The sequence below is a fragment of the Ziziphus jujuba genome, chromosome 1 (genome assembly GCF_031755915.1).
Source record: "Ziziphus jujuba cultivar Dongzao chromosome 1, ASM3175591v1".
In the NCBI taxonomy this organism is placed as follows: domain Eukaryota; kingdom Viridiplantae; phylum Streptophyta; class Magnoliopsida; order Rosales; family Rhamnaceae; genus Ziziphus; species Ziziphus jujuba.
The window spans coordinates 34,503,650-34,633,981 of NC_083379.1; the positions used below are offsets into that span (position 1 = coordinate 34,503,650).

General features: G+C 32.3%; 9 protein-coding genes and 1 long non-coding RNA gene across 18 annotated transcripts; 7 read left to right on the forward strand and 3 right to left on the reverse strand.

Annotated features, from left to right (window-relative positions):
• Positions 1 to 19,483: 19,483 nt before the first annotated feature.
• LOC125420691 (uncharacterized) lies at positions 19,484 to 20,258 on the reverse strand. Its single transcript, XR_009635423.1, has 3 exons — positions 20,022 to 20,258; positions 19,744 to 19,891; positions 19,484 to 19,653 (listed from the first exon to the last, which is right to left on the reverse strand). It is a non-coding gene; the product is annotated as an uncharacterized LOC125420691 (long non-coding RNA).
• A 29,655-nt stretch (positions 20,259 to 49,913) lies between these two features.
• LOC112489834 (probable disease resistance protein At4g27220) lies at positions 49,914 to 53,386 on the forward strand. Its single transcript, XM_048467477.2, has 2 exons — positions 49,914 to 52,862; positions 52,993 to 53,386. The coding sequence occupies exons 1-2, from the start codon at positions 49,980 to 49,982 to the stop codon at positions 53,017 to 53,019; spliced, it is 2,910 nt and encodes a 969-aa protein (XP_048323434.2). The 5' UTR covers positions 49,914 to 49,979; the 3' UTR covers positions 53,020 to 53,386.
• A 9,596-nt stretch (positions 53,387 to 62,982) lies between these two features.
• On the forward strand, positions 62,983 to 69,028 carry LOC107429777 (uncharacterized). The gene is made up of 8 exons (XM_016040527.4): positions 62,983 to 65,764; positions 65,867 to 65,965; positions 66,058 to 66,210; positions 66,623 to 66,786; positions 67,716 to 67,863; positions 68,026 to 68,148; positions 68,247 to 68,334; positions 68,509 to 69,028. The coding sequence occupies exons 1-8, from the start codon at positions 63,089 to 63,091 to the stop codon at positions 68,673 to 68,675; spliced, it is 3,618 nt and encodes a 1,205-aa protein (XP_015896013.4). The 5' UTR covers positions 62,983 to 63,088; the 3' UTR covers positions 68,676 to 69,028.
• Positions 69,029 to 71,080: 2,052 nt separating this feature from the next.
• On the forward strand, positions 71,081 to 74,400 carry LOC107429853 (uncharacterized). 4 transcript variants are annotated; one of them, XM_048471357.2, is made up of 4 exons: positions 71,081 to 71,349; positions 71,481 to 72,012; positions 73,006 to 74,144; positions 74,243 to 74,400. In XM_048471357.2, exon 3 carries the CDS (start codon positions 73,035 to 73,037, stop codon positions 74,091 to 74,093), a length of 1,059 nt encoding a protein of 352 aa, XP_048327314.1. In that variant the 5' UTR covers positions 71,081 to 71,349; positions 71,481 to 72,012; positions 73,006 to 73,034; the 3' UTR covers positions 74,094 to 74,144; positions 74,243 to 74,400. The 4 variants fall into 4 exon arrangements, with proteins under 4 accessions (XP_048327314.1, XP_048327323.1, XP_024925701.1 ...); XM_048471366.2 differs by having other exon boundaries at positions 71,481 to 71,651; XM_025069933.3 differs by lacking the exon at positions 71,481 to 72,012 and having other exon boundaries at positions 72,962 to 74,144.
• Positions 74,401 to 75,553: 1,153 nt separating this feature from the next.
• Positions 75,554 to 79,876, forward strand: LOC107429924 (disease resistance protein At4g27190). 2 transcript variants are annotated; one of them, XM_016040707.4, is made up of 2 exons: positions 75,554 to 76,059; positions 76,756 to 79,876. In XM_016040707.4, exon 2 carries the CDS (start codon positions 76,769 to 76,771, stop codon positions 79,724 to 79,726), a length of 2,958 nt encoding a protein of 985 aa, XP_015896193.3. In that variant the 5' UTR covers positions 75,554 to 76,059; positions 76,756 to 76,768; the 3' UTR covers positions 79,727 to 79,876. The 2 variants fall into 2 exon arrangements, with proteins under 2 accessions (XP_015896193.3, XP_015896185.3); XM_016040699.4 differs by having other exon boundaries at positions 75,555 to 76,059; positions 76,746 to 79,876.
• Positions 79,877 to 85,781: 5,905 nt separating this feature from the next.
• Positions 85,782 to 88,691, forward strand: LOC112490559 (disease resistance protein At4g27190). The gene has a single exon (XM_025070509.3). The coding sequence runs from the start codon at positions 85,782 to 85,784 to the stop codon at positions 88,689 to 88,691; it is 2,910 nt and encodes a 969-aa protein (XP_024926277.3).
• Positions 88,692 to 91,033: 2,342 nt separating this feature from the next.
• Positions 91,034 to 91,776, forward strand: LOC112490557 (putative disease resistance protein At1g63350). Its single transcript, XM_025070508.1, has 2 exons — positions 91,034 to 91,207; positions 91,396 to 91,776. The coding sequence occupies exons 1-2, from the start codon at positions 91,034 to 91,036 to the stop codon at positions 91,774 to 91,776; spliced, it is 555 nt and encodes a 184-aa protein (XP_024926276.1).
• A 2,812-nt stretch (positions 91,777 to 94,588) lies between these two features.
• LOC107429863 (uncharacterized) lies at positions 94,589 to 97,979 on the reverse strand. 2 transcript variants are annotated; one of them, XM_048471333.2, is made up of 7 exons: positions 97,355 to 97,979; positions 96,682 to 96,822; positions 96,463 to 96,576; positions 96,181 to 96,354; positions 95,468 to 95,583; positions 95,060 to 95,264; positions 94,589 to 94,964 (listed from the first exon to the last, which is right to left on the reverse strand). In XM_048471333.2, the coding sequence occupies exons 1-7, from the start codon at positions 97,856 to 97,858 to the stop codon at positions 94,959 to 94,961; spliced, it is 1,260 nt and encodes a 419-aa protein (XP_048327290.1). In that variant the 5' UTR covers positions 97,859 to 97,979; the 3' UTR covers positions 94,589 to 94,958. The 2 variants fall into 2 exon arrangements, with proteins under 2 accessions (XP_048327290.1, XP_015896109.1); XM_016040623.4 differs by having other exon boundaries at positions 95,060 to 95,144; positions 97,355 to 97,970.
• A 1,534-nt stretch (positions 97,980 to 99,513) lies between these two features.
• LOC107429883 (peptidyl-prolyl cis-trans isomerase CYP37, chloroplastic) lies at positions 99,514 to 106,127 on the reverse strand. Of its 3 annotated transcripts, none has more exons than XM_025077953.3 (12): positions 105,880 to 106,126; positions 104,907 to 105,164; positions 104,734 to 104,823; positions 104,154 to 104,249; positions 103,701 to 103,808; positions 103,432 to 103,481; positions 102,504 to 102,606; positions 101,460 to 101,513; positions 100,468 to 100,626; positions 100,221 to 100,343; positions 100,021 to 100,070; positions 99,514 to 99,918 (listed from the first exon to the last, which is right to left on the reverse strand). In XM_025077953.3, the coding sequence occupies exons 1-12, from the start codon at positions 106,060 to 106,062 to the stop codon at positions 99,807 to 99,809; spliced, it is 1,386 nt and encodes a 461-aa protein (XP_024933721.1). In that variant the 5' UTR covers positions 106,063 to 106,126; the 3' UTR covers positions 99,514 to 99,806. The 3 variants fall into 3 exon arrangements, with proteins under 3 accessions (XP_024933721.1, XP_015896148.1, XP_048327273.1); XM_016040662.4 differs by having other exon boundaries at positions 104,907 to 105,172; positions 105,880 to 106,020; XM_048471316.2 differs by lacking the exon at positions 100,021 to 100,070 and having other exon boundaries at positions 105,880 to 106,127.
• Positions 106,128 to 106,304: 177 nt separating this feature from the next.
• Positions 106,305 to 120,844, forward strand: LOC107429846 (trafficking protein particle complex II-specific subunit 130 homolog). Of its 2 annotated transcripts, XM_060816426.1 has the most exons (22): positions 106,305 to 106,787; positions 107,571 to 107,800; positions 108,623 to 108,804; positions 109,184 to 109,367; positions 109,694 to 109,784; positions 110,287 to 110,447; positions 111,804 to 111,893; positions 112,036 to 112,197; positions 112,507 to 112,568; positions 113,280 to 113,370; positions 113,789 to 113,952; positions 114,128 to 114,341; positions 114,719 to 115,264; positions 115,359 to 115,571; positions 115,737 to 116,130; positions 116,252 to 116,342; positions 116,462 to 116,546; positions 117,769 to 117,958; positions 118,771 to 119,069; positions 120,084 to 120,174; positions 120,292 to 120,416; positions 120,721 to 120,844. In XM_060816426.1, exons 1-22 carry the CDS (start codon positions 106,724 to 106,726, stop codon positions 120,739 to 120,741), a joined length of 3,750 nt encoding a protein of 1,249 aa, XP_060672409.1. In that variant the 5' UTR covers positions 106,305 to 106,723; the 3' UTR covers positions 120,742 to 120,844. The 2 variants fall into 2 exon arrangements, with proteins under 2 accessions (XP_060672409.1, XP_015896085.1); XM_016040599.4 differs by lacking the exon at positions 120,721 to 120,844 and having other exon boundaries at positions 106,306 to 106,787; positions 120,292 to 120,719.
• The last annotated feature ends 9,488 nt before the right edge of the window (positions 120,845 to 130,332 follow it).

Genomic DNA, 130,332 nt, shown 5'->3' on the forward strand with positions numbered 1-130,332 from the left:
ATCAATTTTAGTGTTAATTTACCTTGTTAATTTACCTTGTTCCTGTGACACTAATGTAGTAAATTAATAAAATTTTGTTAATTTTATTGAAAATCATTAAAATATTCGTAGCAATACATTAATTAGAGCGTACAAAAATGTGGAAGAAACAATTATGAACAACTGAAATTCATAATTATAGCAAATTGTTTTTAAAAAAAAGTAATTCTACAAATGAGTAAACAAACTTATATTTATATAATAGTTTTTGTATGATGTGGACCAGCGGTGAATCCAGAATTTTTTTCTAGACAGGGCACTGTGATCTATTACCATTTGACTATTTTTTAATTTAAGGTAAGAAATATAAACATATAAAAAATGCAAAATTTGTTTTACCGTATTTGTAGTCTAGCTAATCTATATAATATATTAAAAAAATAACCGTATGTGCTACGTGTCAGCACAGCATTCTTTCAAATTCCCTCCAAAAACATATTTTCTTAATTTTATTTATTTATTTTTATTATTATTTATTATTTTACCTTTTATGGATACAACCAAATATATATAAAATTAAATTTTGATATAATTTAATTACATATGGTAATAATTTTGAAATATTTTTAATTTATTTATTATTTATCATTCATTCTCTTATCTTTTATGGATATAACCAAACATATATATATAATAATAATAATAACAAAATGAATAAAATATTTGATTTGATATTATTTATTAAATATATATTTATGGGTTTGTGTCACCATAATTAAAGATAGCCCGTGCATGTACAGCATATATATAATTAAAGATTTAGAGAATATTCCTTTACATGTACTGTTATTTAATATTTGATTATATATATATATAATAATAATTTGAAAATAAATAAAATATTTTATTTGTAACCATAATTAAAAATATAGGCCGTGCATGCATAAATATAATAGAGATTTAGAGAATATTGCTTTGCATGTACTATTATTTAATACTTGATCTATGTTTTATTTACCAAATAAGTTAAACATATTTGACTATAAATTAATAAGTGACATCTCCTGATATTTTAAAATTTCAGTATTCAATATTATATTAGTTTTTATTTCTCTCATATTTCTGTTTTAGGGTTTAATATTTTTTTTCTTTTGTTTTTGTTCTTTAATTTAATTTAATTTAATTTAATTTTTTTTATGGATTCTAAACATGATCATGTTAATCATAAGTATGTATGTAAGTTATGCTATGGATTTTTGGAAGAAATTGATGATTCTGAATCAAGATATAATGTAGAAACTATTAAAAAAAAAAAAGATGCTTCTGATAAAGAATTATTACTTATTGATTCATCTTTGTCTATCAACTTTTTCAAGATGATGGATAAAAAAAGAATAAAAATGGAAAGATACAGGAGATTATTCAGACCGAGGGCACACAAGAAAAAACAATACCATCATCAAATTAAATATATTTATCATCAATAAAACTTTTATTTTATTTTGGAGAATATGTCTAGGCAGATCGATTTTATCAAACACATCAATGCTAACAAAACACAGTGGACATTCAAAGTTCGTGTCCTAAAATTTTGGAAGGCCCCATGTTTTGATGACAAATAAAAAATTAGTAGCATTGAAATGGTGTTAATGGATGAGCAGGTTTTTATTTATTTATTATTTATTTTCATTACATGTTATTGATATTATTATTATTATTATTATTATTATTATGTGTTTATATTATACAATATAATATTATATATAATATCGCGCATACGTATATAATATACTATATAATATATTATTATTATTATTATTATAATTATACTTGTTATTATATATAATATATACAATATCGTGCATGTGTATATAATATACTATATAAAATATATTATTATTATTATTATATAGATTATACAATATAATCTTATATATATATATATTAATATAATAATATTATGTATCCATTCTTTTGTTTAAGTTTTGAAAATTTAAACAAATATTTATAGGGTGGAAGGATTCATACTACAATAAAGCGTTCATCGGTTCATCGTTTCAATCCATTGATTCACGAAGGTCAATTGTACTCAATGCAAAATTTTATAGTTAGATTCAACAATGTCAAATTTAAGACCACAAGACACAAACACAAACCAAATTTTATGTCGAAAATTAATATTTTTGACGCTTTGGATGAAAGTTTTCCACTGCAATCATGTCATAAAATAAATAAAATAATTATAAATAGAAACAATGAGTTATAAAATATGATGAAAATAATTATTTGATCAAAAATATTTTAAAATATATATAAAAAGAAAGATCCCTTAAATTAATATATATATATATATTAGATGATGGAAGAGATACAGAGGATGTTATTATTTCATTTAAATTGAATTCTTTATCTAATCAAATTAAACATAAGGATTTAACATAAGAAAATTAATTATTTACAAAGAACCAAAAAATATATTAGAATTAGAATTTTAATATCATAGATGGAAAATATTATATCAAATCCGGATTTGAATTTGAATTTTATAGGTTAAAAAAAATTAAATAAGTAAATATTTTTTAATTGAATTCCATAAATAATTGATCTTATAAGGTAAAAATATATTTATAAGATAAATAATAATAATAATAATAATGATAAATAATTAAATTACATTATGAGTATTTAATATATGGAAATTAATTATTTACAAGGAACCAAAAAATACATTTGAATTGGACTTTAAATTTTACATATCGAAAATATTATTTATATACACTTAAATTTAAATTTAAATTCTATAGATGGAAAAATTAAATAGGAAGATTTCATAGATAGAAAAAATTATATAGGTAATTTTTTAATTTAAATTTCATAATTGAATATTATTATATATTGAAGTTAAATTTATAATTCTTAACAAACTTTTATGGTATAGATTGAAAAAATATATATATACATATATATATATATATATCCAAATATACTTATTAGTAATAAAACTTTTAAATAAATTTTTTAAATATAATTAATTATTATAGATTATATTTAACATCATCTATTATGATTACATTATAGATGGAAAAAATTATATAGGTAATTTGTGTAGGTAATTTTTGAATTTGAATTTCATAATTGAATAGTAGTATATATATAAATAAATTTATAATTCTTGATAAACTTTTATATTATAGATTGAAAAAAAATTCAAATATACTCGTTAGCAATAAAATCTTTTAAATAAATTTTTAAATATTATTAATTATTATAGATTATATTTACTATCATCTGTTATGATTAAATTATCTATTATGGTTATATATTCCGTGCATCACACAGGAATGAATGCTAGTTAAAATATTTACTAAACAATAACGACTAAATCTTTTTTTTTTCCAATTTCTTTTCAAATATATATATATATATATATATATATAATTTTAACACTTTCACATTACGCAAGAAATATAAACTTCTTGAGGCAAAATAAAAAATAAAAATTTGTTTATTGGAGCATTTAAACAAAAACAAAAAAACTTTTAACAGAAAAAATGTGTAACTAAAACTAAAAATATGGATTATTTCCCATAAATTAATACAAAATTTAAATATGAATTATATTATAAATATTTTTTTTATAAAATACATATTTTTCAAGAACCTTGATTAAATAGCTAGTATATTGTTGAAATATTATAAAGATAAATACTGAAATTATATTAAATAATTATCATCATATAATAAATATGAATAAAAATATGTAAATAAGTTAGAAAAAGAAAAACATATATGAATAAAACAAAATACAAATGTAAGGGAAAGTGAAAAATTCAAAACCCAAAATTACACACGGCTGTGGGAGAGAAGGAAAGAGCAGTAAATGAGAGAAAGAATAAATGGCTGTATGTGAGAGAATAAAGGAGGGATATAGGGGGTACACACATATAAATCTAAGGTCAAAAGAGTAACAGAAAAAAAAAATATATATATATATATATATAAAGAAAGGATAAATGGCTATATGATTGAGAATAAAGAAGGGATAACTTTTTTTCTTTTTTGAAAAAAATTAAACTTTTAAAGAAAATTTACAATATCTAATAGAAGTAAGCATTCAACTTAATAATGTTTAAGCTATATCAACTTGACATTCATTCTAAATATTGCTTTTGTGGAATAATTTCTTTTTTAAATATTGTCCATGTTTCTTATGTGGAATATTTATTTTCACAATCCATATTTCTTTTGAAGATGTCTCAAAAATAATTTTTTTGAATTTGTGAAATAGATACATAGTTAATTTTATTATTTATATCTATATTAATAATATATTTTATAAACTTTTCCTTTTTCTTTAAAAACTAATTTTAAAAAAATTACTTTTTAGGAAACTTTACAAGAAAAAAGCCTTTACAAATAGACATTAACTTTGGCAATGTCTAAAATACTCATTCTATATTACCATTAGAGAATAATTTATTTAAGACATTGTACATATTATTTATATGATATATTTATTTTCACATTCTATATTTTTATGGAAGATTTTTTGAGAGTCTCATTGCAAGCCATTTTTTCCCTCAAAAATTCAAATTTCTCCACCAAAAGTTAGGAAAAAGAAAACAAAACAAAAATCCATGTAAGAATAGTAACCGGTCAAGGACAGCGCGGCTTCCTTCCATTCCCTGCACCATTGCCAATTTGTATACCCCATCCCTCCTTATTTTCCCATTAATGGGGAGATGGATGTCAAATATAGGAATAGGCGATGTCTTTTTCAACAAATGGTCACCTTTTCACCCAACTCAACCAGCTCAGTAATTTTGCTTTACATATTTAAGAAATATTTTTAGTACTTATTTGTAGATGAAAAAAATGATTAAAGAAAAATAAAAAAAAAATGGAACAGGTGACATTTTTGAACAGAATTGCATCGCCTCTTCCTTTTATTTTATATACAAAAATACAATTTACAAGACTTGCAAATTTTAGAGAATGCTTAATATAAAAATAGGCAATGCTTTTTTAAAAAAGGGTCGCCAAACATACGAATAGGCGACACCTTTTTCAACAAATGCATTGCCTTTTCATCTATCCAATTTTTACCCTTTTTTTTGTTTTTTTATTTAAAATAATAATTAAAGAAAAAAAAAACATGGAACAGGCGATGCTTTTGAAGGGAATTGTGTCGCTAGTTCTCTTTTTTTTTTTTTTACAAAAATACAATTTAAGAGACTTGTAAATTTTAGAGGATGTTTAATATAAAAATAGGCAATGCTTTTTTAAAAAAGGGTCGCCAAATATAGGAATAGATGATGCTTTTTTCAACAAATGCATCGCCTTTTCACCCAACACAACCAACTCAGTAATTTTGCTTTACATATTTAAGAAATATTTTCAGTATTTATTTGTAGATGAAAAAAATAATTAAAGAAAAATAAAAAAAAACATGGAACAGGCGACGCTTTTGAATAGAATTGCGTCACCTCTTCCTCTTTTTTTAAATACAAAAATACAATTTAAGAGACTTGCAAATTTTAGAGAATGCTTAATATAAAAATATAAAAATAGGCAATGCTTTTTTAAAAAAGGGTCGCCAAACTTACAAATAGGTGACACCTTTTTCAACAAATGCATTGCCTTTTCATCTAACCAATTTTTACCCTTTTTTGTTTTTTTATTTAAAATATAATTAAAGAAAAAAAATATATGGAACAGGCGATGCTTTTGAAGGAAATTGCGTCGCCAATTTTCTTTTTTTTTTTAACAAAAATACAATTTAAGAGACTTGTAAATTTTCAAGGATGTTTAATATAAAAATAAGCAATGCTTTTTTAAAAAAAGGTCGCCAAATATAGGAATAAATGATGCTTTTTTCAACAAATGCATCACTTTTTCACCTAATATATTTTTACCCTTTTTAAAAAAATTTTATTTAAAAAATAATTAAAGAAAAAACAAAAACAAAACATGGAATAGGCGATGCTCTTGAATGGAATTGCGTCGACTGTTCTCTTTTTATTTTATTTTTTAATACAAAAATACAATTTAAGAGACTTGCAAATTTTAGAGGATGCTTAATATAAAAATAGGCAAAACTTTTTTAAAAATGGGTTGCCAAATATAAGAGTAGGTGACACCTTTTTCAACAAACTCGTCACCTTTTCACCCAACCAATTTTTACCTTTTTTTATAATTTTTTTATTTACAATTTTTTTTTAAATACGAAAATACAATTTAAGAGACTTGTAAATTTTAGAGAATTCTTAATATAAAAATAAGCAACGCTTTTTTAAAAAAGGTGTCGCCAAATATAGGAATAGGCGATGCCTTTTTCAACAAATGCGTCGCCTTTTCACCCAACCAATTTTTACTTTTATTTTTTATTTTTTTATTTATACATGTACAAACCCATAAAAAAATAAAAGCAGACATAGTTATGCCAAGAATTGAATCCAAAACCTCTTACACTCTCAATAAATCACCAGACCAAATGACTTGGATGTAATAATACAACAAACAATAAGTAATATAGTTTTAGGCGACGTCGTTTTCAACAAACGCGACTTGGATATGATAGTATAACAAACAATAAGTAATATAGCTTTAAGCGAAGCCTTTTTCAACAAATACCAATTTTTACCCTTTTTTTTCAATTTTTTTATTTACATGTGTACAAACCCATAAAAAATAAAATCAAACAGGGCCACATCAAGAATTGAACCCGAAACCTCTTACATTCACAAGAAATCACCACACCACCTGATATGAACCTAGAATGACCTGCGCCTAAACCCGTATTATATTAGCCCGAATCTAATTATGTTCAAGTTCCAATGGTCATCTTGATTCCTAACCAACCTGTGATTAGAAATCTTGGTATAATAAAGATGCTACAATAGGTGATGGACATCTTATTGATAAGTTAAAACTAAAACACTCATTCACTAATGGTGTTTTAGGTATTCAAATGAACAAAGAGAAATTCAATCTCACAAAATAAATTCTGAATATTATTAATGGTGTGTTCTCCCTCTCAAACAAGCCCTTTTATAGGCTAAAAGAAAACAAAATAAAACCCTAAAAGCTAAAGGAAAAACTAACCAATAGTATTAGGAAACTAAGCATGGCCGAATTTTCTCTCTCCTTTCCTAAACTAATTTAGATTAATTAATTCCTTTATTTGAATTATGAATTAATTAATTTACAATGAAAATAATAAAATAATAACTTTTCTAAACTTATTTGTCTAACAAATAAATATATAAAAGACAAAAAGTAAAGGTAATTTCCTTAAACAAAAAGTAAAACCAAATTAGGAAACTAAAATACTATCTTTTTGACTAAATTGACTTTGACCAATCTTTGACTAATTTGGGCTTCAAATCAGCTTCTATATGATTTTTTTAGGATGCCAAGTAAGATTATTATGGAGTCCCACACGTTGCCCTTGCTTGGAGGAAAGAGAAAGAGCCAACTCAGCAAAATATAGTAAAGCCAATGGAAAATGCAACAAAACCCGGCCAATTTCTCTCTCATGCACACACCACCTAAATAACCATCTTAGCTTCGGCCTTGACCAGTTTCCATGACTTATTAGTCATATCAAGTGAATTCAATAAGATTTGACCCCATTTCCCACTGTCTGGAATGCATAAATGCATCAAAACCGCTACCCAAGTCTGTATCGGCTTCCACCACTTGTATGCTCAAAACAGGCCTTGTATCTTCGGGTATGGACAAGCCCTTTGAGAATGAGTTACTCCCTAGATAAAGGCAGCAATGTTGTCCTTATATCTCTTAGTTTGAGCCCTAGTAATCAGCCCGGTCTTTATCTATGTCGGGTCAGCACCTTAGCGGGGTTGTCGGTTGTGCGCGCACAGGCGGATTCGCATCATTCCCCTTCTCTTGAAAAGGATTTGTCCTCAAATCAAAGTCATCACCTACTGCAAAAGGAGATAAATCAGCAACATTAAATGTGGCACTAACATTATTCTCACCTGTTAAATCAAGTTTTTAGGAATTCTTGTTAATTAGTTCCAAAACTTGAAAAGGTCCATCCACACATGGCATGAGCTTTGAGTTTCTTTGTTTTGGAAACCTCTCCTTTCGTAAGTACAACCAAACCAAATCTCCTGGGTCAAACATGGTCACAACAAAATCTAGAAATACATGCTCATTATGGTAAAAATTACACTTGTTAAAGTTAGCAAATAATCTTTTTCTGATTTTCAAATTTCCACAAAGTAAAGCTCTCAACAAGGCAGATAAAGTTCTATACAAAAAAAATATTTTTAAATAAGCATCTTTACAATTCATGACCAGCAATGGTTTCTTACTCAAGATGGCTTTATTAACATCCTCGAAACTCAAATAAAAAATTTTATTTTTCCTTTCTTTTCTTTCTTTTCCTTTCTCACTCATAGTTTCATTGAATTTTACATCACTCTCGACTTTTTTTCTAAGTTTCTCACTCTCGAGTTTGTTCAAATTTTTCCACTCACCCTGGTTTTTAGAGGACTTACCTTGGACAGCAAGCTCACTTTCCCCTCTTGAATGAATGGTGGGACCGTTGGTGCCATACTAGCCTTCTCTTTGAGCCTCTCAGCCTCCCTTTTTTGTTGCATTTGTAGTTGGTCTCTAAAAATATCCTTTAAGATCAATGGCTCCAGCTTAACCTTCTTACCTTTAAATCTAAAAACAATACAATTCTCTCAACCATAATGAGTAGCATCTTTATCAAATTACCATGGTTTACCTAATAGAATATGTCTGGTATGCATAGGCACAACATCACACAAAACAACATCCACATATTTATCTATGCTAAATTTTACCTTGGCTTGTTTATTCACTTTCATCTCACCACTATCATTAAGCCATTGTAATCTATAAGGTCCTGGATGTTTAATGGTTGCTAACCCCAATTTATCAACTACAAAATTACTAATTACATTTGCACAACTCCCATTATCAACTATCATACTACAAATGTTACCTTGAATTTCACATCGGGTGTGGAAGATATTCTCTCTTTGAATTTGGTTGGCTTCTTTGTGTACGGTTAGAATCCTCATTACTACAAAACTTAAATCAGCCCTAGATGACTTGAGAGTTTCAGATTCATCATGCCCATCATCTCCAACTTCTCCATCTTCAATTTCAGTTTCAGCATCACTTTCTTCACTTTTGGATTACCTTTCAGTACCATAATCCTCCTATTCGGGCATTGGCTAGCGATGTGTCCTCATCCCTGGCATTTAAAACATACAATTTCATGAGTTTTAGAAGGTTTAGGATCAGATTTACCTCACTTTTTATGTGCTTGGACATATTCAATTCTAGTCTCTCTCCTTGGCCGATTTGAACTTTCTTCTCCAACTTTTGGCTTTGGGTTGTTTCCAAAGGTAAGATTATTTCTCCAGCCACTTGGATTTGATCTTCCACTGTTGGAAACACCTCTAAACCATGAGCCTACACCCCTCCTCTTGAATTGATGCTTTAATTTAACAGTCACATGCAACATCTCCTCAAATTCTATATATTGTGGCAATTCTAGTTGATTGGCTATTTCACGATTCAAACCACCAACAAACCTTACCATGGTTGCTCTATCTTCATTCATACTTAACCTCATCATAATCATCTCCATCTCCTTGTAATAATCCTCCACGGACCTAATTCCTTAAGATAAAGATCGAAGTCTTTGATCAGCAACTTATGATACTGTGATGGTACGAACCACTTCCTCATGGCTCTTTTCATTTGTCGCCATGTAATGATAAAGTCATCACCAACTTTCCTTTGGGTGTTTTGTTCATTGGTCCACCATTGGAGTGCATAATGACCAAATTCTATTATTGCCAATTTTACCTTCTTAGCCTTCGAATAGTTGTGGCAATCTAAGATCATCTCCATACGCTCCTCCCATTCAAAGTAAACCTCCGAATCACTTTTCCCCATGAAAGGTGATATGTTTACCTTGATGTTGCCAAGACCATCATTTACCTCCTCTATCCTATGCCTCCCACAGCCTAGCCTCTCTTGGACAGCAAGTGTTTCATCCATTCCTTTCTCGAAATCATCTCCAAAATATTCCTCTTCAAACTCCTTTCTAGGTTGTCCACGGCCTCCTCGACCTCTATGGAACTCTTGCCTCAAATTCGGTCCACCATGAAATGTTTCTATTATGTCCATCCTTTGATTTATGTGCTCAAATTGAGCATTCATCTGCTGCAATTGTTCCAAGACAGCCCTCATGTTCGTTTGCTCACCACTCCCCGTAGTGCGGAAATCACCATGGAATCCTACGGATTCTTCTTCATTGATTCTAAGTGGTGGATCTCCTCTCCTCAACCTTGAATCTGCCATGTTAGTATAAATAATGCAAAATAAAATATATTCTCAACAAAAAATCACTCCCTCACATGTTTCACTCTATCAAGGTCTTGACACTCGTGTTTTCACACTAATTTCGGCTTTTACACTCTTTTAGGGTCACACACTTTTGCCTTTTTCCACTCAATGAATTATCTTTAAGTTCTAATTAACACACCCAAAAAACAACAATTAGACCACAATTATGTTTTAATTTAACTTATCAACACAACAGTAACAAAAGCAAGCAATACCGAATGAATTGGAAAAATCTAGTTTTCGGCTTTTCTAGACAAAATAAGGCAAATTAACAAGGAAAATTTTGGAATCAATAAGAACTGGACAAGACGGTAAGAAATTAAGGATTCAAGAATAAAATTTTAGAAAAATAATTTCAAACACGAACAAGAATCAATTTGAACAAAATTAAAGAATAACGTTGGTTGTTGTTTTTGTAATTCTAATCTTGTATCAATTCCTTTAACTAATTTTAATCCAAATAATTTAAGCATCTAAAATTCAAATATCCAACAGCAAAAATAATTCTTCAGCAACTCCAAATATTGAATAAATAATCAACAAAATAGCAGCTCCAAGAAATTTCCAGCAACAAATTTCAACACCAAATTCAACAAACCAAATTTTTTTTTTTATTTGGCTTTTTCTTCTTCTTTTTTTTTTTTTTTTTTTTACTCACATAAGACAAATGAAGTAGTAAGAATCAACACCAAAATTGCAATTCCATCACCAAATAATTACCAAACCCATGACCTCCCTAACAAAATACAAATTGTGCAGTTTTTTTTTTTTTTAATATCTGTTCGGCCTCTTTTTTTTTTTTTTTTTTGAATATATGAATGCAAATAGTTAAGACTAAAGAAGTAAATAAAAATAAAAATAAATCCAAAATTAACAAGAACAATGATGGAAAACAATTAAATAAAAATAAAAATAAATCCATATCCAAAATTAACAAGAACAATGATGGAAAACAACCAACAAACTAGGAAGCAAAAATACGGTAAAACTAGGAAATCCTAATTCAACTAGGAATGAATTTTTTTTTTTTAAAAGATGCAGAATGTGTATAATGATAGAAGCAACTTTAATCTAATGTTAAATTTGCAAACTAACACAAAAACAAATAAAGTAAATAAAGATAGATCAAACCTGAACAAAATTTGGCTCTGATACCAAATGATACGAACCTAGGACGACTTATGCCCAAACCCATATTATATTAGCCCGAATCTAATTATGTTCAAGTTCTAATGGTCACCTTGACCCCTAACCAACCTATTATTAGAAATCTTGGTATAATGAAAACGCTACAATAGGTGATGGACATCCTATTGATAAGTCAAAACTAAAACACTTATTCACTATTAGTGTTTTAGGTGTTCAAAAGAACAAAGAGAAATTCAATCTCACAAAATAAATTCTGAATATTATCAATGGTATGTTCTTCCTCTCAAACAAGTCCTTTTATAGGCTAAAAGAAAACAAAATAAAACCCTAAAAGCTGAAGGAAAAACCGGCCAATAGTATTAGGAAACTAAGCATGGCCAAATTTTCTCTCTCCTTTCCTAAACTAATTTGGATTAATTAATTCCTTTATTTGAATTAGGAATTAATTAATTTACAATCAAAATAATAAAATAATAACTTTTCTAAACTTATTTTTCTAGCAAATAAATAAATAAAAGCCAAAAAGTAAAGGTAATTTCCTAAAACAAAAAGTAGAAACCAAATTAGGAAACTAAAATACTATCTTTTTGACTAAGTTGACTTTGACGAATCTTTGACCAATTTGAGCTCCAAATCAGCTTCTATATGCTTTTTAGGATGCCAAATAATATTATTATTGAGTCCCATACAGTTCCCTGGCTTGGAAGAAAGAGAAAGAGCAAACTAAGCAAAATACAGTAAAGCCAGCGAAAAATACAGCAAAACCTGGCCAATTTCTTTCTCATGCGCACACCACCTAAATGACCAGATTAGCTTTGGTTTTGACCATTTCCCATGACTTCTTAGTGATACCAAGTGAATTCAGGAAGATTTGACCCCATTTTCCACTGCCCGTAATCCATAAATGCACCAAAACTGCTACTTGGATCCGTATCGGCTTCCACCACTTGTATGCTCAAAACAGGTCCTGTATCTTCGGGTATGGACAAACCCTCTTGAGAATGAGTTACTCTGTGGATAAAGGCAGCAATTTTGTCCTTAAATCTCTTAGTTTAATCCTTAGTGATTGGCCCGGTCTTCATCCGTATCGGATCATCACCTCAACGTGGTTGTCGTGGTCGAGGTCTATCTTGGAACAATTGCAGCGGATGAATGCTCAATTCAACCACATAAATCAAAGGATGGAAAGAACAGAAACCTCTCATGATGGACTGAACTTGAGGTAAAAGTTCCATGCAGGTCGAGGTCAAGGTCGAGGAGGCCATGGACGACCTAGAGAAGAGTTCGAAGAGGAAAATTTTGGAGATGATTTCGAGGAAGGAATGGATGGAACACTTGCTGTCAAAGAGAGGCTAGGCCATGGAAGGCATAGGAGAGAGGAGGTAGATGATGATCTTGGCAACACAAGGTAAACATACCACCTTTCATGGGGAAAAGTGATCTAGAGGCTTACTTGGAATGGAAGAAGCGTATGGAGATGATCTTCGATTACCATAACTATTCGGAGGCTAAGAAGGTGAAATTGGCAGCAATGGAATTTGGTAATTATGCACTCCAACGGTGAACCAGTAAGAAAAACACTGAAGGAGAATTGGTGATGACTTGATCACTACATGGCAACAAAAGAAAGGAGCCATGAGAAAGCAGTTCGTACCATCACACTATCATAGGTTGCTGCATCAAAGACTTCAATCTTTATCTCAAGGATTTAGGTCCGTGGAAGATTATTATAAGGAGATGAATATGCTTATGATGAGGTTCTGTATGAATGAAGATAGAGAAGCAACCATGGCAAGGTTTGTTGGTGGTTTGAATCGTGAAATAGCCAATCAACTAGAATTGCAACAATGTGTGGAATTGGAGGAGATGTTGCATATGGCTATTAAATTATATCATCAATTCAAGAGGAGGGATGTAGGCTCATGGTTTGGAGATGTTTCCAATAGTGGAAGATCAAATATAAGTGGCTGAAGAAACAGTCCTACCTTTGAAAACAAGCCAAAGCTAAAAGTTGGAGAAGAAAGTTCAAATCGGCCAAAAAGGGTGTCCAAAGACGAATCTGTTCAACCACCAAAGAATGAGGTAAAATCTGACCCTAAACCTTCAAAATCTAGAGAAATTATTTGTTTTAAGTGCCAAGGAAGAGGATACATCGCTAGACAATGCCTAAATAGAAAATTTGTGGTGTTAAAGGGTAATGGTGAGCTAGAATCAGAAAGTGAGGAAAGTGGAGATGAAGCCGAGCAAGAGGAGGAAGATTTTGAGGATGAAGCCGAAACCTTCATGCATCTAATGCCGAATTAAACTTGGTTTCTAGGAGAGTGCTTGCTGTATACAAGGATGAGGATCAAGTTCAAAGAGAAAACATCTTCCACGCCCGGTGTGAAATCCAAGGTAAGATTTGTAGTATGATTATTGATAGTGGAAGTTGTACAAATATAATTAGTAACATTATGGTTGATAAATTAGGCTTAACAACTATTAAACATCCAGAACCATATAAATTACAATGGTTTAATGAAAGCGGTGAGATGAAAATAAACAACCAAGCCAAAGTAAAATTTAGCATAGATAAATATGTACATGTTGTTTTAAGTGATGTTGTGCCTATACATACTGGACATATTCTATTAGGTAGAACATTGCAATTTGATAAAGATGCTACTCATATGGTCAAGAGAATTGTATTGTTTTTAGATTTAGAGGTAAGAAGATCAAGCTGGAGCCATTGACCCCGAAGGATGTTTTTAGAGACCAATTACAAATGCAACAAAGGAGGGAAACCGAGAGGCTCAAAGAGAAGGCTAGTATGGCACCAACGATTCCACCATCCATTCAAGAGGGGAAAAGTGAGTTTGCTATCCAAGGTAAGTCCTTTAAAACCCAGAGTGAGTGGAAAAAGTTTAACAAATCTGAGAGAGAGAAACTTGGAGAAAAAGCCGAGAATGATGCAAAATTCAATAAAACTGTGAGTGAGAAAGGAAAAATAAAAATTTTTATTTAAGTTTTGGGGATCTTGATAAAGCCATCTTTAGTAAGAAACCATTTCTGGTTATGAATTATAAAGATGCTTATTTAAAAATGTTTTTGTTGTACAAAATTTTATCTGCCTTGTTAAAAGCTTTATTTTGTGGAAATTTGAAAATTAGGAAGAGATTTGTTGCTAAATTTAAAAGGTGTAATTTTTGCCATAATGAGCATGTATTTCTAGATTTTATTGTGATAGTGTTTGACTTAGGAGATTTGGTTTGGTTGCACCTATGAAAGGAGAGATTTCCAAAACAAAGAAAGTCAAAACTTAAGCCGTGTGTGGATAGACCTTTTCAAGTTTTGGAGCGAATTAACAAGAATGCCTACAAACTTTATTTAACAGACGAGTACAATTTAAGGCCACATTTAATGTTGCTGATTTAGCTCTTTTTACTACTGGTGATGATTTTGATTTGAAGGCAAATCATTTTCAAGATGAGCAGAATGATGCGAATCCTTGTGGTCCAGTGTAGAGATTTTGCACTATATATGAACTAAATGTGTTTACAAGCTCTGAATCATATCTCTAATGGGCAATCTCACTAAGAAACCCAAACAAATCCCAAATCCTCATTAGTTTATTGAGATTTCTCTAAGCACAGAGCTCTCAAAATCGATACGGACAAACTCTTTTTGACTCTACGAGGAACGTAGAAGACCACTCTGTTATTGTCGTCTGCTGACATGTGCAGTGGAACTATCTTATTCAAACAAGAGGTGCAAAGCTTCAGATGTCTACATGGCCATCAACTTATTACAAAAACAAACTCATTAAACGACGCCGTTGAAATTAATGGTTTGGTTTGAAGTTTGACAAGACTCATTACATAACTTGGCAACTGGACGACGATGTTTTTAGCTCATCAGAAGTAAACTAAGACTTCAATTTCTCTATTCTTCCTCTACTTGGAGCCGTGGTGATTGAGTATTAATTCTCAAATAACCATTTTAGGCTACTGGCTTAGTTTCAATCCCAACAAACAATCATTTGTAATTGCTGTATCTTCTTGATATCATGCTACCTAGCTCCTCATTCAACTGATCACCATCCCTACATTATGTAACCTTGCTATAAAAAGTAACATCTAATTTGATACAAGTAGGGATTAAATATATATGAAAATAAAATAAAGGTATTGGGCTACTTTATTTTGAAAAAAAAAATTAAAAATAAAAAGTAGGATGTATTATTTGTCCTTTGGGCCTTTAGGAACAGAGATGATACATTGTCATGCTACCAGCCTCTCTCTCTCTCTCTCTCTCTCTCTCTCTCTCACACACACACACATTTGACTCAGTTCTTTTCTTTTTCTAATAAACACTGCATTTGCCTTTTCTCTCTTCCCTACTACAGCATCATCTTTATGTTTTCCCTTTCTCACCGCATGTATTTCGATTTTGACTTTTCTTTGCTATATATTTGTAAAATTCATTGATTGATAATTTTTTTCGAGTTAAATTATTGAGACAATGGTGGTAACTTAAATTAGATTAATTTATTAAATATTATGACCAAAATCTATTTTAATGCATTTAGAGCATATGAAAACTGAGAAAATAGTAATAATAATCATAATAATAACAATAGCAATAATAGTAATAAAAAATATTAATATCAATACATCCTAAACTATATAAGTTTTGGGTATTTTACATTACAAATTTTTTTTTTCATGAAATTTTGGATCATGAATTTCACTTTTTCTTGCATATTCTACTTTATTTTTTTGTTCACTTTTTAACATACTTGTCACATGATTGGTACATAAAACAAAAATAAAAGTATAAAATGCAATTCTATATAAATTAGAGTGCAAATACAAAAATTTTCAAAAATCACTAAGTATTTTCCATTATTGAAAATTATTATTCCTTTAATATATTGGTAAAGTTTTAAAGGAATGCAAATGCAATTTTTGCCCAAAAAAATAATAACAATAATATGTAAATATTATAGAAAAATATAATTAAGTATTTATAAAATCTAAAACAAAACTTTGAAAAATTATTTTTATAAAATATATTACTTTTTAATCACATGAATTTTTCATATTTATATTTATTATTTTTTTAACAAAAAACTTTTAGAATTTTCTAATATGTTAACTTTTTTATAAAATTTTACTTTTTCAAAAAAAAAAATTTGATTTTTTAATGCTTGTTCAAATTTTTTATTTGACTCTATGTTTTATTGGATATCCATTTTATTTCTATAAAATTTTCTACATATTATAAAGATTTTAAACGAAAAAAAAAAAGCTATTCATAAAATCTAAAAAAAAAAAAAAGAAAATTACTATTATAAATTTTTTTTTTTTTGTTTCATTTTTTTTATATTTATATTTATTATTTAGGAAAAAAGATACAAGATATCTGATACGTATTTTTTTATAAAAATTTTACTTTTCCAAATAAAATATTTGTTAATGCATGTTCAAATTTTTTATTGGTCTTTATTTATTTATCTTTTTATGATATCTACTTATGTAAGAATTTTTATTTTTATTTTTGAAAAAATTACATTTTTAATTTTTTTACAAACTTCTTTAAAATCTAATAGTATTATTTAATAACTTTTTATATCTTAATTAATTTTTTATTTGAAAATTTCTTCATTTTATAGAATTGCATTTTGTATGTTTATTTTTTCCTCCATTTGCCAACCATATGATAAATCTGGTAAAAAGTTAACTTAAAAAAAAAAAGAAAAAGGTGCAACAGTACAAGTAAAAGTGAAGTTCATGGAGCAAAACATTAAAAAAACAAAGTTTAAAATACAAAATACCAAAGCATGCATAATTTAGAGTGTATTGGTATCAATATCTCTAATAATAATAAAATTCATTATTATCAAATTGATCAAATGCTTGTGCGATAATTGTATAAATAAATTGGTATCCGAGATTCTGGCTAATAGATTAAAAAAGAAGCAACCTGACAGGCTTGTTTCTGTATTTCAGATTTTCAGTCGCACCTCTTCTCTCTCTTGTTTGAACATCCCGCATTTTGTCTTTCTATTGATCTATTTGCTCCCAAACTCTCAACTCCTCTTTATCCACCTTTAAACTTACATTTTATGGGTCCAAGCACATCCTAAAAGTCCAGCCCCTTCAAATACTAAGTTTATTTAATGGTTAAGTTTACGCGGTCGCTAAGTTAGTTTCTAAAAAAATAATAATAATAATTTTATAAGCTTATATATAAGTGTTAAGCTATCAGTCTTGCATTATACAAACAACACATAATTTTTAGAAATTCCAGAGAGAGTATTGAGAAAAGTTTTTATATAATGATTTCTAGAGAGAAATAATAATACAAATTTTCTTCTTAATCTTTTTTGTTTTACTTGTTTTTTGTCTTCGTTTGCTATTTTTTTTTTTTAATAAAATAATCACAACAAGCAGTATCAAAGCTAGGATCTAGATAGAGCCATGTGTATGCACGATATAAAAACCCAAAGTGATCGAACTATGATGAGCCCCCAGATGATAGAATGCGATGGTAAATTTCAATCTCATGATTGACGGTCAAAATTTGATAATATGAAATTTTGTGTAAAGATAGTGCAGCAATCTCCATGGGATGGGGATGAAATAGTAGCTGTAGATTTAAGGAGGTGTCGACCATGGAAAAACCAAAAATGTGGTCCTTAGTTTGAAGGGTGCTTGCCAAAACAAGAACTAGTGGTTCTTAATTCAAAGGGATGATTGTAAAACATGCTAATCATTATAGAGCATATGAACATAAATCTCACATTAACTAGATATAAATATTCTAGAAAGTATATAAAAAGTTTGGATTACTTTCCTTATAGGGTCCTTGGTCAACAATATTCCTGTTTGGACTTGATCAACCAACTTATTCTTAGAGAAAGTTTTTCAGCCCAATATTTTATTTGAATTACCCAAAAAAAAATAAAAATAAAAAAAGAAGCCAAATTCATTTCATTTAAATTACCAAAAAGAAAAAGCAAAATTCCAAATTAGAAGGACGAAATAAAATAAAATTAAAAAAAGCTAGATTGAATTTAAGGATAACGGGCAGTATATACTAATCAAATAAATGTTAACCAATACATGATATTTGTGGTAATATAAAAAAGAATTAGAAAAAAACAAATCTGCGCTAGGATGGAGTTTGTGAGCCTCAGTACTATTGGTGGTCTATTTAGTTTGTTTAATTTACTTTAACTTGGTAATTTACATAATTAATTAGTTGCATATATACTTTTTCTTTTCTTTTATATTATAACATTTTCAACTCAATCAAACAATTTTAAAACAAAGAATAGGAGTTTTTGGAACAAGTCTTTGTGTTTCGCACAGCTCTAAAATCAAATATCATATCACTTTCATTTTTTATTACCCAAAAAATATCACTTTTATTTAAGAAAAGTACATACATATGTTTTCATAGGTGGGATTGTATTTCTTCAAAAATAAAAAAAAGGAAAAAAAAAAGGTTGGATTATATTTTATTTCGAGTTTTCCACATTTAAACTTCTCCCAAATTTATGACTCATATAACTTATATATATATATATATATATATATATATATATATAGAAAGGCAATAATGTAAAAAAGAATACAATTATCTTAACTTAATTTCTAAACAAAATGAATTAAGTTCCCTTAGTTTTAATTTTATTTATTATCTTTTGATTTGATTTTTTATTGTATACTTTATATGGGATATATCTCCAATCTCTTGTAAGGTTCATAAGACGGCTACAAAAGTTTCATAGTTTCATTTAATAATCATAGCTGGAATGCTATCGAGCCTGTAGAGTTGAATATGATACATCATTAACAGAGCATGTTCCTGGATTCTCTACCAAATTCTGTTTTACAAGCTTAGAAAAAGCAATTGTTCAGGACCTGAGATAGTTACTGAATCACTACCTCCTCCAAGCATCGACACAACATCTGACATGGTTGGTCTATCTTCTGCACTTTCTTGCACACAAAACAAAACAACTTCCACACACCGTCTAAATTCGCTTGTTGCTGTACATGGTTCTGCCACTACTTAATCCAGTAATTCCAAGTATCTTCCTTCTTTCCACAGATACCATGCCTAGATTGAATTTTTACTGAAAAGCTCAATCCTTGAAAGTAATGTAATTAAACTGTTTGTAATGCAATGATATTAAAGCTTATTACTCACATATTCTAGTAGGTTTGAAAATTCATTTGGCTGATAAAAACCAGTGTTCTTGCCGCTTAGGATTTTTAGCATGATGACTCCAAAACTGAAGACGTCTGATTTTTCAGAGAAGAGACCCTTCAAGGCATACTCAGGAGACATATAGCCACTGTTTTCATCATTAATTTATTCGAGTCATTATTAGTGCAAAAACAGAATGCTCTTGATGTTAATTCCATGTTATTTTAAACTGAAGCAAATTAATTTTGGTAAAGGAAAAGAAAAGTGTTAAAATTCACTTAGTAGGTCCCAACAATGCGATTAGTGTTGGCTCCCGATTCATTCTCCCCAAAGATTTTTGCTGTCCCAAAATCAGAGATTTTTGGATTCATGTTGCTGTCTAATAAGATGTTGCTGGTTTTCAAATCTCTATGGATAATTCTTAGTCTAGAGTATTTGTGGAGGTATAGAAGCCCTTGAGCAATCCCTTCTATGATGTGCATTCATTTTTTCCAGTCAAGCAAAACTCGTTTTGTTGCATCTGTTGTAAAGTGTCAGGACCCGTCCAGAATTCCTCCCCGGAACCCTAGACAAGCCCTGATCCCAGGGAAATACCACCGAACCTTCCAACGAAAAATCCGGCAGCACCTCCCCTAAGGGTAGGACTAACCAAAAATTTCCTGCACTGAAAACACACTTCTATAAACATCCCCTTATTCCTCCCACAATACTACAAATTGAATCCACAAATGTACAGCACTTCAAATTAACAACAGTAATCCAGTGCATAATTAATACATAAATGTCCAATACAGTATACAGAGCTTCATGAAGTACTACTAAGTCTAGGATACAACATGGATGAAAGAAATATTACAACTGCAATAAAGGAAGAACAGGGTACTTCACGAACTAAGACAGCGATGAAGATCAAGTCCGCTCCGAATGAATACCGACAAACCTGGTACCTAGAGGAACGGAATTTAAAAATATGAGATGCTAATCATCTCAGTGAGTGACCCTATCTACTATACAATTATAATACCACGGTAATAAAGTAGATAAATAATAATTAATTAGAAATATTAATTTCTCTCAAAACCCTTACAATTCTATCGGTTGGAAAAGTTCCCCTTTTAAAACCTCTTCACAAAACCCTTTGTTCGTGTTCCCTGAAAACCAAGACATCAATTCATTCAAATGAATATCAAATAAAATATAATAAGTCAAGCATCCAAAATTTATAATTAAAAGAAATTAATTTATTGGATAATTAAGTAAAGGGAAAAATTAAACCAATTTAAAATCCCCAATCAAATAAATACCAGAAACAGTAATAATTATATTTTTAATTCCAATACAATTTCAAAATATTTATTTTAAAATCCCAGTTCTGAAAATCACTTGATGCACCCACTATATACCAGTGGCGCCAACAGTACCCAGCATCCCAAGGTACCGCCAGACAGGAGGTTATAGAGAGAAACCGGCATACGGTCGCGTGGCGTCCCACCGCGCCGCTGCAAACAGGTGTCCCGGCCATGGAGGGGCGTTCTACCCTCATCCGATGGCAAACACAGGACAATCCCATAAAATCACCTGCGCGCTACTCACACCCACCCACGCGCTAATCACATCCGTGTGCACACTAAGCATATCACATACAAACAGAACACCAGTACGTGTATGGTGCATCTAAAAATATAAATCAATACATCTCAAAATTTCAAATTTTCCATAAACATACCGGGTTTATTCCATCCAATTAAACCCGGAAATTCTCCACAATTTCATTATAATCAACGTCATAAATTCCATGAATTTCAAATCCACCAACTCCCAAATCCACCAATTTAAATATTCAAATTCTTCCAATAGCATAATTATTTTTGAAATATAATAATTTAAATCACAATATATTCCATGGGCATACTTACAAAAATTGAAGTCACAAACATAAACAAATATTTTCCTTGAAATATTTGAAAATCAAATCATGCCCAAATTAATGTTAAAACCACAAAAATTTCATATATAATTAAATTCCAAAAAAAAAAATTCTCAACACTATAAAATAATTTTCACATGGCATAAATTTATATAATGCATATTTTCTTTAATCAAAATAAATTCACCAATAATTTCCACAATAATCAATTAAATATTTGACGCATAGAATATAAATTTCAAATATTCAATTCACACATAATAATCACAAATTTAATTTCCGAAATTAATTTGAAGGTGGGTCACTCACCTTAAGCACGTATCTCAATCAAGATCCTCCGTAGGATCGACTCCGCTACGCGCATGTGCACTTAAAACATCCACAATACACCAAACCACAAATATTAATATTTTAATTGGGTAACTCCCAAATGGGTACCCGGGGAGTGAACACCAAACGACAACTAAAGTTGACGAGTAATATACCGAATCGAAGCTTGAGCGACGAGGATTACAAATCCGGTCTAACTTTCCGGAGATCGGACCGGTGGTGGCCGGAATCTCACCGGAAAGCTTTCGGGATTCAACTCTTCGATCCTCTCAATCCATTGCGAATTGGCAAAAAAGGATCCCGGATTTGGATTCAGGGGGTCGGAATCAATCGGGAGGGACCGGCGGTGCAACTGGGTACTCGCCGGAACAGTGATTTCCAACGAGCCGCCGCGGTCACCGGCAACCGTCGCCGGCGGCGGCGCGTGCGGTGCCCATTGGCTGAGATTTTTGGGGGTTTTGTAGATCAAGGGGAGAGGGTTCCAATGGGACCGGCGGTGAGGCAAACGGAGGCCGGTCGGCGGAGAAATCAGGGTTTAAAGGTTTTCGGCGCCTCGCCGGAAAACGCTCCGATCCCGGCGCGTCGGAGGTCTGGTGGCCGTGAAATTTGGTGGGCTGGCCAGAAATGAGGAGGTGGTGAGGGGTGGCTGGCGCATGTGGCCGGAAAGGGGTCAAACGGCGGTGGCCGGCGGTGGAGGGGAAAATCACCGCCGAGCTTCGCCGACTCGATCTGGGCGCGTCCGGCGGCCGGCGGTCGTGAGATTTTTGGGTTTGGCCAGAAATGGGGAGAGACTTCCGTCTGGCCGGTGCGTGTAACGAGAATCGACCAGAAAATTTGTTGGAATCCAGCGGCCGGTTCTCTCTCTCTCTCTCTCTCTCTCTTCTCTCTCTTTCTCTCTCCTCCCCAAGACTTTTGCCAAATAAAAGCCACCGTGGTGACACTGTTCATCCACGTGGACCAATCAGGTGATGACACGTGGCGTTACTGTGCACTTAAGTCAAATATAATAAAATATTACGGTATTCAAAATTAACTTTTGACCCGCTCTGTCAACGGTCAACCTCGGTCAACGTGCACGAATTTCGATGTGGTTTGGGACGGGGTGTTACACAAATACTCATAGACCAATATCTTCTCCTCTCCTAATGCAACAACCCAATACTCTAACAAGATTCCTATGTTGAAGGTTTGAAATTAACATCACTTCATTTTTGAATTCCTCTACTCCTTGTCCAGATCTTCTGCAGAGTCTTTTGACTGCAATTTCTTGTCCATCAGCCAATGTACCCTGGAGAAAACTACTTTATTACTTTTCATTTTCATATGCTACAAAGAGAATTGAACTCTCACAATATTTCAGAATCAAATTTAACCTTGTAGACTGGCCCAAAACCACACTGGCCTAATTTATTTGCATCAGAGAAGTGGCCTGTGGCACTCTCTATGGCAGAAAAGCTGAATAAAGGTAATTCATGATCCTGCTTCCCATTTGACTTCAGCTTGTGTGTGCCACTGAGTTCTTTAATGGCTGCCATACTAGTCCCCAATTCGCGTATCAATACCTTTGTACGCATGTTTGCATCCTTCCCTTGGCTTCCTTGTTTACCTGGTCAACACAAAACAAAAAGATAAAAATAATTAAATAAATAAAAATGAAGAAGAAGAAGATGAAGGAACTGTTTAGATTTTGTTCAATCAAATAAAAATGATGCTCAAATATATTACAATGACAGATACCTCTAAAGTAGAAGTAGTACTTCAGCATTGAACAGCACAATGAGCGGATTATAGCAAGAACAATTAAGGAAACCAGTGGACCAACAATGGTTACCCAGTTCCGATTCTTCTTTGGATTACTTGCTGAAGAAATAAACATATTACATCAATGGTCATAATTTAGCAAATGAAAGCTGTCAATGCTTTTTCAGATCAACATAAATGAATGCCATGGGAATATATAGGTACGACCTCTTTGTGTTTCCGTAGTGGTATTTCTGTTGGAATATAACCTGCTGTGCTGACGTGGAGGCTAAGGCAAATATGGAAAATGAGATCATACAGGTGTATTTCACAGTGGCTCATATGCCACGTGTTATGGAACAAACTAGAAGAATGAGAAAATGAGTGCATGAAAGTGTGAGAGAGAGAAAATACAGATTTATGCTTTATATAACAAATTGTAATCATTACATTTGATAATGTAAGCAAAAACATATTCTCTTTTCTCTGATATATGCAAGAAGAAAATATATACACGTTCTTTTTGCTCTTCTAACTTCTCCCTCTCTCTCAAGCTATCATCATCCATAATATACAATCTCTCAAGCTCCATTAACATGGTATCAGAGCTGGTTGAATTTGAGTTGGGAGTAAATACTGTGCTCTAAAAAAAAAAATAATAAAAACAAAGTTCGAGCAATTCTGAGCTCGATTGAAGAGTGTAGGCTAGAATTACAGATCTGAAGCATCAATGGCTGGATCTGAAGTAAGGGCTCCTATATTCTCAGGAGAGAACTATGAATTTTGGAGAATCAAGATGGTCACCATTTGGCTTTGGAAATTTGTGGAGAAAGGAATTCCAGTTTCTACTGGGAAGCTAAGGGGAAAATCGAAGAGGCTGAAGGAAGCTCAGCAAGTGAAGATGATGAAGGGATGATGGAGTCTTACATGAAGGATGCAAAAGCTTTGGAGATTATTCAAGGTGCTGTTAGTGATCAAATTTTCCCAAGGATAGCAAATGCAGAGACTGCAAAAGAAGCTTGGGAGCTTTTGTACAAAGAATTTCACGGTGGAGATCAGGTAAGATCTGTGAAATTGCAAAGTTTAAGGAGAGATTTCGAATACACCAGGATGAAGGATGATGAAACACTGTCCAATTATCTTACAAGACTAAATGATCTAGTAAACCAGATGAAAACGTTTGGAGAGACACTGTCAAATGAAAGAATGGTTCAAAAGGTATTAATTAGCTTAACAAAAGCATATGAACCAATCTGTTTAGTGATAGAAAATACTAAGGACTTGACATCAGTGGAATTTCAAAAAGTAATTGCGATTTTGAAGAGTCAAGAGCAGAGACTTGACCAGCAAGTTACTGATTCCACAGAGAAAGCATTCTCTATATTGTCTGTGAATTCCAAAATACAAAACAAAGGAGTACCACAATATAATGTAGCTAAGTTTCAAAGGTCATGGTCCTCAAAAGAGAAGAAATGGGAACCTAAACAAAAATTTCAGCAAAGGTTTCATGGAGCTCAAATGATAAATACACATGCTGCAAACACTGTTAATGGAGGGAGTAGATGGCAGGTTGGAAGCAATCAAGATAATCCAAAACCACAATGTAGAACCTGTGGTAAGTATCATTTTGGGGAATGTAGATTTAAAGGCAAGCCAAAATGCTATAATTGTGACAAGTTTGGACATTGGGCAAGGGAATGTAAAATTGGAAGAAATGTGCAGAAAGCCAACTGTACAAATCAGATGGAAATGACAGGGAATATGTTTTATGCAGCTAGTGAGACTCGTGACTCAAGCAAAAACAGTGAATGGTACATAGACAGTGCGTGCAGCAACCATATGACAGGAAATATCAGTTTATTGACTGATGTGAAAAGACATTTGTTTGGAAGGGTTCAAATGCCTAATGGAACATTAGAGAACATTGCTGGGAAAGGAACATTGGTGATTGACACTGACAAGGGAAAAAGACATATCAAAAAGGTACTATATTTACCTAGTTTGAAAGAAAACCTGTTGAATGTTGGTCAATTGGATGAGCATGGCTATTATCTGACATTTGGTGGTGGAATGTGTCATGTGTATGATGGACCTACGTTTGAGAATCTGATTGTGCAAGTCAAAGGAAAAACAAATCGATGCTATCCGTTAACTATGACATCGAGTGAGCAGGTTGCATTAGGAGTTCAAACTGAGCTTAGTATGGAAATCTGGCATAAAAGAATGGGACATTTTCATTCAAATGCTTTGCTTGAATTAAAAAGGAAGGATATGGTTGCGGGATTACCAAAGCCTGGAGAAATGATGAAGGTCTGTGAAGGCTGCCAATTTGGAAAGCAACATAGAGAAGTTTTCCAAAAGAATGGTGCATGGAGAGCAAATCAGCCACTACAATTGGTTCATACAGATTTGTGTGGACCAATGCAAACAGAGACACTTGCTGGAAACAGGTATTTTATGCTATTTGTAGATGACTGCACACGCATGGTTTGGGTGTATTTTTTAATGAACAAATCTGAAGCTCTTATCTGTTTTAAGAAATTTAAAGCAATGGTTGAGTTGCAAAGTAGTTTTAAACTTAAGTGTCTAAGAAGTGATAGAGGAGGAGAATTTCTGTCTGCAGAGTTTATAAAATTCTGTGAATCTGAAGGAATTCAAAGGCAAATGACAGTGGCTTGCACTCCTTAACAAAATGGGGTAGTTGAAAGGAAGAATCGGGTGGTCATTGAAATGGCCAAGGCCATGCTACATGATAAACAAATTCCCTAATATCTGTGGGGAGAAGCTGTTCACACAGCTGTGTATCTGCTAAATAGGTGTCCTACTAAAGCCTTGAATGGGGTGACAACTTTTGAAGCTTATAGTTGAAGAAAACCTGGTGTAGGACATTTGAAAATTTTTGGATCCATCTGTTATGTTCATGTACCAGCTGAAACAAGACAAAAGTTGGATTCAAAAAGTGTAAAAGGAATTTTTGTTGGCTATGGAACCTGTGAGAAGGGGTATAGGATATTTGATCCTATAGCTAAAAAATTGATTTTATCAAGGGATGTTATATTTGATGAAGAAAATTCATGGAATTGGAAGGAAGATGAAAGAAATAATGGAGGAAGGATAATTTCAGCAACCAAGGATGGTTGCAAAGCCTCAGAAGAAGTGAATTCAGCATTCAAAGACACTTACTATACACCAGAAAAATCAGCTCAAAGTGTAAAAATTCAAGGGAGACTACAAGCAGCAGTAGGAACAGTCCATATGCACCTAGGGGTACTAGCATGGACCCTACACACACTGAAACAAGTGGAAAGCATGCTGAATTTGACCATACACCAGTAAAATGGAGGAATTTGACTAATATTCTAGCAAAATGCAACAACTGCATCATTGAACCCGAAGACTACAATGAAGCAGCACAAAATCAGTCCTGGATCATTGCAATGATAGATGAGTTGAGGATGATTGAGAAAAATAAAACTTAGGAGTTGGTGAGTAGACCAGCAGATAAGCCTGTAATTGGGGTTAAAAGGGTATACAAGACAAAACTTAATCTCGATGGCTCAATTCAAAAAAACAAAGCAAGGTTAGTGGCTAAACGGTATGCACCGAAACCAGGAGTGGATTTTAATGAAACTTTTGCCCCTGTTGCAAGACTTGACACTATTAGGACCTTGATTGCTTTAGCAGCTCACAAAAGCTGGAAATTGTACCAGCTTGATGTTAAGTCAGCTTTTTTAAATGGTGTGCTGCAAGAGGAGGTCTATGTAGAACAACCAGATGGTTTTGTCATTGAAGGGCATGAGGATAAAGTATATAAGCTACATAAGGCATTATATGGATTGAAACATGCCCCACGAGCCTGGTATAGTGAGATTGATGCATATTTCAGTGAGGGTGGTTTTCAAAAGAGTCAAAGTGAGGCCACTCTTTATACAAAGACTAGGGGAGAAAAAGGAATACTCATTGCAGCTATATATGTTGATGACATAGTGTATACAGGAAATGATGATGAAATGTTGCATTGGTTTAAGGAAGATATGATGAAAAGGTATGAAATGACAGATTTGGGATTGTTACATCATTTCCTTGGAATGGGAGTAATACAAACAAATTCCAGCATTTTTGTGCACCAGAAAAAATATGCTTCTACATTGCTGAACAAGTTTGGCTTAACCGATTGTAATCCAGTTCTCACACCATTAATTGCAAATGAGAAACTCAGCAAGGAAGATGGAAGTGAAACTGTAGATGAAGAGATGTATCGAAAGGTAGTGGGAAGTCTTCTATATCTGACAGCAACAAGACCAGATATCATGTTTGGTGCAAGTCTACTGGAAAGGTTCATGCATTGTCCCACAAAGAAGCATCTTGGTATAGCAAAAAGAGTATTAAGGTATGTCAAAGGTACCTTAGATTATGGAATAGAATATGTCAAGGGACAACAAGTTGTTTTAGTAGGGTACTGTGACAGTGACTGGAGTGGTTCTGTGGATGATATGAAAAGCACATCTGGATATGCATTTAGTTTTGGAAGTGGAGTATTTTCATGGGCCTCGGTTAAACAAAATTGTGTAGCACTCTCTACAGCTGAGGCAGAATATATAAGTGCCTCAGAAGCAACTGCATAGGCAATTTGGCTTCGGTTTGTGTTGAAAGATTTTGGTGAAATGCAAGTGAAAGCTACACCTCTACACTGTGATAATACCTCAGCCATTGCCATCACTAGGAATCCAGTCTTTCACCAGAAAACTAAACACATAGACAGGAGATATCACTTCATCAAAGAGGCCTTGCAGAATGGAATTGTAAATTTGACATTTTGTGCTTCCAAAGAACAAATTGCAGATATATTTACCAAATCATTACCAAGGGACAGATTCAATTATTTGAGGGAAACGTTTGGAATTGTCTCAGCACAGAGGTTACAGGGGAGTGTTGGAACATAACCTGCTGTGCTGACGTGGAGGCTAAAGCAAACATGGAAAATGAGATCATACAGGTGTATTTCATAGTGGCTCATATGCCACCTATTATGGAACAAACTAGAAGAATGAGAAAATGAGTGCATGAAAGTGTGAGAGAGAGAAAATACAAATTTATGCTTTATATAACAAATTGTAACAATTACATTTGATAATGTAAGCAAAAACATATTCTCTTTTCTCTGATATATGCAAGAAGAAAATATATACACGTTCTTTTTGCTCTTCTAACTTCTCTCTCTTCTCAAGCTATCATCATCCACAATATACAATCTCTCAAGCTCCATTAACATGGTATCAGAGCTGGTTGAATCTGAGTTGGGAGTAAGTACTATGCTCTAAAAAAAAAATAGAAACAGAGCTCGAGCAATTCTGAGCTCGATTGAAGAGTGTAGGCTAGAATTACAGATCTGAAGCATCAATGGCTGGATCTGAAGTAAGGGCTCCTATATTCTCATGAGAGAACTATGAATTTTGGAGAATCAAGATGGTCATCATTTTCAAATCCTTTGGGCTTTGGAAATTTGTGGAGAAAGGAATTCCAGTTTTTGCTGGGAAGCTAAAGGGGAAAATCGAAGAGGCTGAAGGAAGCTCAGCAAGTGAAGATGATGAAGGGATGATGGAGTCTTACATGAAGGATGCAAAAGCTTTGGGATTATTCAAGGTGCTATTAGTGATCAAATTTTCCCAAGGATAGCAAATGCAGAGACTGCAAAAGAAGCTTGGGAGCTTTTGTACAAAGAATTTCACGGTGGAGATCAGGTAAGATCTGTGAAATTGCAAAGTTTAAGGAGAGATTTCGAATACACCAGGATGAAGGATGATGAAACACTGTCCAATTATCTTACAAGACTAAATGATCTAGTAAACCAGATGAAAACGTTTGGAGAGACACTGTCAAATGAAAGAATGGTTCAAAAGGTATTAATTAGCTTAACAAAAGCATATGAACCAATCTGTTTGGTGATAGAAAATACTAAGGACTTGACATCAGTGGAATTTCAAGAAGTAATTGCGATTTTGAAGAGTCAAGAGCAGAGACTTGACCAGCAAGTTACTGATTCCACAGAGAAAGCATTCTCTATATTGTCTGTGAATTCCAAAATACAAAACAAAGGAGTACCACAATCTAATGTAGCTAAGTTTCAAAGGTCATGGTCCTCAAAAAAGAAGACCCCATATTCGTCCCCCAGAAACATGTGGATTTTCCCAGATACATTCATCTCAATCCACGAGGAAATATAATTAGTAGGGACAGTAAAGGCAAAGTAGCTCTCATTTTCATTTGAGATATAGCTGAACTTGAATGCAGGATCATCAAAAATAGCAGGGAAATAGATGAAGTTTTAACCATTCCACTTCCCACTGCACCAGTACAGATTGTGCTTTCTCCAAATCACAAGTTGACTTGTATTGTTTGGGTCAAGTCCAAGAGTGAAATCCCCTAATGCCGGGAATTCCGGGCTTAGCCATGAAGTGAGGAAATGGTTTCGAGGCTGCAGCTTTTGCCTCACGTCTAACAATCCTAACTTCATACCTGGGAGAAATGTATCAGTGGGATAGTCAAAACTCTGCCACACAATGTCTTCCCCTCCTTTCAAAACCAAATTCCCAGTGTCAAAAAGTGTGGCACTTGTGTTAGAACTCCTTGCTAGGCTTCCAGAATTTATCGTAATATGAGTTGAATCGCCGTTTCTAAGTACCAGGTTTCTATGTGCACCGATATAGAGAATCCAACGGCTGTTGATGGTATTGGTCAACGGATTGTCACGGTTGGCCACCCAAACCATCTTCATGTCTCCGGACCTGTACATCATGTATTGAATCCCCAAGTAGCGGTTGCTGCTACCGGAATATTCAAGATTAAAAAACTTTAACCGGAACAGCGTGTTCGAAGACTCCAAGAATTGGTTCCCTGTCAACTCATCGCTGGGGTATAGTGTATCTCTTTCAAGGGACAGCTGGACTAGTTGGACAAACCAAAGCAGAAACAGGATAACAATTACCAAATAGCTTCTTCTTTTCCTATCTTTTCCCATGCTGCTCTCTCAAGTTCCAGACTGATCCTTGGAGTGCCAGTAAATTTTGCAATTAGTTGGTGAAGATGGGGTAGCTTCCAGAAGACTACAAAGCCTTGTTTAGTTTCTTTTTGGTTCAAATTGGAATTATGGAACGCGAATGTTCCACGACTTCATCAACCAATGTTTGTCCTCTCTAATGTACATTCCCACTTCCAAGCCAATCTTTGTGGAGTTAAATCAACATCTTTTCAACATCTTTATCAATATTATAAGAAAATACGTATATACGCCACTATATACATATATATATATATAGACGGACTCATAGAAAAGTATACAGTCTTCGAGGAGAAAGTGAAGAATTATGCGCAACTAGTCGACTTCCATACTTCTGATTGGCTTTTTTCTCCCTCCTCACGTACTTCACATCTTCTCGACTTTTCTTTCATCCTTCCCTACTACAGCAACCTTTCACTGGAGCACATTCAATTAATGAAGTTGATGTTTGTCTATCAGTGTCAAAGTAGTTCATATATATATATATATATATCAAAGTAGTTGATATTGGGTAGAGAATGATTATTGTAAGAAGAAACATTTAAGTTTTTCCACTGGATTGTTCGGTGGGAAATCTCGGCCCTTTATTACTTACCGAAAAATATAATAATTTATGTAAGTCTCCAAAGTTAAGTTCTGTTGCCTTACTTTGCTTTTTCACATTTTAGTACATCATTAAAATTACAAATTATGTCATTCTTTATATTTATATGATCTAAGAAGCCTTCATTTCATTGAAAACTTATACAATTTTGTTCAAAATAGAAAACTTATACAATGGTAAAAAACATAGGCAAAATTCTACTCTATTTTCAATTATGGGTAAATTTCTCCTCAATTTTTGGGTCCCTTAAAAATATAAGTATGCCCTTCAATTTCTTATTAAATTACCATCATTTCACTTTATTATGTCAATTTAAAAGGTTAAAAAAGGTATTTAAATATCTTTATTTTGATTGGAATTCTTACAATATGTTAAAAACATGAAATTCAAATACATCAACATTCAGTCTTATTCTTACCCACTAGGTCTCAATAACAAGAGAGTAGAGTTTGTTGTTTGTTATTCATTTTGTATATTATATTGTATATCTATAACGCTATAGTCACCAAAATATTCACAAAATTTATTTATCAAATAATATGGTAGATAATATGATCATATTCAATTGATTTATTTTGCTTATCTATTTAAAAAACTTTTTCATATTTAAATTATACGAATATATCAATTAATAACATTTTAATATATATAATATAATAAATAAATTTGATAAATATTTTAATATTTACTCATTGTTTATCATGTTGCCAAACGAGGTTAGTTCATTTGGCACTGCCCCTCACACCCACAGGTAGATTTAATCTATGCTGCTGTTGGTAATACCAAAGTTTCCAAACCTTATTATCCTTTACAAACATGTGAATTTGCCAAACAAGCAATTTTCAATCGAAAAGAATTTATAAAGGCTTTTTTTGGGTTTTTTTTTTTTTTTTTTTTGGGGGGGGGGGGGGGGATAAAACTAAAAGGCCATTAGATACACAAAAAAAAGGTTGCTAGAGTACTGACCATTCTCAGTTCCTAAATTGCTAGTAAGGAAACCCTTTTAGCCTAATCACAAGTTGATTGATATGATTTGGATGAATTCCAAAAGCGAATGCCCCTATGGCCCGAAATCCAAAGGCTTATCCAAGAAGTCAAGAAATGCTTCCTAGGCTTTCCCTTTCCAAACTTAAACAATCCCATATTCATTCCGACAATGCAATTTATGTTTTTTTTTTTTGGTAAGAGACAATGCAATTTATGTTGGCAACCAATACATTCACCCTAATGATTTTTTTGTAACCCTAAATAAATGATTTCTGGATTAATGTAGTTTTTCATTAAGATGTTACTGTTTTCAAATCTCTGTGAATGATTCTTAATCTAGAGTATTTGTGGAGATGTGTATGAAAAATTTAATCCTCAAAATACATCTAATAAAGTGTGTTTACTGGTTGAATTTATGAAGGAAAGAAGTATTGAAGCTAACGGAATAGTTATATTGCCACATCAGCAAAGCTGTTGGGTTTACTTGAAAGAAACTATTTTCTTTTGGTCTAATCTATTGTAACATATTCGATGCCACATCATTTAAGAGAGGCAGTCCATAAACTATACATAGGTCTTCTTCAGATATTAAAACAGAGGTCATCTTTTTTCTTGTAGCAAGAGAATGTTTCAAATCAAGTTTAAGAGAGAAAAATTCCAAAGTTCTTTTAAGGTGTTCTTTGCTTTGTGTCTCTATGTGAGATTGAGTGGTTTCTTTGGGGAAACAATTGAGCAAGGATGTATTGGGGCTTTAGGATTGGTTTTTTGGATTTCTTATGTGAGATCACTATTGATAATCTAAATTAGAGCTTGTAAACACATACAATTTTATATAGTGCAAAAGCTTCAAATCGGAGCATGAGGACATAGGTTGATTTCTACCAAATCTTGCTTTTGTGTTGTTTTGTTAGATTTAGGTTCTTAGATGTGTTCTTAGAAATTGTAAAAGTATAAAAGCCCTTCACCTTGAGAGTTCCCATCAATATAGTTAAGCAAAACACGTTTTGTTGCATCTATTGTAAATTGTGTACTTAGCAACATGGAAGAAAAAATCAATGAAACACTCGACATGTCGGCGATATTATCGTGTTTCGGCGACCAATGACACCAACAAACGGGAAGAAATTTCTATAAGGGGTGTCGAAGAAATGTCGCCGTTGCCGAAAAATGTCACCGGTATCATCTGAAATCAGTGGGATTTTTGGGTTTCCGATGGATAAGTGTGGAAACAAAATGGAGATGCCGGTTGTCATGGAAATCTCAGCCCTTTCTTTCTCATCTCTTTCAATGGAAATTCCGATGAAAAAGGTTTTAAAACCATCTTGAAATCCCTAGCCAAAACAAACTTAAAAATAAAAATAAAAAAATCAAATTTTCAGCAGAATGCTCAGAAACTCCAAAAGATCAAACTACATATGTGTCCAAAAGATCAAACTCTAGAAACTGCTCGTAGATCATAGATGCGCTTGGCTTCTTTCAAGCTTGCTACCTTCATGAAAACATCTATATTCAGCTTTAATTTGTATTTTTCTCAAATGGCCAGCATCTACTGGCTTCCAATCAAAATTTCAAAAGCATATAAAGGGGTTTTCTTACACAGAAACTAAATATTCTATTTTAATCTACCAAAATTAGCCAATCTTATCATGAGAAAAATCAGATCGCAACTTTTCAGGAGCAACAATTGAACCTCTCTACTTGCCATGTTCTCCAAATTCTTTCTGCAATCATGTTACGAAAATTTAAGAACTAAATTTCAAAAATAAATAAATACAAGCAAAAACAAAACAATGGTTCACTTGCAACATGGGTCCGTAGATGTACCCGCCTCCGATGAGGTCAATCCCATTGGTTCGGCCGGAATCGATAAGGAAGCCGACGATCACAACAGTGATTGGAAATGATAATTTTATTTTTTTTTTGAATTTTTGTTTCACTGGTGAAAACTAGAAAGGAAAAAGAGACTTCAGGAAGGTGTATTTATTTTTTATTTAATTTTTAATTTTTCCAATAAGATTGTTACAAATTATAACAATATTATAAATTATAATTTATAATTTATAATTTAAAAGAAAGAAAAATGAGAGAACAAAGAGAGTTTGCCTTAAATTATAAATTACTTTACAATAGTATTGTTAATTGCAAGGTAAGGACTTCGAGTAGAAAAAAAAAAGTTTGAAATGAGAATAGAAAAATAATAAATGAGTTTGTTGACTTAGAAGGAAATTGAAAATTATTGGGAATCTTTGCAGATTTTTCATAAGAGATTTTACAGTTTCTAAAACTGTGATTCACATCTTGATAGTAAATATAGGCTGAAAAGATAAAACCACTAGGTTGAAAAGAAAAAACCATGAGAGAAAAGATAAAACCACTAGGTTGAAAAGAAAAAACCACGAGAGAATACAATTATGAGGGAGAGAAATGACAAAATAAAATCATTAAAAATTGAAAAAGAAAAATTTTCTTTGCTCTCCTTTTTTTTTTTCTTTTAAATATTTTAAATAGCCTTAGTATATTAAAAAAACTGAAAAGTACAAATATCATGAGGGAAAAAAATTTTCTATTGATTTGTGATGCTGAGGAGGTAAGGAAATGCATGTACTTATATTTTATTTTTTTATAAAGTAGTGCGAGAATCAATTATAACATAAAATATTAAAAAACGTGATACTTACCAATCCATTATTCGTGCAATATTTTTAAATTTTGAATCCTTCCTTCTCAGCGTAAAATCGTAGAGAGAGTAACTTTGAAAATTTTAAAAAAATGGAAGGAAGTGAAGGAAAAATTTTCGGTGAAGGTGATTAGTTTTTAATCTTCTTTTCTTTCTTTATTCAACATTTTATATTCATAAAAGGAAGAGCTTTTGGAAGATTCACATTAGAAAGAAAGCCTCAAATCACAATTTCTTAACCTCCAAAAGTAAGCATTTTAATAACAAATATTGTAAAAATTATGCTAACTATTTAATATATAAGTAACTATATGTATAAAGTATGGACCATATAAATGATTTAATATAAAATTAATTTTGGTTGATAATGTGATATATTATGTGATTATTAATATATTATTGTTATTATTATTGTTGTTGTTATTATTATTATTGTTGTTGTTGTTATTATTCTTATTATTATTGTTATTATTTGTTGTTGTTATTATTATTATCGTTATTATTGTCGTTGTTGTTATTATTATTGTTATTATTCTTATTAAAGTTGATATTATTGTTGTTGTTATTATTATTATTGTTGTTGTTGTTGTTGTTGTTGTTATTATTATTGCTATTATGGATATTGTTGTTGTTGTTGTTGTTGTTGTTGTTGTTGTTATTGTTGCTGTTGTTGTTGTTGTTGTTGTTGTTGTTGTTATTGTTGTTATTGTTATTCTTGTTACTTTTATTATTGTTGTTATTCTTCTTATTCTTATTATTATTATTGTTGTTATTATTATTATTATTATTATTGTTCTTCTTATTATTATTGTTGTTATTATTAGTGTTATTATTGTTGTTGTTATTAGTGTTATTATTGTTGTTGTTGTTGTTGTTATTATTATTATTATTATTGCTATTATTGTTATTATTACTGTTGTTGTTGTTGTTATTGTTGTTGTTATTATTATTATTGTTATCATTGTTATCATTATTATTATTATTTTTTATTATTATTAATATTGTTATTATTGTTGTTGTTATTATTTTCTTATTATTATTATTATTATTATTACTACTATTATTGTTATTATTATTGTTATTATGGATATTAGTATTGTTGTTGTTATTATTATTATTATTATTGTTATTATTCCTATTATTATGAATATTGTTGTTGTTGTTATTGTTATTATTTTTGCTGAATATTAGTTTTATAAATTATTATTGTTTATGTTATTATTATTATTATGAAAAAATAACTTAATAGTTATTTATGATTATTAAGAGAAAAAATCGAAAGTGGTAGCAAAAGAGCAGATCTAGCTTGGTTACATTGTATTCCAATTGAAGGTAAGAAATATGGTACAATTTGCAAATATTGTAACCGAAAAATGTTAAGTGGTGGAATAACAAAATTAAAGTATCATTTAGTCATATTGATCCAAAAAATAATGTCAAAAAATACTCCAATGTATCTCCAGAAGTGAAGAAAGAGATTTATAATTCTTTAAGAAAGAAAGTACATGCAAAATTGAAAAAAAAAAAAAAAAAAAAGGCAATGAAGGAAGATATTCTTAATGAGTTAGGGGTAATTTCATCTCAAAGTAGTTATGATAATGATAACGATGATGATGCATGTATATATCCAGCTGATATACATCCTAATGAACGAGACTCATATAGAGTTGCAGTACGTGCATCTAAACAAGATAGATGGGAAAAAGAATAAAAAAGAAATATTTTTAACCCTATAGGTCAAGGATCAGGATCTTCTAGAGAATGTGGTAGTCAACTATATTCTTAGTTCCGTTGTGTAACAAATGTAAGGAAGCTCATTCATAGACAACAATCTTAGAAATTTTCTTCTACTACACCTTCATTGTTTAAGTCATCCGGTGCAAAACAAAAGAATATAAAAGATGTATTGACAAAAAGAAACATTAGGAAGACTATTAACAAAGTTCTTTATTTATGATAATGTTCCACCTGCAAAGGCAAAATCATACAATTTCAAAAATATGATCATTGGTGCTCAACAAATAGATATGAAGAAAAATATCTAGATATGGAGTATAAAGAGATGCAAAAATATATTGAAAAGTTCAAAGAAAACTGAAAAGACATATAGTTATACAATTATGTGTGATGGATGGATAGGACTAACTAAATTGTCCATATTGAATTTTATGCTCTATTACAAAGGGTCATCAGTGTTTCTTAAGTCAATTGATGCCTTAGATAAAATCAAAGACCATAAATATATATATATATATATATATAAACTTTTGGAAGACATTATCTATGAAGTGGGCAAAAAAAATGTTATGCAAGTAGTCACAGATAATGATTCTACATTCATAAAGACTGGTAAAATATTGATGACAAAGTACAATTTGTACTAGATACCATGTGCTGCACACTGTATTGATCTTATATTTGAGGATATAGGAAAGCAAGAGAGCATTGCAAGGATCATTCAACGTGTACAAATGATAATCAATTATGTCTATAATAATAATTGGTTACTTTCTTTAATGTGAGATATATGTAAAGGAGACATATTCCGACCAAGAACAACAAAGTTTGCAACACACTACATTGCTTTAAATAGACTCATTAAAAAGAAAGCTTCTCTAAAACAAGTCTTTACCAGTGATGCATGGCCTGCGCATCAATTGAGTCGAACAAAAGTAGGTAAAGAAGTGGAGAAACTTATACTTGATAATCATTTTTGAGATTCTGTTACTCATGTTGTTAATATATATGAGCCATTATATAGTATTTTGTAAATTGTTGATACCAAGTTCATACCTACGATGCCAATTTTGAATGATTGTTTTAAAAAAATAAAAAAAATAAGATATGTAATCAACAACCAAAGAGGAATTCAGTGGGTTATGGACATCATAGATGCTCGATGGAACAATGCACTTTCTCATCCTCTCCATATGGCTGGTGATTTTATATCAATTACTTACTATTAATTTTTATTTTGTCAAATATTTATATGTTAGATTTAATTTTTATTATTATTTTGTAGCATACTTTCTGAATCCACTATTCCAGTATAAAGAAAGAATTGGCACTAATTCAGATCTTATACAAGCTATTCATGATGTTTTCGCATTGTTAGATCCAAATTCGGTTCGTATATCTCAAGATTTTTTGCAATGTTAGATCCAAGATTTTTTTTTAAAAGTTTTTTTTTCAAGCTAACATATTAGTAAAGTTTCTTATAATTTTTTTATTATTACGTACAGATAATATGTTTTAGAGATGCACGAAAAGGGTTTAATGACCGTACAGCAGTTGCGGACCGACCAGAAATGATACCTAGTATATGTGCATTTGAGTATATTTATTAACTGTTATTAATATTTAAAATTTTATTAAAATTTAATATATTTTGATTTATAATGTTGAATTATACAGCTGAACGGTGGATAATGTATCGAAATAGCACTTCAACACTCAAAAACCTGGCAATGCGTATTTTGTCATAAATTGTATCATCATCTGCATACGAGTGTAATTGGAGCACATTTGCTTTAGTACACACAAAACAACGGAATAAGCAACACTCAAAAAACTGACAATGCGTATTTTGTAGCAAACTGTATCATCATCTGCATACGAGCGTAATTGGAGCACATTTGCTTTAGTACACATAAAACAACGAAATAAGCTTGCATATTAAAAACTTGAAAAACTTGTTTTTTGCTACTATAATATGAAATTGTGAATTCATGACATAAAATTAACAAATCAACCGCAATTAGAAATTATTTGGATCTTCTTGAAATTGGAACTGATCCTGGTGAAGATGAAGATAATCTTATTATACAATGGGTTAAGAATACACACTTAGATGATAATAAAAGTAATCCAGATCCTCGAGTTGCAATGCATGCTTCACAATTAGGGATAAATATTGACAATGTTATTGCTAAATAAGTTATGAGCAGTGATAGTTGAGGTAATAATTCATTTGAAGTAATGAGAAGGCCTTCAATTAGGTGATTTAGTCCTAGTTTAGAAACATTTAGTGGCTGTTATACTCAACCAAATGAGTATAAGGATGAAGATGATGATGATGATGATGATCTTGATCTTAATGATGATGATTATGATAATGAATGGTTATAGTGGTGATGGAGAAGGAGGATATAATATAGATGAAGGTGGGGATGAGACATATTATCGAGAACCAAGCCAACAACCATTAAGCCCATTACAGATGAAGATCAATACACACATGCAATACAGGATTTTGATCATTAGGCTCGAGTAGCAAACACTGGTTCAAAAAGGCACTATGGAATTTCTATGATGAATCAGCTTGATGCAAATTATCTTTTTAACTCTTTGGATACAATGAGTATAAGTACACAACTTAGTTCTTAAGATGGAAATTCTAAGATTCCAATTGTGTATCCAATTGGTCAAATGAGATCACATAATCCTCACAATCATTACGATGTTGATATCTTTAATCATCCCATATCTCAAATGAATGCAATACTCCTCCTTGGGTAAATATACATTATCCTCGACTTGGACAGTTGGCTGGAATTGATAGAGAGAGATATACTTGACATATCCACAGTTACATGGAAATTTATCTAATATGATTAGTTGGAATACCTATTGTTATACTCACGAAACATCGAGTTATGATCATCAATTTAAAGCACCAAGGAGTTCTTTTTGGTATTGATAATGTATTATGAATTATATTTGAGAATTTCATGTATCTTAGTATTATCTACTAAATTTTCTATATTTTGGTGCTAACAAACATTATATTTTCTTTATTTGCAATAATTTTTAATATTTATGGACTATGTTATTATCATTGTATTCTAATTATTATATTTTTATATTATTTTACTATATTAATTATCCCATATGTAAAAATTTATATTCTAAATTAAATATTTATAATTTCCATAATTTTATCGATATTCTCATCGGTATCGACATTTCCATCGATATTTCATCACTACTTAACAGTAAGCACACAATGCAGATTTTACAAGACAGATAGGTAATAACTGAAAGTGGCTAGCAAGATATATAACGAACCGATAAGAAATGAATCCAAAACTTTGGCTTAGGAAATACTCATAGACTAATATCTTCTCCTCTCCTTTAATGCAACAACCCAATACACTAACAAGATTCCTATGTTGCTGTTTTGAAATTAAATATAACTTCATTTTTTGAATTCCTCTATACCGCTTGTCCAGATCTTCTAGAGAGCCTTTTGAGGGCAATCTCTTGCCCATCAGCCAGCACACCCTGAAAAGAGCAAGTTCATTAATTACTTTTCATTTTCATATATCACAAAGGGAATTGAGCTGTCATAATATTTCATAGTCAAATACTCATAGACTAGCCCCAAAACCACCCTGGCCTAATTTATTTGCAGCAGAGAAATGGCCTGTGGCACTCTCTATAGTAGAAGAATTGAATAAAGGTAATTCATGATCCTGCTTCTCATTTAACTTCTTCAGCTTGTGTGCACCACTGAGTTCATTAATGGCTTCCATACTAGTCCCCATTACCTCTGTAACTGTGCTTGCTTCCCTTTGCGGGAGTTCCAAATGTCCCGGTGAAAACAATCAGAAGTAGTCCAAAGCAAAAGTAGTCATTCAGCATTTAATAGCACAATGAGCAGATTAATAGCAAGAACCCTTTAGAAACCCAGCGGAGCAACTATGTTTACTCAAATTCCCATTCTTCTTTGGATGACTAGCTGAAGAAACTAGTTACGTTACTGACATGAATGGTTATAATTTAACATATGTGAAAGCTGTTAATGCCTTTCCTGCATTCCAAATCAATGCTAAATATTGAATGCCATCGAAATACTACCTGTTTGTGTTGTGGTGGTGTTTCTTGCTATACTAGTGCTAGTGTTTTTTTCTCTATTAAACTGCTATTACAAATGTATGTATTTTCCCAACCCAAGCCATCTCAATCTATGTCTTAATAATCGGTAGGCACGGCAAATGTAATATAGGTATCATCACTTTACCATTTGAGAAATAGCTGAAGTCGAATTTGTCACTACTAAAATCAACTATATGATCTCAGCCGACGTGTGTGTGTGTGTGTATTTTCCCTTCAGTGCTTAATCTAGATGTAGCTTCTCTCATAAAAGCTTGCTATTCAATAATTTCACCAATGCTTTAGCTTAATTTCAATTAACCTAGACCCATAAACTATTTGTTATGGCATGCCCAAATCTTGCCACATGTTCAAAGTCTCAAAATTTATCATCACCTACAAATGCTAAGAAGTCATAACAATGGATCAAGTCTGGCACACATAATCTTGTCACAAATCCAAATTTCGATGTTTGGAATAGTAATGATGGTTTATTAGTCACATGGTTACTTGGCACTATGTCCATTGATGTGCTAAGTTTTACTTTTTGACCTAGACACTACGATCTTTATTTGGAGCGAAATTGAGGACCAACTTTTACTTACAACCAAGGAGAAGGAATTCTTTCTCACAAATAGCTTAATGAGTTTGAAGAAAGGAACTAGTGCAATGGATGCTTAGATCAAGCAGTTTAATTCATTATGCGACAATATGGCCGCAATTGGAAAACCTATTCAAGACTTGATAAATATTTTCATTTATCGAGAGGAATGGGTTCTAAGTACCAGAATTTCAAATTGGCTATGCTTTCAAAGGCACCCTACCCGGCATAGTCTTGATTTGTCTTAGCACTGAGAAGTCATGAACAAATTCTACAAAGCAATCAATCAAAAGAAAGGTCTTACCTAGATCATCATCAAGCCTATGCAAGTCAACAAGGATCAGGAAAAGGTCGTGGTCAAAGCTTCAACTCTCGAGGACATGGTTACACATCTATTGGATGATCATCTGTTAGATATTAAAAATGCAAAGATAACAAGAACAAGATAATTTGAGGCTTTTGGTCATATATATTTTATTGAATAACAAAGCATCTATTTATACAGTATAGTGGAAACTAAATTGTAGAAAAATCTGCTACATACAAGGTATATCTATTAAGTAATAAAAAATAGCATAAAAAAAAAAAAACCATAGTCAGTTTGACTATTTTATTGTCTAAAAAATAGCCCAAATCAAAACTGATTTCTGCATTCTATTAGCACCTTCAGAATTATGCCAGTCAACACTCAAAATAGACAAAATGATGAAATGCAATGGTCCTACAATTCTAGACTAAATCAACAATCTTAATCAGATAAAAAAGGAGGTAATTTTTAGATATATATATATATATATATATACGGAAATTCTATGGTGAGGACGATCGGCATGAAGACCGCAGTATTAGTGACGGTTTTTTATAGTGTTAATGACGGTTTCTTAGAAAATCGTCATCAATACTATGAAAAACTGTCACCAATACTGTGGTCCGCATGAGGACCGTCCGCATCATAGACGGACTGTATATGTATATATATATATAGGGAACGGCTACTATCAGGTCGGGCCAGATAGTGTATTTCCAGACCAAAAACATGTTAAAATCCACAGCCATTGGATTGTCATACTTGGCACAGACGGATGAGATTGAAGTGCACTCACATGTAAATTTTGGCCAAATCTTCCCTTTCCTCTTGCTCGCTCGACCTCTACCAAAATTCCCCCAAATCCAACCCTACCAAAATTTCCTCTCCTCCTCCCAACCTACCTTCCTCTTCACCTCTGCTTCCACCATTTTCACTTTAACACAAAAAAGTCAACAACTACGTAAGAAGAATTATTTATAAGAATACAAAACTAAGAAGCACAAAGGAAACCTGAGTTGGTTGGTTTGCTATAGTCGTTGAGCATGAAAACAATTTGTAAGGGGACAACTTTCTACCCAGAACGAGTATTGAGCTATAAGGCTTTATCCATATTTAGTTAAGAGGTTAAAAAAAAAAAAAAACAAAAAAAACAAAAAACAAACAGAGTGAGAGGGAGAGGGAGAGGAAAGAGGAATGACTTCAGAGATTAACTATTATCATACACAATGGTTCAAAGATGCAGGAACAGCACGACTACCTATGCAGGAATATTTACATCTTTTTAGAGGCCAAACTAATTCAGCAAATTCAATTGAACAAGTTTTAGTTAATTTTATCTTTTAGTTTTGGAGAATATACAAACGTTTGAAAGTATTTCTCAGTTTTGTATTACCATCTGAAATCTTATAATACTTAGATTGGTCAAGGAAAAAGAAAAGCTTCTGAAATCCAAAGCTATTATCATAAATAAGCTTCATGCCATTTGACACCATATCCAAATTATCATTCTCAAAAACAATATATGTTGGATTTGAGAAGAGGAAGGGTGGAAACAGAGTAGATGAGGTGAAGAGGAAGGTAGATTGGGAGGAGAAGAGGAAATTTTGATAGGGTTGGATTTGGAGGAATTTTGGCAGAGGCCGAGTGAGCGAGTGGAAAGGGGAGATTTGGGCTAAATTTTCACACGTGAGTTGCATTTCAATCTCATACGTCTGTGCCAAGTGTGACAATCCAAGGGCTGTGGATTTAAGCATCTTTTTTATCCGGAAATACTCTATCCGGTCCGATCTGATAGTAGCCATTATGACTTAAGACATCTAAAAAAAATAATGATTTAAGAAAAAAAAAACTATAATAAAAAAGTAAGTATTTAATGATATTCTTAGTATGGTTTCAAGCTCCTAAACTGGATCCTAAAAAAGAGCTGGTGTACTTTTTTTTTTGGATAAAAAAAAAAAAAAAAAATTGTTTTTGTGTGAAATTGATACATCATCAACTTAGGTTTCTGTTTCTTTTCGTTTTGTTGTTGTTGTTGTTGTTGTTGTTTCTTTTTTTTTTTTTTTTTTTTTTGGGGGGGTGTAATTTCATTAACTCAGGCTACTAGTTCTAGAGATTTCCATCCAAATTATTTTCCAGGTTAGGTGGTTCAGGGGCCACAACACCTTCAATCAGGGATAAAAGATCTGGTCGTAGTCCTCTTTTTTTTTCCACGGTAAATGATCTGGTCGTATTCCTTGGTGGGTTCCATTTAGGAGCCTGATTTCAGCAAATTTGGAAAGTCCTCAGAGTAAGAAAAAGATGATGGAGAAACGGAGAACTACAATGGACGACGTGGATATTATGATCACATAAAAAAATATATTATATTACACGTGAAAAATGCAGCCAACTCACATACATATACATCTGGCCAAGGCTTAATTAATTAATAATTATTAGGCTCCAATGCTTCCAATTCCAAGAATGTTCCAGCAACAATGACTCACCAATTTCCACACTTAATTGAATTCCATTTCAAATGGAACACCTAATTACTTTTACCAAACTTTGAAATATTTATATCCGACACATTTCATTTTTTTAAATGGGGATTAATTTCATTTAAACTAATTCGGTTTTCCATCATTATATTTAAATGTTATTTTTTTCAAAAAAAAAATTATCATTGCCCTTTCTTTAATTTTTTAAATTTGTTAAAAGTTAAAAGAAAGTTAAAATTAATATTTTATAATTAAATATTATTATAAAAATATAGTTCTGTATAAAATTAAATGATAAAAGTTAAAAGATGAAAAGTTAATGATGGGTTTTCAAAATATAAGTTTAATTATAATAAAGACAAAATAAAAAATCAAAACAAAATCTTTCCAATTAATATTATTTTATCCAATCTTGTCACTGAGTCATTGTCAAAGTAATTGCTTATTTCGTGGCCACTCTGCAACTCTATACACAACGATCTCTATCTGTTAGGCTTTACTGCTTCTTGTCATCCTTCTCGTTCTTCAATTTATAATCTGAGTTATCATTTACCACTCATCATTCATTGTTAACCAAAAAAAAAAAGGAAATCTAAGTTCCTCATTCAAAATCCACCTCCAAGCTGTCTCTCAGGTCAGTTAATCTTGGATTTATTTGTTATTTTTTATTTTTTATATTTCTATTACAAATAGAAAAAAGAATTACTAAAATTAAAGTTTAAATTTAAAAATGTATTTTTAATGGATTTACTATTGAATTAAGCTTATGAATATTGTTAGATTTAATTTCCCTCTAAATTAAAAAGTGTTTTTCTAGCTGTCTTCAATATTAATTTGTTTCTCCTAATTGTTTCTTTTCACTCTTGTTAATTTTATTACCATTATTAGGCGTGTCAAATGTATATTTTTTTCCCTTGAATTAAATTAAAGTTTCTACGTGGGCTTTCCACAAAAGAGGATTTCATTAGACGTTCCACATCTAGCGAACAATATGTGAAAACAAGATAATTTATGGATGGGATGGATTTATGAAAGTCTCCACACAAGTATCTATAAATGTCTTTTTGGACATATTCACCGCCAAAAAAAAAAAAAAAAACACAAAGTCTTTTTGAACAATAAATGGTAAAATCTACTTTTTTTTTTTTGGTTTTTTTTTTTTCAGACAAAAAAGTCTTTATGTTGATTCTTTGTTTCTTTAATAATAACTTGGTAAACAAAATGATTATATTTTGAACAAATTGAGGAGTGGAATCGAAACAAATTTACAAAAACGTAATTAACGGATTATTCAATTTCTTCAAGCTATATGTTTTGGTCTTCAGAAAAAGGCGAGGGGAAAAAAATACTATAGGAAAACTAAACATTAAAAATTATATACATATATATATATATATATGAGAGAAAAAAGAAAAACATAAAATTTTCTAATGTTTGGTTATAACGAAATATATGAGGAAACAAAAACAGATGTGAATCGGGAAAAAAAAAAAAAAAAAAAAAAAAAAAAAAAAAAAAAAAAAACGAAGCATATATGTTTGCCACTAGAAATTAAAAACCAAATGGGAAAACCGGAAAAATAAAAAAACACAAAATTACAGTCTCAATGGCAAACTGAAAAATATGTAGGGCTACAAGGAAATCGATGGCAAAAATAAATAAACAATACAGAAAACACAAATGAAGACTGAATAGACAGAAATAAATACATCTGAAAAACACAACAAAAAGAGATAATGAGTAGAGAAAAGTGAAGACTTATATTGAAGTGTGTCATAAATTAGGTCAAAGTTGCTCAATAAAAGTGATCGATCTTCCTTTGAAGACGAAGAAAAGCTTCCTTTGAAAACAAAGGAAGAGAACTGTGAGTGAAGGGAGACAAATGTAAAAGAAGATAAAAGGAGAAGAAGACAAAGAGAGAGAGAGTAAGCGAGAGAGCAAGTGAAGATAATTAAGCTTGAACAAATACAATTTTTAGACACAGAACGACTAGAAAAATATTTATAAGAGAACAATTATTAGAATATTTATAAAATTATAAATATTGTTGGAATGCCCTAATTAAAAGTGTTAAGTAGTTTGATAAAAGTTCCACATAGCTAGCACATCAGCCTTTTGGGCTGTCCCTGTTGTTAAGCATCTTAAAGCTATTCTGGATCTGTCACTCGTTTTGGTGGTTCTGTTTGTCGGGCCTTCTTGGGCCACCCCAGATGCCAAACTTGTACAAGCCATTCTCGGTCTGTGGCCCATATGGGCCTTCTTAAGTTCCGATCGAAAATCTATTTGGGCGCTCCGAGCCTTCGATCTGTTAGGGTGATTTCGAATCCCTCCAATAATAGGCTGATCCCAAGTCCCAGGCATGTTAGAGCGATGTTAGGTCTCGACTACGTTTGGTCAATTTCATGTCCTAGTCACGTTTGGGCAATCGTGGGTCTCGAAACCATTTGGGTGGTCTTGGATTTTGGCCACATTTGTGCGATTTCAAATTCTAGGCGTGGATATGAAAAAATGTGAGAAAAATTTTGAAATATATTTGTAAGCTTCTCGGTTCGAAATATCCCAAAAAAAAAAAAATGAAGAAGAATTTTTGTATAGGATCAAAAAACAAAAAAAATTGAAATATGCTTTTTTGGTTGGGATATTTATTAATTTTCTAAAAAAAAACATTTTGGATAAGATGTAAAAATTTGGCTTTTTTAATTAATACATAAAATCTTAAATTAAGTAAAAATAGGATACAATGGCTTAATAAATTAAGATAATTTTTTTTAAGAGATAAGTGTAAGAAGTAAACACATTCTAAATAAGATGATGGGGAGAGAGAGAGAGAGAGAGAGTAAATGGGAGTAAGCCAGAGCATTTCTAATGGCTAATGTGGATTGTTTTCTTTATGTAGCATAGAAACATCTTTAATAGTAAATGTACATTAATTCTTATGTACTATAAAAATTATATTATTTAAATCTAAAGTGACATAAATATATAATCAAATTTAAAATATATATTTTTAATATTAATCTGCATAAAAGATATTTACGACTATTAAATAATTACTTTCAATTTTTATTAATTTTTTTTAAAAAAAAATATAATTTTTAAAGAAAATTTTTATTTTTTAAAAAAATTTACAATGTCTGGTAGAAATAAACATTCATTTTAATAATGTTCAGGTCGTATCAATTTAACAATCATTTTAGATATTATCATTGTAGAATAATTTCTTTTTTAAATATTGTCCATATTACTGATGTAAAATGTTTATTTTCATAACCTATATTTCCAAAAGATCATTCAAATGATTCTTTTTTAACTTGTAGACTAGATACATAGTTAATTTTAAAATTATTTTTTAATGATAATATGCACTAAAAACTATTTATATCTATATTAAGAATATATTTTATAAACTTTTTTTTTAAATTGATTTTTTTTAAAAAAATTTACTTTTTAGAAAACTTTATAATAAAAGAGTCTTTACAAATAGACATTACATTAACGTTAACAATGTCTAAAATACTAGTTTTACATTACCATTAAAAAACAATTTATTTAAAACATTGCAGATATTATTTATATTTATTTTTATAATTTACATTTTTATGGAAGATTTTTTTAAAATCTCGTTGCAAGTCATGTTTTTTCCCTCAAAAATTCACGTTTCCCCACTGAGAGTTAGGAAAAAAAAAACAAAACAAAAATCCATGTGGGAATAGCAACGTGTCAAGGACGGGGCGACCTCCTTCCCACCATTGCCAAATTGTATACCCCATCCCTCCTTATTTCCCTGTTAATGGGGAGATGGGACGGGGCTGGAATTTCCCGTATGGGGCTATATTTTTTGTTTGGATAAATATCTAGCGCCTTCCATTTTATTATTTTTTTTAATATTATATTTGCATTGTGAAAATTATCAGTATAACCTTCTTACATTTTACTTTCATTTCAATATAGTATAATTTTTTTAAAAAAATTTAATAATAAAGTTTAAATTTGATCCATTTACCACTTATTTAATAAAATTCTTAACGAAAACTAATAAATGAAAATAATATGATCAAACTTATAATTATTTTTTTTCCTTTAAGAAAAAAGAAATAGTTTCAAATGTATTAAGATTAATTCTTGAATTTGTGTTTAAGACAATCATGATTATTATATATAATTTTTTTATATATATATATATTTGGGAAGGGGGATTTTAGTATCAATATTTTAAAGATTTAGCAATTTTAAAATAAGTATGTATATATATTTGTGTGTATGCTTTTTTTTTTTCCCCAAAGCTCTTAAAAATAAAATAAAAATTAAGAAAAAACTTTATAAGTGAAAAGAAAAAAATGTCAAAGGAAGAGTAAATGGGTCAAATTCTAAATTTATGCGTGAGAGTTTTCAAAAAAAAAAAAAAATTTGTTATATTGAAACAAAAGCAAAATGAAAGAGCGTTGTAATGATGTTTTTTATAATAGGAATGTAGCATTGAAAAAATAGCAAATTAAATATTGTGAAATTGATTTTTTATTTTCTAATTTTTTTAGACATAAATATTGTGAAATTGAATGGGTAAACAATAAACTAAATATTTATTATATATGATTGTTCCTTGTAAATATTTTTTTTTTTTGGGGCATATATGAATACGTAAAAAAAATGTTAAAATTGTCGTTTTAAATTAAACATATAAGTTGACTAAACTTTGACTTGGAAAAGAGCTTGAGTAAAATAAAAATTAATGAAAAAGGAGTTTATTGCGTTGTAAATAAACAATAGGATTATAGTAAAATTTTCCAAAATAGAAATGCATATCTGTTGCAAATCCAAAATAAAAAGGACTAAAGAAAAATTTACTTTTTGTTTTCTCCTTTTCGATACTCGAATCCTTGTTCCACAAACAGGATACAAAAGAACAACCAAAAAATTTTCAAATCTAAAATTAAAGGTTTGAAGTTTTTTTAAGTCAATGTGGATCCTTCAATTTAAAATCGAATAATTTTTGCTTCAATTGATATATAAAAAAGAAGAGAATTGTGATACTCCCTTTCATTTTGAAAGAAGATTTTGTTAAGTTCCCACTAAACCTAAAAATTTAAACTTTTAGTATATAGATTTATCACAATCTTTTTTTATTTATAAGTCATTTTCATTCCTTACAAATGTTAATTTTTAATTTTGAACTCTAATACTATTTAAAATTAGCATTAAATGTCAAAATTTAAACTATTAAGATGTGGTTTTATTATGTATATTAAGATATGTTTTACAAATTTCACAAAAAAATAAATATATTGTCACTTTATATGAAATCTCCTTCTACCCCTTTTCCGGTGATCAATTTAAAATTTTTAATAAAATCCATTCTTTTCCATTAGTAATTTGGTAAAAAAATAGATTATATTTGAATGATATATTTTGAGCAAATTTAATGTGTCATAATCCTAGCTGTTATATAATTAACTAAAAGTAATTTAATCAATTTCTTATAGATTTTATTATAAGAATTTTTGTTTTTTTGGATATATATGTATTTGAGTTATTGTTACATGATTTTTGATGTAAAAATATTTTGATTTTGTAGGGATATCAATGGATATTGCCTTCAAAATACTTGGAACCGTATCTGGGCCAATATCTCAATGTTGGGGATATCACACAAGCATGAAAGAAAACATGAAAATCCTTGATAGAAAGTTGGAAGAATTAAATGCAAGAAAGAAAGATAAAGATTTGAGAAAGAAAAGAGAGCTGCGGCCAGGAAAAATACCCAAGGAAGAAGTTGAAACTTGGTTCAACGAAGTAGAAGAAATTAATGAGGAAATAAGAAGTATCAGAGAAGAAGCTGAGAAAGTGAACTACTTTTTCCGGGCTTCCATTGGAATGAAACTTCCAGGTATGATACAACGTGTGGAAGACCTGTATGGGAGGATAGAGAATGTAAATGGTGGTTTAGTTGAAACGGATCCTAATTTTGGAGCCAAGCTACCAACAACAACATTAGTAAGAGAGTCTACAAGTGGAAGAGTATATGAAGAAATAATGAAATGGTTAATCAATGACGAGGATGTCAGAAAGATTGGGATCTATGGAATGGGAGGAACTGGTAAAACAACAGTTCTTAAACACATTAACAACTCCCTTTTAGATGGAGAGCAACAAAAGTTTGACAATGTGATTTGGGTGTCAGTATCAAAGTCAAATGCGTTCAAGTTCCAAGATGCGATTGCCCAACAGCTGAACATAGAGGACATTTTGAAAGGCAGAGAGACTGATGAAATGAGAAGGGCAGCGATGATAGAAGCTGCACTAGAGGGTAAAGGTAGATATGTGCTGATCCTCGACGATATCTGGGAATCTTATGACCTCGAGCAGGTAGGAATCCCTGAACCTAGCTTGGAAAATGGATGCAAATTAGTACTGTCAACGCGAAGCTACGAAGTTTGTAAGCGTATGGGTTGTAAGGACTTCCCAATGGGGCTTCTTCCAAAAGAGGAGGCACAAAAAATGTTCTCAGATACAGTTGGTCATGATGTGATCCTTAAAAATCCAAAATTGAAACCAATTGCTGATGAAATTGTTGAAAGATGTCATGGTGTGGTTCTTGCCATTGTTACACTAGCATCGAGTTTAAAACCCGCTATCAATGAGTACGAGTGGAAGGATACATTAGAACAAATGAAAGGGTCTACAAGGGGATTAAATGGCAACGAGGTCCACACGAAAGTGCTTGACAGCTTAAAAATTAGCTACGAGCGTTTGAAGGATGAGTCACTTCAACAATGCCTTCTCTATTGCGCACTCTATCCGGAAGATCATGAAATTGAAAGAGATGAGTTGGTAGAGTTTTTAATCGTGGAGGGAATGATTAGTCTGAGGAGCACTTCAAAGCGAGCTGATATGGTTTCAAAAGGACTTGGTATGTTGAAAAAGCTTGAATATGCTTCCTTATTGGAAAATTGTAGGATCAAATCAGTGAAGTTGCATGATTTGGTGAGAGAAATGGCGCTGAGACTTACTGATCATGCTAATCCTCGATTCATGGTAGAAGCCGGTGTGGGATTGAAAGACATACCAGATGAAGAAGAATGGAAAGAGGATCTTGTAAGAGTTTCTCTTATGCACAACAGAATATCAAACATTCCTTCTGGTATGTCACCAAGGTGTCCTAAGCTTGTAACATTGAGGCTAAATTTTAATTTCTTCTTAAAAAGCATTCCAGATTGTTTTCTCTCAAACATGAATAGTCTTAGTGTTCTCGATCTATCCTATACCCTCATTAGAAGTCTACCAAACACAGTCGTTACTTTGGTGAATCTCACTGCTTTATTGCTTAGAGAATGTTTTGGAGTGGAACATGTACCATCATTAGAAAATCTCAAAGCTTTAAAGAAGCTGGACTTTTATAAGTCAGGAATTAGTGAATTACCTCAAGGCATGGAAATGTTGGTGATGCTGACATACCTCAACATTGATCATACTAGAATAACCATGATAGCTGATGGGTTGTTACCCAAACTCCGACGTCTAGAATGCCTTATATGTCCTCGGAAATCTGGTCTTCCTTTGAGCTTGGCAAAGAGAATATGCATAAGAGGAGAAGAGTTAGCAAGATTGACAAAGCTAGAGACTTTCCAAGGCATACTATGTGACGTCAACCACCTCAACAAATATGTCAAGTCCTTGGCGGATGGAGGACCAACCAAGTACACAATCCAGTTGGGAGGCGATGAAGGTGGATATGGGAATACAAAAGATTTCGGGTACGACAGAGTTGTACTTATAACAGAATGCAGAGCAAGTGAAAGTGATGTTCTAGGAGATTACCCAATTTGGGTCCCTAAAGATGTTGAGCTGCTGATAATCGGGAACTGCACCATGGTAGGAAGTTTGTGCAATGTGGTGTCTTTGAAGAAAGCAACAGATTTCAAGGCCTGTTCTATTTATGACTGTGATAGTTTAAAGCATTTGGCTTCTTCTTCTTCTTTTAGCGGCATTCCTCTGTTTCAAACCCTTGAGGAACTGGAACTGGTGAGGTTGTCCGACTTCTTCGGTTTGATCGAAGTAGAGAAAAGTCCACCATCTCTAACCTCACCGCTCCCTTATTCTTCTCTTAGGAAGATACAGGTCCACGACTGTCCGAATGTAAAGAAATTGTTCACCCTTGTGACATTGCTGCAGCTCCAAAAGCTGGAGCAGATTGATATCAGAAGGTGTGAGCAGATGGTGGAAATAATAGCTGTGGAATCCGAACACGAAGATCAAATAACGGAGACGAACGCATCCGCTCTCTCTAAATTGAGGACCTTGAGATTGGAATGGCTACCGGAATTGGAGAGCATCTGCAATGGAAAGGAAAACTTGATTGCTGATTGTTCGCAGGATGTTATAATAAATGAATGCGAGAAGCTGAAGAGGATACCATTCCTGGATAAAGAACCATGTCCTCCACCTTCTCTGCAAAGGGTCATGGTACAGAAAGAATGGTGGGATTCACTTGAATGGAACTACCCAGAAGCTAGCAAGCTGCTTCAACCTTTATGCCAGGTTTGTTAATATACATATCACTCTGCTTCTGCTTTACTCTCTTCTCTTTTTTTTTTTTTTTTGGGGGACAAGCTTTTGCATCCCAAATATGTGATATTTTTTTATTTTTTTTTTTTTTTTTGGTCGTTAGGAAGTACCAAACCATCCATTTTACTGAAATGGAGAGATCCAAGTTTAGAGGCTCTGAGAAACAAAGAGGAATGCCATTTCACTGAGTTTTGAGACTCTATGGTATTGAACAATAAGTTTGGGAATGTTTTTAATTAATGTCCAGACTGCAAGAGTGTGTTATGTTTTTGGGAGTGTCAAAATTTGTATGCTACAATAATCTGCATTTGTGTGTTATGTATTTTATGATAATTGCTATCATGTGTTGAGCGATCAACTCTAGTGATCAATGCAACTGCATTGGTTAATGACGGTTGCGATCAGGCTCAAACAATCCCATCAGCTTTTCTTAATCAATTTTTTGTTTTTTTTGTTAAAATTTGGCTGCAATAGAATGTCTTGACTCATGGACTTTGCTATGTTGGTTGATATGTGTCAATTAACACTACTTTTGGGCTTAGTTGATATGTGTCAATTAACACTACTTTGGGGCACACATTGTAAGACCACGGTTTCAGCTCTGACAATCTATTACATAATTTATTTATTTTGTTACATATTATATTATTTCTAGCGTGAGGATGTTGATTAATATGTTAATTTAAATATGCTGGGGTACTCTTTTGCACATGGAGCATATGTGTGTATCTACAATAAAGACTCTGAGATTATTGACTTAGTTCATTTTTTATTAACATATTAGTTTAGAATTTGGATTAGGAGGGAGATTACTTTTTATTGGTGATTCTGTGTGCCCTGTGGAACAATCAGATGGATTAATATTGTTCATGACCTCATGTGATTTTTACTGGTTTTAAGTGTAGCTTGTTTGCTTATGCAAGGCCCTTTAGATTTTTTTTGCTGGGACTTAAAAGCTTTATGAAGTCTGGTTTGAAACTCTAATTTCAGTTAACTATTGGCTTTTTGTATAGAAATATTGGGAGAGGTTTTCTTAGCAAAGAGGAAATTACCATAGACTTGATATCATTTAGTGGCCTTGACAAGCGGTTTTTCCACAAAAGCCACAACTTTAAGTGGTAAATTAGGTTGTTTTTGGAGTAGTATTACCATGGAGATTTGAGCTTGCATAAATTTTCCTTCAAGGACCATTTCTTCGCTATTATTGTAGAAAATGATATTCTTGAATTAAATTTCACCGTATTTATATATTTAGCTGCATAGTTCCTAGACTCTGTATACTCCATTTAGTGCAACAATATTGATTCGTGTTATGTATTTATTTTGGGGAAAGAAATTTGATGGACTTGTAAAGTTGATTCATATTAAAACCCTGGTTTCATGTATATTGCCCATGAAACAGCCCCGAAACTTATCGATCAAAATAACAAAGTTCTGGGCCCAAATTTAGTTTTAAAAAATGTGGTTCTTTTTAATTTAATTAATGATTTTTTTATTTTTTATTTTTTTGGGTAAAAGAATGACTCAATAGAACTAAACATACAGGATAAGAAGTTCAAAAAAAAAAAAAAAAAAAAGAAAACAAAGAAAGGAGGTTTGAGATTACATGTATGATCTAAATCAGTTTTTTTTTCTCCTTTTTTTTTGGTGGATCTTATATCATATTGACTTATTCATATATAATTTTATCTCTTCAAAAACAATTTAGTGAAAAAAAAATTTTTGTATTTTTCTAATTAACAAAAGACTATTCCACATATAATCTTGTTGGACTATTGAATGAATCCAAAATCTTTTGTAACCAAATTTGCTAGTTTTTTTGGTCGTCTGACCACAAATTTCTCGAAATTGTTTTATACGAAATCCACCTCTGCGTTCATGCCATGGAACATAAAATCCATAATTCAGTTTTTTCTTTTCTTTTTTTTTTCTTATAAGATTTCTTTTTTCTTTTGGTATGCTAAATGGTAAAAGAAAAACAATTGCTTTTTTTGTTTTTTTTTTTATATACAAATTAAAGAATCAATACTGGGAATAAATGAATACCATTCTCTTTTCTTTTTATTTTTGTTTTGTTTTTTTGGGGCCACAAGCACACCATTCTTTTTTGTGGACTTCATGGCTCCATAAAAGTCAGCTAAGTGCGGCCTCAAATTCTTTAGAATTTTGTATTTTGTGCCAGCAAAGATGCCCCATTTGTACGAAACTTTATTTCTTTTTTGAAGACTACCAATATTTCTTCATTTTTTTATTCTTTTTTCACACACATTTTCTTCGAAAAAATTTTAACAAAACATAAAAAGAGAGAGAAAAAGAAAAATACATACATTTTTAATTTTAAAAAGATTTAGTTTAATTTAAATTGAATATGTGAACACCAACACCATTTATCAAAATTCTTTTTTTTTTCTTTTCTTTTCTTTCTTTCTTTCCTTTTCTCAAACAAAATCAGTTATATGGTACTTCGTTAGCATCATAAAGTATAGTATATATCACATCAGCCACAGTAAGTTCCACCGCTCATCCCCACGAAATAAAATTAGATAGTACTTGATATATCTATTTCTACGATATTTTTCTACAAAACTTTTAAAATGTGGTAGAAATTATAATTAAAAAATTTATATTAAATTATATTAATTATTTTAAAATTATTATGATTATTATCTATATAATATATCAAAGAAGAATAGTATATTTCATGCGTCAGCATATCATTTTTTTAAATTTTTTTCAAAAACATATTTTTTAAATTTTATTTATTTTTATTATTATTATTATTATTATTATTTATTAGTTATTATTTATTATTTTATCTTTTATCGATATAATTAAATATATATAAAATTAAATTTTGATATAATTTAATTACATATGGTAATAATTTTGAAATATTTTTATTTTATTTATTATTTATCATTCATTATCTTATTTTTTATGGATATAATCAAACATATATATAATTAATTTTTAATAAAATATTTGATTTGATATTATTTACCAAATATATATTTATGGGTTTGTGTAACCATAATTAAATATATAGCCCCGTGCATGTACATCATAGATACAATTAGAGATTTAGAGAGTATTCCTTTGCATTTAGTATTATTTAATATTTGATTTTATTTTATTTACCAAATAAATTAAACATATTTGCCTATAAATTAGTAAGTGACACCTTCTGATTTTTTAAAATTTTGATATTCAATATTTTATTAGTTTTTATTTCTCTCATATTTTTGTTATAGAGTTTAAGGTTTTTTTTTTTTAATTCTTTAATCTCAGTTTTTTTTTTTTAATGGATTCTAAACATAATCATATTAATCATAACCATATACGCATACTATGGATTTTTAGAAGAAATTGATGATTCTGAATCAAGATATAATGTAGAAACTCTTAAAAAATGAAAAAAAGATGGTTCTGACGAAGAATCCTTTCTTATTGATTTACTTTTACCTATCAACATTTTCAAAATGATGAATAAGAAAAAGATAAAAATGAGAAGGCACAGGAGATTATTCAGACCGAGGGCATGCAAGAAAAAACAATACAATTATTAAATCAAATATATTTATCATCAATAAAACTTTTATTTTATTTTGGAGAATATGTCCAGGCAGATCAATTTTATCAATCACATCATTGCTAACAAAATACAGTAAACATTCAAAATTCGTGTCCTAAAACTTTGGAAGATCCCATGTTTTGATGACAAATCAGAAATTAGTAGCATTGAAATGGTGTTAATGAATGAGCATTTTTTTTATTTTAAATAATTTTCATTACATCTTATCAATATTATTATTATTATGTGTTTATATTATACAATACAATATTATATATAATATCGTGCATGTGTATATAATATACTATATAATATATATTATTATTATTATAATTATACTTATTATTATATATAATATATACAATATCGTGCATGTGCATATAATATACTATATAAAATATATTATTATTATTATTATTATTATTATTATTGTACTTATTATTATTATATAGATTATACAATATAATCTTATATATATAATAATATAATAATATTATGTATCCATTCTTTTGTTTACGGTTTAAAAATTTTAACAAATATTTATAGGGTAGAAGAATTCACGCTATAATAAAGCGTTCATTGGATCGTCATTTCAATCCACTGATTCATGAAAGTCAATTGTATTTAACGCAAAATTTTATAGTTGGACTCAACAATGTCAAATTTAAGACCCCAAGACACAAATACAAACTGAACTTTATGTTGAAGACTAATATTATTGACGTTTTGGATGAAAATTTTACAATACAATCATGTTCATAAAATAAAATAAAATAATTATTTGAGTTAAAAATATTCTATATATGGTATAAATAATTATAAATAGAAACAATGACTTATAAAATATCATGAAAATAATTATTTTATCAAAAATATTTTAAAATATATATAAAAAGAAATATCCCTTAAATTAATATATATATATATATATATTAGATGATGGAAGAGATATAGATGATGTTATTATTTAATTTAAATTGAATTCTTTATCTAATCAAATTAAACATAAGGATTTAACATAAGAAAATTAATTATTTACAAAGAATCATAAAATATATTTGAATTTGAATTTTAATATCATAGATGGAAAATATTATATAATACATTTCTTAATTGAATTCCATAAATAATTGATCTTATAAGGTAAAAATATATTTATAGGATAAATAATAATAATAATAATAATAATAATAATAATAATAATAATTAAATTATATTATGAGTATTTAATATATGGAAATTAATTATTTGCAAGGAACCACAAAATAAATTTGAATTGGAATTTGAATTCTATAGTTGGAAAATATTATTTAAATACATTTAAATTTAATTTAAATTACATATGGAAAAATTAAATAAGAAAATTCTATAGATAAAAAAAAAATTATATAGGTAATTTTTGAATTTGAATTTCATAATTGAATATTATTATATATAGAAGTCAAATTTATAATTTTTAACAAACTTTTATAGTATAGATTGAAAAAAATATATATATCAAAATTTACTTATTAGCAATAAAATTTTTAAATAATTTTTTAAATATAATTAATTATTATAAATTTTATTTAACATCATCTATTATGGTTTCATCATAGATGGAAAATTCCATAGATGGAAAAAAATTATATAGGTAATTTTTTAATTTGAATTTCATAATTGTATAGTACTATATATAAAAATAAATTTATAATTCTTAACAAACTTTTATAGTATAGATTAAAAAAAATCCAAATATATTTATTAATAATAAAACTTTTTAAATAAATTTTCAAATATAATTAATTATTATAAATTGTATTTAACATAATTTATTATAATTACATCATCTATTATGGTTATATATTCCGTGCATTGCACGGATGAATGCTAGTGAATTTAGATAATGCTTTCCAAATAATTTTCATTCTTAATCCTAATTAACTTTTTTTCTTTTTTGGCAATGGACTTAACCTTAATTGATTTGGCTAGACATATATAGGTATGGAGAATAAATATATTAATTAACCTTAATTGACTTGGCTAGACATATATGGGTATGGAGAATAAATATATTAATTATTGCTTACTTTCATTGAGATGAGGACCTCTTAAACACTTACAAATGAAGACGCGTCAATTCTGATCTCTTAATTAATATCAAGGATTTTGTTTCACTTTATAAGGACTTTGATTCCCTACGAAATTGCCCATAATAACATATAAAAAATGGTTTGAAATTAATTAGTTGAAGTTTTTTATTTATTTATTTATTTTTCCAAAATAAACTCATGAAAGTTTTCCAATGCAATCTCATGACCTATCATATTTGCAAGAAAGAGCCATACGTGATCCGATTCTTTGACATTGTTGAATCCATAAATGAATATATGAGTTCCTTTAATCGAATTGAAAAAAATACATATTTAAGTTTTGATACAACTTATTCAAACATTGATCTTATAAGAGACCTTCATACATCTGAATTTTTAAATACTATAAAATACTCTGGGGTTTTGTAGCTTGGTCATTACAATGCTTGGCAATCATGTTCTTGAAGGAAAAGTTATTTTAGGAAGCAATGCCGAGTTAAAAATTTTTATCGTAAGAATGACTTTAATTCCATCGGATCCAAAATTGCTTTTTAAATTTAAAAGAAGATAATATCCTTTGATTGTATTATATACTATGACCATTAATAAGAGTTAAAGTCAATTATATCAAACTTTATCTTAAAAGATTAGTTTTCAATTATGAACGGTTATATGTTATTATCTCCAGAATTATAAATAAAAAATAATTAAAAATATTAATTTATGATAAAAATAAAAAATTTACCAATTAAATCACTAATGTGATTTTTAAAAATATTTTTTAAAATTTAAATTAATTATGTTGAAATGAAAATTTTGATTTAATGCTATTTTTATAATATTTTATATATAATTTGATTATAATTTTTTTTTTATATTTGTTATAAAAATAATATATGATAATTGTATATGCGTGCATTGTACATGTGCGTATCTAGTTTTAATTATTTTTACTCCTGTCGCCATCATAGACATCAATGCACATGCAACAATCTTAGGGGCGGGACGTAATAGACTACGTGTCAAAAAGCATATTATGGACCCACTTTTTTACTCTGATTGACGTGGTATGACTCATACTACATTGCTATCACGTCGATTGCTGATCTCTCTCTCTCTCGTTAGGTGGCATCAATCAGTTGATTTGAAGTCGGTCCCACACTAGTCACCTAGTGGCTGACGAAGAAGCACTAGCTTTTGTTGTTTTCAGATGGGTAATGGGTGTTAAGAATGCCACGTGTTGCACTTTTGAATCTTCTGTTTTGCAGCCAATTCGGAAAAGAAAAACACAGAATTATATGCCAAACCTTTTTTTTTTTTTTCGTTCTTGGGTAAATAAATTATATGCCAAACTTGACGGTGAAGTTTAGGATATAGAGCGCATTCCAGATACTAATATGCGCCGGTGTTGTTGTCAACCTTAACATACACCTTTCCTTGTTAATTTTTTTTTAAATTTATTTATTTTGCTATTTTGCTTCATTTTTAACCGTTTTATAGAATACAATATGTTCATGAATCAGAATTATGAATGCCTTTTTTAAGAGTCAAATTCGTGGTTCCTCACGAACTAGGATGGACATGGACGGTTCTTTTTTTTTTTTTTTTTTTTTTTTTTGGTGTGTGTGTGTGTTCTTTGATAGAATATTATTTGCACTCATTGTATTGTGATAGAATATTATTTTTCCTATACGTCATATAATGCACATGTGATGTGGTGGTGGACTAGTGGTCGATCGTACAATATTATTATTCAGCCTAACATTGTTGGACTAATATGAAATATAATAAAATTATCATTTTAAGTGGAAAATAATATTCTTAATATGATTTATTTAATTGCTATTATTTTCTAATAAAAAAAATTAATAAAATTAAAGAATGAACAACATACTGCAATACTTAATTATGCAATGAATACATTTCCACATTTAACATATGCTCCATCGGTGTTTTTTTTGTTTTTTTTATTTACTTGTTTGTTTTGGGTAGACTGCTACATCGGTGTCATATATATTGAATTGTTTTAATTTCACATTCTATGAATAGGTATACAAAAATAAACGCTTGAAAGCATATTATATTATATAATGCTTTTGAAGTGGAATTTCTAAACCCCAAATAACAATAATAATAATAATTATAAGCATAAAAGCTTCTCTTATTCCATTCGATTAATTATTTGTTCTAGAATGACAATCTACTAATACTTGCATGTGTGAAAGAGTTTCTCTTACTAATTGTGTCTATTATTCTATATTATTGGTTCACATGCGTTCATATATTAGTATTGACTATACAATTATTCCAAATTCCATAATTAGTTTGTATATTGATTTCAGAAATTAATAAATATTATGGTGAATTATTATGATGCTTCCACTAATAGAGTTAGATTTCAGTCATATTCCTTTCACCAAATAATAAAATTAGGTTCACTAATTGGCAATAATTAAAAAAAAAAAGTTGTCCAAAACTTTTCAATAATGTAGGTTGCAAGAATTTTGAAAACTCTCTCGTTTTCAAGGTGTTTTTATTTAAATTAACATCCAATTATGTTCTTCCTAATACAAAGTGTAAAAATTGATATTGCTCAATAAAATTATACATTATTAGGCTGGCTAATGCATAAAGAGATTGGCACTTGTCACTGTAGGAGCACGATAGCGTTTTCTGAATAAATAATGCAATCAAATAAAATTGTGGAATGTAGGAAAAAGACTTCCTGATTGGAGTAAAAGACAAAAGGGTGGTTAGGTTATATCGTTAGGACTTTGATATACTACTCATCACTCCAGTACTATCCAATCTTTTCATTCCACCAAAGCAAATAACTTTTTCGTTCCACCTAAAATACCCTCGAATAACTTTCTTAATATCTCCGATGCCCCAACATTAATTGTCCTTTTCGTGCTAACCAAATATACCATGACACACAAAACATAGGTGTTGCTCCTCCAACTAATGAATATATGCTAAAACAAAACAAAACAATCAGAACCTGCGGAAAAAAAAAAAAAAAAAATTTCAAGAACATATATGCTTACCAACAATATCCGTGGAGTAGAAAACCTTTGTCTTCCTAGTTCCTAACATATTAATTATACATTCAATGTGCCGAGAATATTTAATTAATTAATTTGGATTAATTAGAAATCAAATAAAATTTTGATTAAGGTTGTTCTAGTAAATTATATTCTTTGAAATTCATAAGGAATCTAGGGAATATATTCATAAGAACGAACTATACATATTAAATATTTATTAATTTCAAAATTCTTGGCAAGGCATAATTCATAGCTCAACCAAATCTTAGTGTGGTATTGTTCTAGCAAATCAGGTGATTGAGATAGTTAAAGTAAGGAAATCTTTCGGCTGTTTTATTTATATATGTTTTGGTCTCTTTTCTGAGTCAGCATGTTTGATTTGGTACTTGGAAATCTGTTTTTCCTTGGCTCTTATGTTCGGTGTGTGAGTGCTTTGCTTTAATTTATTTGTTTTTATTTGCTTTGCTTACTGCAACTTTCAAAAGCAAAGAAAAATAGACTACAGTTTTCACCAGCAAGCACCTTTTACTTGCTGTCCTTGCCCTTTTTATTTCCTGTCCAAAACAAGCAATTATGCCCAACTCCTTGAGTGACATACAAGCTTTTCGAAATATCCTTTCTATTTTTTATTTTTTTTTTCAATTGGGCTGAGAGAATTTGAATTATTCGACATCATTATAACCACAAAAAAAAAAAAAAGCATTAGTTTTTACCATTATCACCTTTTTGAGATGGTTGAAATGCAATATCTCATTTTTTGGAACACTTTAGAATTTCAACTTTTACAAAAATAATTTTTTAAAAAGCTACTAAGATTTTGGTTATAAACTCTTTCATAAAACTATCTAAATACTTTTAACAGTTTTTTTTTTTCTTTTAATCTTTAAAAGCTAGAAAGAGCCTTTGACAAAACCATACCAAATAGGACCCAACTAATACATTATATTATGTTTTGATAAGTTAACTATATAATCTTTTCTATTTCTAACTTAACGAAAGAATTAAAAAAACCAATTCTAATGCTTATCCATGGTAATAAAGTCTTCATTGTTAAATTAGATGCATTGTTTAAGACTACTTGTGCCATTAAATTACATGACTCTGCAACCCAGCTTAATAATTAAGGTCCAAATGAAACAGAAAATGCCAAAAGAAAACATCATTAATTAAAGCTCATGTAAAAGAATTAGGATTCCTATTGAAAGTGAAAAATGATCACAAGATTCCTACACAAGGAAGGACTTTTCCTCCATCAAAATTACCCCCCCCAAAAAAAAAAAAAAAAAAAAAAAAAAAAAAGGGGAAAAGGATGGCAATCTTGAAGTTAAACCTAAAAGTCAATGGTAAACTACAAAACCCATAATCTAATCCCTATAAAATCCGGAAATCCTACACAATCTCTATCTTCAAAATCTAATATTTTTAGGAGGGCAAGAGGCTAAAAAGCGAAGACTTTCTCTCTCCTCTCCAACGAGAAAAACACCTGAGAAGAAGGAGGAAGTTGAATGAATGATGGCAACTTCGCAATTTCAAGAAACTCCAAGTGCAAAATTTGAAGACCACCCAGTCACAGACTCCACAAAAACTATAAACTCTCTCTCTCATCGCAACGAACACTCGCACCAAATTTCCCTCTCTGGTCTCTCTCTCTACGAAACCTCCATGAAAGAACCTCCTCTTCACCATCATCACCATCTCTCTCGTCGCAAGAGACCCACCAATAATAATAACCAGCTCAAGAAACTCAAGCTCGTATGCAGCTTCAATGGCTGTTTCCAAACCCGTCCACCTTCAGCCAAGCTCCGCTACGTCGGCGGCGAGACTCGTATCATCTCCGTCGACCGGAATATCAGCTTCTTGAAGCTCCGATCAAAGATTGCGGATCTATGCCCCAAAACCACCTCCTTCGTCCTCAAATACCAGCTTCCCGAATCGGACCCTGCCTGTTTCGACTCCGGTACTCCTCTGGTCCTGATCGCCTCCGACGACGACGTTCGCTGCATGATAGACGAGTACGATAAACTCGAGCTTTACTGTAAGAATGCCAGGCTCTGGGTTTACGTGTGTAGCAATAATGGCGGTGATAATGCGATGGTGATGAATCAATTGTATGGGAATTGTACGGGAATTAAGGGTTTGAATGGGCTAGAATATGAAACTGCAATTGGTGGTGGCGGTGGTGGTGTTAATAATGGGTTTGAGTCTCACTCTCAAAAATGTGAGAACCAGGTGTTTGGAGCTCAGGTTGATGGTAAGGTTGTTAACAATTTAGGTGGAGTACGGTGTGGTTGTGGTGATGATTCGCTCAGAACAATTGGTGGTGGTGGTGTTAACAGTGAAACTGCAATTGGTGGTGGTGGTGGTGGTGTTAATAATGGGTTTGAGTCTCACTCTCAAAAATGTGAGAACCAGGTGTTTGGAGCTCAGGTTGATGGTAAGGTTATTAACAATTTAGGTGGAGTACGGTGTGATTGTGGTGATGATTCGCTCAGAACAATTCTGCTGAAACAGCGAATGGTGGCAAAACAATCGGCTCAAATTCATAGCAGTCAAGGTGTTTGGGGTTTTGCTTCTGCTGAGAATGAAGCCGGAACTGTATGCTGCGGTGAAAATCGAAAGTTTGATCACCCACTGATAGATTTAGGACCTCAACAACCCCAAGTCTCAATTAGCAGAGACGAGGTGATTCAGAGTTTTGAGGACCTCGACGTGTTAGATAGCAAAACAGCAGGTACGCATGTGCCTAGAAGTGAGAATTGGGTTCAGTTTCCAGCGCCCCGTCCCATTCCCTTGAATCCCATGGATGGGAATCTGCGTGTGGAACCAAATAGTTCGACGCAATGTTTGGCGGTGAACTGTGGCAGCGTTTTCTGTAATGGGTGTTGGATTCCCAGTGGGTCGCTTTCAGCACTGCAAGGTTCGTCAAACTTGAAGCAACTGGGAAGTTATGGTGAAGGTTTGTTGTGTGGCTTTGGTGCTAAGCAGGATTGGAGAAACACTGGACCTGTGCAGATGAGCAATTTCAACAGGGAGAACATTATGCCTTGGGGAGCAGTTTCAGTTCCTTGTGTTGATCATTTGACTGGAGTTGCTTATCCCCAGAATTCTATGTACAACGGCAACAGGGTTTGTGATGGCTTTCGGAGCAGTATAAGAAATCATAGGTTTGGAGTAAACGATTCTAGAAATCAGCGTCTCTGTTCATACCATGCTCAGGATCTTCGAAACATGGCTGAAATGGGTAACCATCGAGCTGCTGCAAGATTGGATGGAAGGAATTCAATGGGAAAAAGCTACTATGTGCTCAGACCAAATACGAGCATAGCAAAACAGGGGCAGTCTATGAGAGTATTTTATCCCCACTCGTGGAGGCAGAGGTCTGTTTTTCCAGAGCAGCAAGTGTTAAATGGACGGGCTAATATGAAGGATTATAGCATGAATAAGAAAGAGACTCTGTTGTATGACGTTCAGTATAGCAATGATAAACTACGGGATCAGAGAGGCCCTGCAGTTTCACCGAGCAGAAATTCAAAGGTTGAGGAATCTTATTTAGCTTATGCCGGAGCATGCAGCAGATTGAACAGCCAAATTCTCTCATCTCGTGATGCGATTGAGAGTTCCAATCCTTGCATGACGACAATGAAGACTCGGGCTGATCTCTTATCTGGTTCTAATTGTGAGAAGTATGAAATTTCTTCTCAGACTTTGGATGATAATTTCGGTGAAATACCCACAAGTTTTGATCCTATCCATTGTTATGAGGTTGCAAACGTCTCTGGTTTTTCTAATGGTCTGATTCATAGCAATGGAACAGAATTGGGATATAATAAGAAATTTCTAGGTGATGTAGTAGCCGTAGATTCTCTTAGCAACCATAGAAATGACTCTAAAGATGTACAAGTACACAAGGAAGAAATTGCATCTTCGGTTAATAGCTTTCTGGGTAACCCTTCACCATCGTCATCCAAAGAAGTTAAGCCTCCTGCATTCTCACCTGGTTCTAGCACAGATGCTTCTTCTGATGCCACTCTAAAAGCTCAATCTAAGGCTGTTGATCTCATGGAGGAAGGACAGCATGGTGGGTCTAAGCTTTCCTCCCAGAATGCAGGAGAGATGAAAAAAAATCACGTGCAAGAGGGAGAGGTCCAACAAGATTCTTTGTGCAGTTTAAGCATTGATGAAAAGGTTTGTTACAATTGAACAATCTACTCTAAAATTTTGGCTAGCTTTACTGATTTGATTAGCAGTTAACTTTCATGGCTTTGACATGTTATTCTACTTGCTTAGACCAACAATAAAGAAAGTCATAAATCCTCAAAGGTGATCGATGGAATCCCTAGTGACCTGGCAGGATTTTATACTCATCTTGCTACACGAGAGCTGCAGGTAATTTCAAATATATCGAATTTCTTTGTTTTATTTGAGTAAAGTTTTAATGGAATATGGCTTGAAAAACCTTCTTCTACCTTATGCTGCAGACCATTAAAAATTGTGACCTTGAGTATATAAAAGAACTTGGTTCTGGCACTTATGGAAGTGTATATCATGGAAAATGGAAGGGGTGTGATGTCGCTGTTAAGAGGATTAAACCGAGTTGTTTTACTGATGGCACAGTAGAGGAGGATCGATTGGTAATTATTTTTTCATATTTTCTTTCTATAGTTCTATTTAAAAAGTTATACAACTTTATAATGCGACTTCTTTAGATTGTCAGATTATTGGATCATTCTATAAAATATTTAGCTGAAACTTTTCCATACACTATAATCTTCTTTTCCAACCATGTTAGGATTGCATCGTCCTTTTACTCTCATGTTGGATGTCTTATATTCCTTTATTTTTCTAAGTAGCGTTGAATGTAACCAATCGGCTTTTGATTCACAAGCACACACAAGCACCTGATTGTTATGGAAGATAATCACCATAGTATGATTAATATGAAATGTAACTATGACACTTTCCCGAGGCCAAATAAATAGGGAAAGGGGAGAAAAATGTGTTGAAAATCAGTACGACAGATTAATTCTGTTTGCTTCTCTGCAGGTTGCAGACTTCTGGAAGGAAGCTCACATGCTTGGTCAGCTTCACCATCCAAATATAGTGGCATTTTATGGTGTAGTTACAGATGGACCAGTGACAAATCTGGCAACAGTGACAGAGTATATGGTGAATGGCTCCTTAAAACAAGTTTTTCGAAGAAAAGATCGGTATGTGTAAAATTCTTTCTGTAATGTAGTATGAACCTAGTCATTCACCTTGTGCAGTATATGTCTGGTAATTTGTTTGTTTAGTATTAAATGAAGGTTATTCTTGCAATTCATTCTATGTCCTTCACCTTGTTATTGTATCTTGTGTAGTCACATATTGTTGAATAGTTGTCAACAGCTGCTTTTGTATTGGGATATTTTTGGCCCCTGTTTTTGATAATTTCATCCGTTGTTCAACGAAGGGTCTGCACTTTGTTTCAAGTTAATAGATGGACCTACACTTGAGGGAAGTGTTAATATTTATTTTGTTGTCATTATTGGTCCTCCTTCCTAGTATGGCTTAAGCTGTTAAGAAAGGTGCAAATTGTTATGGCTATGTTAGATTATGAATTTTATATATCTTCTCAAAGTTCATGAATTTGGTAGAGTAGAATTTCTTTCTGGAGGCTTTGAACTACTGTACTTGCTAATCTTCCAAGTCCCTAAGCCGGTTTTATAAAGTAATTACATAATACAAGCTGCATGAAAATAAATTCAGTCAACTAAGCTCTAAATGGAAGTGGGAACAAGATTCCAATGACAATAAAAGGTTATTAGAAGTTTATTTGATATAACATCATTTATGGAAACTATTGGGATTTCAAATGCTAATAAGCTTGTCCCTCATCTCTTGTACGTATATAGCATTGCAAGTATTTAGAAAGAATGCAAAAAGCCATTTGCTGTCCAAAGTGTTGGAATTTTGACAAACCAGGCACTCTAGGTGTTATACTGTTTCATTTTGAACTTTATTTCAGTCCCTTTTTTTTTTTTTTTTCAATTATTTATTTAATCCCCCTTTTTTTTTTTTAAATCTTAGACAATATATATTCTGTAATTAATAGATACTAATTAGGTAACATCATTTTCTCCTGACTGTGCATTTACAGAAGTATTGATCGTCGTAAGAGGCTGATTATAGCAATGGATGCAGCCTTTGGTATGGAATATCTACATGGAAAGGGCATTGTCCACTTTGATTTGAAATCTCATAATTTCCTTGTGAATATGAGGGACCCTCAACGGCCAATATGCAAGGTGACGTCCCTAGGAAGAGCTTTTTGCAGTTTTAATTTCAGTTTTCTTCTGTCGTTCCTTTTCCTAGTTAAGTATTTTGCGTGATCACTAAACTTGTGTAGACATTGTTAAGTACTACATTATTTTGATTGTACAAATTGTAATATTGAATATGTTTTTCAGATTGGTGATCTGGGCTTATCTAAAATAAAGCAAAAGACGCTTGTTTCTGGTGGGGTACGTGGTACAATACCATGGATGGCACCAGAGCTTTTGAACAGTAATAACAACTTAGTAACTGAAAAGGTAGGTCAAAGAGATCATATAAGTTACATTTGAAATCTATTGCCAAATGCCGATCACTTATCTGATTTTTGTAATGGTTTCTTTATGCTTGTATATAGGTTGATGTCTACTCATTTGGGATTGTTATGTGGGAGTTATTGACTGGAGAGGAACCCTATGTAAACATGCGCTCAGAGGACATAATAGGTATTATTCATTTTGAAATTTATAATGGCGGTTACTGGATATGTCCATAGGACAGAGGTATATGGTCCTTTTAAGTACTGGTTTTTATTTGGCATCCCATCTTTGTGTGGTTTATAAAACCATACATCAATTATTGCAAGTTGGATTAAAATATTTTGCTTTTTGATGTTTCAGCTGGTATAATTAAAGGCAATTTGCGACCTGATATCCCAACTTGGTGTGATCCAGCATGGAGGTCATTGATGGAGAAGTGCTGGTCACGTGATCCTGATTCTAGGCCATCCTTCACAGAGATTTCAAAGGAGCTTCGCACCATATCAGCAACCATGAACATCAAATGAAAATGGTGTCGAAATTGAGCCCTATGTTGAACTGTAGATTTTTCGTGTAAATACTTTAGGAGAAACTAGAAAACATGGCATGCTGCTGAGATGTGGACTTAGGTCCTTTTTTTTTCATCCACTCTCATGTCTGATTTAAAGCGAGTCAGCCCTTAGTTTAGGATCAGATGCCAGGCGTTATTTTTGGAGTCGCTGGCATCTGTATGAAATATACAGCCAGATGTTTGTAAAACGTAAAAGGTTCCATTTAGGTTGCAATTTTGTCTAGGCTTCAAATTTTCAAATGTATAGGACTATACAAATGATATTTTCATGAAATGGAAATTCAAATGGAGAGGTTTTAGACTTGGTAATGGAATGTGCATGAAATTTTGGTAAGGGTAATATGAAAATAATTTTGCTCCGGATAAAAAAACAAATAATTAAATAAACCAGGGACATTGAATAACATGAAAGAGGAATTATTAACCCCCCCCCCCCCCGCAAAAAAAAAAAAAAAAAAAAAATGAAGAAAACCATGGAAGAGGAATCCACTTGTATTGTTGTAGGAAGGATCCCATATTGGCATGATTTTTATGCAATCAGGCAAATTATGCATGTGGAAAAGGTCCATTGCCCTGCTGTTATGTACCCACTGCAGCATTGCTTCTCTTTCACACCCCCTGTGGGCTACATGAACTACTCTGTCCTTTCACTCCCACCAACCAAAATCAATTGCTTTCTCTCTTTTTTACCATCTTTATATATATATATATATATATATATATATATATAAATATGTAATGCAGTGATTTTATGTTTTTTGGCTGTAAATAATGCAGTGACTTCGTTGCAATCAAACACCTTATGGATGAAATATTAGTAGGACCAACAATCTTAGTTAGTGGCTCAAATTAATTCATTAAAATTAATTAAATATTCAACAATTATCTACAATCAATTTTGTATGCAATTATTGACTTCTATAATCGATATGCAGTTACCATATACTTTCTGCTCTTTGATGCATGTAATTCCCAACCCATTATTCCTCTTGGAAGCCTCTCGAAAAACTTCTTGCTGAAAACTGAAAAAGATGTTAATTAGCATGTTAATGTTGCTAAGATTTCCAAGAAATTGTACAAATACTTGGAAAAAAAGGAACCCATTTCTTCGACTGCAAACTTTGGAGTTGGTGACAGGAATTCAAAGTAGTGCTTAGAACCATTACATATAGAATTTTATTGTCGTTATTTGAAAGTTTAAAATTAAAATAATTAATCATGAAGTTTCTAAGGTCTTAGCAATCAGATCCAATCAAACTTCATCTTTATTGACCTTTAATTTAGCCTTTGATGTCTTTTCCAATCAGGAATGGGAAGTCCGTTCATACATGTAAAGGTCTGGACGGAGTTGGGTCCCACTATCATGGGAAGCCAAAGAAATGTAGGCCCCACGCGAGGACCAGGGTCTCTGTATCTCCTAGCTTCTTCTTAATTCTCATTCAAGACGTGAATTGTTTTTGGCTATTCTTTTTCATTTGAAAGGTACATAAATATAAATAATTTCTTATATAATGTATATTTATGAATTAATATAATATTTTGGCCAATCAAATTTTTTTTCTAATTTACAATTATTTCTCTTTTCCATACCGACATCTACCCATTAAACCAATTTTATTTGGCATTTCATAAGAAAATTGATACCATTAATTTTTAATAGAAGGATAAGAAAGATAAAACAAGCAAGTTATTCTTACTAATTTTTAATTTTATATAAGAGAAATTACAATGTAATTTCCATAAAAATAGAGAAAAAATTAAAAATATATAAAATCCACTCAAAAAAAAGAAATTTTTTTACAAAATTTATGTTTTTCAATTACTATCAAAGTCATTTACGGGACTGTGAAAAGGAAATTTTTAATTTTAAAAGAAAAATAAAAATCTAATTTTTTTTTTTTTTTTTTAAGATGCTCATTTATAAGCTGTCTCATAAAAATCCTATGTGATTTATTGATATTTCTCTGTATAAAAATGGAAATTATCGAAGTTAAAAAAAAATGCAAAAAATGAGAAAATATAGGAGGGATTGACTCCCAAAAAAAAAATAATAATAATAATAATAAAACACAGCTGTTTTCAAATAAATCAAATATTTATTAAGCAAATAACCAGTGGAGCGTATGCCATCGCACCGTTTCACAGATACAACAAAACGGCGCCGACTTCGTGTAATCGTTCAAATTTTTATTTATTTATACCATCCAAAAATAATAATAATCATAATAATAATAATAAATAAATAAAAAATAAAAATAAAAATTTGAAAACCAAAAGGAATTAGCGAAACGCACAATTCCACGTCAGCGCTCACCCTACGTGCCTATATTCCAAGCCCCTATATATTTACCCTCAAACTCGTCTTTGATGGTCTTTCTTGCTGGTTGGGGTTAAATTGTTTTTGTGTTAGCTGAAACTGCCCTAGAAAAGCTGCTTCCTCTTCTCTCTTCTCTCTCTCTCTCTCTCTCTCTCTCTCTCTCTTTTTCTCTTTTCATTTTCTCTTCCTTTTCTTCGCCAATCGAACCGCTTTTTAGGGTTTTTCAGGGGGGGTATTCTTCAGGATATCAAATCGAATCTGCGTACCGAAGTTTGATTCACTTATCCAATTTGATTCTCTATTCATCTATCTGGTAAATCCCTAAATCTCGTCCAATTTTTGGGGGGGAGGGGTCCGATTTTTAGTCGGATCTTGGTCAATATTTTTCGCAACCTTAAAAATTTTTTTTTTTTAATATACATATACTGGGAATATTTTGTTTAGGTCGGTTACTGAGTTGTGCTTATGATGATTGGAGGGGTTTTATATGGTGAGAATTTTTTTGGGTTGAGAGGTTGGCGAACCTGATTTATTTTGGGGGTTTGAGCTGGAGTTTTAGCTGAATTTTGTGAGGAAATGGAGATTTGATTGGGTTAGGGTTTGGATTTTGTTTGCGTAAGTATTTCGATATATACCTAATTATGGCTTTTTTATTTGTGAAAACCAAACGAAATGAAATGAAAAAAAAAAAAAATTGTTTATAAATGTTTTGGTTTTTGTTTTGTGGTTATTAGTTGACTCATCAAGGAATAGTTAGAAGTTTTGATTGGTGAAGAAACAGCATCTGGGTTTGAACTGTAAAGTATGGGATGCTAAGTTTCGTTATGTTGTAGTTGCTTATGGAAACACTAAAGTGAATAAGAGCATCGCCTAGTTGTGTTGCAATTCAACGCTTCTGAAAGAGAGTTGCATCTTTATGCCCCCTTGGTGATTAGCGGTCCTGGCTGTTCTGCTTTTGCTGCTATTTGTGATTGAGGTGTGAATACCAATATCAGCTGCAGTATATTTGTGGCAACAGCCATCAAAAGTATTTTATGTACCCGAGGAAAATATTTATGTTTAATAACTAACAAGTCCATACCAACTATTATCATATTGCCTAGGGATTGTGGAGGTCGGAGGGAATATTTATGTTGGAAACGTCATTTTATAAAAGTTTGAGTTGGAATATGTGCACTGTTAGAGTGCTTGACCTAAGATGTTGTTGGAAGCTATCTCGTGATGGGTCTTTCTCCCAATTTTTGATTCATCTTCCTGTCCATGTTCTGTTTGTATGAAGTAATTTTAATTTTGAAGTGAGATTGAAGATGCAACCTAAAAAGGCTGGGTTGGTGATCCAGATGGTCAACTTATAGGATAATAAGATGATCAACTTATTGTATGGTAAAGCTCAGAGAATGAATTTTTATTGTAGTCTGTCCTTGCAGTGAACGGCCTTTTTGAAAATGCTAATTTGTTTATGGAAAATGTGGATGGCTTCTCTATTTGGAAACTCGGATTCCAGTTGTGATTGAAATTGCCGTTCTAGATTTTAGATTCTTCTCTTAATTTCTAGTTTTCTAGTTCAAAATCTCATGTTATATGCCTTGTGAATGTGAATTCTTGGGCTCTGTTTCCTTGTGGGAGCTAATGAATGTAACCATGTCTACTAAGAACTTTTGGTCATTATATTTGTTCTGTGTTACATATTTGCTATGGTGTAAACGTCTCCTGATTAATATTTGTTATGTCTCTGGTCTCATAAATTTTGGAAGGATTTTTTTGTGCGTTACATATTCGCTAGGTGTTTTTTTATTATTTTATTTATTTTTATTTTTTAAATTAGTTTCTGTTCATATATTTGTAATTTTACTCATAAACACCATATCCCTGACAAAGTTTTATGATTTTCAATTGTTCTTGTGCTTGATATGCTTTTCGCTCAGTTGATCTTTTCCAGTTTCAATAATTCTACTTTTGTCTTGTGGAGGTTGCCTGAATTATTTTTGAGGTTTTAAAATGCCAAAGGAGAGAAGAGATCGTTCTGTTTCTCGAGATAGCTGCAGAGTATCCCCATTTCCATGTAGCTCTAGTCCTAGAACACTAGCCAAAATTCCTTCTGAAAATGAGGAAAATGTGAAAGAATGGGAAGATGCAAGATGCCCTGTCTGCATGGAACACCCTCACAATGCAGTTCTCCTCATATGTTCATCCCATGAGAAGGGGTGCAGGCCTTACATGTGTGACACGAGTTACCGTCACTCCAATTGTCTAGATCAATTCCGCAAATCTTTTGCAGCTGAAACCCCATCAACTGTACTACAACAAGAAGAAATGCAGCTCCCAGCTACCCACTTGTCCCCTGCTGAGACATCAGAATCAACAGTTACTGATCTGTCAGAATCAACAGATACTGATCTGTCAGAATCAACAGTTACTGATATGCAAGAAGAAATAATTGAGGAAGGTACCCCCACCTCTTGTGAAAATCAGACACCGGCAAAGCTTTTGTGCCCGCTGTGTCGTGGTCAGATAAAAGAGTGGATTGTTGTGGAGCCTGCTCGTCGTTTCATGAATGCAAAGTCAAGAAGTTGTTCTTGTGAAACGTGTAATTTTAGCGGCAGCTATACTGATCTTAGGAAGCATGCAAGGCTGGAGCACCCATTAGTCCGACCATCAGACGCAGACCCAGAGCGACAGCGTAATTGGAGGAGATTGGAGCACCAATGGGATCTTGGTGACCTTCTCAGCACACTTCAATCAACAATGGCGGGAGATGACAGGGATGGCACCATTTTACCTACTGATGATGGGAGTTGGCTGACTGTATTTTTTCTGATTCGAGTTTTTCGACCTGGGTCAACTGGTTCCTCTTCAAGGAGCAATAGCTGGTCTGGTGCGTCAAGAACTAGATTGAGGATCAGAAGGAGGCCTTCTAGGCTCTGGGGAGAGAGCTATGAGGAGGGAGCCAGATCTGCTTCAAGAGAAGAGGAAAATGAGTCCTCAGACGATGGATCAGGTTCTTGGAGGCCACGTCAGCGCATCCGCCGACGGACAACACCAGACAACCTTCCATGATGACACTATTGGTGGCATCTGTTGTATTGTTTTAGTTTTCAGGTTTCAAAAGTAAGTTCACATCACTTATAATTATTGTGTGTACAATAACTTTTTGTTATCTCAATTGAAGAAAAACTTGTGATTAATTTGTTGTATTTTTTGGTCAGGCGGAACAGAGATGATTTGAAGCCTTTTCGCTTGTAACTCTGATTCTGTTCCACACATACTGTTCCACTGATTGTGGAATTGTTGGAATCTATCAAGGGTGAAAAAGAATTGTAATTTCTTGAACTTTTTATTAATCTATTTGTTTTCTTTTTCTATATATATATATACACATATATATGTTTTAGCCCCTCCTCGGTTTTGCTTTTGTTGCTGCGTTAACAAGAAATTCTTTATTCGTCTTGGGTGGTGGTCAGCTCTTGGCTGTTGCGAGTTTTATTACTAGTGGACAGCTTGAATGTTGTCATCCATGTTTATTTGGTTGTTGTCTTTGCTTATAATCTTTAAGGAGTGAATTCAATTCTATCTTGAAGTGGTAGAGTTCCAGTTAAAAGTTTGTGTTGGAAGTGAAAAGAAAGAGAATGTTCCTCTTTATTAATGGATAAAAGAATGATCTAAGGACCACAACTGTTCCTTATCGTTAAAGATCTACTGGTTTTAATATTATTCTCAAATCGCTATGAAAACTCATGTAGTAGTTTATGTAACACTCCCACTTCGCCAATCAAATCGAATTACTCTGAATCAAATCATTTTTCCACCACATCGTGATTTGCTAGCAATCGCAATAGGATACGGATCCTGCCCCGCCTCTCTCCCATGTGTAGCCCCTCTTTAACAATTTCAATTTGACATACGTCAAATTTCTTGTTTACATGGGAGATTATGGATTTCAAGTGTCATGTTGAAGCTCTTGCACAGATGGTATTCCATTATTATTTGTTGAGTAAAGGGTATTTTGTCCTGAGATAAAAATCCATACTTCAGGTAGAATTTGCAAAGGTTTGACCAACTCAGGAGTCGGGTAGCAAGTGCAATCAAAACGAAAACCAAAGGTAAGTATTTGTAATTATTGAAAAAATGATGGTGTATATGAATATATATATATATATATATATATATATATATATGAAATAATATAATAGTACAGTAAAGCCTCTTTACGGTGATATTTTATATTGGAATGACATCTATGTAATTATAAAAAATTTTGGTCTCAATTTGATCTAGTTATAAGTATGAATAAATTTTATATGGTAACAAGTTATAATTTTTTTAAGTTCAATTTAAAAAAACTTTACCTTTACATCATAATAATAATAATAATAATAATAATAGTAGTAGTAGTAGTAGTAATAATATATATGTGTATATTATAAAATAGTATATGATACTTTGTATTAAAAATTTAAGATAAAATAAAATGTTTATGTAAAACTGTTTGGAATAATAATTTATTCTTTAGAGTTATTATAATATCTATAAACTTATCAAAATATTTAAAAATTCAATAAAACTCTTTACAAATGAAATGTAACACTTGATTGATTGAGTATGCATTTGTATTAAACAATACAATTTTTAACTACAGCTTCATTAAATTATAACATTTTCATATTTATAAAATTAATTTAATCGCTACCGTACAATTGTGGAGAGGTTTTAGTGCAATAATAATGATGATGACGACGACGATGATGAAACTAACTTACAAAGGCAGGGGGTTTCGAAGAAATAAGGAGGACCATTCTAATCAGAGCCTTAAAATGCCACCAGCATCTGCCAGGAGATTTCCTTACCAAACCTTGACTTATCTGCTCCAGTGCTAGCTTGCAAATAGATTCCTCTGCTCTGAATTTAATTTACATAGCTATACATGTTCTCGAGGAAAGGAGGTTTTCCACTCTTTTTCAATTCTGTGTTAGCTCTGTTTTCTTTCATAATCAAAGTGTTTCTTCCAGGACGATCCCTCTGTCTGGTAAATCTTCTCTCAATTGATTCACTTGTTTATTTTCTGATACGTACTATATGTGCTTGAATTTGATTGTTCTTGAATATTAATTCTTGTAAACAGTACACTCTTGTAAAACTTTTCAACGAGTTCCAGTTGGAAATGGGTTTGTGGGTTTTAGTGATAACACTATTTACAATAGTATATAATTAGGGAGGGAGGCACTATTAGCACAAAAGTTTTTGTCAGCTGTTATCAAAAGATGTCCTTGTATCGATTCTAGAAGCAAAACGAAAGAGTAAAATATTGTTACCCCATTTGGCATCTAAAAGTTAATAATAAACAAGTTGATTTTCGTAGTTTATTGAAATAAATATGTGCAAAACCAGTATATAGATCTTTTCGTTGCATATGTACATAGCCTCTGTTGCAAAACTTGGAGAAGTTAGGGGCTTGTTCTAAATAGGTAAAGAATTCTCAAATCACCTATATAAATACCTCATTTTCCTCTTGTTAATTTGTGCTACCCCAACTGATACACAGATGCTACAAATTTAGAAAGATAAGTGATCTCTGTATATTCTAGGACTTTAGAGGTTGCTCAGTTATTTAGAATTTGGTAGCTTTGATGTGGTTTGCCCATTTTTAAGGTTTGTCCATTTTTAATCTTCTTCTTACTTCAAAAATGGTGAACTTACAATGTTAATATTCAGTAATTTGTAGGGATTAGTAGTGAATGGATCTTTCAGCGCCACTTGTTGAACTTGTGAAAATAGTGTCAACTCCAATTCGTAGATCCTGGAAGCATCACAGAAGCGTGAATAAGTACATGAAAATTCTCAATGAAAAGTTGGAAGAATTGAACTGCCAGAAGGAAGACAATGAATCCAAGCTGCGACAAGAGCTTCTTCCGGGGAAGACATTAAAGAAGGAAGTTGAACTTTGGTTAGGAAAGGTAAAAAATATTAACAGTGAAATCAGATGTATTGAAATTAAGGTTGGAAAAGTGAAGTACTTACACCGCTCATGCCTTGGAAAAGTTGTCTGTAAGAAGATTCAGGAAGTGGAAGAACTCTATCAAAAGGGTTGTTTTCCTGATGGTTTTGTGGAACCATGTATAAAAAATGGTGATGTACTACCGACAATGAAATTGGCAGGAGAAACTACATTGAAAAGAAAAGTGGAAGAAATTTGTGAAAGCTTGATGAATGATGAAGTACAAAAAATTGGAGTTTATGGCATGGGTGGCATTGGTAAAACAACTGCCATAAAGCATATAAACAATCAACTTTTAGAGAAAAAAGATAAGTTTGATAATGTAATTTGGGTAACTGTATCAAAGGCTTCCAATGTTTTCAAATTACAAGATGCAGTTGCATGCAAGTTGGATTTAGATATTTCGAAATATGAAGATGAAACAACAAGGGCTGCAAAGATATATGCTGCATTCTGCATGAAGAACAGATATGTACTAATCCTCGACGATTTGTGGGAAGTATATAATCTTGAAGATGTAGGAATCCCTGAACCCACTTTAGAGAATGGATCCAAGTTACTTCTGACAACTCGGTCTCTTGTTGTTTGCCGTGGAATGGGTTCTAAAGATATTGAAATGGAGCTTCTAACAAAGGAAGAGTCGAGGAATCTCTTCTTAGATGTAGTTGGGAATGATGTTTTATCTGTACCAAATTTGGAAGCAACTGTGAATGAAGTTATTGAAGAATGCAGTTGTTTGCCTCTTGCAGTTGTTACAGTAGCAGGCAGTTTGAAAGGAGTTGTAGATATTTGTGAGTGGAGGACTGCATTAGAAGAACTGAGGGCACCTACAAAGGGGCCTAATGAGATTGGAAGTACAATACTTGAGAAATTGAAATTCAGTTATGAACGCTTGAAGGATAAGAAACTTCAAGATTGTCTTCTCTACTGTGCTTTGTACCCTGAAGATCATAATATTCCAAGAGATGAGCTAATAGAAGATTTAATTGTCGAGGGAATAATTGATGGATTGAAGAGTAGGCAAGCAGAGTTTCACAAAGGCCACACCATGTTGAATAAACTAAAAAACGTTTGCCTGCTAAAAGAATCAATTCTAGGAGATGAATGGGTGAGGATGCATGATTTGATAAGGGACATGGCCTTACAAATTACAAGCTCCGATCCCCATTTCCTAGTTGAGGCTGGAACAGGATTGGAAGACATACCAGATGTCGAAATATGGCCAAACGATCTGGCCAAGGTCTCTCTAATGTTCAACAAAATATCAGAAATTCCTTCAAATGCATCTCCAATCTGTCCTAAACTTTTGACATTGAGGCTAAATTTTAATAGGCTCACATGTATTCCAGACTGCTTTTTTGTTCATATGACAGGGCTCAATCTTCTTGATCTGTCATACACTGATATTGAAAGCCTGCCAAAGTCAATCTCTAACTTGGTGACTCTTACTGCCTTATCACTTAGAGGATGTATGAGATTGAAGTTTGTGCCATCTCTTACCAATCTTAGGGCCTTGCAGAGGTTGGACTTTCGTAATACAAAAATCACAGAAGTACCTGATGGTACAGAAATGCTGATCAATTTGAGATACCTCAATCTTCAAACAAGAGCTATGGAAAAGTTACCGGATGGAATTTTACCAAAACTCTCTCGACTCCAGTATTTGGTATTCCCACTATGTGGCTTGCAAATACTAAAACCGAGAGCAGAGGAGTTGGTATGCTTGAGAAAGCTAGAGACTTTTAGGGGAATATTGCATGACGTTAACGACTTCAATACATACATTGGATCCATGAAAGAGGCCAGACAACTCGCCTATTACACACTTCAAGTGGGAACAAACCCTTTTCCAAGCAGGACTTATGGGTACCAAAAAGCTGTGATTTTGATAAACTGGGATGCTAGTGAAAACATAGCTGGAAATCAGTACCCAATTTTACTGCCTGAAGATGTTGAGTACCTAAGCTTTGAGAAGTGCCACAATATAAGAAGTTTATCTAATGTCGTTTCATTGAAAAATGCATCTGAGTTGAGAAAATGTTTTATCAGCAATTGTCATGGGATAGAGCATTTTCTTTCTTCATCGTCTTTGGCTGTTCCTCTTCTTCAGAGCCTTGAGGAACTGAAACTTGTGAGACTTTGGGATTTGCGAAGTTTGATTCTGAGAGAGAAAGGTACTTCACCACTATTCCAGCCAGGCAGTACTTTTTGCTCTCTTAGAAAAATTGAAATATATGATTGTCCAAATATAAAGCAAGTATTTACACTTGGGTTGCTGTTGAGCGTCCAAAACTTGGAAGAGATTTACGTCAAAAACTGTTGTCGGATGGTGAATATAGTAGCAGCAGAATTGGATGGAGAAGATGAAGATGGAAATCAAAATCTGGAAGGAACAAGCTTTGACACCAGAGGATTGATCTGTCTCTCCAAATTAAGGGTCTTGACATTAGAATTCTTGCCAGAATTGAAGAGCTTCTACAGCAGTGAAAGTGCATTATTTGTGGCTGTATCTCTGCAGCAAATAATATTACAGAAATGTCCAAAGCTAAAGAAGATTCCTGTACTTGGAGATGAACCATGTCCTCCCCCCTCTCTTCAGAATATTAAGGTTGAACAAGATTGGTGGGAATCGTTGGAATGGAATAATCCCAACAATAAGGATGCCCTCCAACCTCTCTGTCATTTTCAAACAAATTAAAGACTACATCTTATAATCTTGAATAGCACTTTATCTTAATTCAATTCAATTATCGCTTACAGTGTTTTGTTTGTCTACTTTACTCTGCGCGAACCGATACATGCCAGTGGAACTTAGGTGATATATTGAATTTGTTTTGTTTTGTTTGTTTGTTTTCCTAGCGTCCTACATATTAACAAATATGCTTCATATGCACAGATTGGTTTACTGAAAATCAAAACATTTTTCACTTTGGCACTCATCCCCTTTGTAAATTGGTACATGCCAAGGGCAAATATGCTTCAGATGCACAGGTTGGTTTACTGAAGCCAAAATATTTTTCGGATGTGGCATTTATCCCCTTGCACAAACGCTAAGATTTTATGCAAATAAATTATTGAAAATTCCAATCACAGTAATTGGTTGAAATTCTAGTACTTTCAAGTTAATAAAACAATTGAATTATATACTGACATGCATATTTGAGTCTTGAATCCCTACTTCTAGTAATTGAATATCTGGCAAGAGAGTTCTTTATATTTTGCCTCATTATCTCTCCTCTTGAGAAGTGACGAACAACCAAAAATATTCATTTAAATGTGCTTTTTAAACTAAAATGTCAAAATAAAAAATAGACTTGGCTATCCATAAAGTGTCAAATACTAACTATCTAGCTATGAGCAATGCTAGAGATGCTAACAAGTTTGCCAAGATGTATATATTAAGAAAATGAAAATGATATAAATAGGTAAATTCATAGTTAATGATATATTTTTTATAGAACAAAAATAAAGATTAATATAATTCGACACTTGTTCTTATAACACATTCTATCTCTTTATTTAGAGAAGCTCTGCGTTGTAGAGAACATGCTCCAAATTTCAAGTACGTGGCATGCTCCATTAGCATTAATGGAGATGTCTTAAGGTGGCTATCTTACTATTTTCTTACAATATATATATATATATATATATATATATACTCTTCTTGGCTTCCGACCTTATGACATGTACGATGTCGTTGGCATACATAAACGTTACGTACGAGATCAAATACTGAATTATAATTACATAAACTACTAGTTGAAAGTTGAAAGTTGAAAGGGCTCAAGACCTTGATCAAACACTGTGCAAAAGCCTCCATTTCTTTCCTCTTCAAAACCAAACCGACCTCAACACCTCCATTCCCATTTCTGCATTTGTTAAACTTAGCTCAAGTTGTATCATTTACAAGCCATCTCCACCTTCCTAGGCACTCCCCCATCCTGAATCAATACCATAAACGTCAAACCATGGAGACCCTGCAATGAAATTCATTCTGCTTCCATCGCTACCTGGAAAACCGCTGATCATTGATCCCCATTCTTCAGCACCTTTCAAAACTCTATCTTCATCATCATCATCATCCAAAACCCTTATAGCTTCACTGACTGCCTCCACAGCGCTGCTAACTCCATTTCCTCCGAATAGGTCTTCTATCTCTGCAACTACACCGCGTCGTCCTAAGCGGTTCCTCAGATACGTGGCTGGAGTCGGCGGTTCGAGTGAAACCGGCAGTCCACGGTGAACGCAAGAAACGCTTTCTTTCTTTCCCTTTATCTAACGACCATCATCACTTTCTGTTATAGACTTCACTAGGCATATCCATTCCGGACTCCGCCACGGTGAACTGAACTCCGTCGTCGCTGCCGTCAGCGTAATGGATGAAGGTTTTGTGGGAATGATGGGGGCCAAGTAATGTATTCGGCGAGAGGGAGGAAGTGTTTTGAGGGTGAGAGAGAGGGAGTGTTCTGAGTTTTGGAACAATGGAGTGGAAGAGGTGGAGAATGTTGTTGTGGTTAGGAGGGGAAGAGATTTCGTAGAAGCAAAGACGGTGGCCTGGTAATATTAGGTTTGGTGGAGAAGACGCCTTGCAAACCTCATGTATTTTCACTGACTCGGGTTTCATGCCCATTATCGTGTACGGAGAGCTCTGTCTTTATATCTTCTCAGGGCTTGTTTAGAGTTTGTAGGCATTAGTCAACCTTTATATCATAATGGTTTTTCCAATGAAAAAAATAAAATAAAATAAAATAAAAAAGAGAAGAAGAAAAAGAAGCCTTCTAGGACTATCATAAGCGCTTATGGCGAATAATGGGATTTTCAAAGCTTCAAATAACAATTTTTAAATTCATAAATATGATAATTAAGTGGTTTCATTCAACTAAACTATGACCTAAATTGTCACTTTCGTTTCGTATTATTAAAAAAAAAACTATATACGATAGATGAAAGATCTCAATTGAGAAAATCGGTGACATCACATGCCACTCCAAGACTGCATGTGTTAAAAAAAAAATTTCTTTAAATATAATAAAATTACCAATATATATATATATATATATATAATGGTTAAGCGAGTTATAACTAGTCAATTTGTTTATGACTTTGATATTTATGTTAGATTTGATAATTTTCATCACCCCATCTGTTAACATAATATGAACTTACTTTTTTTTATTTTTTATTTTTTCAAAATTTAGATTAGTGTATGACAAGTTGGGTTGATAACAGATGACTCATTGTATTAATGGATTCTAATTGATTGAATCTGCGGGACCACTTGTTATCCATTAATGAATTAGTTTATTTTTTATTTTTTTATTTTATTTTTTAAAATCATACATTTTAGCTTAAAAGAAAATGTTGACCATAAACAATTGATTATACAATTATGTTTTTATGTATTTTATATCATGAATATTCTATTTTGGTGTTAAATCCTAATACATCATATTTAATCACATTGATATAAATCTCGTTTATATATATATGTACAGTACATGTATTATGTGTGTGCGTTTTATTTTTACTTTTTTATTTTTTTAACGGGAACTAAGTAGTTTTTTTATTATTATTTAACTTTCAGTTTGTACGTTATTATTATTATTATTATTATTTAATTTTGTATTATCTTTTGAATATTTACTTTGTAATTATAATTATTTTTTTAGTATCAACCATTAATCAAGTATAATTTTTTATTAATTGCAGTCATTTAAATATTTTTGTAATAATTTTTTATTTTCCTTAAAATATATTTTTGTAAGTAAGTTTAACATATTAACGAGTTGGATAAAAAAATTATATAATAATTTAATGAACGAGTTTAGATTTGGATATTTCAACATGAAAACCTAATTTTAACACAAATATAATACAACACGAATATGATATAATACAATATGTTGTCAAATCTAACTTTTATGTAAATTCATGTCGTTTTAATTGGTGGTGTGAACTTTTTCCAAATTTGAGCTAAGTCATAGGACACAAACTCCCACTAAAATTTGGTGGTTTTGTACAATTTTTTTTTTAAAAAGAGATAACAATATAATTTAAATTAAAAAGAAATATATATATTTATATATATAGTCTTTTATGGTCAGGTCGGTCCTGATTAAAATAGTACGGTCTAAACACATGGAAAAATTTTGATATTGGATTTTATTTGGAAATTTTGAAATAGTGAGATATGGTGAATTTATTTGGGAATTTTGAAATTGTAAAGTTTGTATGAAACAGTTGTGCGAATGGAAAAGAAAAAAATATTTTAAAGCGGAAAGGATAAAGAAATTTTTTTTGAAATTGCAATTTTCTCACGTGTGACAGTAAAGTATTTGAGTCGTTCATTGAATAAGTTGAAATCCAATGGTTAGCCTTTTTCCCACGTTTTTAGATTGTATTATTTTGATCAGGTTAGACCTCATCATAGAATCTCTCTCTCTACATATATATATATATATATATATATATATATATATATATATATATATATATATATATATATATATATATATATATATTTATTTATTTTTAACACTGTTTTTTTTTTTTTTGGAAACCTTTAAATAGGTGTAATTGTTGAATTTAAAATTTAAATTTTTTTAAATAGTTGACTCTGATAACAAATTAAATTATTATTTTTTAAAAAATTTTCAATTGATATATAATAGCTAGATCATCATTATTATTATACATATATATATATATATATATACACTAAGGCGATCAAATTAATTATAGAAAGTAAGTACGACTTCTCTATATGCCCTGTAGGGTTTAATATCCCAATTTGTATTAAATCAGAGAAAAAAATTATGTACAAATTGGTCCAATACAAGCGTGCATTTCTCAGTCCAAAAGAGAAGTCTTATACACAATTAAAGTTGATTCATTTTATTATTTTTTATAATAAAATTTTAAAAATGAACTTTTTAATGATAATCGTTTAAGTTGTTATATGATATGTAAGTCTCATAGATAATCATTCTCCAACTGTGACAAATAACATTTTTCTTTTCATTATTAAGCATGTCTATTAAATATAAGCTATAGCAACAGTTTGAAGTAAAGAATTATATACAATGAAAGAGAGAAAAAAGAAAAAATATGCTGCCAGAAAAGGATGCTGAAGCTTCTCTCACTGCATAACTCCTAAGGCGTGCAATTGCTCCCAACAATGTAGCATTTGCTGCTGTATATTGCAGCAAAAGAAGAAATTTATACAATTGGTCACCAGCTGTGACTAACAAATTCAAATCTGTCAGTCAAAAGAACCACTCCAATTCCAATATTTAACCATACAATTTAAAATTATTAAAGCTAAATTTCATTAAAATGTCATATTCAATTAAACTGATCGACTTTGTGAATGCTTTTCTGGCATTCCTTTGCCTTGTGCAAGAGTAAATTATACCTGTATATGGGAATTAATTACCGACTGATCCTCAGAAATGAATCAAAATTATTTGAAAGCTACTACTTTACTCAGGATAATCTTGGTGGTGGCCATGGGTGTATATATATATATATATATAAACTACTGGATTAATTGCTAAGAAAGCAAGGAAAAAGAAGATAAGAAATATAGTGCTGATTATACTACCATTAATTATATACTAAGGTGCTTCCTTAATTAATTTCTTTTGATTAATCTATAGAAAATGTTTCTCTCTCAAAAAAAGGAACCCAAAAAAAAAAAAGATCTATGTAAAATATTCTTCCCTTCATTATTAAACCTAAATTAGGGTGGCTTTTTTGTAGCTGTCGATATTCTTGACTTCATTTCCAAGTTGTGGTTTGGGTTCTCTGTTATATATTTTCTTGGTTCAATTTCTCTTTAACTAAGATTCTTATCAAATTCTTTCCTTGAAGTGCAAAAGCCTATTTGCCACCCTGCAGTATTACTGCTTAATTGGTTTTTAAGTTGATTTATCGTACACAAAAGATCTGAGGTTAAGGGGGTGTGCTTTTGAAGCCAAAAGGTACGTCTATGTTCAATCCTGTCATTATCTGCCGCCTTATTTGTCATGAGAAATAGGATCAATTTGGTTTAATTTATTGTATTAATTTACCCTGATCCATGATTACTATTTACCTAAAGCAAAATATTCACTAGTTATGTCTGTCTGAGTACTGTTCAACTGCCCTTTTTATGTTTTATTTATACAACAAATTGTTTAGTCTTTTCACACTATATTACTTTCGGATAATTTTCTCTTGTAACAGAGATTAATAAATAAATTTGATGGATTTCAATATCAATAATGTTATCCTTCTTAAATCAGATCTGGTTTCTGTAATTAGTGAAGATACAAATAAACAAGTGAAAAAGAAACCATAATTAATGAAGTAAGGAGATAAACAACACTCTGGTTGATCTTTGAGTCATAGTTTTGCATTTTTCAATAAATTTTGCTATCAATTAAATTTTGTCTTGTTATTACATATGTTTTTGTAATTATTAATACAGGTGCTTGCTTACCTCGTTAGTTGATTCATCGTATATTTTGGGACAAAATACATAAAACTTCCTAGTACTTTAAATTCTACTAATTGTATATTCATTATAACAAATTTTTCAACATAAAGAATTTAGGACAACCTCTATGCATGTTCACTAATTAATAGTTGAAAAGGGTTTCATTGTTATGATCATTCTCGAATAAAACTCATGCATATATACAATAAGCCATGCAACATAAATGGTCTTGCATGTATAATTGAGTTATTGATTAATCTTCTAGGAACTAATAATGGAGGGAGCTGTAGGAGCTATTGTTGAACTTCTAAAATTGATAGCAGCTCCACTTGGCAAATGTGTGAAAGATCATAGAGGAGTTAAAGAGTACGTGAAAACTCTTGATGAAAACTTAGAACGATTAAATTGTCGAAAGGAAGACGTTGAAGCCAAAAAAAGAGCAGAGCTTGTTCCAAAAACAAAATTAAAGAAAGAAGTTGAGCTTTGGTTGGCAAAGACACAGAAAATCAACGAAGAAATAACTATTATCAAACAGAAAGTGGAAAAAGGGAACTATTTATGCCGAGCACGCCTGGGAAGTACTGTTCTTGAAAAGATACAAGAAGTGGAAGCACATTATCAGAGGGGTGTTTTTCTTGATGGTGTTGTGGAAGTTGATACTCAACCTGGAGATATATTGCCAACAACAGCATTAGTAGAGAAAACATCTGAAAGAAAACTGGAAGAGATTTGGACAAGCTTGTTGGATGATGAAGTTAGAAAGATTGGAGTTTATGGAATGGGTGGGATAGGTAAAACGACTATAGTAAAACATATCAACAATCGAATTTTAGAAAAGAAAGATAACTTTGAGAATGTAATTTGGGTAACGGTATCCAAGGCCTCTGATGTTATCAAATTACAAGATGCAATTGCCTGCAAGTTGGATCTAGATATATCCAAATATGATGATGAAACAACCAGGGCATCGAAAATATATACATCACTAAGCGAAAAGAAAAGGTATGTGCTCATCCTTGATGATCTGTGGGAAGTATACCGCTTGGAGGATGTAGGAATCCCTGAACCTACTTCTACAAATGGATGCAAGTTGGTATTAACAACTCGATCTCTCAATGTTTGTCGTGGTATGAACTGTAAAAGTATTCGAATGGAGCTTCTAACAGAAGAGGAGGCAAAAATGTTGTTCATGGATAGAGTTGGTCACGATGTTTTAGGCACTCCAGAGGTGGAACCAATTGTGAATGAAATTGTTGAAGAATGTGGACGTCTACCTCTTGCCATCATCACAATAGCAGGAGGGCTAAAAGGTGTTACTGATTATCGTGAATGGAGGACTGCATTACAAGAGTTAAAGTCATCCATGAAAGGGCCTAATGACTCTGGAAATAGGATCCTTGAGCAATTGCAGTTCAGCTATAATCGCTTAAATGATAAGAAACTTCAAGATTGTCTCCTATATTGTGCACTGTATCCTGAAGATTACGAAATTCCCAGAGATGAGCTGATACAACATTTGATCGATGAACGAATTATAGAGGGAATGAAAACTCGACAAGTAGAGTTTGAGAAGGGACATAGTATGCTGAATAAGCTTGAAAATGTGTGTTTATTAGAAGGTTGGCTTAGCGAATATAAAAGGACGTACTTGGTGAAGATGCATGATTTGATAAGGAGCATGGCACTCCAAATTGCAAGTGTAAATCCAGGATATCTGATAGAAGCTGGAGCAGGATTGGAAGAAATCCCAGATGAAGAAAATTGGGCAGAGGATCTTGCTAGGGTTTCTTTGATGAGCAACAAGATTTCATGTATTTCTTCTGGTGTATCACCAAGGTGTCCTAGACTTTCAACATTGTGGTTGAATAATAATATACTGCTAACAAGTATTCCAGATTGTTTCTTTGTTCATATGAACGCGCTCAGTGTTCTTAATCTATCCTATACAGATATCGAATATCTGCCCGAATCAATATCTGAATTGGTGAATCTCACTGCCTTGCTGCTTAAGAAATGTTGGAGGCTGAATAAACTGCCATCTTTGGCAAATCTCAAGGCTTTAAGGAGGCTGGATTTTTGTGACACAAAAATTTCACAAGTTCCACAAGGTACAGAAATGCTGGTCAATCTGAGATACCTCAATCTCAGCACCAAATATCTAGAAATCATACCTGGTAGTATTCTGCCAAAACTCTCTCTCCAGTTCCTTGAACTTCAAGCAAAAGTGAAAGTAGAAGAATTAGCAACATTGAGAAAACTGGAGACTTTGAATTGGATTCTCTATGATATCAATCTCTTTAATAGTTATGTGAAATTGTTAGGCAAGAGGAGACCCTCCAACTATGTTCTTATGGTGGGATTTAACATCATATATGATGAATTCCAATACAACAAAATTGTGTTTCTGAAGAACTGCAACGTAAATGAAAGCATACCAGAAGAATACCGTCTTCTGCTCCCCGAAGATGTGGAGTTCCTGCGTTTCGAAGAGTGTCATGACGTGAAAAGCTTATGTGAAGTTTCGTCATTAAAGAATGCAATTGGGTTGAAGGCTTGTAGTATTTTCAACTGTGCTGGGATAGAGCATGTCCTTACTTCTTCTTGCACCGATCCTCTTCTTCAAAGACTTGAATCAATCTGTCTTTTTTACCTCAAGAACTTATGTGGTCTGGTGCTGAAAGAGAGAGGAGCATCATTTCTACGTCCTCCTCAAACTTTTTCCTCTCTCAGAGAAATTTCAGTAACATATTGTCCAAACATAAAGAAATTGTTCACGCTTTCCTTGTTGGTGTACCTCCAAAACCTGGAGAAGTTATATGTCTCACGCTGTGAGCAAATGGTGGAAATCATAGCACCTGATGAAGATGAAGAAGAAGATCAAATTCAAGGAGAAAGTGGTGGTAGTAGCAAATTCTACCTACCTAAACTGAAGATTTTAAAATTGTGGCTGCTACCAGAACTAGAGATTCTCTACAACAGTAGGAAAGCACTGGTTGTTGATTCTCTCCAAGAGATTTACATATTTCAATGTTTAAATGTAAGAAGGATCCCTTTCCTTGATGTGGAACTGCACCCTCGTTCTCTAGAGAAGATCTATGTCAAAAAAGAATGGTGGGAATCACTGGAATGGGATCACCTTGAGGCTAGAAATTATCTTCAACCCTTCTGCATATGGATCAGTTGAATGCTGAAATGTCTGATACCAGGTAAAGTCCTTATCGTTCAATTATTCATGGCATTTTATCCTCTTGGAATCACTCTCAAACATTCTTTTATGTTGTCCCTTTTTATTGTTCTGTTTCTGCTAGTATTTCTTTCTAAATCCTTTGGCTAAATTTTGGACAATTAAAACTTTCTATGGGGTACTTCTCACCAGGAAAATGCACTGATTTGTTGTATACATGGTATTGGATAAAGAAGAAGAAGCAACTTGCTAAATCGGTTCTCACTTCATTCAGTGCCTCCTCGTTGTATCTTTCAAGAAACCATGAAAAGGTTGGCAGTACACAAGAACGATATGACATTCAGTCTGCAAAACACATTCAACTTAGGATGCAGAGTAACATAAGAGACTACAATTCAGGCTTGTCTTGGGCTCTTAGCTAATTCTCTATAACAATATCTCCTACTTTTTTTGTTTGGTCGTTAATATGTGCTTCAAATGTATGCCTTCCGTTTTAAATTTCTTCAAGTTCAGTTGCTGAATTTTAGTTTTTCATTTCAATGTGGATATTGCATTGTTATCTCTTATATTCGGAGAACTTTATTTTTTCATTTTTTATTAAAATTAATAATGCATTTGGATTTATAATAATAAAGAAATTTATTTTGAACAATCTTTTTATTATTTTCTAATACATATTGGAGGGGGGAAGCCTAAAATGTAAGTTTCTAAACTAAAGGAGAGGGAGATTTCACCTAAGTCTAGCTGAATTCAGGAGCTGCACGTGTATACTAAGTGGTTTTACCACTTGGCCAATCCTATAAAAACTTGGCTGCTTAATTGAAAGCATTTAAAATAAAGGCTAGATTGAAATTGAGGGAAGTTAGAAAGGGGCCTAAAATGAAGTTACCTTTCAATTAAATTGTTCGACTTTGTGAACGTTTTATGGAATTCCTCTGCCTAATGCAGGAGTAAATTATGCTTTACATGTGGGAATTAATTAACAACTGATATGGTTGGAAAGCAATGGAGAGTGGGAAGCTTATACTAGTTTCCTCATGATAACCCTGGTGGTGACCATGGATATCTACTTCTGGATAATTAAAAGTAGATAAGAAAGCAAGGAAAATAATATCAATTGATATATATATATATATTTTTTTTTTGTCAGGAGTACATATTCAAAGGTGTGGGTGTGAGGGGGCTTGCTCATCAATTTCTTATATATTTGTGATTATAAAATCTTGGATTCAATATTATTACTATTAATTAATAAGGTTCTTTTCTTTATTAATTTCTTTTGTTAAATCTTTTATAATATGTTCTTTGCTTCATTAGTTAGTCTAAGTTAATGTGGCTTTCTTGCACTTGTTATATATTATTCTTGGCTTCGTTCCCAAGGGGTGGTTTGCATACTTTGTTATATAACTATTAATTTCTTGTTCCAATTCTCTTTAATTAAGATTCTTATCAAATTCTTACCAGAAGGTGCAAAAGCCAATTTATTCCCCTGAAGTAGTGCTTAACTGGTTTTACAGTTGACTAATTGTATATAAAGCATTTGAGGATAAGGGTGTGTTTTTGAAACCAAAGGTGTGCCTATGTTCGATCCTTAATCTCCGTGAGACATAGATAGGATGATCAGTTTGGTTTAATTTATTGTAGTATTTTATCCAAATCCATGATCACAGTTTACGAAAAGTGTTCTCTATTTATCTGTCTGAACTCTCCTTTGATAATCTTATCTAGATTACAAATATTTACTTAATTTGAAAATCAATTTGTATTCAGTTCTATCATTGTAGCATTCGTGGTAGTGTTTTCTACTCTTGACACTTTTGGATAATCTTCTATTGCAATTGAGATTGATTAACAAAGGAAACTACACATTAAAAAGCTTCATAGTCAAAAAAGGTACTTGTGTGTTACCTATCTAATGGCTCTCCATTGTACGACATATAGAATATCGATATAATATATCTTGGAAAAAAGTGTAGAGCATACCTCTAAAATGGTTGTTATTGTCATGATCAATTCTCTAATAAAATTCAGGCATATTGGCCTCTTATATAATTCGGTTGTTCATTAATTTGTAGGAAGGAACTCGAAATGGAGGGAGCTGTAGGAGTAATTGTTGAGCTTCTAAATTGGTAGTAGCTCCATTTGCTGTATATTTGAGAGGTCATAGAGGAATCAATGAATACATTTTCATTAAAAGTAAAAAGAATTAAATAGTGAAAGGAAGAAATTGAAGCAAGAAAAAGAGCAGAGCTTGTTCCAAAAATTATATTAAAGAAAGAAGTTCAACTTTGTTGGAAAAGACTGAAAATATCAAAAAAGAAATAATAACTATTAAACAAAAAATGGAAAGAGGGAACTATTTCTGCAGAACACGCCTTGCAACTACTGTTTTCAAGAAGATAATAGAAGTGGAAACACATTACCAAAAGGGTGTCTTTCCTTATGGTGTTGTGGAAGTTGATCGTCAAAATGGACACATGTTGCCTACAATAACTTTTGGAGAGGAAAAAACATGTGTAAGAAAAATGGAAGAGATTTTGGACATGTTTGATGGATGAAAAAGAAAGATTGGAGTTTATTTAATGGGTAGGATAGGTAAAATAGTTCATTTAATGGGTAGGATAGGTAAAATGATTATAGCAAAACATACCAACAACAAAATTTTGGAAAGTTTGAGAATGTAATTTGGATAACTGTATCCAAGGCTTTCAACATTATCAAGTTACAAAATACAATTGCCTGCAAGTTGGATCTAGATATATCAAAATATGATGATGAAACAACCAGAGCAGCAAAAATATTTGCATCACTAAGTGAAAAGAGTTGGTACATTCTCATCCTTGATGATCTGTGGGAAGTTTATTTTCTGGACGAGGTAGAAATCCCTGAACCTACTTTCAGAAATGGATGCAAGTTGGTATTAACAACTCAGTCTCTCAATATTTGTCGTGGTATGAATTGTAAAAGCATTCGAATGGAGATTCTAACAGAAAGGGAGGCAGAAAAGTCGTTCATGGATAGAGTTGGTCATGATGTTTTAGGCACTCCAGAGGTGGAACCAATTGTGAATGAAATTGTTGAATAATGTGGACGTCTACCTCTTGCCATTCTCACTATAGCAGGAGGTCTAAAAGGTGTTGCTGATTATCACGAATGAGGACTGCATTACAAGAGTTAAGGACATCCATGAAAGGACCTAATGACACTGGAAATACGATAATTGAGCAGCTGCAGTTCAGGTATAAACGCTGAAAAGAAACTTCAAGATTGTCTCCTTTTATTGTGCACTTATCTGGAAGACTAAGAAATTCCCAGAGACAACTTGATACAGCATTTGATTGACGAAAGGAATTATCAAGGGAATGAAAACTCGACAAGCAGATTTTGAGAAGGGACATACTATGGCAAATATGCTTGAAAACGCCAGTTTATTAGAAGAATGACTTAGTTAATATAGTAGGACGTACTTGGTGAAGATGCATAATTTGATAAGGAACATGGCACTACAAGTTGCTACTGTTAATCCAGGATGTGTAATAGAAGCTGGTGTAGGATTGGAAGAAGTCCCAAGTGAAGAACCTTGTGAGGGTTTCCTTGATGAGCAACAAGATATCATATGATCCTTCTGGTGTATTACCAAGGTGTCCTAGACTTTCAACACTGTGGTTGACTAATAATATACTGATAACAAGTATTCCTGATTGTTTCTCTGCACATATGAATGGGATCAGTGTTTTTAATTTATCCTAGACAGATATCGAATATCTGCCCAAATCAATATGTGAATTGGTGAATCTCACTGCCTTGCTGCTTAAGAAGTGTTGAAGGCTGAATAAACTGCCATCTTTGGCAAATCCCAAGGCTTTAAGGAGGCCAAATTTTCGTGACTCTAAAATTTCGCAAATTCCACAAGGTACAGAAATGTTGGACAATTTAAGATACCTCAATCTCAGTACCAAATTCTAGAAATCATACCTGGTAGTATTCTGCCAAAACTCTCTCTTCTCCAGTTCCTTAAACTTCAAGCAAAAGTAAAAGTAGAAGAATTAGCAACATTAAGAAACCTGGAGACTTTAAATTGGATTCTATATTTTATATGATATCATTCTATTTAATAGCTATGTGAAATCCTTAGGCAAGAGAGCACCCTCCAACTACATTGTTATGTTGGGATTTAACATCATATATGATGAATTTCAATACAACAAAATTGTGTTTCTGAAGAACCGCAACTTAAATGAAAGCATACCAGAAGAAGACCGGCTTGTTCTCCCTGAAGATGTGGAGTTCCTGCAATTGGAAGAGTGTCACGATGTGCAAAGCTTCCGTGAAGTTTCATGATTAAAGAATGCAATCTGAGTTGAAGGCTTGTGGTATTTTCAACTGTGCTGGGATAGAGCATGTCCTTACTTCTTGCACCAATCCTCTTCTTCTAAGACTTGAATCAATATGTCTTTTTTACCTTAAGAATGTAAGTGGGTTGGTAGTGAAAGAGAGAGGAACATCGTTTCTACTACCTCTTGAACTTTTTCCTCTCTCAAAGAAAGTAACATACGGTCCAAAAGTAAAGAAACTGTTCTGCTTTATTGCTTTACCTCCAAAACCTGGAAAAGTTATGTCTCACATTGTGAGGAAATAGTGGAAATCATAGCACCTGATGAATATGATGAAGAAGATCAAGTTCAAGTTCAAGAAGAAAGTAGTGGTAGCGGCAACTTCTACCTTCCTAAACTGAAGATTTTGAAATTGTGGCATCTAGCAGACCTAGAGATTTTCTGCAAGAGTCGGAAAGCAATGATGGTTGATTATCTACAAGAGACTTACATATGTCACCGTCCAAACCTAAAGAGGATCTCTTTCCTTGACAAGGAACTGCATGCTTGTTCTCTAGAGAAGATTTATGTCGAAAAAGAGTGGAAATCACTGGAATGGGACCACCCCGAGGCTAGGAATTTTCTTCAACCCTTCCGCATATGGATCGGTTGAATGCTGAAACGTCTGCTACCTGGTAATGCTCTTGTCTTCAATTATACATCATATTTTACCCTTTTACAATCATTCACAGCATTTTTGCACATATGATGTTGTCTTGTCTCTTTTTATTGCTCTGTTACTGCAAATATTTCTTTCCAAATCCTTTTGGCTAAATGTTTCTTTGAATTGAATGGACTCATTGCATCTTTTCCGCTATCATGCCAAAATCTTTTTGAAAAAAGTTTGCAGTACACAAAGGAGACAAATGGTATTCAGTAAATCCGATTCAAATTTATGTACAGACAAATATTATATAGGCTTCCCTAGGTCTGAGTATACCAATATTTGTACACTTTTTATTTATAATGTGTGCTTCATCCGACATTTCTTTCTATCATGATTTGTAATGCTTCTGATATATCCTTGTAAGTCATAATACTTTCTACCTCATTCAACAATTTCCATACAGATTTGCGGCAATTTTGGCATTGCATACCATGTCTTCTTTTGATAGTCGTCTCATATTAAATGTTCATTTCATCTTTCTTTTTTTTTTTTTTTTTTTCACCCAATACACATTCTTTCTCTTGTAATATCAATATCGGAAATACAAGATGCCAGTAGGAGTGGCTTTTCTTTTCTTTCATTTACCTTTGTCCTTTTTGGATCATGTTTCTGCAATTAAAAGCTGCAGCATCTTGAGGCATAAGGGAAGACGCTCTACCTAAAGGTGGTTATGTGGTATTAGTGGTCCTTGAATAGATTTGAGTTGAAAATGTGATGAACATGCTGGTGTTGATGCCCTAATTAAGGTGGAAGAACTTAATTTCTTATCTCATTAGTACTGCTCCATTGCATATTCTTCCATCTGCCACATCCTTATAAATTCTCAGAGAACAACAAATCCTATATGAGCAAAGCCGTTGAAAACACCAAATCAGTTATTTTTATAAATAGCAGAAAAATATATTCCTATAAAGGTCCTCTGCAGGAACAGAATGCCATGCATTTTTACACTTAAATTGTTACACTATCTTAACATCTATACTCAATACATGCATATGCAGAAGATGTGTGATCTGAAGTAGACATGCATGTCTCCAAGGTATGTGCAGTGTATACTATAGACCTTCCTGTGGCCCATGGAGCCGCATTCCCGATCACCATGTGTTCTCTTCGTCATGTGTTCTCTTCCATTGACGGCCCTGGTGAAGTAGATCTCACTTCAACTTTCCAATTAAGCAACTCCTCTTCTGTATACCTCTCTTGGAACTGTTTTGAATCTATTTCTTTTTAATCCTGATGAATAGGGAAGAAGAAAAGAATGGCAGAATATCAGAAGATATGAATTGCAATTCTGCTTGCGCACCAATCTAAAGAGTTGTTGTGCATACCACATTGGGACCTGTGCTCGAGGAGCTGGAAATTGCTTCCACAGGTGCCTCAGAAATTCTTGCTTCTGATTTCTCATTTGAATAACTAGCAAACATATATGTTGACCAATTGTCAGAGATCAATCCAAGCCCAAGACAGGAAAAATGATTGCCAAAGCAAGATGCAGGGAATATGAAAAAGTGTTCTTGGATATGCAAGGAAAAACTGGAAATTATCAAAACTGTACATTAGAGGTAACAATGGTAAGAATGGAAAGCTTGGGATAATTATAACAAGTATAATCATGTATCTATCTGGCATTTTAGGAGGGGAAAAAAAATAAATAAATAATCACTTTACAATAGAAAGAATTCATGTTTCTCCACTTGCTATTAGATAATTATAATTAATTCACATAAAATACTTACGTTGATAGTATAGTCACCCAAATTAAATCAACACAGTCCACCCACAGAACCCTTTGTTCTACTGGGACCACACCATATGTTATAAGATGAGCAAAAGGCCAAAGCTTCCACCCTGCCTGCATAACAAGTTATATCCCCAAAAAGAGCAGGATGTCAAAGAAATGCATGTACTTATCAACATCAATTTACATGCCAATTGCACTATTAAGCACTGCTTAAGAAATCGATCAAGTAAAATAGTCGAGTATGAACCAAAAAAGATTGATAGTCCTGAATTTCTGTCTGTCGCAAAACAAACATTTTTACATAGAACTTTTGACTCAACAGACAAAAATTTGGCTTCTACAAAAACCATAAGGATTAGTTTCATCTTTAACGTTGTCAAAGTTCTTGGTACTTCAGATTAAATTTGAAAATCTAATTAACTCTTATTACAAGGTTAAAAATACACAACACTAGTAACAGTTGATTAATGCTTCTATACACCTGTGAATGTATATAAGCAGTTTCTGATTGGCAAAACTATAAACATATATCTAACTTAGAAACGCAACTACTAAAAATTTAAAGACTTTGGATGAGTGGTCCTACTCTTTCAATCTTTGCTAGCATGAGGAAACAGAAAGGGAATTGCCTAGGTTTTCAAATTCAGCTCTAAATACACATAGAAGAATGAAAAAGTACAAGCACAGAAGGCTAAGAATTTGTCTTACAGTCAACATGGGCCAGAAGGTCGCCTTCAATGCACTAAAAATACTGGCTGGGGATTCAAGACGCAAAAATCCCAAAACCGTATAATAAATGCTGTTCCAAACTGCCGCCCACACGGTCTGGTCAAAGATTACTTTGGCAGGTATGACCCGCCAGTCTTGGGAAGGAACAAGCTCCTGGAAGGGAACAGAGGAGTGTTTGTGTAAGCAATTAAAAAGGCATGGAAAACATGAAGCGCAAAAATAAACAACAGCAGAAAGAAATATAAACCACACAATGATTACCTCGCAGAACTGGTAATAGTAGTGAGAAAGGGAACCATGCAAGGTAAAACCAACAAGACCTGATCTTATCATTCTTGTACGGTCAAACTCGAAGAGAGGTTTTCCTTCAAAGCACTGCAGATTTCAAAATTAGTTTTTAAATGAGAACTACACATGGTATGTGAGAGAATTTAATAATCAAACACAAGAGGATTTGATATTCACAACATAAGTACTAACCTGTGCAATCCAATCCCCTAGAGAGTATACCACCCCACTAATTGCCATTTTGGCTAAAACTGGGTTTGTTTTAAGAGCTTCCTCATAAGCACTCCAGTTGTGCTGAGGTGCATATCTTAGTATCTCAAAAAGGGTCCATCCCTGCATCCAAAAAAATAAAAAATAAAAAAATCCAACGAAATCAAATTGGTTGAATACATAGGAGGTAAAAAGTCAATATCATATACAACCATAAATAGCTTATACTTGATGGAAAACGAAATCACAACTTAATAAACTTTTTACAAGCAATCAGTGAAGAAGTTAGAAGAAAACAGGCAACAATATCGTTTTTCCATAAACCATATTTTTCTAGCCTTTTCCAAATCCGATTAAGCATTCAGCTTCAAAAATAGTTTCTTTGTTACTACTACATGTAGCTCCTCTGCTAGTCATGAACTCTGTATTTCAAGAATTATTCTATAAAGAATAAACCAACAAACCCCACAACCCATTTCCGTCCTCACTTTATATTTTGCATCAAGTTCTCAACTTTTTAAATACCAAATAAATACAAAATCTTCAAAATTTTACAGAAAAACCACGAAAAATCAAATACGTTTCAAAACCCATAATACATAACGAAAAAATTGGCAAGAAAAAACAAAAGGGCCCACGTAAATGGTTGACCTACATGCCAGTAATCTCGATCGATGGTGAGCAACTTCGAGACCGCAAAAGTACCCGCCGCAAGCACAATAGTTGCATTGATCATCCTATCTACAAGCCGTACCATATCCTCATTCTCACTCCTCTCGTCTCCTACACCCGACCCAGACCCGGACCCGAATGCTCCTTCAAACAAAAACATCCCTTCGCTCGTTCCAAACCCACCCACCTGACTCACCAACTCGCCGTCCTCCACACCTCCACCTTCAACCCGGCTCACCACCACACCTTCCTGCTGGTCCGTAGAATCCGAGCTCTGTACGGGGATAACATCGCACTCTTCTTCCACAACGGAATTCAACGCCCAGCTATCTTTCCGTTTGTTTCTCGAGAAGACTGAGTGTTGTGATGGCTTGGAGCCGTGGAAGTTTACGATGGGTACGGATTTCGGGTTGGGAGAGGTGGGTTTGGATTTGGGTTTGGTTAGGGAGAGGAATCTCTGGTGGGTTATGGTGTTGAAGGAGGCCATGGCCCGTCGCGGGTTTTGAGGTTGGGAGATGTACAACCGCTCTGAGCGACCAGACACCACTGTGTTTCTTCTCCGAGTTTGGAATGCTGAAGACGAAATTCATATATTGGTGATGCTGCGCCTTGCAATTTGGTGCATCGCATTGTAGGATAGCATTTTGTTTTTATGGCGTAGGCTTTATGGTTGACTTTTGGTAAAGGATTATTGGGAGAGGCTTTTGACTTTTTTGATGTTTGGTTGGATGTGATTGGAGGTTTGGGATAAAATGGTTGGGGTATCATGTAGATGAGTATGATGACTGGGGAATGCGTTGGATTTTGGACTTTGAATGCAGGCCACATGAGAAAGGTGGCTTTTAGTCATAAAAAATAAAAATAAAATATAAATTAAATTAAATTAATAACACATCAAGCAAAATAGAAATTTTAAAAAATAAAAAATCCATGAAATAACAATTTGAGTTGACTTTTTAAAAAAAAAAATTTACTCTTATCATTCTTACAATTTTATTTTTAAAAAAATTATTAATTTGCTTAGGCATTTGATAAAAGCATGAAATATTTTTCTGTTTCTTTTCATTACAAGACTAATCATTATGATTTTAGTGTATATATTATATATTTAAATGTGATTTTTTCTTTTATATTTGAAGTCGTTATTCCTTTTCAAATACATTTAATGTTTATTTTATTTTTTATAATATTTATTTTTAACTTTTTGACCAGATTATGACGAATTCTAGTGAAATTGTTAAAAACTTACCAATACGAACACGTTGTACACAGAACAAATTGCCGACCCTTCTTAATGACAGCACCAGCATTTTCAATGTGGGGGATCCTTGTGATCCACCTGTTTGTTAGAAGCTCATACGTTATCCACAAAGATAAGAATGTGTGGGCCCATGAAACTAGTCCAGGTACTCAATGGAATCTCGATAACGTTTCGGCTTTAAAATTTGTATGCCACCGAAATTATTAATGGCCATGCTTTATACAAATAGATATTTTTCGTCCACTTGCAGATTAGATGGGAGCCGTACGACATTTCTAATTTTTGTGGTTCATGTCATACCGGCTTGATATGTAGAGTTGCATCATTCATCAACTATTCAACTTCATGGTGTCTATGACTTTTAACAAAATTAAAAAAACAATAATAAATTTTTTTTTAAAATGTAAAAATAGGATTTCTTAAATCATGTCTAAAATATTTAACAAACAAAAAGGAAAAATTAAATTGAATATTAGGATTCTTGTAGAAAAGCAACCTAAATATGGAGGACTAGTATATTTATTAAGATTAAAATTTTGTATTACTGTTGAGAAATTTTTTTCAAAATATTAAATAGAGAATATTAGGGGCTTTTCTTTTAAAGATCATAGGAAGGATCAGTTTTTTTAATAATCTGAATATCCATAAGTTTTTAATTTGCAGATACACATCAAACAATATATTATCCGATATTTTTTCAGGTAATATGTTATTAAATATAGACATTAAGAAATTAAAAACTTGTGGATATAATGTCCTATTTCTTGTTTCATTGAGTGTGTAAAAATAAATCAAATTCTATGAATTTCTACTTCCATCATTGTCTAACCAATGAAAGTGAAAAATCCATGTCCTCCAAATTAAGCTTTCAAGAAGTTAAATAAAAGAACAAAATAACGAATTAAGCTCAGAATATTTGCCTACCCAAGAATGATGAGTTTGAGAATATAATATGGTCAAGACAAGAAATTTGGTGAAATGAGACTGTACGAGGACCATGGAGATTTCAACTATGGGGTCAAGTATAACAAATCTTGCACCAGAAGGATGAATTTCAAATGGAAAACATACAAATTTGATGCGCAACCTGCAACGATAAAATCAGGCTGCTACATTCTATAAGGCAAGAATTTGAAAAATGAAGAGTGGTTCTGGTTCAATAAAAGGTACAAAATCAACTCTCATTTGGCAATATGAGGCGATCTAGACCTTCCACTAGCTTTGCAGATTGAATCACATCCCCTGTCTTTATCTGCGGAAGAATTTCTCTCCCAATAGTTGTGTATCTGCATGTTGGGACAACTTATTAGGAAATACAGAAAAACCAGTTCCATGCAAAACTAGAGCTGCAATTACTGACAAGGAAGGTAAGAGGTGAAAACACAAACCCAAAAACTGTAAACTGTCCTTCATCAAATGACAACCCCCCTAAGCCAGCCTATATAGAAGATATGCATAGCAAGATGAAATAATACAGAATATGAAAATATTCAATGTAGCTTCAAGATGGAAAGGACGTGAAACACATATTCAAAAGAAAGCATCAAGCCCTGATTTCCAATATGACTTTACAAAGAGATGGACTTACATTTCTTTTGTCGTAAAGATAAAAGAAGAACTGATATGGTGATGAGTATTCCTCGGAAGTCTCACTATGTGCCATAGCAACTGCTCCATAAACAGATAACGGAAGAACTGGCAATTCCCCATCCTTACATTAAGGGAAACAAAGAGTAAATAATTGACTAGTATAAAAAGATGAAGTAATTATTCAAAGGGAGATGATCTTGATGATCACTCTTACTAGATCTGTAATTAGAAAAACATGAACCTACCTGCACACTTAATGTTGTTCTGTACAAGGGCTCAAATTGCCCAGATGGCTTTATTTCTAGAGGAACACTATAACCGCTGTTCTTATCTAGCCCCTTGTCTGAGAGAATGGCTTGATCAGTAAAGTAGAGCCTTGCCCCGTTGTATGCCCCATCAATTACCTGAAGTATTATAGGGAAATTGTGTTCTTTCAATTATTGTATACAGTTCCAAGATAAGCCAATTAAACAGAACTTCATTCAAACTTCTTGAGCCTCGATGCAATTTAACTTGTTTACAGTTAGACTCCAAGCCCATGTCTTCTCTTGCATGATACAAACTAAAAAGATAATATTGGGCTTCATATTTTTCTTACATCTTATTTGCACAACTCAACCTACATTATTTGGATTTATATTATCTATTTAGCAGCTTCAAACTAAAAAGAATTATTGGGCCTCATACTTTTCTCCATGCTAAACAATTTTGACTCACCCATCTTTCAGAGAACCACAGTTAAGTCTAAACTTCTTGCAGATGTGTACACTTATAAGTTTACCTTTTCATGTCTTTATAATATCTCACCATCAACAAGGATATGCTACTTATTTTCATTATCAACAACTATGTAGACCAGAAACCTCATCTTCAAAATATCCCATGACTTGATCTATAGGCCAGACAAAAGCATGGATACTCAATTTCTTCAAATAATGTGACATAAAATATGCTTTACTCCTATCCATTTGTCCTGACTAGTTATCAAGTGCATCACACATGTTGCTAATGGTATATTTATCTGAATGTGAAAAAATTAATCAGTTTCTATCCATTTAGTCTTTTTACTATGTTCAAAAGCGATTTTCTTGTCTACCTTATACACTACAAAGGTATTGCGATTGTAAAAATATTTGAATTAAACAGGTAAAGAAGTGTAATAAAGCAGAATTTAGTAGTGGTCATCCATGAATAATACCACAAATTCATGAGGCAAAGTGAGGTTCAACTACCTTACCAGTTTTGCAAAATTCCCTGCTGTTAGTGGTGCTGAATATCCATCGATAACAATCTGCAGACGTCGTTCAATGCTAATATCAAAATTAACTTATAACACTAGTGTAATGCACCTAATTTAATATTGTTTCCAATATCATGCTTTAGACAATTTAGAAGAGAGCGAAGAGAGAGAGTAACTAGCAAGACCAAAATCCAAATGCAAAAATTCAAGCATATGATGATACCCTGTCTTTTGAGACCTTAGAGTGAATATTAGTTGCAGTTAGCAACCCAGAGATCATGTCGAATACAGTATTCACTCTCAACCGTCAATCTGGCAAGTATATATACATATTTATTCCTTTTGTTTTTTCTTTTTGCCTACTTTTTTTTTTAAGTTTCTTTTGCTAACCATTCCAATATCTCCACCATATGAAGTCATATTTGACATCTCTTTATATTTTTCATATTGTAGAAAGACTGATGTATAGCTAATGCTAGAAAATTTCCTCCTCCTGTGATTACTTACAACATGTGTAGCAGATAACTGAATGGCATGAAAATGCAATAAAATTTTGGGGACCAAAAATATAAAAATGATTACAGCCAACAACATTATGAGTTTTGCTTGAGTCTCAAACACAAATGCAAGAGTAATTAAAAACAGTAGTACCATACTAACTCAGCAGTAGTACAATACTAACTCTTTGTTGCTAGGAATTCATCCGAACTCTACCTAATAATGGGGAAAATACAAGATCATGGAATTCTGGACATCAACTAACTGCAGCAGCTTAATGTTGGATTCTTGGGATGAAAATCTCCACTATGGCCCATGAGTCAGACATGAGCAGCATGAAAAGTTGGCTCTGACACCTTTTATAGATCCACGTACAATAAAAGTGCTAGCCTATAAGTTTCTACAGAGCTCTGAACCCTGCTTAATTACTAAAACGGTAGCTTCCTAATTCAAGCATGTGCCATGTAAGACTTGATGTCTTATAATATATCCAAAGTAAATTTTCATTCCAGTACACCGTGTCAGTTTAAGCATACTGCATACCTGAATTGTGGCAGTCTTTCTTGCTTCACCACCAGCTTCTGGAGAAAATGTTGAACCATCTCCCTTTTCAATGGTAAATTCCACAATTCCTCTCCCTGTTAACCTACAGATCATTTAAAAAGACAAAAATTGATATTCTATTTACAGAATTTCAGGAATTCAATCCAAAATTTATAATCACATAAAAAAGATATTCATCATGTGCATATAAATAATGTTGATTGAATATAAAGAACTGTTGAATAAGAAAACCAATGATGCAACATGGAGACATAACTGTACTTTTAAATATTTACTCCTTAACAAGCATACAAGAAGAACATGGAAAGACATTAACATCAGATGCCCCATAAGAAATGGACCATTACAATTTCCAACAGACTACTACAATTCACCATACATTTAAAAAATCCATAAAATATAACATACTCGGCCCATTATAACATATGCTCCTTAGTACTTTGCCATATTAAACAACAAACTACAAGTCAAGTCCTTAGAAAAGCCAGAACATAGGTGGCTATCTGATTACTTAAACTTATAACCAAGTTGAAGAAATAATAAACCATTACAAACCTACCAAACTACTCAAATTTAACATATTAAAAATTATTATTATGAATAACAACAGATTACATCAATTCAATCCCAAGAATGTGTTTGGTAAAAAATTGTTTAATTAGCATAGATTAATTTATTTTCAAGTACATGGGCTCAAGACTTACATTTGTTACATTTTGTTACTCTCATCAACCGATGAAAATGACCTTAGTGATTATCCTCTTGACAAAAAATTGCCCCAGATATGAATCTATAGTTGATTCAAATATTAATACTTACTAAACAGATATAAATTATCAGCTACAACCAAAGGAAAAAGAAAACTAAGAAATCAGCCTAAGAACTTCAGATAAAAGACAAGACTGACCTGGGGTATTTCAGGTATTGCTCGGGTAACAAAAATGATAACCCTGGAGCCTGTTACAAACAAGAACAAGTTGTAATTTGGACATGTCCATATTTCCCTTGAGACACACTTGACTACAAAACATAAAACACACAGCGAACACACACACTCATCTTCTAGCAGCATGACAATATAGAGTGTTTGAAGTGATTATTTATAGGATCATAAATTTTTCTACATGGTACAAGAAGCAAACAAAATATCTAGTACTATTAATTGTTTGCAGTTACCTGTAATAACTCCAGCTCAGCAACAGTATCCAGTGAGGATGCAAGGCCTACAGACACCTTATCTGGGTCCTTCTCATTGATGCTATCAAGAAGAGCTCGCAACCCACCCTGCACATCAATAGAAAAGCAGTAACATTCTGGTAAGTTCTGCAGTGAACATAGCGATCAAGTTTGCTTTTATGAGGGTGTAAAATCTCCAACTTATAAACCCATTTATTATCCAATAGCAGATTTCCAATTACCACCATCCTATCAATAATAGTTCAATTCTATGTCAAGAAGCATATTCCAATGTAACACACAATTGAGTAATAATTAGAACTTTAGGAAAAGTTAAGTTATTTGTTAAAACTATAATGTCAATGTTTCACTTCTTTCTTCATTCAGATATTGAACATCTACAGAAGCCTTCTTATAGATTGTGAAGCTTTCTTCCAATGTACCTTCATATACCTTTCCATCAATAAGAGATGCATGCAACGTTGAACCCTTTTCCTTCAGGTTTGTCGGCACACTTGCCAAAATAGAATCTTTTTCATCTGTTGCTATCTGAATTAACAAAAAGAAAGCAACCTTTGAACTCAATGAATTTAAACAGTAGGTAAAAATAAAATCTCAAAATATAATAAATTGATAGATATATAAATAAACACATGTATAAATTGACATAGAAACTCAAAGAGTACCATGCGATGCAAAAGTGGGTACTTTTCACCATGCCATATAACAATGAAATTCCTTTGCTAGTTGCAGAGTAAAAATTAAATAACGAGAATGTAATTTCTCTGCATTTCAGAACAAAACTCAAGTAATGATAAATAGTTTTCTCCTCGACGCCATGTTTTGGGGGTAACTGTGTGAAGGAGCATGATAAATTTTGAAACTTTGATAACTACAACTGAAGGAGAAGTTCTCTTAAATAAGAAACACCACAAATTCAAAATCAACATTTCAACCAGTAACTAACCTACTAGTATGCACAGGAAGAAGAAGAAAAAGAAGAAGAGGATGAATATGAAGAAAAGTGGTACACCTTCAAAGCTCTCTTGACGTTTCCTTCCATGGTTCCATAAGGCTTTCTTTGTGGAATTCTTAACAAGTATGAAATTTCCTCCAGAGAGTCCTGTAAATGGAAGCAAAGATGACTGAAGCTGACTGAATCAGTATTAAGAGAGCAGATAACTAAATAAAGCTATCAATAATAACCTGTATAGCCTTCATGTTTGTGTTAGCAGGGATAGCTCTCCTAAGCGCAAGTTCGCCTGTTCTTGGAACCTTGGTGTCTGGAGAATAAAGAACTGCCTTTCCAGGAGATATAGACCAAGAGTCCCAACCAACAAAAGGAATTGGACAAGAAAATTGAATAAACAATAAGATTACAGCAATCAGTCTCTCAAGTTTCTTTTTATGTCTTTTTGTTGGCATGTTCAAGCTGATTGGAATGTCAGGTTGGTCTGCCAGTTCCTGCATAACTGAAAATCCATTTTAGAAACCAGAAGACCGCTTAAAAGACCAGTACTATACATGTTCTTCAAATTCACTCAAAAAGTGAAAAAGATGAATGAGAACACTTTTCAGCTCTCCTTGTCATGGATAGTCCAAAAAATAATTATATGAAAATATTATTTTTAAACATGCAATTTACAAAAACAATTCAGCTTCTTAACAAAGCAATCAATCCTAATTATTATACACGATATTACTCCGGTAAAAAGAAATATGATCATTTAGTATAAACTACGCTAATACAGCATTGAGTTTCTCACCATAAGTTTTGACATAAATCAATATCATTACTACTTTCTTTCTTCTTTTTCTCAAAATATTTATATATAAATAAATAATGTCTTTTTTGGATTAAGCCCACCTTAATTCTCTATGATTTGAATTGGGGCTTTCATAAAATTTTCTGACATGGAAGTTTTAATAAATAATTGAACAAAGGTTGTAGTTGGCATTGTTTAGCTTACAGGAAATGCAAGTACAAAACGAGTTACAACAACAAACTTCCGGGTTAAAAAAGATGCCGGATAATCTTACTACAATGCAAAGAAAAGGGTCAACTATTTAGCACTCCACTGGTACAAAGTCAAGATTTTTTATACAAAATTGGGCCCAAAAAGCCCTAGCATCATTACCAGAGAGCAGAGAACACATAAGATTAGGATCAAAAAGCAACCTTAGAAACATCTTTTATGGACAAGCAAGGAATTCTGAAGCGGGCCGATCTTTCTGGGATTTTGCTATTGAAGCAAAATATGAAATGGGTAGGCTTTAAAATTTGCCTTCGAGTTGAGGAAGGGACACGAACATTGAGAGCAAGCTTGTGGGTGGCAATGGCGGAGGGTAACGGGAAAGCCATCAACCCGAAGTTGGTAGTTACTCAGAGCTTTATTTTTTGGCGCGCCTAATCCACAAAAGCCTATCTGGATCACTTTGTTTGCTTCTCAGGAATTTGAAATGTCAATAAGGCCCCCGGCCCCAATTCACTGCTTTGGGGAGCACGTGGCGAAAATTTAAGAAAGAAATTTATTCAAAAAACTATTAAAATTAAGAAATGGCTCATTATGGGTAATTATGAGATACGGCTGAGAACATATTAAGTAATTATGGTAATAATCGATTTTCCAGAGCACATATACATTCCGATCCGGAATGCCGAATAGAAGCTGTGGTTAGTGTGGATAGCGTGTCCTCGGAGCCAAACATGTTCCTACCGTGGGCAATTTAAACGAGGATCGGAATTGGGTCATAAAACGGTCAGATCCGGAGTCCGAAATTATCAAGAGTGATGCGGGCGCGAAGCACTAGATCTCCGGAGCGTACCAGTTGAATCGCAAACTCCAAAGAGAGAGTTCATTTTGCATCACTGAGCAAGCACTGTTAGAGTGAGAGAGAGACTCTCACTCACTCTCCTTCTCTAACTATATATATATATATACATATATACATATAGTTTGTTTGTGTATATGGATCTACGCGTAGAATGATTGAATTGCTGTTGGTATAGATCGAGGTCGAACATGGCGAATTTTCTAGCTCAGTTCCAGACTATCAAGAATTCCTGTGATCGCCTCGTGATTGCAGGTACATCTCTCATTTCAATACGACTTTGTTACTTTGATTTTTTTTTTCCGATTTTGTATTTAAAGATTTTCAGCTTAGTTTCTGTGGCTGTTTGTTCATGATTTTGCAATTGAAGCTTCCGATCTTAATGCGGTTAAGATTCACTACATTTTCATTCTGTGAATTTCTCTCACTTTTTAGATTTGAATTGAATTTTGGTTCTTTTTTTTTTTATTTTAAAAAACAGGTATTGGAATTTTTAATCGTTATTTTGTGCTCGACTTAGAAATTGGAGATGTTGGTGATCAAGTCGAGAACTGTTTCTGAATTTCACTTTTTGTTCTTTTGGTTGAGGAGAGTGCGAACGTGATGCGGAGATTATGTGTTTATAGAATAATGTTTATGCGGAACTTGTGTAGAAGTGGTTTTTTTTTTTTTTTTCCTTTTTATCTCCAGACTTTCAAATAAAGTATGTTTTGTTCTTTGGGATTATGAAGCAGGTCGCACTTGCAATGTTGGGCATTCTATATGCCTGCAATGCTTAGTTAGTTGAATCATGTGACATTGTGTATTTTCTTTTTTTAGACAGCAATCTATAATTTTTTGAAGGCGCAAAGTTACTTTTTTGGGATTAAGGTTTTTTTTTGTTTAATTGTAGATTATTTTATGCTTTTGTCCTGTTTTTTGGTTTCCCTGACATGGGAATCCATCGATGGTCTCTCTTTAGTGATCATTTTATCATACTTTTGTTTGCATTGTGGTGATGCTACTGTGTTCTGAAAATTTAACCATTCGTTGCTTCAGTTGAAGATGTGAGCGATTTGTGGCCTACTGTCAAGAATGAGTTCGAGAAGAGGTTGCCAATAAAAAGAGCTTCTTTGAATAACAAGACCCGCAATCCTGTGGTTGTGGAGAATTTGCCTGCTGAATACATATTAACAACAGATTCAAGACTTCGTAGCCGGTTTCCACAGGAGCAATCATTGTTTTGGTTTCGGGAGCCATATGCAACTGTGGTCCTTGTTACCTGTGAGGTACCCTGCAATGTCCTAAATCTTGTTCATATCATCCAATTTTTATTTAAGGATATGCTAACTTCTGCATGCATATGTCGTATTGGATGATTGCCATATGATATTGCTTTTGCTATATTATGCTTCCCAAGTACCCAAAATATTTTGAGACCCTTTCAAACTGTGCAGTATACCCTTTCTGGCTAATGAGGGCTGAGTAATTGTATTACATTTCAATTGTGAGGTGGAGAAAGGGTAGTAAAACCTATGGTCAGATATTTCAGGCCACCCTGCTATGCTAAAAGCAGTTAGATTTAGATCTGTACACATTTGCATACATGCACACTACCGTTGGAGTATATTTTGCGTCATAAAATCATCTGTAACGTCTTACCTACATGTAAACTGATAATTACATTAATATGTCAACACGATCAGGGAAGGAAGGCATGGGTTATGATTTCCTTGTCTTATGATAGAATTACTTCCAAAGGAAAATACTAACCTATAGAGCATTAAAAAAGATAAACTTTGCAAATATCTACTTTATGGTGATTTTCCTTCATTTCTAGGGCTGATTTCCTAATAATTCTGTAGTTAGTTCTATTGATGCACTGATATAATCTATATTAACCTTATTTCAAAAGGGAGACCTGGGTTGTGGTTTTCGCTGGAATTATGGAAAAAAATTGCTGCCAATTGAAAATACCAATTTAGAAAGAGAAACCTGCAATCTCAATTTCATGGGTGTACAAAAATTACATTTGTAGATCTGATTTAGCTTTAAGTATATTATTGTACTGTTGAATTTCTCACTGGTGTTTTGTTTTATGCTGATACTAGGATCTTGATGAGTTCAAAACCATCCTTAAACCACGCCTGAAATTAATTGTCCAAAATGATGAAAGGGAATGGTTTATTGTTTTCGTCTCTAAAGCTCAACCAAATAATGATCAGGCAACCAAAATGGCAAAAAAAGTATATGCCAAACTTGAAGTTGATTTCAGCTCCAAGAGAAGAGAAAGGTGAGCGTGCTGCTTACAGTAATTTTTTTTTAACTAATGATTTTTAACTGAAAGAGAAAATAATTGGCATTATAATTTTCATATTTGTCTTACTCTTTCTCACTCACATTCTATTCTATAACATGTGTATTTATGAACATGTGTATTTATGAAGTGGAATGGAAATACTCCTGAAGATTTTTGATTTTCTGTCTAGAAATTTTAGTTTTAATTTACATACTAAATTAATTCCTTCTAAACATTGCTAATATAATATAGAAACCTCTTAGAATTCTTTTACTTTTGAGTATTAGACATTGTAATATGGAAAAAAATGTTGATACATAGATAAATTATCGATACATATATATGTATTCATATGTATGGATTCTATGATCAGGTGCTGCAAGTATGATCTACATTTCCCTGAAGCAAATTTTTGGGAAGACCTGGAATCCAAGATTGTGGAGTCTGTAAGAAATACATTGGATAGGCGTGTACAGTTTTACGAGGATGAGATACGCAAGCTCAGTGAACAGCGCCTCATGCCAGTTTGGAACTTCTGCAATTTTTTCATTTTGAAGGTTGTTCCATTCTCACTATATGTGTTATAGAAGAATGTAATTAAGGTCTTCCAGTTACAAAGAAGGATATTGAGAATTATTTTTTGCTCAAGAAAAAATAAATTTTATATTAATTGCTTAACTGCTTATTTACGAATCATTCTTGCGGCTGACTTTTGTTCCACAAAATACTGAAAGAAGCATTTCACAGTCCACTTTAAACAGATCTAGAGGCAGAATTCCCCTGAGCCTTAGTGGCTTTATAGCCATACACATCCAATTATTTGTAGCTTTCTCCCTCTGATTATTTTCTAGACGATTTCTCATGTTATATGCTTCTTTCTCAGGAAAGCTTGGCTTTTATGTTTGAGATAGCCCATCTTCATGAAGATTCATTACGTGAATATGATGAACTAGAACTCTGCTACTTGGAAACTGGTACATATATCCTGTTGATCTGTTTTTCTATGCATAACAGCACTGACTTGATGCATGTGTAAATATCACTGAGAAACATATTGGCATCTTTTTAAACTTTGCTTATATTTTATAATTTTCGTATGAAGTTACCTAATGGTTGAGTTTGCCAAAAGATTTTGACATACTACCCATATGTTTATCTTATAAAGTTTCATAATGCTGTTGTCAATATGATCAAACCTTGATTTCTGATAATTGTCATTCTCTAGCCGCTAATGATTATAAAAATTCATTTGTAATCATCAATCTGTTAGTTCAAATGTCTGATATCTTGGCATGAAGCACCTCTTGTTTGTTGATAACCCATTTTCAAAAGTTTCATAACATGACTCAAACTTGATTTCTGTAGGTATATGGATTTCCACTCATAACTCTTGATGTTTTTAACTGTTGTAATTGTCGCAACTTTGACTATTTTGTGCCTTCATATGAAGAAATAATGTATTTTCATGTGATGCAGTTAATATACCTGGGAAAAAGAGGGACTTTGGAGGCGTAGACCATGGAGATGATCAGGCAGCATTGCTAAAACCTGGAAGAAAATCATTGACACAGATTATTCAAGATGACTCATTTAGGGAATTTGAATTTAGACAGTATCTGTTTGCCTGTCAAGCAAAGGTATGTAAAACTGGGTCAATACTATGCCTGCTAGTTTATAAAATAAATTATTTTATACAATGAGTGCAAACCACTTAATGTTATATTGCTTGGAAAGATTGACTAATGTGGTTTACTTTCATGGTGGCTGCATTATTTGGCTGTTGCAATCAATGAGTTAACTTGATTGATTTAGCCTAGAGCAGTGAATTCCTAGTCCAGTACTTGTTTGAACTATTGAATACTAAAAAGTACCTGCAGTCAATTTGAATATACTAATAGATGCTTTTGCAAGGTATTTGATATTATCACCAATGGCTGCCCTCTCTCCGTCTCATGCATAGTCATATAGATATAGACTCCGACCATTATTCTTCTGTTTATGTGCCATTTATTAAAGTGTCCAAACTATAGGTGCTTTAGATATATTTAAAGAAAAAAGGGCTATTCCAATCCATTAAAATCCAAAAAGTACTAGGTATTATTGGTGCTATTTATAATTCAGACGAAGATTTGGTACTAAAACATGTCTGGCATATAATATCTCCTATTAAATTGTAAAGTTAATAAGTTAGAAACTACTACGTTATCATAAATAAAATAAAATAAAAATAAAAAAATAAAAAAGTTAGAAACTAGTACTAACTTTGCCAAAATGTAACCATACCAACTGTATGCCTACCTATATAATGAATTTCAAAAAGAACCATTACATTTTCATTCAACTACAAAAGGTATGAGAACTGATTTTTACTATTGTTTAACAGTAGAAAAAAAAATTAACATGGAGAACTGAATTTTACTATTGTTTAAATGTAGAAAAAAAAATTAACATTCAGAAGAGTAAAATTTAAAAGATGAGTTTGCCTTTATGTTTTTCTTAATACAAATGCAATGATGTTACAATTCTAACATTACTACATCATGAACATTTAAAAGTTCTGAGTCAATTGCAGAAATGCATTGGAGCTCATGATGTAGCCAAGCATGGCCTAGCAGTATGCCAGACCAAAAAATTTGACTCTAGTCTTTGGAATTATTATGGGTTGGTGTGATTAATGGATTATATTTGTTGTGATGATCAACATGATACTGATATCTGACACAAACTTAAAAGGGAAATTTTTGAGATGCATGTAATATTTTGGATTAGAGAGAAGGAGATTTTCTTTTACAGAGAATTTATTCCCTTTGTGCAATTTGAGGAATCTCCTTTGAAAATTTCACTTCTTCAAATTTTATGTTGACACTCCTATGTGTTGCAGCCTTCATTAGTTCCAGTTGAAAACTGGATTACCTTTTATTTTATTGTTTTTTTTTTTCCCCCCTGAAATGATAAAAATTAGCTCCATCATTGAGATACATGTTTGATTGCAGCTTCTATTCAAGCTGAATCGCCCCTTTGAGGTTGCGTCAAGGGGTTTCTCATTTATCATAAGCTTTTCAAAGGCCCTAGCCTTGCATGAGGTATTGGATCTCCTCTTTCATAAGTGTTGCCTTACCATGTAAAAGTATGTATTTTGAGTTTGATTTGAAATTATAATTTCTTATTTCCCTCTCACTCCTTTTCCTATCTTTGATTTTTCTCTTCTATTTGAATTGCTTTCAGAATATTCTTCCTTTTTGTATGCGTGAAGTTTGGGTAACGACTGCTTGCTTAGACTTAATCAATGCAACTGCTTCACATTATAGTGAAGGACTAGTGGCACTTGATATAGAAAAGGAGTTCTACCGCCTTCAGGGTGACCTTTATTCGCTCTGCAGGGTTAAGGTAATAGCTGTTTGCGCTTTTAAGTGACAATTATTTAATAACTTGTGAATTCCATTTTCTGAGTGCAGTAGGGTAATTGTAATCTATAAAATTAGGCCCTGTTTGGATACTTTGCTTTGAGACAGTGATACTTCATTTAATCTATTAATAAGGAGTTCCATAGCATTATGGATGATCATGCAGGCAATAATGATGAAATTTGTTCACTTTTTATTTGGGAAGAAGAGAGAGAGAAGGGGGAGGGGTTTGGTTTATATTTAATTTTTTACTTTAAGAAAAGGTTCTATAATGAATATACGGTTCTTGCAGTTCATGAGGCTAGCTTACTTAATCGGATATGGCACAGATATAGAAAGGAGTCCTGCTAACAGGTACAAAGTGTATATTAATGACAAATCCACCATAGCTTCCTCTTAATTAGTTTACTTCTTGTAGCATTTTACATTCTTGGACATGTAGTTGAAACTGATTATCTTCAAGCATTTTAAAATCTTGGACATGTAGTTGAAACTGATTATCTTTGAATTTGCCTCTAGGTTATAGATGCATGGCTCTACTATATCTTACCTATTTTCCGATACATCTTAAATGTATGTCACTTTTCATTTGAACAGTGCTTCACTGATCATGCTACTTTTCATTTTTTATTAATATACAAAGTGTATATTAACGACAAATCCACCATAGCTTCTTCTTAATTAGTTTACTTATTGTAGCATTTTAGAATCTTGGACATGTAGTTGAAGCTGATTATCTTCTAGTTTGCCATAAGGTTATAGATGCTTGGCTTTACTATCTTACCTATTTTCTGATACATCTTAAATGTATGTCACTTTTCATTTGAACAGTGCTTCACCGATCATGCTACTTTTCATTTTTTATTAATATACAAAGTGTATATTAACGACAAATCCACCATAGCTTCTTCTTAATTAGTTTACTTATTGTAGCATTTTAGAATCTTGGACATGTAGTTGAAGCTGATTATCTTCTAGTTTGCCATAAGGTTATAGATGCTTGGCTTTACTATCTTACCTATTTTCTGATACATCTGAAATGTATGTTACTTTTCATTTGAACAGTGCTTCACTGAGCATGCTTCCCTGGCCAAAGCCAGCAGTTTGGCCATCAGTTCCACCTGATGCTTCATCAGAGGTGCTAGCGAAAGAAAAGGTTTGTTTTAGTGTGGCCTATGCAAAATTAGACCAATAATAGGACATTGTAGCATGTTTACTTTCAGATACAAATTTCAGCATCTTCTATATTGATTAATTTATTGGACATATGTCTGTTTGAAAAGAATGAGAAGAAAACCAGAAATAAGTCTTGATATTCTTGAATCCACAGAGTTCATGATTAGCTTACATGATCCAATGTCCAACTAAAGTATTAATTCTTGCATCCATCTGAAGCAATTCAAATGGAAACTACATCAATTTAACTTCCCCTTAGGCGTAGTGATCTTTCAGTCATTATCTATTCTATCCTGGAAGAGTAATCATTGACTCTAGTTAATATTGTTCCATTGGTTTTTTTTTGAGAGAATTTTCTAAAAAGAATTTCTGTTTCTTGTTTGTTTACTTTTGTGTAGATGATTCTTCAAACTATCCCTACTTCCAAGCACTTTGGCATCCAGAGGAAACCATTGCCTCTGGAACCTTCAGTACTTTTACGAGAGGCTAATCGGCGAAGAGCTTCTCTTTCTGCTGGAAATATGTTGGAAATGTTTGATACTCACCAAAGTGCTATTGATGGGTAAAGGATTTTAAGAATTTTGAAACCATTATGCTATCATTTCATCAAACATAAATTGGTTTAAATGAGAGTTTTATATCTTTTTGTTTTTTGTTTTTTGTTTTCATTTTTTTTTTTTTTTTTCAATGCATTCCCAGATTTTTAAGTTGTATTGAAATTGCTATGTGTATGGCAGATCAGGTTCAGATGCAATGTCTAGGACATCCCCACTGCAAAAAGTACATGCAAGTTCGATGTCACGCACTAATTCTTCACCTGGAAATTTTGAGAGCTCAATTGATCGGCCTATGAGACTTGCGGAGATTTATGTTGCCTCTGAACATGCTCTGTGCAGTACAGTTTCTGATCCTGAGCTATGGGAGTCCTTCTCATCTATTGAAGAGTTCGAGGTATCAATAAGGAAACATCATCTATTGTATAGCTTTCTCTCTACCCTCCAGTTATTCAATAACATATCTGTTTCATTTGGTAATGAATCTCTCATGAATATGTAGTTGATACCTGATATGGAATTTAGTATATTGAAGTTAGATGCTCTCAGTACGTAGTGGATAACTGATGTGAAATTTACTATATTGAAGTTAGATGCTCCCTAGTGTTTTAATAGTCAGAAAGCCTGGAGTTTTTCTTTTAATTTCTTGTTCTAGTTCTCTATTGATTTCAGTGCTTTGGTAGGTAACTTTGTCATATCTTTCTCTCTCTCTTCATGCCAACATGTGCATGCATCTTGACTTTTTTTTCACAATTTTAATCATTTTTTTGGCAGAAAAAGTATTTGGAGTTGACAAAAGGTGCTGCGGACAACTATCACCGCTCATGGTGGAAAAGACATGGAGTTGTTCTAGATGGTGAAATAGCTGCTATCCTGTTCAAGCATGGGAACGTTGATCTAGCTGCAAAGTCATATGAGAAGGTCTGTGCACTTTATGCTGGTGAAGGATGGCAGCATTTATTAGCTGAAGTCCTGCCCAATTTAGCAGAGTGTCAGAAGTTGCTCAATGATAAGGCCGGCTACCTATCATCATGTGTGAGATTGCTAGCACTGGATAAAGGTTTGTTCTTGACCAAGGAACGCCAAGCTTTTCAGTCAGAGGTTGTTCATCTTGCTCACAGCGAAATGGAGCATCCTGTGCCTCTAGATGTATCGGCATTAATTACATTTTCTGGAAATCCTGGCCCACCATTAGAATTATGTGATGGAGACCCTGGTACTCTATCTGTAACTGTATGGAGTGGTTTTCCTGATGATATAACCCTTGATAGGCTTAGTCTCACACTGGTGGCCACATTTAATGCTGATGAGGGTGTCGAGGTATGCTTTCTTGGGTTAAATGTTACACAAATTTCTTATTAGTAACTGAAGGAATAGGGCGCATGAGCTGTTAAAATTTCTTCTATTGTTTCAGGCACTAAGGACCTCTACTGCTATTGTATTAAATCCTGGTCGTAACACAATTACCTTGGCAATACCCCCCCAAAAGCCAGGTTCCTATGTCTTGGGGGTTCTCACTGGGCAGATTGGGAACTTGAGATTCAGATCTCATAGCTTTTCCAAGGGTGGCCCCGCAGACAGTGATGATTTTATGAGTTATGAAAAGCCTACTAAACCTATCTTGAAGGTAAAGTCTACTTACAATAGAAATTACTAGATAAGTGCTAATTTCTACGTTTTGAACTTGATTATACATCTCCATCCTCATGCAGTATTTAACTTGGGAATGCCAATTTGAGTTGGCAGATATATGTATATTCTTCCAACATCTGATTATCCTTCTCCTTCTTAGGTTTTTAAACCAAGACCTCTAGTTGATCTCACTGCAGCTGTTTCATCTGCTTTACTTATAAATGAACATCAGTGGGTTGGTCTAATAGTAAAGCCCATTAACTACTCCCTCGATGGTGCTGTATTGCATATTGATACTGGCCCTGGTCTCAAAATTGAGGAGTCGAATGTCATTGAGATGGAGAGATATGTTGAGTTATCAAATAGTTCCGTTAATGTGGCTAGTTGCGATGGTGCTCAAAAAGATGGTTCATTGGCTGCTAGTAAAGAGTTCGAGCAGTTGGTTCTCCATGATGGTCAAATAGAGTTTCCAGATTGGGCGAGCAATGGAACATCTATTCTTTGGATTCCAGTTTGTGCTATCAGTGACACGCTTCCAAGAGGATCATCTTCAGGTTGAGATAATGATGCAAAACTTTTGATGTTCTGTATGTTTTAAGTATTTGTCTTCTACATATATATGCTTTTTGCGTCTACCTGCTTGTTCACATACGATTTATTTTCTTTTATGAGCAGCCACTCCCCTGACAACAAGCATTGTGGATGGAATGAGAACTATAGCTCTGAAACTTGAATTTGGAATATCTCACAATCAAACATTTGAAAGGCATCTCCATTCTCTATCATCCTCCCAAATTTTGTTCCTGATTCTCTTTATTATTGAACAAAAGATTTAATACCTTATTAGTTGTTTGTATTTCTATAATCTCCTGCCCTGATTTGTAGGACCCTAGCTGTGCATTTCACAGATCCTTTCCATGTAAGCACACGGGTTGCAGACCAATGCAATGATGGTACTTTGCTTCTGCAGGTATACTTGTTGCGTATTCAAAAGCATTGCATCTTTCTGTATTTTCTAATCAAGTAAAACTAGTTCCATATTAGTAAATCCTTCATGTTGAACGGAAGAATTATGGGATAGTCTGCTAACATAAATTTGGAATATCATGGAGCCAGATTCTTATTTCCTACTCACTATGTAGTTGCAAGACCATAATGTTAGGTTATTCAAACTGAGGTTCGACCAGTAGGAAGGTATCACTTTTGCCATTCCAGCTGTTGCCATTGCATATTGTAGCGAGACTCAGGGGCGTAATCAATTTACAGCTTCCTGTATGAACCCCTTGCAGATTCTACTTTGCTATTTTGATTTCTTAATTTTCCCCTGAAAAGAAAAAATTCTATTAGTTATTCATCAATTTAAGTGTCTACCTGGTGTCCAGGACCTTGGCAACATACAATTAAATGGATTTTCTCATCAAATTGCTATATCTGTTGGTATTTATATATTCATTATGAAGGAGACAAGAAAACTAAATTGTGATAGCTTACATTTTTCTGATATTATGATTTTAAGGTTCGAATGATACATAATTAGGCAATGTATGAATCATCTTTGTAAGTAATAATTTCATTTCTCTACTTTTAATTATAACAATTTCGTGATATGATGCAGTAAAATTACAATAATAATATTAGATCCTACACAAAATAATAAATATAAAATAAGTCCAATTCATATAGAGATGTATAATGTAAGAAATCCATTAAGAGGTGTTAAAAGTGAATAATTTACATTTATAATTTAAATGTGAATATATGTCATAAAATGGAAATTAATATTATTAAGCCAGACTCTCACCCAATGTTAAGCTAAATTGATTTTTGGACTGAGTTGTAAATTCCGGAATCCCAACTGAACCTAAATGTAAATCAGTGGGTATTTTTTCGCCTAACCTTATAACAGGTGGAAAAATCTTACCCAAAGCAGCCTGAATGAATTAGGAACAGCTCAGTAATACCTGACTTGCCCAAGTTTCACTGTGAGACCCACTTATGGTTGAAGCTTGTATTTTTACCATGTAGACTAAGATCTCTTATATTTGATTGGATCATGGCACTGCTAGTATAATATTTGATCAGGTCTTTAGAAATTAAAGGTCCATATTCAATCTTGTGTTTTTGATTTTTATAGATTTCTATTTTCATAAATTATTTGTTTCTCATGAAGTGCATTTTCCATATACTTCCAGGTTATACTACACTCTGAAGTTAAGGCCACATTGACCATCTATGATGCTTGGCTTGATCTTCAAGATGGATTTGTTCACACTGGACAAGGTGATGGTAGACCAACTTCAGGATTCTTTCCACTTGTCATTTCCCCTGCTTCCAGAGCAGGAATCTTGTTCAGCATATGTTTGGGGAAGACAAATGCTGAAGGTATTCGCAATTATCTACCTACTGTTGGCATATTTCTCATTTTCAGTGCTGGAGTCTAGCACATGCAAAGTATGTCTTATTGATAAATATCCCATACTTCAAAATTTTAATATGCAGTGCTGTGGTTTGCGTGAAGGGTTAAGTGAAAAAAAAAAAAAAAAAAAATACATGGAAAGAACTGTATCCCTAGTAAAGAAAAAGGGAATTAGTGTGAGAATTATGGGCAGATTTCTGATAGAGTTGAAGAGCAATTTTTCCCCCTACATAATCCTTACAAGTTATTGTGGTTACCTGTAGTTCACTTAATTACAATTTGTTCCATAATAGATATATATATATATATATATATATATGCATTGAATTCCTTAGCTGAACTATAACTCTTTTAAGTCTATCAATTTGCCTGACCAGTATAAGATCTAGACTTAAGAAAATGGTTATTTATTTTCGCCTAATTAAAGATTGAAAATGTGGGATAGCATCTTAACTTCATTTCATTATCTCAATTTACTGGAGGTAAAGGCTGGGGTCTTATCAAACGTTCAAATTCTGGTTAGAAAGAGTGATATAATTCCCAATTATCTGTCTAGATTTGGATTTTATTGATTTACTTTTTAAAGTAGCCACATTACCAGCTATATAGTAGTTATAATTCTGATGATGGAAATATTAAAACAGTATAAACCAACCATTGAATGGTCGTAAATTATCACTATTTTTTCCAGCATTGCTAAATTGAATTGGGTATTTCTGTTTTCAAACAGAGTCATACATTTATGACTAGTAACCATTGTTTCCTTTGACTTTTGAAGGTGAAGCTAAAGCTCTACAATCTGATAGTATATTGAATATCAGATATGGAATATCTGGAAACAGAACCATTGGGGCACATCCACCTGTGGCTGCAAAACATTCTGAGCCAGAGGGTGCTAATCAGGATTTACTTTTCCGGAGTACTCTCGTTTTGCAGAGGCCTGTTCTTGACCCATGCATGTCTGTTGGTTTTCTTCCTCTTTCTTCTGATGGCCTTAGGGTTGGGCAGCTTGTTACCATGAAATGGAGAGTTGAAAGGTTAAAGGATTTTGAGGAAAACAACATTTCGCAGCGCAATGTAAGTTATAGATTGATGCCATTTTCTTGATTGCCAATATTTCTTCTTTCTTGGTATGTAAAGTTCAATTTTGAAGGGCAATGGTTCAATCATATTATGCCAAGTGGAATACCATATTGTTCTATGGTAGGATTTGAAAACCGGGTTTCCATGGTATTCACTACCTTCCATATTCTTTGAAATGATCAAGATAGAATATAGCTTCTTGGCCATTATCAACATTGAATTTACTGTCTGCCATCTTAAATATTTAAAATCTCACTGCTAGATAAAATAATCATTTCCCCTGATTTTTGTCATGCTTTATGAGGTTTAGTTAATGGTTTGTTTTTGTACATTAGGAACTAGGGATTTAGTATCTCTTTTCTTCTATAAGAAACATAAATTTTAATTATGCAATGTTAAGAAAATTAGAAATTCTCCAAAACTAAAACATAAACGCACGAATATGCAGTCTGTATAGGGATCATCTTCCCTACTTAAATTGAGCATGAAATTGGAAAAACTTTGGCACTTGGAATTCCATTCCTAACAAGAAGCCAAAACTTTATTCTATCTCAAATGAACGAAGAACTATGACACTTTTCCTCCTAGAACCTTTCATTTTTGCCAAAACAACACATCTCCACAGCATCATTTTTTATTTATTATTATTACCACCAAGCCCAGCACGCATCCAACCATTAAAGAAGAACATGATATAGGGAACACCCAACACAATCCAAACTGTCTCAACTTTAAAGTGATTAAAACTTTTCACTGTTCTCTTTGCTTAGTCCTTTTTCTCTGTACATATTGAAGATATGGCAGTGGAACATGCTTTTTTTTCTTTGAGTGTCTTCTCCAAGATCTTTCCTGTTCCATTCCTGTTATTTTGGTTGGATGTGGAGTAGAGTGGAGGCTGTTGGCTTTCTACTTCTTAATTGTTAAAATCCCTAGAGGTATTTAGGTAGATATCACTGAACATTAAGATTGTGCAATTTTCATCAAAATTGATTGTCACTTGTGCAACAGGATGAGGTGCTATATGAAGTCAATGCAAATACTGAAAATTGGATGATTGCGGGGAGGAAAAGAGGGCATGTTTCTCTCTCCACTAAGCAAGGTTCTTGAACTACATAAATTCAACAAGAAAACTACTTTTTTTCCTGATTGATAGTGAAATGGATTTTACATGTCTAATTACTTAAACAGTCTTGATCTTTTGTTTAAATGTTGACAGGTTCAAGGATAGTAATCTCAATATTATGCGTGCCTCTAGTAGCAGGTTATGTACGCCCTCCGCAGCTCGGGCTGCCAGATGTAGAGGAAGCAAATATAAGTAGCAATCCGGCTGGGCCACATCTGGTTTGTGTCTTGCCTCCGGTTCTCAGCTCCTCCTTTTGCATTCCTGCATTCAAGGTGGCCTAGGTCATATAGTTTTCTACTCTATTTGGTCGAACAAGTTTTCTGTTCAGAAAAAGAATTACAGGCATAGATTTTTTAGGCTTTCCATTTTTGTTAACCTGGAAATTTGTAAATCTGTCTTTTTCTTCTTTTCTTTTTGGTTGGGGAGTCATTGGAAATCAAAAAAATTAGTTGAATTTATATCGGAGTTGTATTGGAGTTGTACTGTATCTGAATGTTATTTGAAACTATGTATCTTGTACAGCGGAATTTGTACTCGTACTGACAACATAGAGATTGATGAAGAGGTGATGTTCAATTTTTGGTTAATGTGGCAGAATTCATTTCGTTGATACAGAATTCAATTCAGTAAATTGGTTATTGTATGATTTCGGGATTCTCAATTTTGGGTTGCACACTAGGTGCTCGTTTCTGCTTGTGTTTTTAGCATAATTTCTCTTTTAATGGTTAGGACTTATAACATTGACCAAATAAAAATTGTTAATAATACTCTATGAAGGTTACCTATCATAAAAAGTAACACGGTAAAAGACTTAGGTAAAAGACTTATGAAATTGTGAAAAATAGTAGTGCTGTTAGATTTACATAAATTTTATGATTTGATAGTTGTGGTTAATTGCTCTTACAGTCCCATCCATAATATATAATTGGTTTATCATTGTTCTTACAGTCCCATCCATAATCCATTTTTTTGGAAAAATGGCTTATACTCTTGCAAAACAATACTAAATTGAATAATATAAAAGTAAAAAAAAACACTAAATATACCTTTAAAAAATAATTACTTTTAGAATATAAACATTTAACTTTGATTCATTCATAATTTATGCATGTGTATTTTTTAATTGTTTTAAATATAATTCTTTTATTTTTCGAAAATTTGTGTAAAAGGCACTGGAAGAAGAAAAAGGATCATGTGAAAAAAAATCCATAATTTTGTTTCCTTATAAAATTACCGAATTTGGATCTTCACCTCTAATGTCAAAAATAAATAAATAAATGCAGAAAAGTGGTTTGTTCAAATTCTATTCGGTACATGCACCGGCCCGATAAAGAATGAAACAGCTTCCAAGCTGTTAACAATGTGTCTAAGAAAACACTTTTATAATAGGAAAACAAAATTTTACCGTACATGAATGGTTTTGCATCACAAACCATTTATAACGGTACAATTATTTTATAAAATCTTTATGTTTTATTTTGTTGCATATGTGGTTTACTGGTACAATGATTACATATAATTTTTTTTTTTTTGTTGTAATATTTTACCAGATATTAGAAAGGAAATATTATTGATCCACTATCAAATTATATCATGTACCAATTTATGACTTTTCTAATAAAAATAAAAAATATATATTCATAGGTTTAATCCAGCAGCAAGTTGTAATAAAAAAACAAAAAAAAAAATAATGATTCTGATCCCATAAATAATAAAATTAATAAGCTTCCAAAAAACTATAATATTTCTTTATAAATTGATGAGCTTTCAAAAAACTATCATATTTCTTTCCTATTATTTCATTATTACCATTTGAATTAACATCATCCACACCTTCTTTAAAGATATCAATTGTAATTTTCAAATTTTAAAAAAATTAAATTGTCATTAGACCTTCTTTAAATATATTAATTGTAATTTTCAAATTTAAAAAAAAATTAAATTGTCATTAGTATAATTTATAGGGGATCGGCTATAACATATATTCTACTAAAAATATAAATGTAATAAGAGTAATGCTAAGGACACAAACAATTTATACCAAAAGGATACCAAGATGAGCTAACATCATCCACAACTTCTTTAACGATATTAATTGTAATTTACAATTTAAAAAATTAAATTGTAATTAGTATAAAATATAGGGGATCCTTATAAAATATATTCTGTTAAAAATATAAATATAATAAGAGTAATGTTAGAGACACCAATAATTTATATAAAAAGGATACCAAGATGAGCTAAAATCTAATGTGGCATTCAACTTAAAAATCCATATTATTGCTATGTGGATTTTACTAACAAAATTATTCATTCTTAATATTTTGTTGGATTTGTATCTTATTAAATTATTTTTTTAACAAAAAGAAGAAAAAAAAGAATTGCAGATAGGTATTGCGTTTGCATCATCGCCACATCTCCACTCAGCAACCTCTTTAAAACCGGCCACAACTATAGGGGGCAAAAAAAAATACGGTCTTTCATGGTATTTTCTCCCAAATGATCATGAGTAGTTTTGATCCAATGACAAAGCATCAACAACAACAACAAGGAGAAGAAAAAGGTTGAATTGTGTAGTTCATGGTGGAACATCTAGCAGTCGATAGAGAGGAGATTGATGGGTGTGCAGGAGTGGTAGCACTATAGCAACAGTGTAGTGAAGCCTTTAGCTTTTCACGATGGCTATTTTCATGTGATGGCAAACTTGAATGCAATACCTATTCATATTTTTTTTTCAAAAAAAAAAAAATTATAATAATAATAATATAATAAGATATATTTCCCAAAAAATACTAAAATAAATAATTTTGTTAATAAACCAATAATGACTTAGTATTAATGGGTATTTAGCACTGTAATATATATATATATATATATATATCACAGTGAGAAAAGTCATCGATTCCTACAAATATATGGGTCATATCAAAAGATTTTCGCAAATATACGAGTCATATTAAGTAATAGAATGATAAAAAAGTATCTTCCCATAAGGATTAGTTTTAAAATTTAACTAATTACCAAAATTTTGATTAATTATTTTTATCTAGGCACACTAATAGAATGAGGCAATGAAATAAAAACAAAACAAGAAACTAAATAACAAAATTGTAAACTAAACCAAAGTAAATGACAAGATAAATAAATTCAAGTTACAAACACACAATTCAAAAACTTAAAATGAAATTACTATGAACTTAGAAACTTACGATTTTGACTTATCCTCTAGTTTTCCTATATTTGATTAATTAGGTTAATAAAAGACCAACTTTTGTCCAATTTCTAGATGAAAAAGTTTCCAATTTAATCTAATCCATTATTTCCAAAGTGAAATTAAAATCTATAAGTCCCTAATGAAAATTAAAAATTCTTTCCTAGAATTTCTAAATCAAGCCCTCTCTTTTGTGGCTATCTGATTTCCAATCAAAACTTCCCTACATTAATTAAACCTAGGTTGTGTAAATCTAGTGATCAATTTAAAAAAGTAAACTTTTTCAAGAATAAAATAGTAAATCTAATAAGACGCATCCATTGAATCCTCTTAGGCCATCTCTAGATGGCCCCGCCTAATGAATGTCTCACTAAGCAATTCCTGAGAATATCTAATGGAGCCTCACATAAACCGTAGACACATAATACATACAATAAAAAATAATACCTCAATATAAAGATAAAACTACAACAGTATGCAAATCCACAACTATGGTCAATATCGATTGTCCATCATATTATAGGTCATAACTATATATACATAATAGGATCACTATCGTGTCTAATATTTAGGTTGGAGCATTTTAAAAGTATTTGTAAAACTTAGAAATATAATTGATGTGAATCGGTTCATAAAAACAATAAAAATAAATAAATATTAATGCTGCTGTGGAAAATATGAAATAACGACTGATATGCGAGATTGATTGTCAACTAATTGCTTGGACCTAAAGAAATAAATTTAAAAACAAATAAAATATGAGATAAAAATATCTCAGTAAGTGGCATAATACAATAGAAAAATAATAATTTATTTCTATAATTCTTTCTTTCAAGATTTCCCATTCCACTCTTTTGAAAGTTCTCCATTTAAAAATCATTTCAGAAAACTCAACTTGTATCCCAAATCAATATCATAAAATCAATACTCAAATAGTATAAAGTCAATGACCATTAAAATATTATAAATTGGATTAATCATGATATAAATATTAAACATAAAAATAATTTCACAAAATAATAATGAAAGTGCAATAAAACCATAAATATCAAAAAAACGGACAATGTACTTAGAATTATAAATAATGTATCATACAATATATCCAGCACTGTCAAATGGTGCACGGTATCCCAAAACACTACTGGATAGTAAAAGAAAGAGACCTATGAAATAAATTCATCTCATGATCCTTAGCATCCTAAAAGTATCATAGCAATACAAACTTATGAGATAAACTCAGCTCATGACCCTTAATGTATGAAAGGTATATTGGCAATAATGAACCTGTGGAATGAACCTAACTTCACAACCCTTAATAGATATCGTGTCAAACTTGCACACTATAATATAATATTGAACTGAAACACTGGTACTATATGATACATATATTAAAAATAACAGTACAATATTTATAAAACAACCTTATAAAATCGTACTTTTTCAAACAATACTATACCATAAAACATAATTTAATATTCCAAATCCAACCATTTATTTAAATATTTCAAAATTTTCAAATCACCATTTCATGCCAAAACATAAGTATCATAATGAGATATATATCATCATAAATCATTTTTAACCACTTAAAAAATATAAAAACACTTAATTATGCTTAAAAATATATAATTTTCAATCCGCTTTTTCAAAATCAATTATTTCTCGAAATCAATTATTTTTCAAAATAATTAAAAACTCAATTCAAATACTAAGATATTAAAATACATGATCCATAAGTTCACTATAAACTCATCAAAATTCAAAACCATTTCAAATCATATTAAAAGTCAAATAAAATGATTACATATATATAAAAGAAGATATTTTATATATGTGTAAAATAAACATTTAAATCAAATGATATATACATAAAAAATTCAAACCATATATATTGTACTAGCATATCTAAAACTATCTAAAAATATAATCACTCATAAATATCATTGATGCTTACTCCTGCTCCTAGCAGAGTCATCTCCAAACTCAATATAGGTGTTCGTAATATAATAAAATATTCTTCAAACTCTAACAACTAAACCAAAGATATTGATACATATCAAATATCTTAAAATAATTTATACAACTATAAAGTTACGTAAATTAGGTACCAGACAATCCCAATTATACCACCAATCCTTAGGATCCGATAACCAAAATTAACGTTTTCACTAGAGGCTAATTTTACAAAATTAAACCTCTTAATGGGTTCTATTGACATCTAATTACACTAATCCAACTTCAATTTTATCCAATTGATTAATTTTTATCCAAGCACAGTAAAAATTTATTTGGTACTTAACTAAATGATCCAAAAAAGAAAAAATTATCAAACGATATCCTAAATTTATAAATTTTATATTAATAGAAATTTTGGCGTGGGTAACAAGAATTCAAGTTCATCTTGGTCCAAAAAATGATATCGGTGCCCGAAATACTTGACCAAAATTTCTAATGATAGATCTCTTATTCTATTAGAAATTTTGATAAACGAAGGCCAGTTTCGAGTTTAATAGTTGGTAAAGGGTGTGGCTTGACCCAGAATGGCTGGAAAATAGCCAACCAAGCAAAAAATGCCAAACTGCCACCATTAGTTTCAAACAGTCGTTCTCGATGTGTCAACTGGCAGTTTGGCCGAAAGTTTGACCAGTTTGGTCACCCGAACCTCCATAATGGTCGATGCATGTAGCTTACTGAAGGCTAGAAAGATTAAAAATGGTGACGACCTGATTGTGCTTAAATGGGTTTAAGTCAATCCGATTCAAAACAATGGGTTTGAGGAGAGGTTTTTTAGATTTAAGGATAAAACAGATATTTTCAAATTTGTTAATGTTGGGCACATTTGTCAACACTTATATAGGACCTTGGGTCACTGTCAAATAAAAATTCAGGATTGATTTTGACATTGATATAATACTAATGTTTAAAACTTTTTAAAGCCATAATTTTTTAACTGTAACTCGAAATCTAGCGTGCCATCAATCTATGAACTCATATCAACATGCTTTGCATAATGGTATACAAATCAAAATAAAAAAATTGACTATATAAAAAGTCAAGTTTAGGATCCACAAACGATCCAATTAGTCAAAGTTTCAAAATTGCAAACATTTTTTGAGATGGGATGTTACAAAATCTGCCCAACACCCAAGCAATTTTGCAAATGCAAGAGTATATTAAACAATAAGTACAAGATTCACACACACAAAAATCGAATAAAAGTAAAATAAAAATTAATCCATTAATCAAATACTATCATAGTAGAGGTTCCATTAAAATCTTATATATAAATTTAGCTACATATGTTCATAGTAATAACCATAATCAAAATCAAAGGAAAATCCATAAAGAAAAATATGATTTTCAATAAATAGTTCAGTAACAGGTGGTAGAGAAAAACTAATTAGATGAAAGATCTTGATGCTTCAATATCTTGAAAGGCTTTCAATCTCGTTCAATCCAAGCTTTCTCTCTCTAGTTCTTCTTCTTCTCTCTTTAGAATCCTCCTTAATGTTTGAGCCTCCTCCCTTTTCCACTCCAATCAATTTGGCATGAACCATGTGTGAGGATATGCCATCTTGACTACGTGGGAAACTTCTTGGCATGAAGGGCTAGAGGATGGCATGGAGTGGCGTGAACCTTATATTTTGGCAGTTGAGAGTGGTTACTCCAAATTGAGGTGTTGATTAGGTGTGAACCTCCTTCAATATGGCGTGGAGAGGGCATGAATAGTCCAATCTTGGTGTGGAGGTGTTTTATTTGGTGTGAAGCTTGCTTCTGGCATGGAGCAAGGTGTTTAATCTATTTTAGTGTGGACCTTTAATTTACTCAATGGAGTTATCATGGACCTAAGTTGATTGGCTTGGAGATGCTTCACGGTCATGCCAAACTAGCTTGGAACTACTAAACACGGCATGAAGCAGGTCTTTGTAGTGTGAAACAATGGCATAAACCCCAATTTGTTAAGGAATTTGGCGTAGAACCACTTAATATGGACATAGAGTAGCTTCATGCATGCCAAAATTTCTTCAACTTGATCTTTGCTTGAAAGTTTACTCCAAGCTCATACTCATCTATAAAAACTAAACAAAAGGTTTTAAAATGACAAAAAAGCTTGAGTTTCCAAGCAAATAATCAATAATTAAGGGCCAAACAAGTGAGTTAAAAACTCACTTAGGGCCAAACAAGTGAATCAAAAATCAATTACCAACAATAAATCTCAGTGAATCTTAATTTGTCTCCATTATTTTTTAAACCACACCCAACATCATGATTCGACACATCGCATCCTCTTTTCTTTTACATTAGAAATTAGTGTAATCCTTTAAAATATATATATATATATATATATATATATGAATTCTCATAAAACATATTCATGCTATAAAATATAAATGCAAGTGTCTTTACTAGAGATTTCCATTATATATATATTACAGTGAGAAAAGTCATAATACTCATCATTAAAAAAAAAAAAAATACATAATTTGTAACTTTAAAAAAATCCTTTATTATAGACGATTGAAAGAAAGCAATGGACTTCTTACCTAGGGATTGGATGGATCGCAAAAATCACACAAGGATTTGAAGTGGTATTTACCTTGAGAGTAGTTCTATTTCAACAAACCAGACCGGTTCCCTTTTGCATATCAATTTGAAATATGGGAAGTGTAGAACATGGTTGTTCTCCGAAGAGAGAGATTTCCTAAACCTAAAACTTTAGGCAGTTCCTTTCAATATCTCCACCAAAACTCAGCAACCACTGCTATGTTAGTAATTCTCTTCAATTCATTAAGGTTTCATAGATACAAAATCTTCAATTTAGGAAGAAATTCTTCCACCGGTAATTCAACTGGTTTGTACATTTTCAAACAAGATCAAATATAACTCTACATTCAAATAAATACAACAATGTCGATGTAAGCAATTTCTTCACCCCTAGACATTCATGCATTGACAATGTTTCAGAAAATATATAAATATAAATACATATATATTTATATATATATATATATATATATTCACTTTTTGATCTCCTAAGCAGTCACAATTTTTTTTTTTTATCATATATGCTTTTTTTTTTTTTTAAAAAAAAACATTTGAACTATATACTAAGAAATGTTTAATTTTTTTCTTTTTTTTTGGGTCGATAACACATGTCTTTAAAAATCTTTTAATTTTTTATTTGAAAATGATTTCATATTATTTATTGGATAGAAAATTGATAATTGAGATTTTAAAAATAAGTATTTATATGAAAAAAAATGCAGAGATTATCGCATCAATTGTTGAAAATGAGTAGTTTTATAATTATTATATAAATTTTGAAAATATCATGAAAAAATACGCATATTAAAATGAAAATGACCCTCATAGAGATGATACTTTAATGGTTGTTTGATTTTTACATGACAAAAAAACTCTACTGTACTTGCTGGAATAATTGCAAAGATTGAAAAAAGAATAGAATGTATCAACTGTTAAGCAACAGGTTATACTTCATCGGATCTGTCGGTACATTATCCAAAATCATTGAAATATACATTTGAAGCAGAACCATTTAAAAACAAATTTGTAATTCTTGGTTTCAAAGGATACAATTACATTACACAAAAACTCCATATCATACCAAAATTTGATGAAAGGATTGTTTTGGTATATACATCACACCAGATGTGATAGGATGTATGTTTTCATGTTAATAACTTGTAGATATGCGTACCATATAAAATAATTATGTATATATATATATAATTTGGACCCAAATAAAACAGGTAAAAAGTAGAAGAGTATTAATTAACCTCTCATTCCCTTATCCATAGGGAATAAGAAAACAGTGAGTTTTATAAGTTTGTAATAAATTCATTAGAGATGTGACATGTTTTTCCTGGTGTTGTACCCTATTTATTCATCTTCATCAATTTGAAAAACAAAAGTGGCTATTCAAGCAAAACATAAAATAAAATACAAACAAAATATAAATTTTGAATGAGCTTCAAAGAACTATACTTATACACATAAATGTCCAACAACAACAACGTGATTATTCAAACACAGAAAAACAATCAATAGACCCAAGAAAAAGAAAAATAATAACATAAGGTGATTATTTAACTCAAAAAGATAATCAACAAAAACAAAAATTAAAAATTTGGGCCTAAAAGAATGACTACTCTTACGCCCACAGGCAACAAATTTCCAAAAAAAGCAAAGGAAGAATGATGGCAACAACCACAAAAGCAAGAACGATAGAAACACAAAAGAAAATTGGGCACCGTATATGTTTTCAGCCACTAAATAATGTGTAGTCTCCCATATTTTTTTCTTTTATTATGTATTTTGAAAAAATCTCACAGTTACAATGAAAATAGATGTACTGGCTGCAGCAAAAATCACTCTTTTTTTTTTTTTTATAATAGTTGTTAGATAGTAGTAAATAATAATTAGGAAAAACAAAAAGAAAAACTAATTATATTATGGTCCGACAATGTTAATGAAAGAATATACATTAATAATAAACTCAATTATGTCAAACACATGAACTAATAATAGAATGACAAATAAAATGGTAAGGAGGAAAGCCTACAAACTCGTGTCCTTTATTTTTCCCCTTTTTTTTTGGGTACCTTATTTTTCTTTTACAAAAGCTTGATTTTTTATTTCTTGATGAACTTGAAAATTAAAATTGACAAAGGTAACAATGGAGCTATTTAAAACTGCTGCAATTTTTCAGTCCATTTAATGTGCCAATCAACCTGTATCTGGCCTAGCTTGATTGGATTGAAAAAAAGAAAAGAAAAAACAAAAGTGGTCAAATTTTCAATTTTATGGTATTTATTTTCAATTAACCTGTATGAATTCTTGTTTTGCTATCTCAAAAATAAACCAAAAAAAAAAAAAAAGCCTCATTTTAAGAAATAATTTTT

Excerpts from the sequence above, each read along its gene's own strand:
- LOC112489834 (XM_048467477.2), top strand. The coding sequence starts at position 49,980 with ATGAAAGAAAACATGAAAATCCTTGATAGAAAGTTGGAAGAATTAAAT. Across the intron at positions 52,863-52,992 it reads TGCTTCAACCTTTATGCCAG|GAAGTACCAAACCATCCATT; the intron begins GTTTGTTAATAT and ends TTTGGTCGTTAG.
- LOC107429853 (XM_048471357.2), top strand. The coding sequence starts at position 73,035 with ATGCCAAAGGAGAGAAGAGATCGTTCTGTTTCTCGAGATAGCTGCAGA.
- LOC107429863 (XM_048471333.2), bottom strand. The coding sequence starts at position 97,858 with ATGGCCTCCTTCAACACCATAACCCACCAGAGATTCCTCTCCCTAACC. Across the intron at positions 96,577-96,681 it reads TAGGGGATTGGATTGCACAG|TGCTTTGAAGGAAAACCTCT; the intron begins GTTAGTACTTAT and ends TGAAATCTGCAG. Across the intron at positions 95,584-96,180 it reads CCTTCTGGCCCATGTTGACT|GCAGGGTGGAAGCTTTGGCC; the intron begins GTAAGACAAATT and ends CTTGTTATGCAG.
- LOC107429846 (XM_016040599.4), top strand. The coding sequence starts at position 106,724 with ATGGCGAATTTTCTAGCTCAGTTCCAGACTATCAAGAATTCCTGTGAT. Across the intron at positions 109,368-109,693 it reads GCAATTTTTTCATTTTGAAG|GAAAGCTTGGCTTTTATGTT; the intron begins GTTGTTCCATTC and ends CTTCTTTCTCAG. Across the intron at positions 115,572-115,736 it reads CTACTAAACCTATCTTGAAG|GTTTTTAAACCAAGACCTCT; the intron begins GTAAAGTCTACT and ends TCTCCTTCTTAG.
- LOC112490559 (XM_025070509.3), top strand. The coding sequence starts at position 85,782 with ATGGAGGGAGCTGTAGGAGCTATTGTTGAACTTCTAAAATTGATAGCA.
- LOC112490557 (XM_025070508.1), top strand. The coding sequence starts at position 91,034 with ATGGAAAGAGGGAACTATTTCTGCAGAACACGCCTTGCAACTACTGTT. Across the intron at positions 91,208-91,395 it reads TTGGAGAGGAAAAAACATGT|GCTTTCAACATTATCAAGTT; the intron begins GTAAGAAAAATG and ends ACTGTATCCAAG.
- LOC107429883 (XM_025077953.3), bottom strand. The coding sequence starts at position 106,062 with ATGGCTTTCCCGTTACCCTCCGCCATTGCCACCCACAAGCTTGCTCTC. Across the intron at positions 103,482-103,700 it reads CTGAGCTGGAGTTATTACAG|GCTCCAGGGTTATCATTTTT; the intron begins GTAACTGCAAAC and ends TGTTTGTAACAG. Across the intron at positions 101,514-102,503 it reads GAAAGACTGCCACAATTCAG|ATTGTTATCGATGGATATTC; the intron begins GTATGCAGTATG and ends CGACGTCTGCAG.
- LOC107429924 (XM_016040707.4), top strand. The coding sequence starts at position 76,769 with ATGGATCTTTCAGCGCCACTTGTTGAACTTGTGAAAATAGTGTCAACT.
- LOC107429777 (XM_016040527.4), top strand. The coding sequence starts at position 63,089 with ATGATGGCAACTTCGCAATTTCAAGAAACTCCAAGTGCAAAATTTGAA. Across the intron at positions 65,765-65,866 it reads GTTTAAGCATTGATGAAAAG|ACCAACAATAAAGAAAGTCA; the intron begins GTTTGTTACAAT and ends CTACTTGCTTAG. Across the intron at positions 65,966-66,057 it reads TTGCTACACGAGAGCTGCAG|ACCATTAAAAATTGTGACCT; the intron begins GTAATTTCAAAT and ends CTTATGCTGCAG.